Source organism: Ambystoma mexicanum, unplaced genomic scaffold, assembly GCF_040938575.1.
Source record: "Ambystoma mexicanum isolate Mex_15411 unplaced genomic scaffold, UKY_AmexF1_1 Mex_scaf66, whole genome shotgun sequence".
NCBI lineage: Eukaryota > Metazoa > Chordata > Amphibia > Caudata > Ambystomatidae > Ambystoma > Ambystoma mexicanum.
The window spans coordinates 300287-427482 of record NW_027182484.1 but is presented as its reverse complement, the minus strand read 5'-3'; the positions used below and the strand labels follow the sequence as shown (position 1 = coordinate 427482).

Genomic DNA, 127196 nt, shown 5'->3' with positions numbered 1-127196 from the left:
ATTCACGTTGGGCCTGAGTCAAAGGACCCCTCACCGCCCCTATCTGCATGGGTTCTGGAGTCGGAGCAGGAGGAGTAACTACATCTGCTGGAATGGGGGTAAGGATTGATGTTTTACGTTCTCCTCTTCTTTCAGACCTTCGGGCATCTATTTGCAACACCAAGTCTAATAATTCACCGAAGGAGGTCGGAACGACCGGTACTGTGGCTAGGATGTCTTTTAATTTTTCGGACAACCCCTGGTAGAATACGGCTGATTTCTTCTCTTCAGGCCAGTCTGTCTCAGCAGCTAGCTGATTGAATCTGGTTAGATAATAAAAAAGAGAAGAAGAGCCTTGTCGTAGACTCAACAACTCCAGGTCAAATGCTTGAGATTTGTAACGGTTATCAAAAACCTTATTCATGGCCAATATGAGTTCGTCACAGTCATAGAGGACGTAGCTGTTGGACTCAAGTAAAGGGTTGGCCCACGCAGCCGCTGTACCCGCGAGATGGGAAAGAATAAAGGCTGCCTTGGTGGTGGAGTTTGGAAAGGCGGTGGGCCGACACAAAAAATGCAATTTGCATTGATTCATGAAGGTCCGATATTGCTTTGGATCTCCCGTAAAGCGTTCCGGAGGGGCCAACGGGAATTGAGTGGCAATCAAAACCAGGGTCGCAGAAAACCCAGAGGCGGAAGCTGAAGGTAGACCAGAACCTGAAGCGGCCGCACCCGCCATGTCTACCCCGAGTGTCGGGGGGGTTTGAATACTCCGTAAGCTGTCGATCCTTTGATGCATGGCGTCATGAGCTACTGTCATGTCAGATCGTAACTCAGACACCAAACGAAACAAAGCAGCCAAAGGATCAGCTTCATCCATGGCTTCTGTTTTTGTTACTCACCGGTGAGATGAGTGCGTGGAACCGGGGAGTATCTAAAACCCAGGAAGTTGCTTGAAGAGCTTTGGGTAGGGCCTCTACCCAAGCCTCCTCTCTGTGAGGGAATAAGACCTTCAAAATGATATGACCACTTGCTGTATTTAACCAGACAAGGGGACTGATCACCCAGAAGGGCGGGGAGAAAGCGCACCGCCACGAACCAGGCTGTAAAGGAAGAACAACAAGTGAGCAATACGAAGGTAACAGTTGTCCCCTGTAAGCCTTACTAACTGATGGAATACCTGGGCTTTTTCCCCCCGTAGGATAGAAGAACAGCACAATCCGGGAATCACCTAGGAATATAACAAGACTTAGTATTTAACTGGCTTAAACTATGACACAATTCAAGAGGTGGACAGGATCTTACCAGTGGAGAATGAATGGAGGATTTGAGTAGCTTAGAACACAACGACAGGGATAAAATAAGAAAAAGGAAATGTTAGTAGTAGGATGCTAATACCCGGGCGGCACGAGAGTCGCACTGGATTCGGGATGGTGCACAGCTGCAGAGCGTCCTTGAGTGCACAGATTAAACAGGTGCATTCCAAATGTTCCGTTTGTGAAGCAGAAAGTCTTACCACTGATGAACGAAGAATGATGACAACAACCAGTCGGGATGGTAGTTCCAGGGAAGGTAAGTGGAAGGCAGGTAAGGTCTGGTGCGATGCAGAACAACCAGTCGGGATGGCTATTCCTGAGATAGGTAAGTCGAAGGCAGGCAAGGTCTGGTACACTAGCGGACAGGGACTATGGCAAAAGCGCGTAGAAAAGAAGTCCAGCAGAAAATCGGTTTTCGGTACACAGGCAGGCAATAACAAAGACAAACTTTTTCTAGCGGGGTCCGTGAAGCAAAAACAGGTTCGGTACACGGGAAGGCAGTTCAATAAGGGTATTCCAAAAATAGAGGGTCCAGTAAACAGTCCGAGTCGAATCCGTAAGAACAAGGAGGTTTAGCAATTGAAGATGGAACTTCTAAATGCCGGGAGTAGCTGTAAACAGAAGCGGTGCCCTGGCTGTCTCCATGGACTACATCAGTGAGAGAGGCGGGGCAAGCCAATGCGAGGCTCTACCGGCAAACTACCGTACGGAGCCAGGTTTTCTGGGGAATGTAGTTTCCGATTTGCTAACTTCCACGGCAGCTGCCATCGTGCATGAAATGGGGCAGCATAATGCCGAATTCTTTTGGGGAGCGCAACAAATCTCCCCTTCATTCTGGTAGTTGCACTAGGAAGTCGAAGTGCTAGAGGTGCAGGTGGCTGGGTTTTGCACACAGAGGGGGGTGAACGATGACCCATAACAGACTGCGCCTAAGGTATGCTACCAACATAAAGGAAAGGTGGACGTAGGATACAACACCAACTGTGCAAGCGTGATGGAGTTACCTGAGGGGGGAGCAGGAACAGCAGTGATAATGGACCATTACTGGGCTTGTGGAGAAAAGGCATACCACACACTGCCCCCTCTGTGGAATGGTGTGTGCACGATGGTGCACGTCAATGTACCATCACTAGTGGTACCCAAGAAGCATGTGAATGTGGCGAACTTTCCCAAAATGGATGAAGGGGACAAGAGAAAGAAGAGATCTGCACCACCTCAGGTGGAGCAAGGGAACAGGACCAACGGCAATAATACCTTCCTAAATAGAAGGAAAAGACAAGGAGAACCTCTGACTGGAAATTACCTATGGGGAAGGTCGGAAACCGCACTCACTTCAATTCCGCCAGAACACAGACTATTCGGCAGAGCAGCAATGTTCTTCTCCTCAATAATACATCCGGGACTGCAGGCTTACGCAAACGCAAAATGGCTCCAGATAACTAGATGGGAACTAATGATGACCATCAATTCTACAGTAAATGGATTCAACGCAATAAAAGAGGAGCTGCGAGCTGTAAGGATGGTAGCACTCCTGAACAGATATGTATTATACCTCCTCACAGCCATGGAAGGAGGAGTCAGCGCAAAGATAGGACAATCATGCTGCACGTTCATTCCTGCCAACGATGCTGACAATGGTACACTGACAGAAGCAGTTTAACAATTGGCCCAGATGCACTCCAAAATGATGGATGAAAGTAATGGTGTAAAAAAGGATGAGAGCTGGTTTTCGCTATTATGGTCATGGATGCCATCTTGGCTGTCAGATGGACTGAAAATCATAGTTGGTTGTACTATTTTGGCTGGAGCTACACTGATCATAATAAGATTTTGGAAGGCCCGGAAGGCACGCACCACCGACGAGTTGCTTGAAATGGTCGGTATGCACCCCTTGATGCCAGCAGATGACGGCCAACACACAGGCATAATAATACAAGAGAGAGAGAAATTGCTCAACCAGATCATCACCAACCACCTGGACCCACCATCGGTGAAGATCGAGAACCCAAGAAACCCCAGGAGTTACATCGGGAAATGGGTATACTGTACTCCTGGAGGAACATGTGAATATATGTACTGGTCATTTGAAGATCATGTTAACCACTATGGACATTTAGGAGGAATAACTAAAATATGGAGAGTAAGAGGAGATAACGAAAAGGATATGTTTGTGGTCGACAAGTCGACCAGAGGGGGGACTGAAGTGGGAGAATGGAAAAACAGGCTCCCGTCTTTCCCCTCTCACGCCTGGCCTAAAGGATCACGGCCCAGGCACCCGCCACGAGAAGAGTTTGCCCATCTACCAGACGACCAAATACCCTGGTACAGGAACATACGGATGTGTCCATCTGCCTGCCCAGCAGCACGCCCTGCCCATGCCGACACCTGCGGCACGGATCAACTAGATTAAAACCTACACGTCGTTAGAGATGCCATGACGACCTAGCCAACGGTCAGCACACCTGTGCAAATATACACACTGGACACTCCCGCACCAATCTACACGAAGAATACACTCAGTGCTATCACGTAGGCGACAGACATACTCATGGACGTGCATCTTTATTATTTTTCACATAGGCTGTCAAAATGCAGAAACGCAAGACGCATCATGAACTCATCTAAAAAGCTTGCTTACGCTTCTCCTAAACCCAGGTGCCATAATGAGAAATATAACGAAGACACGATACTGGTTATAAGACAATATGATACTATAACCTAAAGCGCCTGTGCACCAAACAGTTCCACCTATACACCAGGCCTAAGTAGGCCGCAAGCAAGAGCTTCCATGGACGTTAAAAGAACAAGAGTCATGTTGCTGATCCTGCAGAATGAGCCCGGTGAAAGCAGACAGCCAAGGTCGCAATGTTGCAAACCCACATTCCGAAAGCAGACCATCAAGGGCACAATGTTGCAACCTCGCACGCCGCGCACCAACGTTAAAGTCACACCTGCAAATTAAACCAGGCACACAGTGGAAAAACAATATTAATTGTGCAGAAGTCTGCCTCAAACACGGTCCCACCTCACGTGACCAAGCTGAACTTGACAGGATGCCAAGCCCAGGAGAAAGAAGGCGTCTGGATCCTTCCGTACAAGACACAGGCAGACACACTTAAAAGGCTCAATGGACATCTGCGACAGTGGGAGTAGTCGGCCTTCTCGCTCATGAATAAGTCCTCACATTGTCTGCACGTACTCATAGTGAAACATTGTTGCAAATGACAGGTACACCGAGAGCTGGGAACAGCGATGGTCCCAGGCTGGGAAGCTTGCGGGCGCCCCAATCAGAACATGGGGCTCTTATCACTGATGCCATTAACATTGACGAATCATCAGGAGTCTTCATGTAATAATTCTCATGTATCTAATTGTAGGGACAACCCAGTATATCACCTGACTAACCCTTGTCCACTAATATTGTTCTCTATACGTATGCTATACTAACCCTACCACTCGAGCAACCAATTAAGAGTGGCGATAGGTTTTTTGCTAACTTTCTAAGGTGACGCAAGTAGCGCGTCATACTAAGGTAAAAAGGGCCTGCGAGCCCCACGATTGTGTGTGTGTCAGGACGGACGCGTACGATCCTTGACCCATCCCTGCCGTTTTTGTTTAATAAACAGCAGAGTCACCTTGCTTCTTGTGTGTGTCTCATACTCTATCTCATCTGGGATATACGGGAGGAGTTGGGGCCTCCCGGCCCGGACGTCTGCGGACGGCCCGGCCGACTCCGGCAGAATTTCCCCCCGACAGATACAATCAGGAGGCAGTGACAGAGAAGTTAAAAAGTTGATTGTTATAATGGCACACAAACACTGTAATATATGTAAAAGTATATAATATAAAATAAGTAAATAAATAAATAAATAAATAAATAAGTAAATAAATAAATAAATAGATAAATAAATATAATCAAAGCTCATGGTTGGTGTGCAGAGAGAAAATGTATTAAATATTGAATGCTGTTTTATATATGCTTGTTTTCTTTTTAACTTGTGTTTAATTTCAGAAAAAAAAAAAAAAAAAAAACGAAATGTTTTTACCAAGCATGTTTTATTTTTGGAAAAAGGGTGAAGTTAGTATTGTGCAATATACTTAATCTGTTTCTTTTCTATTTTGGTTTAGAACATTAACTATTTATACCGGAGGTCACGGGAGACAATGGAGTCCTGGAGCCCACATGGACGGATTCCGGGAAAGCCCCAAAGAGGGGTGAAGACCAAGGCTGTAAAGCGATCAGCATTGAATATGATACCGATGATATGGTTAATGATGATGATATTTGGAGGGATCTTCAAGAATTCAGAAGCACAGGTTGTCATTGAACCTGGACCAGCATCTGGTATCGCGGTGGAAGAGGCACCAGGATTCATCATGAGTGATAGAAGGATGATTTTCCAAAATATCTACATACCATTGAATCCTGAGATTTTGATTGAAAAACATTTGAACAATACCGGAATTAAGATTGAACAGACTAAAGAGTGGCTGGAAATAAGAAAAGAGGACACAAAGCCGTCAATAAGAGATATATTAATGCAGTTGGAGAAAACATTTGTGAATTCAGCAGACATTAAGAAGAGGAGAGGAAAGAGAGGTGCAGTGATGCGCGCGATATCATTGGTAATGTCTATAGTTGGAGCCATAATAGGTACCACAATATCAACAGCCAATTCTATTTCGGTAGGAACACTGAGTACTAAAGCGCAACAACTGAGTATTGACCTATAAATAATACAAAAAACATTAGATGGGATTAGAGGGGGACTGGATGAACAAGTAAGATTCATAAATGAAACTGCAATCATTCTAAATGAACAAGCAGATGTGATGCAACGGGGGACTAAAATAATACTTAAGCATGACAGAACTTTAAATGAAATATTGAACATAATGAGTCCTGTTGATAGACTATTAACGAATTATATGAGAGAAGTTCAAACTGCAGTTTCACAATTGATTCAAGGACATATCCCCTTGTATTTTGTTTCGCGGGATATTATTCGTCAAATGATAGAAAGATTGACCAGGAGGGAAATTGATATAATACAGGTAAAAATTGCATTTGAAATGGGTAATGCAATGCCGTTATACGTGGATTTGGAAAGACTAGAGATCGGATTTTTGCTATGCATCCCATATGTAGCTCCTGAACTTATTTATCAAACGAAGTGGGTACACAACGTGGGATTTTGGCAAGAGGACAAATGTATTAAGATTAAGACTCCAGAAGTGGTGGCATTTCAGTCATGGGAACCTGAAGTTTATTTAATACCAAACCTGGAAACATGTGTCAAATTTAAAGAACAAAATTATATGTGTCCAGGTGAACCGTTTGTTCCTGATGCCACAGATGCTGTTTGTGGTTTGAAATCTGACCAAAGTATATCATAAGGATGTGAAGTGATTATTGGTAATATGGGGAGTGAAGAACTGGCACAGGCTAAGATGGTCAGAGGTAAATGGTTGGTCAGCACCTGTTTAAAGAACATGACGGTAGTACATTTAAACCATGGAACATCAGTGGTTAAACAGGTGAAATATAATGTTTTTTATTTACAGGTTCCAAAGGATACAATTGTGTCAATTGGGGGGTTAACATTGTTTCATGTAACAAATGATGTTTGGGAAAGCCAAGTGGAAAATATCGATTTTTTCAAAGGGATACTTTTCCAATAGATCCGGATGTGGAATATTTATTGAATCACAACAAAAGACATGTTATAAAAATTAATTTGAGAAAAAACAATATTACAATTAGTAATCTGGGGATAATAGAAGTGGAAAGATTTAATTGGGGAACCTGGGGGGAACGCTCAATAGTGGGTTTGGCTGTCCTGGTGCTAATCATGGGTGGATGGTTGATTGTGCTATCAGTAAAAATGAAAATGTTACTGATTTTAGTAGCTACATCAGGAAGAGAAAGATATCCCAATACACATGCATTTTAAAAGAAAAAACAACAAGTTGTTTTTAGGAATTGGCTTGGATCGTAGCCAAGTTCTAAAAACAAAAGGAGGGTATGTAAGGATATTTGGCGTGTTACAGCACAGAGTACAGCACTACTGCACAGGTAGTATTTTTTTTTGATGCAGCACCACCACATGGGTGTGGTGCATTGCTATATGTGTTGCCAGAGTAACATGGACATATAAGTAAAGACAGGCTATTCAGTCAAAAACGATTTTTACATATAAGATGCAAATCTATTTTTACAGTTAAAAGCACACATGTTCACATTCAAAATGCACACTATTTATCACCTGAAATGCCTATGTGGCGAAAGAGACACATTTGAAAATTAATAACTAACCTTATTAATAACTAACTGACTAATAAAACTTCATTTAACATAACCCACTAATAAAAATGTGTCTCCACTGCAGAATTAGGCCTACTCTGAAAGTGAACTTTTAAACGCACATTCATTTTTTTTTCTCGGCTGCTCTGTCCACATAACTACAGGAAGCAAAGAGCTCGAAGGAACAGGAAATCAGTTTGTTACAATTGCCACTGTAGAAGTGAGCCATTGTGTAGTGAGGGAGGAGATGATATGATTGATTCTGATTGGAGCAGCGTCATAGCAAGTATCATGCTAGAGGCTGTGATTAGAACTTTGCTGGAGAAGCTTGAGGAGAGGGGGAGAACAATCGAGATCTGGCAGAGCTGGGAGAAGGGTCTTTTACTGGCTGGGGCATTCCTGCTGCAAAAACTGAGAGTTCCAGGCAATAACCCCGGTTTGAGAACGGCAGACGCTTGTTCTCACTGGGGTTGATTTTCAAGGGAGCCAAATTCAGAAAGAGAATAGCCGGAGAAAACTCATGCTGTACAGATAAGGTAATTATAGAAGCGAGTGGGAGCTGTGCGAAAGTGTGCGAAACTGTTCAGTCAGTGTATTAAAGGGAGTCTCAGTCCAATTGAATATATTCTCGCAGCTCTCTGTTCATTTATCACAAATAATGTTGTACCATTTCATTTATTTCTATAAAAAAAATTAAACTGTGTTTAAAAGAAATTTCTATAATACAAAAATATTTGAAAACAGATAGCTAGTGTGTATTATTTCTCTCTTTCATTTTGCATGGGAAAAGGTTTAAACGTGGGTAGATTTTCAAACAGTGCAATTGTCATTTTAAAACAGATGTGTGCATGATTCTATTCAGTATGGACAGTTGTGAGTGACTGTTTGTAGCATAGCCTGTTGGAGGTACATGAGTCAACGGGAAGAGAGACTCTCTGGACATAGTTCCCTACCATATATAAGGTAGTGGAAATTACCACAAAAATACCACAATAGCCCATGGTGCCACACAACACTAACACTGAAAATGTGGTATCCCTAAAATGTAGGCCTGAGGTCTCTCTAGTGATCAAGAACAATCTAGATAAAAAACAAGGGATGTTGGATATTGGGGCCACAAATAAACCAACCACTTTACCAACCAACCACGCAAACTACCGCGCACATCATCTAAATGGATCTGAATTCTGAAATAATGCAATGTATTATTGTCATGTGTGACCCAATATGAATACAGAGAGTGATTATTGCTAAAGGTATTTTGGCGGTAAGAAAATACAGCAAAGCCCCAAATATCCACAAAATACCCAACAGGGCATATTATTGGTTTCCACCACAGTTTTATAACATTCATATGAGCTTCCAGCGGACTATTTCAAACTGATAATATCACCAGTAGAACTTGGGTAAATGTAAAACACAGCTTGTATCATACGAAGAAGTCACTCACAACTGTCCATACTGAATAGAATCATGCAGCATAATGGTGATTACCCTATGTTTCAGGTGATGATCAGGAGTATTTCAAATGTAGAAATGTTTTGCTCATTACATAAAATGATAAGATTACAAATGTTTTCTTCAATTTAAGGTTGAACAAGGGGGCAGCCAGATTTGAACTAAGGACCTCGTGATCTACAGTCAAGTGCTCTACCACTAGCTATACCCCCAATTCTGAAATGTTCACCTATTTTAATTCAGTAATATGTACAAAGTGGAAGCAACATGCAATCACCATCAAAGCAATACATTTTCAGCCACCAAACATTCCTTATAACTATAAGGGGTACACAAGATGTCCTTTATCTGCCTTGGTAAAATACAGTGAGGTTTCCATTGCAAGAATTCATACATTTCGTAACACATGTAGATCTTGGAACATGGAAAAAAAATCTTTTGTCAAATGCACAAATTCTGCAAAATGTAACTGCTTCTCTACAGCAGTTTGTTGATTTTGTGCTAAGAGCATAGTTAAACCCAATTGTTCATTGTTTTGTATATGAAATGATGATATATCCTATTGTTTCTAACAGTGCATTGGGTTGAAAAACATTTTAACAGGATCTATTGACGAGGGTATATAGTTATGAAACAGGGACTTCTTGAACTGCACTCCTACGCTCTACCACTGAGTTAAACCCTTGAATGCTGAAAACTGCCCTTTTTTAAAAAGGTGATAGAGTGGGTGACTGTATGGAACTTGTAGAACTAATGACATCAGTGCACTTCTGGTCAGCTGTACAAATTAATACATTTCATTTAGGGCATATTATTGGTTTCCACCACAGTTTTATAACATTCATATGAGCTTCCAATGGACTATTTCAAACTGATAATATCACCAGTAGAACTTGGGTGAATGTAAAACACACCTTGTATCATATGAAGAAATCCTAAACAGTTTCATGGTGTTTACCCTATGTTTCAGGAGATGATCAGGAATATTTCAAATGTAGAAATGTGTTGCTCATTACATAAAATGCTAAGATTGTAAATGTTTTCTTCAATTTATTTAATTAAAAACATTTTTCTACAGGTAAAACAGTTGAACAAGGGGGCACCCAGATTTGAACTAGGGGACCGCTTGATCTGCAGTCAAATGCTCTACCACTGAGCTATACCCCCAGTTCTGAAATGTTCACCTTTATTAATTCAGTAATATATACAAAGTGCAAGCAACAGGCAATCACCATCAAAGCAATGCATTTTCAGCACCCAAACCCTCATATAAGTATATGGGGTGCGAAGGATGTCCTTTATCTGCCTTGGTAAAATACAGTGAGGTTTCCATTGCAAAAATTCATGCATTTCGTAACACATGTAGATCTTGGAACATGGAAAAAAAATGTTTTGTCAAATGCACAAATTCTGCAAAATGTAACTGCTTCTCTACTGCAGTTTGTTGATTTTGTGCTAAGAGCATAGTTAAACCCAATTGTTCATTGTTTTGTATATGAAATGATGATATATCCTATTTTTTCTTACAGTGCATTGGGTTGAAAAACATTTTAACAGGATCTATTGACGAGGGTATATGGTTATGAAACAGGGACTTCTTGAACTGCACTCCTACGCTCTACCACTGAAGTAAACCATTGAATGCTGAAAACTGCCCTATTTTAAAAAGGTGATAGAGTGGGTGACTGTATGGAACTTGTAGAACTAATGACATCAGTGCACTTCTGGTCAGCTGTACAAATTAATACATTTCATTAAGAGCAAATTATTGGTTTCCACCACTGTTTTATAACATTCATCTGAGCTTCCAATGGACTATTTCAAACTGATAATATCACCAGTAGAACTTGGGTGAATGTAAAACGCAGCTTGTATCATACGAAGAAATCCTAAACAGTTTCATGGTGTTTACCCTATGTTTCAGGAGATGATCAGGAGTATTTCAAATGTAGAAATGTGTTGCTCATTACATAAAATGCTAAGATTGTAAATGCTTTCTTCAATTTATTTAATTAAAAAAATATTTCTACAGGTAAAACAGTTGGACAAGGGGGCACCCAAATTCGAACTAGGGACCTCTTGAACTGCAATCAAATGCTCTACCACTGAGCTATACCCCTAGTTCTGAAATGTGTACCTTTATTAATTCAGTAATATGTACAAAGTGCAAGCAACATGCAATCACCATCAAAGCAATGCATTTTCAGCCACCAAACCCTCCTTATAAGTATATGGGGTGTGAAGGATGTCCTTTATCTGCCTTGGTAAAATACAGTGAGGTTTCCATTGCAAGAATTCATACATTTCGTATCACATGTAGATCTTGGAACATGGAAAACAAATCTTTTGTCAAATGCACAAATTCTGCAAAATGTAACTGCTTCTCTACTGCAGTTTGTTGATTTTGTGCTAAGAGCATAGTTAAACCCAATTTTTCATTGTTTTGTATATGAAATGATGATATATCCTATTGTTTCTTACAGTGCATTGGGTTGAAAAACATTTTAACAGTATCTATTGACGAGGGTATATGGTTATGAAAAAGCGACTTCTTGAACTGCACTCCTACGCTCTACCACTGAGTTAAACCCTTGAATGCTGAAAACTGCCCTTTTTTAAAAAGGTGATAGAGTGGGTGACTGTATGGAACTTGTAGAACTAATGACATCAGTGCACTTCTGGTCAGCTGTACAAATTAATACATTTCATTTAGGGCATATTATTGGTTTCCACCACAGTTTTATAACATTCACATGAGCTTCCAATGGACTATTTCAAACTGATAATATCACCAGTAGAACTTGGGTAAATGTAAAACACAGCTTGTATCATATGAAGAAATCCTAAACAGTTTCATGGTGTTTACCCTATGTTTCAGGAGATGATCAGGAATATTTCAAATGTAGAAATGTGTTACTCTTTACATAAAATGCTAAGATTGTAAATGTTTTCTTCAATTTATTTAATTAAACACATTTTTCTACAGGTAAAACAGTTGAACAAGCGGGCACCCAGATTTGAACTAGGGTACCACTTGATCTGCAGTCAAATGCTCTACCACTGAGCTATACGCCCAGTTCTGAAATATTCACCTTTATTAATTCAGTAATATATACAAAGTGCAAGCAACAGGCAATCACCATCAAAGCAATGCATTTTCAGCACCCAAACCCTCATATATGTATATGGGGTGCGAAGGATGTCCTTTATCTGCCTTGGTAAAATACAGTGAGGTTTCCATTGCAAGAATTCATACATTTCGTATCACATGTAGATCTTGGAACATGGAAAACAAATCTTTTGTCAAATGCACAAATTCTGCAAAATGTAACTGCTTCTCTACTGCAGTTTGTTGATTTTGTGCTAAGAGCATAGTTAAACCCAATTGTTCATTGTTTTGTATATGAAATGATGATATATCCTATTGTTTCTTACAGTGCATATGGTTGAAAAACATTTTAACAGGATCTATTGACGAGGGTATATGGTTATGAAACAGGGACTTCTTGAACTGCACTCCTACGCTCTACCACTGAGTTAAACCCTTGAATGCTGAAAACTGCTCTCTTTTAAAAAGGTGATAGAGTGGGTGACTGTATGGAACTTGTAGAACTAATGACATCAGTGCACTTCTGGTCAGCTGTACAAATTAATACATTTCATTTAGGGCATATTATTGGTTTCCACCACAGTTTTATAACATTCTTATGAGCTTCCAATGGACTATTTTAATCTGATAATATCACCAGTAGAACTTGGGTGAATGTAAAACACAGCTTGTATCATATGAAGAAATCATAAACAGTTTCATGGTGTTTACCCTATGTTTCAGGAGATGATCAGGAATATTTCAAATGTAGAAATGTGTTGCTCATTACATAAACTGCTAAAATTGTAAATGTTTTCTTCAATTTAAAAAATATTTCTACAGGTAAAACAGTTGAACAAGTGGTCACCCAGATTTGAACTAGGAGACCTCCATGATCTGCAGTCAAATGCTCCACCACTGAGCTATACCCCCAGTTCTGAAATGTTCACTTATATTAATTCAGTAATATGTACAAAGTTGAAGCAACATGCAATCACCATCAAAGCAATGCATTTTCAGCCACCAAACCCTCCTTATAACTATAAGGGGTACACAAGATGTCCTTTATCTGCCTTGGTAAAATACAGTGAGGTTTCCATTGCAAGAATTCATACATTTCGTATCACATGTAGATCTTGGAACATGGAAAAAAAATATTTTGTCAAATGCACAAATTCTGCAAAATGTAACTGCTTTTCTACTGCAGTTTGTTGATTTTGTGCTAAGATCATAGTTAAACCCAATTGTTCATTGTTTTGTATATGAAATGATGATATATCCTATTGTTTCTTACAGTGCATTGGGATGAAAAACATTTTAACAAGATCTATTGAAGAGGGTATATGGTTATGAAACAGGGACTTCTTGAGCTACACTCCTACGCTCTACCACTGACATACACCCTTGAATGTTGAAAACTGCCCTTTTTTAAAAAGGTGAGAGAGTGGGTGACTGTAGGGAACTTGTAGTACAATGACATCAGTGCACTTCTGGTCAGCTGTACAAATTAATACATTTCATTAAGGGCAAATTATTGGTTTCCACCACTGTTTTATAACATTCATATGAGCTTCCAATGGACTATTTCAAACTGATAATATCACCAATAGAACTTGGGTGAATGTAAAACATAGCTTGTATCATATGAAGAAATCCTAAACAGTTTCACGGTGTTTACCCTATGTTTTAGGAGATGATCAGGAGTATTTCAAATGTAGAAATGTGTTGCTCATTACATAAAATGCTAAGATTGTAAATGTTTTCTTCAATTTATTTAATTAAAAAAATATTTCTACAGGTAAAACAGTTGGACAAGGGGGCACCCAGATTTGAACTAGGGACCTCTTGATCTGCAGTCAAATGCTCTACCACTGAGCTATACCACTAGTTCTGAAATGTTTACCTTTATTAATTCAGTAATATGTATAAAGTGCAAGCAACATGCAATCACCATCAAAGCAATGCATTTTCAGCCACCAAACTCTCCTTATAAGTATATGGGGTGCGAAGGATGTCCTTTATCTGCCTTGGTAAAATACAGTGAGGTTTCCATTGCAAGAATTCATACATTTCGTATCACATGTAGATCTTGGAACACTGAAAACAAATCTTTTGTCAAATGCACAAATTCTGCAAAATGTAACTGCTTCTCTACTGCAGTTTGTTGATTTTGTGCTAAGAGCATATTTAAACCCAATTGATCATTGTTTTGTATATGAAATGATGATATATCCTATTGTTTCTTACAGTGCATTGGGTTGAAAAACATTTTAACAGGATCTATTGACGAGGGTATATGGTTATGAAACAGGGACTTCTTGAACTGCACTCCTATGCTCTACCACTGAGTTAAACCCTTGAATGCTGAAAACTGCTCTTTTTTAAAAAGGTGATAGAGTGGGTGACTGTATGGAACTTGTAGAACTAATGACATCAGTGCACTTCTGGTCAGCTGTACAAATTAATACATTTCATTTAGGGCATATTATTGGTTTCCACCACAGTTTTATTACATTCATATGAGCTTCCAATGCACTATTTCAAACTGATAATATCACCAGTAAAACTTGGGTGAATGTAAAACACAGCTTGTATCACATAAAGAAATCATAAACAGTTTCATGGTGTTTACCCTATGTTTCAGGAGATGATCAGGAATATTTCAAATGTAGAAATGTGTTGCTCATTACATAAAATGCTAAGATTGTAAATGTTTTCTTCAATTTAAAAAATATTTCTACAGGTAAAACAGTTGAACAAGGGGGCACCCAGATTTGAACTAGGGGACCTCCTGATCTGCAGTCAAATGCTCCACCACTGAGCTATACCGCCAGTTCTGAAATGTTTACCTTTATTAATTCAGTAATATGTATAAAGTGCAAGCAACATGCAATCACCATCAAAGCAATGCATTTTCAGCCACCAAACCCTCCTTATAAGTATATGGGGTGCGAAGGATGTTCTTTATCTGCCTTGGTAAAATACAGTGAGGTTTCCATTGCAAGAATTCATACATTTCGTATCACATGTAGATCTTTGAACATGGAAAACAAATCTTTTGTCAAATGCACAAATTCTGCAAAATGTAACTGCTTCTCTACTGCAGTTTGTTGATTTGTGCTAAGAGCATAGTTAAACCCAATTGTTCATTGTTTTGTATATGAAATGATGATGTATCCTATTGTTTCTTACAGTGCATTGGGTTGAAAAACATTTTAACAGGATCTATTGACGAAGGTATATGGTTATGAAACAGGGACTTCTTGAACTCCACTCCTACGCTCTACCACTGAGTTAAACCCTTGAATGCTGAAAACTGCCCTTTTTTAAAAAGGTGATAGAGTGGGTGACTGTATGGAACTTGTAGAACTAATGACATCAGTGCACTTCTGGTCAGCTGTACAAATTAATACATTTCATTAAGGGCATATTATTGGTTTCCACCACAGTTTTATAACATTCATATGAGCTTCCAATGGACTCTTTCAAACTGAAATCACCAGTAGAACTTGGGTGAATGTAAAACACAGCTTGTAACATATGAAGAAATCCTGAACAGTTTCATGGTGTTTACCCTATGTTTCAGGAGATGATCAGGAGTATTTCAAATGTAGAAATGTGTTGCTCATTACATAAAATGCTAAGATTGTAAATGTTTTCTTCAATTTATCTAATTTAAAAAATATTTCTACACGTAAAACAGTTGAACAAGGGGGCACCCAGATTTGAACTAGTGGACCTCTTGATCAGCAGTCAAATGCTCTACCACTGAGCTATACCCCCATTTCTGACATGTTCACCTTTATTAATTCAGTAATATGTACAAAGTGCAAGCAACATGCAATCACCATCAAAGCAATGCATTTTCAGCCACCAAACCCTCCTTATAAGTATATGGGGTGCGAAGGATGTCCTTTATCTGCCTTGGTAAAATACAGTGAGTTTTCCATTGCAAGAATTCATACATTTCGTATCACATGTAGATCTTGGAACATGGAAAAAAACTTTTGTCAAATGCACAAATTCTGCAAAACGTAACTGCTTCTCTACTGCAGTTTGTTGATTTTGTGCCAAGATCATAGTTAAACCCAATTGTTCATTGTTTTGTATATGAAATGATGATATATCCTATTGTTTCTTACAGTGCATTGGGTTGAAAAACATTTTAACAGGATCTATTGAAGAGGGTATATGGTTATGAAACAGGGACTTCTTGAGCTACACTCCTACGCTCTACCACTGACATACACCCTTGAATGTTGAAAACTGCCCTTTTTTAAAAAGGTGAGAGAGTGGGTGACTGTAGGGAACTTGTAGTACAATGACATCAGTGCACTTCTGGTCAGCTGTACAAATTAATACATTTCATTAAGGGCAAATTATTGGTTTCCACGACTGTTTTATAACATTCATATGAGCTTCCAATGGACTATTTCAAACTGATAATATCACCAATAGAACTTGGGTGAATGTAAAACACAGCTTGTATCATACGAAGAAATCCTAAACGTTTCATGGTGTTTACCCTATGTTTTAGGAGATGATCAGGAGTATTTCAAATGTAGAAATGTGTTGCTCCTTACATAAAATGCTAAGATTGTAAATGTTTTCTTCAATTAAAAAATATTTCTACAGGTAGAACAGATGGACAAGGGGGCACCCAGATTTGAACTAGGGACCTCTTGATCTGCAGTCAAATGCTCTACCACTGAGCTATACCACTAGTTCTGAAATGTTTACCTTTATTAATTCAGTAATATGTATAAAGTGCAAGCAACATGCAATCACCATCAAAGCAATGCATTTTCAGCCACCAAATCCTCCTTATAAGTATATGGGGTGTGAAGGATGTCCTTTATCTGCCTTGGTAAAATACAGTGAGGTTTCCATTGCAAGAATTCATACATTTCGTATCACATGTAGATCTTGGAACATGGAAAACAAATCTTTTGTCAAATGCACAAATTCTGCAAAATGTAACTGCTTCTCTACTGCATTTTTTGATTTTGTGCTAAGAGCATATTTAAACCCAATTGATCATTGTTTTGTATATAAAATGATGATATATCCTATTGTTTCTTACAGTGCATTGGGTTGAAAAACATTTTAACAGGATCTATTGACGAGGGTGTATGGTTATGAAACAGGGACTTCTTGAACTGCACTCCTATGCTCTACCACTGAGTTAAACCCTTGAATGCTGAAAACTGCTCTTTTTTAAAAAGGTGATAGAGTGGGTGACTGTATGGAACTTGTAGAACTAATGACATCAGTGCACTTCTGGTCAGCTGTACAAATTAATACATTTCATTTAGGGCATATTATTGGTTTCCACCACAGTTTTATTACATTCATATGAGCTTCCAATGGACTATTTCAAACTGATAATATCACCAGTAAAACTTGGGTGAATGTAAAACACAGCTTGTATCATATGAAGAAATCATAAACAGTTTCATGGTGTTTACCCTATGTTTCAGGAGATGATCAGGAATATTTCAAATGTAGAAATGTGTTGCTCATTACATAAAATGCTAAGATTGTAAATGTTTTCTTCAATTTAAAAAATATTTCTACAGGTAAAACAGTTGAACAAGGGGGCACCCAGATTTGAACTAGGGGACCTCCTGATCTGCAGTCAAATCCTCCACCACTGAGCTATACCCCCAGTTCTGAAATGTTTACCTTTATTAATTCAGTAATATGTACAAAGTGCAAGCAACATGCAATCACCATCAAAGCAATGCATTTTCAGCCACCAAACCCTCCTTATAAGTATATGGGGTGCAAAGGATGTCCTTTATCTGCCTTGGTAAAATACAGTGAGGTTTCCATTGCAAGAATTCATACATTTCGTATCACATGTAGATCTTGGAACATGGAAAACAAATCTTTTGTCAAATGCACAAATTCTGCAAAATGTAACTGCTTCTCTACTGCATTTTTTGATTTTGTGCTAAGAGCATATTTAAACCCAATTGATCATTGTTTTGTATATAAATGATGATATATCCTATTGTTTCTTACAGTGCATTGGGTTGAAAAACATTTTAACAGGATCTATTGACGAGGGTGTATGGTTATGAAACAGGGACTTCTTGAACTGCACTCCTATGCTCTACCACTGAGTTAAACCCTTGAATGCTGAAAACTGCTCTTTTTTAAAAAGGTGATAGAGTGGGTGACTGTATGGAACTTGTAGAACTAATGACATCAGTGCACTTCTGGTCAGCTGTACAAATTAATACATTTCATTTAGGGCATATTATTGGTTTCCACCACAGTTTTATTACATTCATATGAGCTTCCAATGGACTATTTCAAACTGATAATATCACCAGTAAAACTTGGGTGAATGTAAAACACAGCTAGTATCATATGAAGAAATCATAAACAGTTTCATGGTGTTTACCCTATGTTTCAGGAGATGATCAGGAATATTTCAAATGTATAAATGTGTTGCTCATTACATAAAATGCTAAGATTGTAAATGTTTTCTTCAATTTAAAAAATATTTCTACAGGTAAAACAGTTGAACAAGGGGGCACCCAGATTTGAACTAGAGGACCTCCTGATCTGCAGTCAAATGCTCCACCACTGAGCTATACCCCCAGTTCTGAAATGTTTACCTTTATTAATTCAGTAATATGTACAAAGTGCAAGCAACATGCAATCACCATCAAAGCAATGCATTTTCAGCCACCAAACCCTCCTTATAAGTATATGGGGTGCGAAGGATGTCCTTTATCTGCCTTGGTAAAATACAGTGACGTTTCCATTGCAAGAATTCATACATTTCGAATCACAAGTAGATCTTTGAACATGGAAAACAAATCTTTTGTCAAATGCACAAATTCTGCAAAATGTAACTGCTTCTCTACTGCAGTTTGTTGATTTGTGCTAAGAACATAGTTAAACCCAATTGTTCATTGTTTTGTATATGAAATGATGATATATCCTATTGTTTCTTACAGTGCATTGGGTTGAAAAACATTTTAACAGGATCTATTGACAAAGGTATATGGTTATGAAACAGGGACTTCTTGAACTCCACTCCTACGCTCTACCACTGAGTTAAAACCTTGAATGCTGAAAACTGCAATTTTTTAAAAAGGTGATAGAGTGGGTGACTGTATGGAACTTGTAGAACTAATGACATCAGTGCACTTCTGGTCAGCTGTACAAATTAATACATTTCATTAAGGGAATATTATTGGTTTCCACCAGAGTTTTATAACATTCATATGAGCTTCCAATGGACTATTTCAAACTGATAATATCACCAGTAGAACTTGGGTGAATGTAAAACACAGCTTGTATCATATGAAGAAATCCTGAACAGTTTCATGGTGTTTACCCTATGTTTCAGGAGATGATCAGGAGTATTTCAAATGTAGAAATGTGTTGCTCATTACATAAAATGCTAAGATTGTAAATGTTTTCTTCAATTTATCTAATTTAAAAAATATTTCTACACGTAAAACAGTTGAACAAGGGGGCACCCAGATTTGAAATAGTGGACCTCTTGATCAGCGTCAAATGCTCTACCACTGAGCTATACCCCCAGTTCTGACATGTTTACCTTTATTAATTCAGTAATATGTACAAAGTGCAAGCAACATGCAATCACCATCAAAGCAATGCATTTTCAGCCACCAAACCCTCCTTATAAGTATATGGGGTGCGAAGGATGTCCTTTATCTGCCTTGGTAAAATACAGTGAGTTTTCCATTGCAAGAATTCATACATTTCGTATCACATGTAGATCTTGGAACATGGAAAAAAACTTTTGTCAAATGCACAAATTCTGCAAAACGTAACTGCTTCTCTACTGCAGTTTGTTGATTTTGTGCTAAGATCATAGTTAAACCCAATTGTTCATTGTTTTGTATATGAAATGATGATATATCCTATTGTTTCTTACAGTGCATTGGGTTGAAAAACATTTTAACAGGATCTATTGAAGAGGGTATATGGTTATGAAACAGGGACTTCTTGAGCTACACTCCTACGCTCTACCACTGACATACACCCTTGAATGTTGAAAACTGCCCTTTTTTAAAAAGGTGAGAGAGTGGGTGACTGTAGGGAACTTGTAGTACAATGACATCAGTGCACTTCTGGTCAGCTGTACAAATTAATACATTTCATTAAGGGCAAATTATTGGTTTCCACCACAGTTTTATAACATTCATATGAGCTTCCAATGGACTATTTCAAACTGATAATATCACCAATAGAACTTGGGTGAATGTAAAACACAGCTTGTATCATACGAAGAAATCCTAAACAGTTTCATGGTGTTTACCCTATGTTTTAGGAGATGATCAGGAGTATTTCAAATGTAGAAATGTGTTGCTCATTACATAAAATGCTAAGATTGTAAATGTTTTCTTCAATTTATTTAATTAAAAAATATTTCTACAGGTAGAACAGATGGACAAGGGGGCACCCAGATTTGAACTAGGGTCCTCTTGACCTGCAGTCAAATGCTCTACCACTGAGCTATACCAATAGTTCTGAAATGTTTACCTTTATTAATTCAGTAATATGTATAAAGTGCAAGCAACATTCAATCACCATCAAAGCAATGCATTTTCAGCCACCAAACCCTCCTTATAAGTATATGGGGAGCGAAGGATGTCCTTTATCTGCCTTGGTAAAATACAGTGAGGTTTCCATTGCAAGAATTCATACATTTCGTATCACATGTAGATCTTGGAACATGGAAAAAAACTTTTGTCAAATGCACAAATTCTGCAAAACGTAACTGCTTCTCTACTGCAGTTTGTTGATTTTGTGCTAAGATCATAGTTAAACCCAATTGTTCATTGTTTTGTATATGAAATGATGATATATCCTATTGTTTCTTACAGTGCATTGGGTTGAAAAACATTTTAACAGGATCTATTGAAGAGGGTATATGGTTATGAAACAGGGACTTCTTGAGCTACACTCCTACGCTCTACCACTGAGTTAAACCCTTGAATGCTGAAAACTGCCCTTTTTTAAAAAGGTGATAGAGTGGGTGACTGTATGGAACTTGTAGAACTAATGACATCAGTTCACTTCTGGTCAGCTGTACAAATTAATACATTTCATTAAGGGAATATTATTGGTTTCCACCAGAGTTTTATAACATTCATATGAGCTTCCAATGGACTATTTCAAACTGATAATATCACCAGTAGAACCTGGGTGAATGTAAAACACAGCTTGTATCATATGAAGAAATCCTAAACAGTTTCATGGTGTTTACCCTATGTTTCAGGAGATGATCAGGAATATTTCAAATGTAGAAATGTGTTGCTCATTACATAAAATGATAAGATTGTAAATGTTTTCTTCGATTTATTTAATTAAAAAAAATGTTCTACAGGTAAAACAGTTGAAAAAGTGGGCACCCAGATTTGATCTAGGAAACTTCTTGATCTGCAGTCAAATGCTCTACCACTGAGCTATACCCCCAGTTCTGAAAGGTTCACCTTTATTTATTCAGTAATATGTACAAAGTGGAAGCAACATGCAATCACCATCAAAGCAATGCATTTTCAGCCACCAAACCCTCCTTATAAGTATAAGGGGTACAACAATGTCAATTATCTGCCTTGGTAAAATACAGTGAGGTTTCCATTGCAAGAATTCATACATTTCGTATCACGTGTAGATCTTGGAATATGGAAAAAAAAACGTTTGTCAAATGCACAAATTCTTCAAAACGTAACTGCTTCTCTACTGCAGTTTGTTGATTTTGTGCTAAGAGTATAGTTAAACCCAATTGTTCATTGTTTTTTATATGAAATGATGATATATCCTATTGTTTCTTACAGTGCATTGGGTTGAAAAACATTTTAACAGGATCTATTGACGAGGGTATATGCTTATGAAACAGGGACTTCTTGAACTGCACTCCTATGCTCTAACACTGAGTTAAACCCTTGAATGCTGAAAACTGCCCTTTTTTAAAAAGGTGATAGAGTGGGTGACTGTATGGAACTTGTAGAACTAATGACATCAGTGCACTTCTGGTCAGCTTTACAAATTAATACATTTCATTAAGGGCATATTATTGGTTTCCACCACAGTTTTATAACATTCATATGAGCTTCCAATGGACTATTTCAAACTGATCATATCACCAGTAGAACTTGGGTGAATGTAAAACACAGCTTGTATCATATGAAGAAATCCTAAACAGTTTCATGTTGTTTACCCTATGTTTCACGAGATGATCAGGAGTATTTCAAATGTAGAAATGTGTTGCTCATTACATAAAATGCTAACATTGTAAATGTTTTCTTCAATTTATTTAATAAAAAAAATATTTCTACAGGTAAAACAGTTGAACAAGGGGCACCCAGAGTGTAACTAGGGACCTCTTCATCTGCAGTCAAATGCTCTACTACTGAGCTATACCCACAGTTCTGAAATGTTCACCTTTATTAATTCAGTAATATGTACAAAGTGCAAGCAACATGCAATCACCATCAAAGCAATGCATTTTCAGCCACCAAACCCTCCTTATAAGTATAAGGGGTACAAAAATGTCCTTTATCTGCCTTGGTAAAATACAGTGAGGTTTCCATTGCAAGAATTCATACATTTCGTATCACATGTAGATCTTGGAACATGGAAAAACAATCTTTTGTCAAATGCACAAATTCTGCAAAATGTAACTGCTTCTCTACTGCAGTTTGTTGATTTTGTGCTAAGAGCATAGTTAAACCCAATTGTTCATTGTTTTGTATATGAAATGATGATATATCTTATTGTTTCTTACTGTGCATTGGGTTGAAAAACATTTTAACAGGATCTATTGAAGAGGGTATATGGTTATGAAACAGGGACTTCTTGAACTACACTCCTACGCTCTACCACTGACATAAACCCTTGAATGTTGAATACTGCCCTTTTTTAAAAAGGTGATAGAGTGGGTGACTGTATGGAACTTGTAGAACTAATGACATCAGTGCACTTCTGGTCAGCTGTACAAATCAATACATTTCATTAAGGGCATATTATTGGTTTCCACCACAGTTTTATAACATTCATATGAGCTTCCAATGGACTATTTCAAACTGATCATATCACCAGTAGAAATTGGGTGAATGTAAAACACAGCTTGTATCATATGAAGAAATCCTAAACAGCTTAATGGTGTTTACCCTATGTTTCAGGTGATGATCAGGAGTATTTCAAATGTAGAAATGTGTTGCTCATTACATAAAATGCTAAGATTGTAAATGTTTACTTCAATTTATTTAATTAAAAAAATATTTCTACAGGTAAAACAGTTGGACAAGGGGGCAACCACATTTGAACTAGGGACATTTTGATCTGCAGTGAAATGCTCTACCCCTGAGCTATACCCCCATTTCTGAAATGTTCACCTTTATTTATTCAGTAATATGTACAAAGTGAAAGCAACATGCAATCACCATCAAAGCAATGCATTTTCAGCCACCAAACCCTCCTTATAAGTATAAGGGGTACAAAAGATGTCCTTTATCTGCCTTGGTAAAATACAGTGAGGTTTCCATTGCAAGAATTCATACATTTCGTATCACATGTACATCTTGGAACATGGAAAAACAATCTTTTGTCAAATGCACAAATTCTGCAAAATGTAACTGCTTCTCTACTGCAGTTTGTTGATTTTTTGCTAACAGTATAGTTAAACCCAATTGTTCATTGTTTTTTATATGAAATGATGATATATCCTATTGTTTCTTACAGTGCATTGGGTTGAAAAACATTTTAACAGGATCTATTGACGAGGGTATATGCTTATGAAACAGGGACTTCTTGAACTGCACTCCTATGCACTACCACTGAGTTAAACCCTTGAATGCTGAAAACTGCCCGTGACTGAATGGAACTTGTAGAACTAATGACATCAGTGCACTTCTGGTCAGCTGTACAAATTAATACATTTCATTAAGGGCATATTATTGGTTTCCACCACAGTTTTATAACATTCATATGAGCTTCCAATGGACTATTTCAAACTGATCATATCACCAGTAGAACTTGGGTGAATGTAAAACACAGCTTGTATCATACGAAGAAATCCTAAACGGCTTAATGGTGTTTACCCTATGTTTCAGGTGATGATCAGGAATATTTCAAATGTAGAAATGTGTTGCTCATTACATAAAATGCTAAGATTGTAAATGTTTACTTCAATTTATTTAATTAAAAAAATATTTCTACAGGTAAAACAGTTGAACAAGGGAGCACCCAGATTTGAACTAGGGACCTCTTGATCTGCAGTCAAATGCTCTACCATGAGCTATACCCCCAGTTCTGAAAAGTTCAGCTTTATTAATTCAGTAATATGTACAAAGTGAAAGCAACATGCAATCACCATCAAAGCAAAGCATTTTCAGCCACCAAACCCTCCTTATAAGTATATGGGGTGCGAAGGATGTCCTTTATCTGCCTTGGTAAAATGCAGTGAGGTTTCCATTGCAAGAATTCATACATTTCGTATCACATGTAGATCTTGGAACATGGAAAAAAAATCTTTTGTCAAATTCATAAATTCTGCAAAATGTAACTGCTTCTCTACTGCAGTTTGTTGATTTTGTGCTAAGAGCATAATTAAACCCAATTGTTCATTGTTTTGTATATGAAATGATGATATATCTTATTGTTTCTTACAGTGTATTGGGTTGAAAAACATTTTAACAGGATCTATTGAAGAGGGTATATGGTTATGAAACAGGGACTTTTTTAACTGCATTCCTACGCTCTACCACTGAGTTCAACCCTTGAATGCTGAAAACTGCCCTTTTCTAAAAAGGTGATAGAGTGGGTGACTGTATGGAACTTGTAGAACTAATGACATCAGTGCACTTCTGGACAGCTGTACAAATTAATACCATTCATTAAGGGCATATTATTGGTTTCCACCACAGTTTTATAACATTCATATGAGCTTCCAATGGACTATTTCAAACTGATAATATCACCAGTAGAACTTGGGTGAATGTAAAACACAGCTTGTATCATATGAAGAAATCCTAAACAGTTTCATGGTGTTTATCCTATGTTTCAGGAGATGATCAGGAGTATTTCAAATGTAGAAAAGTGTTGCTCATTACATAAAATGCTAAGATTGTAAATGTTTTCTTCAATTTATTTAATAAAAAAAATATTTCTACAGGTAAAACAGTTGAACAAGGGGGCACCCAGATTTGAACTAGGAACCTCTTGATCTGCAGTGAAATGCTCTACCCCTGAGCTATACCCCCATTTTTGAAATATTCACCTTTATTTATTCAGTAATATGTACAAAGTGGAAGCAACATGCAATCACCATCAAAGCAATGCATGTTCAGCCACCAAACCCTCCTTATAAGTATAAGGGGTGCGAAGAAAGTCCTTTATCTGCCTTGGTAAAATACAGTGAGGTTTCCATTGCAAGAATTCATACATTTCGTATCACATGTAGATCTTGGAACATGGAAAAAAATCTTTTGTCAAATGCACAAATTCTGCAAAATGTAAATGCTTGTCTACTGCAGTTTGTTGATTTTGTGCTAAGAGCATAGTTAAACCCAATTGTTCATTGTTTTGTATATGAAATTATGATATATCCTATTGTTTCTTACAGTGCATTGGGTTGAAAAATATTTTAACAGGATATATTGACGAGGGTATATGCTTATGAAACAGGGACTTCTTGAACTGCACTCCTATGCTCTACCACTGAGTTAAACCCTTGAATGCTGAAAACTGCCCTTTTTTAAAAAGGTGATAGAGTGGGTGACTGTATGGAACTTGTAGAACTAATGACATCAATGCACTTCTGGTCAGCTGTACAAATTAATTCATTTCATTAAGGGCATATTATTGGTTTCCACCACAGTTTTATAACATTCATATGAGCTTCCAATGGACTATTTCAAACAGATAATATCACCAGTAGAACTTGGGTGAATGTAAAACACAGCTTGTATCATATGAAGAAATCCTAAACAGTTTCATGGTGTTTACCCTATGTTTCATGAGATGATCAGGAGTATTTCAAATGTAGAAATGTGTTGCTCATTACATAAAATGCTAAGATTGTAAATGTTTTTTTCAATTTATTTAATAAAAAAATATTTCTACAGGTAAAACAGTTGAACAAGGGGGCACCCAGATATGAACTAGGGACTGCTTGATCTGCAGTCAAATGCTTTACCACTGAGCTATACCCCCAGTTCTGAAAAGTTCACCTTTATTAATTCAGTTATATGTACAAAGTGCAAGCAACATGCAATCACCATAAAAGCAATGCATTTTCAGCCACCAAACCCTCCTTATAAGTATATGGGGTGTGAAGGATGTCCTTTATCTGCCTTGGTAAAATACAGTGAGGTTTCCATTGCAAGAATTCATACATTTCGTATCACATGTAGATCTTGGAACATGGAAAAAAAATCTTTTGTCAAATGCACAAATTCTGCAAAATGTAACTGCTTCTCTACTGCAGTTTGTTGATTTTGTGCTAAGCGCATAGTTAAACCCAATTGTTCATTGCTTTGTATATGAAATGATGATATATCCTATTGTTTCTTACAGTGCATTGGGTTGAAAAATATTTTAACAGGATCTATTGAAGAGGGTATATGGTTATGAAACAGGGACTTCTTGAACTACACTCCTACGCTCTACCACTGACATAAACCCTTCAATGTTGAAAACTGCCCTTTTTTAAAAAGGTGATAGAGTGGGTGACTGTATGGAACTTGTAGAAGTAATGACATCAGTGCACTTCTGGTCAGCTGTACAAATTAATACAGTTCATTAAGGGCATATTATTGGTTTCCACCACAGTTTTATAACATTCATATGAGCTTCCAATGGACTATTTCAAACAGATAATATCACCAGTAGAACTTGGGTGAATGTAAAACACAGCTTGTATCATATGAAGAAATCCTAAACAGTTTCATGGTGTTTACCCTATGTTTCAGGAGATGATCAGAAGTATTTCAAATGTAGAAATGTGTTGCTCCTTACATAAAATGCTAAGATTGTAAATGTTTTCTTCAATTAAAAAATATTTCTACAGGTAGAACAGATGGACAAGGGGGCACCCAGATTTGAACTAGGGACCTCTTGATCTGCAGTCAAATGCTCTACCACTGAGCTATACCACTAGTTCTGAAATGTTTACCTTTATTAATTCAGTAATATGTATAAAGTGCAAGCAACATGCAATCACCATCAAAGCAATGCATTTTCAGCCACCAAATCCTCCTTATAAGTATATGGGGTGTGAAGGATGTCCTTTATCTGCCTTGGTAAAATACTGTGAGGTTTCCATTGCAAGAATTCATAAATTTCGTATCACATGTAGATCTTGGAACATGGAAAAAAAACGTTTGTCAAATGCACAAATTCTGCAAAACGTAACTGCTTCTCTATTGCAGTTTGTTGATTTTGTGCTAAGAGTATAGTTAAACCCAATTGTTCATTGTTTTTTATATGAAATGATGATATATCCTATTGTTTCTTACAGTGCATTGGGTTGAAAAACATTTTAACAGGATCTATTGACGAGGGTATATGCTTATGAAACAGGGACTTCTTGATCTGCACTCCTATGCTCTACCACTGAGTTAAACCCTTGAATGCTGAAAACTGGCCTTTTTTTAAAAAGGTGATAGAGTGGGTGACTGTATGGAACTTGTAGAACTAATGACATCAGTGCACTTCTGGTCAGCTCTACAAATTAATACATTTCATTAAGGGCATATTATTGGTTTCCACCACAGTTTTATAACATTCATATGAGCTTCCAATGGACTATTTCAAACTGATCATATCACCAGTAGAACTTGGGTGAATGTAAAACACAGCTTGTATCATATGAAGAAATCCTAAACAGCTTAATGGTGTTTACCCTATGTTTCAGGTGATGATCAGGAGTATTTCAAATGTAGAAATGTGTTGCTCATTACATAAAATGGTAACATTGTAAATGTTGTCTTCAATTTATTTAATAAAATAAATATTTCTACAGGTAAAACAGTTGAACAAGGGGACACCCAGATTTGAACTAGGGACCTCTTGATCTGCAGTCAAATGCTCTACCACTGAGCTATACCCCCAGTTCTGAAAAGTTCACCTTTATTAATTCAGTAATATGTACAAAGTGCAAGCAACATGCAATCACCATCAAAGCAAAGCATTTTCAGCCACCAAACCCTCCTTATAAGTATAAGGGGTACAAAAGATGTCCTTTATCTGCCTTGGTAAAATACAGTGAGGTTTCCATTGCAAGAATTCATACATTTCGTATCACATGTAGATCTTGGAACATGGAAAAAAATCTTTTGTCAAATGCACAAATTCTGCAAAATGTTACTGCTTCTCTACTGCAGTTTGTTGATTTTGTGCTAAGAGCATAGTTAAACCCAATTGTCCATTGTTTTGTATATGAAATGATGATATATCCTATTGTTTCTTACAGTGCATTGGGTTGAAAAACATTTTAACAGGATCTATTGAAGAGGGTATATGGTTATGAAACAGGGACTTCTTGAACTACACTCCTATGCTCTACCACTGAGTTAAACCCTTGAATGCTGAAAACTGCCCTTTTTTAAAAAGGTGATAGAGTGGGTGATTGTATGGAACTTGTAGAACTAATGACATCAGTGCACTTCTGGTCAGCTGGACGAATTAATACAGTTCATTAAGGGCATATTATTGGTTTCCACCACAGTTTTATAACATTCATATGAGCTTCCAATGGACTATTTCAAACTGATAATATCACCAGTAGAACTTGGGTGAATGTAAAACACAGCTTGCATCATATGAAGAAATCCTAAACAGTTTCATGGTGTTTACCCTATGTTTCAGGAGATGATCAGGAGTATTTCAAATGTAGAAATGTGTTGCTCATTACATTAAATGCAAAGATTGTAAATGTTTTCTTCAATTTAAAAAATATTTCTACAGGTAAAACAGTTGAACAAGGGGGCACCCAGATTTGAACTAGGGACCTCTTGATTTGTAGTCAAATGCTCTACCACTGAGCTATACCCCCAGTTCTGAAAAATTCACCTTTATTAATTCAGTAATATGTACAAAGTGCAAGCAACATGCAATCACCATCAAAGCAATGCATTTTCAGCCACCAAACCCTCCTTATAAGTATATGGGGTGCGAAGGATGTCCTTTATCTGCCTTGGTAAAATACAGTGAGGTTTCCATTGCAAGAATTCATACATTTCGTATCACATGTAGATCTTGGAACATGGAAAAAAAATCTTTTGTCAAATGCACAAATTCTGCAAAATGTAACTGCTTCTCTACTGCAGTTTGTTGATTTTGTGCTAAGAGCATAGTTAAACCCAATTGTTCATTTTTTTGTATATGAAATGATGATATATCCTATTGTTTCTTACAGTGCGTTGGGTTGAAAAACATTTTAACAGGATCTATTGAAGAGGGTATATGGTTATGAAACAGGGACTTCTTGAACTACACTCCTACGCTCTACCACTGACATAAACCCTTCAATATTGAAAACTGCCCTTTTTTAAAAAGGTGATAGAGTGGGTGACTGTATGGAACTTGTAGAACTAATGACATCAGTGCACTTCTGGTCAGCTGTACAAATTAATACAGTTCATTAAGGGCATATTATTGGTTTCCACCACAGTTTTATAACATTCATATGAGCTTCCAATGGACTATTTCAAACTGATAATATCACCAGTAGAACTTGGGTGAATGTAAAACACAGCTTGCATCATATGAAGAAATCCTAAACAGTTTCATGGTGTTTACCCTATGTTTCAGGAGATGATCAGGAGTGTTTCAAATGTAGAAATGTGTTGCTCATTACATTAAATGCTAAGATTGTAAATGTTTTCATCAATTTAAAAAATATTTCTACAGGTAAAACAGTTGAACAAGGGGGCACCCAGATTTGAACTAGAGACCTCTTGATTTGTAGTCAAATGCTCTACCACTGAGCTATACCCCCAGTTCTGAAAAATTCACCTATATTAATTCAGTAATATGTACAAAGTGCAAGCAACATGCAATCGCCATCAAAGCAATGCATTTTCAGCCACCAAACCCTCCTTATAAGTATAAGGGGTACAAAAGATGTCCTTTATCTGCCTTGGTAAAATACAGTGAGGTTTCCATTGCAAGAATTCATACATTTCGTATCACATGTAGATCTTGGAACATGAAAAAAAAAACGTTTGACAAATGCACAAATTATGCAAAACGTAACTGCTTCTCTACTGCAGTTTGTTGATTTTGTGCTAAGAGTATAATTAAACCCAATGTTCCATTGTTTTTTGTATGAAATGATGATATATCCTATTGTTTCTTACAGTGCATTGGGTTGAAAAACATTTTAACAGGATCTATTGACGAGGGTATATGCTTATGAAACAGGGACTTCTTGAACTGCACTCCTATGCTCTACCACTGAGTTAAACCCTTGAATGCTGAAAACTTCCCTTTTTTAAAAAGGTGATAGAGTGGGTGACTGTATGGAACTTGTAGAACTAATGACATCAGTGCACTTCTGGTCAGCTTTACAAATTAATACATTTCATTAAGGGCATATTATTGGTTTCCACCACAGTTTTATAACATTCATATGAGCTTCCAATGGACTATTTCAAACTGATCATATCACCAGTAGAACTTGGGTGAATGTAAAACACAGCTTGTATCATATGAAGAAATCCTAAACAGTTTCATGTTGTTTACCCTATGTTTCACGAGATGATCAGGAGTATTTCAAATGTAGAAATGTGTTGCTCATTACATAAAATGCTAACATTGTAAATGTTTTCTTCAATTTATTTAATAAAAAAAATATTTCTACAGGTAAAACAGTTCAACAAGGAGCACCCAGAGTTGAACTAGGGACTTCTTGATCTGCAGTCAAATGCTCTACTACTGAGCTATACACACAGTTCTGAAAAGTTCTCCTTTATTAATTCAGTAATATGTACAAAGTGCAAGCAACATGCAATCACCATCAAAGCAATGCATTTTCAGCCACCAAACCCTCCTTATAAGTATAAGGGGTACAAAAATGTCCTTTATCTGCCTTGGTAAAATACAGTGAGGTTTCCATTGCAAGAATTCATACATTTCGTATCACATGTAGATCTTGGAACATGGAAAAAAAATATTTTGTCAAATGCACAAATTCTGCAAAATGTAACTGCTTCTCTACTGCAGTTTGTTGATTTTGTGCTAAGAGTATAGTTAAACCCAATTGTTCATTGTTTTGTATATGAAATGATGATATATTTTATTGTTTCTTACAGTGCATTGGGTTGAAAAACATTTTAACAGGATCTATTGAAGAGGGTATATGGTTATGAAACAGTGACTTCTTGAACTGCATCCCTACGCTCTACCACTGAGTTAAACCCTTGAATGCTGAAAACTGCCCTTTTTTAAAAAGGTGATAGAGTGGGTGACTGTATGGAACTTGTACAGCTAATGACATCAGTGCACTTCTGGTCAGCTGTACAAATTAATACAGTTCATTAAGGGCATATTATTGGTTTCCACCACAGTTTTATCACATTCATATGAGCTTCCAATGGACTATTTCAAACTGATAATATCACCAATAGAACTTGGGTGAATGTAAAACACAGCTTGTATCATATGAAGAAATCCTAAACAGTTTCATGGTGTTTACCCTATGTTTCATGAGATGATCAGGAGTATTTCAAATGTAGAAATGTGTTGCTCATTACATAAAATGCTAAGATTGTAAATGTTTTCTTCAATTTATTTAATTAAAAAAATATTTGTACAGGTAAAACAGTTGAACAAGGGGGCACCCAGATTTGAACTAGGGACCTCTTGATCTGCAGTCAAATGCTCTACCACTGAGCTATACCCCCAGTTCTGAAAAATTCACCTTTATTAATTCAGTAATATGTACAAAGTGCAAGCAACATGCAATCACCATCAAAGCAATGCATTTTCAGCCACCAAACCCTCCTTATAAGTATATGGGGTGCGAAGGATGTCCTTTATCTGCCTTGGTAAAATACAGTGAGGTTTCCATTGCAAGAATTCATACATTTCGTATCACATGTAGATCTTGGAACATGGAAAAAAAATCTTTTGTCAAATGCACAAATTCTGCAAAATGTAACTGCTTCTCTACTGCAGTTTGTTGATTTTGTGCTAAGAGTATAGTTAAACCCAATTGTTCATTGTTTTGTATATGAAATGATGATATATTTTATTGTTTCTTACAGTGCATTGGGTTGAAAAACATTTTAACAGGATCTATTAAAGAGGGTATATGGTTATGAAACAGTGATTTCTTGAACTGCATCCCTACGCTCTACCACCGAGTTAAACCCTTAAATGCTGAAAGCTGCCCTTTTTTCAAAAAGGTGATAGAGTGGGTGACTGTATGGAACTTGTACAACTAATGACATCAGTGCACTTCTGGTCAGCTGTACAAATTAATACAGTTCATTAAGGGCATATTATTGGTTTCCACCACAGTTTTATAACATTCATATGAGCTTCCAATGGACTATTTCAAACTGATAATATCACCAGTAGAACTTGGGTGAATGTAAAACACAGCTTGTATCATATGAAGAAATCCTAAACAGTTTCATGGTGTTTACCCTATGTTTCATGAGATGATCAGGAGTATTTCAAATGTAGAAATGTGTTGCTCATTACATAAAATGCTAAGATTGTAAATGTTTTCTTCAATTTATTTAATTAAAAAAATATTTGTACAGGTAAAACAGTTGAACAAGGGGGCACCCAGATTTGAACTAGGGACCTCTTGATCTGCAGTCAAATGCTCTACCACTGAGCTATACCCCCAGTTCTGAAAAACTCACCTTCATTAATTCAGTAATATGTACAAAGTGCAAGCAACATGCAATCACCATCAAAGCAATGCATTTTCATCCACCAAACCCTCCTTATAAGTATATGGGGTGTGAAGGATGTCCTTTATCTGCCTTGGTAAAATACAGTGAGGTTTCCATTGCAAGAATTCATACATTTCGTATCACATGTAGATCTTGGAACATGGAAAAAAAATCTTTTGTCAAATGCACACATTCTGCAAAATGTAACTGCTTCTCTACTGCAGTTTGTTGATTTTGTGCTAAGCGCATAGTTAAACCCAATTGTTCATTGTTTTGTATATGAAATGATGATATATCCTATTGTTTCTTACAGTGCATTGGGTTGAAAAATATTTTAACAGGATCTATTGAAGAGGGTATATGGTTATGAAACAGGGACTTCTTGAACTACACTCCTACGCTCTACCACTGACATAAACCCTTCAATGTTGAAAACTGCCCTTTTTTAAAAACGTGATAGAGTGGGTGACTGTATGGAACTTGTAGAAGTAATGACATCAGTGCACTTCTGGTCAGCTGTACAAATTAATACAGTTCATTAAGGGCATATTATTGGTTTCCACCACAGTTTTATAACATTCATATGAGCTTCCAATGGACTATTTCAAACAGATAATATCACCAGTAGAACTTGGGTGAATGTAAAACACAGCTTGTATCATATGAAGAAATCCTAAACAGTTTCATGGTGTTTACCCTATGTTTCAGGAGATGATCAGAAGTATTTCAAATGTAGAAATGTGTTGCTCATTACATAAAATGGTAACATTGTAAATGTTTTCTTCAATTTATTTAATAAAATAAATATTTCTACAGGTAAAACAGTTGAACAAGGGGCACCCAGAGTTGAACTAGGGACCTCTTGATCTACATTCAAATGCTCTACTACTGAGCTATACCCCCAGTTCTGAAAAGCTCGCCTTTATTAATTCAGTAATATGTACAAAATGCAAGCAACATGCAATCACCATCAAAGCAATGCATTTTCGGCCACCAAACCCTCCTTATAAGTATAAGGGGTACAAAAATGTCCTTTATCTGCCTTGGTAAAATACTGTGAGGTTTCCATTGCAAGAATTCATACATTTCGTATCACATGTAGATCTTGGAACATGGAAAAAAAACGTTTGTCAAATGCACAAATTCTGCAAAACGTAACTGCTTCTCTATTGCAGTTTGCTGATTTTGTGCTAAGAGTATAGTTAAACCCAATTGTTCATTGTTTTTTATATGAAATGATGATATATCCTATTGTTTCTTACAGTGCATTGGGTTGAAAAACATTTTAACAGGATCTATTGACGAGGGTATATGCTTATGAAACAGGGACTTCTTGAACTGCACTCCTATGCTCTACCACTGAGTTAAACCCTTGAATGCTGAAAACTGCCCTTTTTTAAAAAGGTGATAGAGTGGGTGACTGTATGGAACTTGTAGAACTAATGACATCAGTGCACTTCTGGTCAGCTTTACAAATTAATACATTTCATTAAGGGCATATTATTGGTTTCCACCACAGTTTTATAACATTCATATGAGCTTCCAATGGACTATTTCAAACTGATCATATCACCAGTAGAACTTGGGTGAATGTAAAACACAGCTTGTATCATATGAAGAAATCCTAAACAGCTTAATGGTGTTTACCCTATGTTTCAGGTGATGATCAGGAGTATTTCAAATGTAGAAATTTGTTGCTCATTACATAAAATGGTAACATTGTAAATGTTTTCTTCAATTTATTTAATAAATTAAATATTTCTACAGGTAAAACAGTTGAACAAGGGGACACCCAGATTTGAACTAGGGACCTCTTGATCTGCAGTCAAATGCTCTACCACTGAGCTATACCCCCAGTTCTGAAAAATTCACCTTTATTAATTCAGTAATATGTACAAAGTGCAAGCAACATGCAATCACCATCAAAGCAATGCATTTTCAGCCACCAAACCCTCCTTATAAGTATATGGGGTGCGAAGGATGTCCTTTATCTGCCTTGGTAAAATACAGTGAGGTTTCCATTGCAAGAATTCATACATTTCGTATCACATGTAGATCTTGGAACATGGAAAAAAAATCTTTTGTCAAATGCACAAATTCTGCAAAATGTAACTGCTTCTCTACTGCAGTTTGTTGATTTTGTGCTAAGAGCATAGTTAAACCCAATTGTTCATTTTTTTGTATATGAAATGATGATATATCCTATTGTTTCTTACAGTGCGTTGGGTTGAAAAACATTTTAACAGGATCTATTGAAGAGGGTATATGGTTATGAAACAGGGACTTCTTGAACTACACTCCTACGCTCTACCACTGACATAAACCCTTCAATATTGAAAACTGCCCTTTTTTAAAAAGGTGATAGAGTGGGTGACTGTATGGAACTTGTAGAACTAATGACATCAGTGCACTTCTGGTCAGCTGTACAAATTAATACAGTTCATTAAGGGCATATTATTGGTTTCCACCACAGTTTTATAACATTCATATGAGCTTCCAATGGACTATTTCAAACTGATAATATCACCAGTAGAACTTGGGTGAATGTAAAACACAGCTTGCATCATATGAAGAAATCCTAAACAGTTTCATGGTGTTTACCCTATGTTTCAGGAGATGATCAGGAGTGTTTCAAATGTAGAAATGTGTTGCTCATTACATTAAATGCTAAGATTGTAAATGTTTTCTTCAATTTAAAAAATATTTCTACAGGTAAAACAGTTGAACAAGGGGGCACCCAGATTTGAACTAGAGACCTCTTGATTTGTAGTCAAATGCTCTACCACTGAGCTATACCCCCAGTTCTGAAAAATTCACCTATATTAATTCAGTAATATGTACAAAGTGCAAGCAACATGCAATCACCATCAAAGCAATGCATTTTCAGCCACCAAACCCTCCTTATAAGTATAAGGGGTACAAAAGATGTCCTTTATCTGCCTTGGTAAAATACAGTGAGGTTTCCATTGCAAGAATTCATACATTTCGTATCACATGTAGATCTTGGAACATGAAAAAAAAAACGTTTGACAAATGCACAAATTCTGCAAAACGTAACTGCTTCTCTACTGCAGTTTGTTGATTTTGTGCTAAGAGTATAATTAAACCCAATGTTCCATTGTTTTTTGTATGAAATGATGATATATCCTATTGTTTCTTACAGTGCATTGGGTTGAAAAACATTTTAACAGGATCTATTGACGAGGGTATATGCTTATGAAACAGGGACTTCTTGAACTGCACTCCTATGCTCTACCACTGAGTTAAACCCTTGAATGCTGAAAACTTCCCTTTTTTAAAAAGGTGATAGAGTGGGTGACTGTATGGAACTTGTAGAACTAATGACATCAGTGCACTTCTGGTCAGCTTTACAAATTAATACATTTCATTAAGGGCATATTATTGGTTTCCACCACAGTTTTATAACATTCATATGAGCTTCCAATGGACTATTTCAAACTGATCATATCACCAGTAGAACTTGGGTGAATGTAAAACACAGCTTGTATCATATGAAGAAATCCTAAACAGTTTCATGTTGTTTACCCTATGTTTCACGAGATGATCAGGAGTATTTCAAATGTAGAAATGTGTTGCTCATTACATAAAATGCTAACATTGTAAATGTTTTCTTCAATTTATTTAATAAAAAAAATATTTCTACAGGTAAAACAGTTCAACAAGGAGCACCCAGAGTTGAACTAGGGACTTCTTGATCTGCAGTCAAATGCTCTACTACTGAGCTATACCCACAGTTCTGAAAAGTTCTCCTTTATTAATTCAGTAATATGTACAAAGTGCAAGCAACATGCAATCACCATCAAAGCAATGCATTTTCAGCCACCAAACCCTCCTTATAAGTATAAGGGGTACAAAAATGTCCTTTATCTGCCTTGGTAAAATACAGTGAGGTTTCCATTGCAAGAATTCATACATTTCGTATCACATGTAGATCTTGGAACATGGAAAAAAAATATTTTGTCAAATGCACAAATTCTGCAAAATGTAACTGCTTCTCTACTGCAGTTTGTTGATTTTGTGCTAAGAGTATAGTTAAACCCAATTGTTCATTGTTTTGTATATGAAATGATGATATATTTTATTGTTTCTTACAGTGCATTGGGTTGAAAAACATTTTAACAGGATCTATTGAAGAGGGTATATGGTTATGAAACAGTGACTTCTTGAACTGCATCCCTACGCTCTACCACTGAGTTAAACCCTTGAATGCTGAAAACTGCCCTTTTTTAAAAAGGTGATAGAGTGGGTGACTGTATGGAACTTGTACAGCTAATGACATCAGTGCACTTCTGGTCAGCTGTACAAATTAATACAGTTCATTAAGGGCATATTATTGGTTTCCACCACAGTTTTATCACATTCATATGAGCTTCCAATGGACTATTTCAAACTGATAATATCACCAATAGAACTTGGGTGAATGTAAAACACAGCTTGTATCATATGAAGAAATCCTAAACAGTTTCATGGTGTTTACCCTATGTTTCATGAGATGATCAGGAGTATTTCAAATGTAGAAATGTGTTGCTCATTACATAAAATGCTAAGATTGTAAATGTTTTCTTCAATTTATTTAATTAAAAAAATATTTGTACAGGTAAAACAGTTGAACAAGGGGGCACCCAGATTTGAACTAGGGACCTCTTGATCTGCAGTCAAATGCTCTACCACTGAGCTATACCCCCAGTTCTGAAAAATTCACCTTTATTAATTCAGTAATATGTACAAAGTGCAAGCAACATGCAATCACCATCAAAGCAATGCATTTTCAGCCACCAAACCCTCCTTATAAGTATATGGGGTGCGAAGGATGTCCTTTATCTGCCTTGGTAAAATACAGTGAGGTTTCCATTGCAAGAATTCATACATTTCGTATCACATGTAGATCTTGGAACATGGAAAAAAAATCTTTTGTCAAATGCACAAATTCTGCAAAATGTAACTGCTTCTCTACTGCAGTTTGTTGATTTTGTGCTAAGAGTATAGTTAAACCCAATTGTTCATTGTTTTGTATATGAAATGATGATATATTTTATTGTTTCTTACAGTGCATTGGGTTGAAAAACATTTTAACAGGATCTATTAAAGAGGGTATATGGTTATGAAACAGTGATTTCTTGAACTGCATCCCTACGCTCTACCACCGAGTTAAACCCTTAAATGCTGAAAGCTGCCCTTTTTTTAAAAAGGTGATAGAGTGGGTGACTGTATGGAACTTGTACAACTAATGACATCAGTGCACTTCTGGTCAGCTGTACAAATTAATACAGTTCATTAAGGGCATATTATTGGTTTCCACCACAGTTTTATAACATTCATATGAGCTTCCAATGGACTATTTCAAACTGATAATATCACCAGTAGAACTTGGGTGAATGTAAAACACAGCTTGTATCATATGAAGAAATCCTAAACAGTTTCATGGTGTTTACCCTATGTTTCATGAGATGTTCAGGAGTATTTCAAATGTAGAAATGTGTTGCTCATTACATAAAATGCTAAGATTGTAAATGTTTTCTTCAATTTATTTAATTAAAAAAATATTTGTACAGGTAAAACAGTTGAACAAGGGGGCACCCAGATTTGAACTAGGGACCTCTTGATCTGCAGTCAAATGCTCTACCACTGAGCTATACCCCCAGTTCTGAAAAACCACCTTTATTAATTCAGTAATATGTACAAAGTGCAAGCAACATGCAATCACCATCAAAGCAATGCATTTTCATCCACCAAACCCTCCTTATAAGTATAGGGGGTACAAAAATGTCCTTTATCTGCCTTGGTAAAATACTGTGAGGTTTCCATTGCAAGAATTCATAAATTTCGTATCACATGTAGATCTTGGAACATGGAAAAAAAACGTTTGTCAAATGCACAAATTCTGCAAAACGTAACTGCTTCTCTATTGCAGTTTGCTGATTTTGTGCTAAGAGTATAGTTAAACCCAATTGTTCATTGTTTTTTATATGAAATGATGATATATCCTATTGTTTCTTACAGTGCATTGGGTTGAAAAACATTTTAACAGGATCTATTGACGAGGGTATATGCTTATGAAACAGGGACTTCTTGAACTGCACTCCTATGCTCTACCACTGAGTTAAACCCTTGAATGCTGAAAACTGCCCTTTTTTAAAAAGGTGATAGAGTGGGTGACTGTATGGAACTTGTAGAACTAATGACATCAGTGCACTTCTGGTCAGCTTTACAAATTAATACATTTCATTAAGGGCATATTATTGGTTTCCACCACAGTTTTATAACATTCATATGAGCTTCCAATGGACTATTTCAAACTGATCATATCACCAGTAGAACTTGGGTGAATGTAAAACACAGCTTGTATCATATGAAGAAATCCTAAACAGCTTAATGGTGTTTACCCTATGTTTCAGGTGATGATCAGGAGTATTTCAAATGTAGAAATGTGTTGCTCATTACATAAAATGGTAACATTGTAAATGTTTTCTTCAATTTATTTAATAAATTAAATATTTCTACAGGTAAAACAGTTGAACAAGGGGACACCCAGATTTGAACTAGGACCTCTTGATCTGCAGTCAAATGCTCTACCACTGAGCTATACCCCCAGTTCTGAAAAGTTCACCTTTATTAATTCAGTAATATGTACAAAGTGCAAGCAACATGCAATCACCATCAAAGCAATGCATTTTCAGCCACCAAACCCTCCTTATAAGTATATGGGGTGTGAAGGATGTCCTTTATCTGCCTTGGTAAAATACAGTAAGGTTTCCATTGCAAGAATTCATACATTTCGTATCACATGTAGATCTTGGAACATGGAAAAAAAATCTTTTGTCAAATGCACAAATTCTGAAAAATGTAACTGCTTCTCTACTGCAGTTTGTTGATTTTGTGCTAAGAGCATAGTTAAACCCAATTGTTCATTGTTTTGTATATGAAATGATTATATATCTTATTGTTTCTTACAGTGCATTGGGTTGCAAAACATTTAACAGGATCTATTGAAGAGGGTATATGGTTATGAAACAGGGACTTCTTGAACTACACTCCTACGCTCTACCACTGACATAAACCCTTGAATGTTGAAAACTGCCCTTTTTTAAAAAGGTGATAGAGTGGGTGACTCTATGGCACTTTTAGAACTAATGGCATCAGTGCACTTCTGGTCAGCTGTACAAATTAATAAATTTCACTAAGGGCATATTATTGGTTTCCAACACAGTTTTATAACATTCATATGAGCTTCCAATGGACTATTTCAAACTGGTAATATCACCAGTAGAACTTGGGTGAATGTTAAACACAGCTTGTATCATATGAAGAAATCCTAAACAGTTTCATGGTGTTTACCCTATGTTTCAGGAGATGATCAGGAGTATTTCTAATGTAGAAATGTGTTGCTCATTACATAAAATGCTAAGATTGTAAATGTTTTCTTCAATTAAAAACATATTTCTACAGGTAAAACAGTTTAACAAGGGGGCACCCAGTTTTGAACTAGGGACCTCTTGATCTGCAGTAAAATGCTCTCCACTGAGCTATACCCCCATTTCTGAAAAGTTCACCTTTATTAATTCAGTAATATGTACAAAGTGCAAGCAACATGCAATCACCATCAAAACAATGCATTTTCAGCCACCAAACCCTCCTTATAAGTATAAGTGGTACAAAAGATGTCCTTTATCTGCCTTGGTAAAATACAGTGAGGTTTCCATTGCAAGAATTCATACATTTCGTATCACATGTAGATCTTGGAACATGGAAAAAAAATCTTTTGTCAAATGCACAAATTCTCCAAAATGTAACTGCTTCTCTACTGCAGTTTGTTGATTTTGTGCTAAGAGCATAGTTAATCCCAATTGTTCATTGTTTTGTACATGAAATGATGATATATCAGATTGTTTCTTACAGTGCATTGGGTTGAAAAACATTTTAACATTATCTATTGAAGAGGGTATATGGTTATGAAACAGGGACTTCTTGAACTACACTCCTACGCTTTACCACTGACATAAATCCTTGAATGTTGAAAACTGCCCTTTTTTAAAAAGGTGATAGAGTGGGTGACTCTATGGAACTTGTAGAACTAATGACATCAGTGCAATTCTGGTCAGCTGTACAAATTAATACATTTCATTAAGGGCATATTATTGGTTTCCACCACAGTTTTATAACATTCATAAGAGCTTCCAATGGACTAGTTCAAACTGATCATATCACCAGTAGAACTTGGGTGAATGTAAAACACAGCTTGTATCATATGAAGAAATCCTAAACAGCTTAATGGTGTTTACCCTATGTTTCAGGTGATGATCAGGAGTATTTCAAATTTAGAAATGTGATGCTCATTACATAAAATGCTAAGATTGTAAATGTTTACTTCAATTTATTTAATTAAAAACATATTTCTACAGGTAAAACAGTTGTACAAGGGGGCACCCAGATTTGAACTAGGGACCTCTTGATCTGCAGTCAAATGCTCTACCACTGAGCTATACCCCCAATTCTGAAACGTTCACCTATTTATTCAGTAATATGTGCAAAGTGGAAGCAACATGCATTCACCGTCAAAGCAATGCATTTGCAGCCACCAAACCCTCCTTATAAGTATAAGGGGTACAAAAGATGTCCTTTATCTGCCTTCGTAAAATACAGTGAGGTTTCCAGTGCAAGAATTCATACATTTCTTGTCACATGTAGATCTTGGATCATGGAAAAAAAACTTTTTGTCAAATGCACAAAATCTGCAAAACATAACTGCTTCTGTACTGAAGTTTGTTGATTTTGTGCTAAGAGCATAGTTAAACCCAATTGTTCATTGTTTTGTATAAGAAATGATGATATATCTTATTGTTTCTTACAGTGCATTGGGTTGAAAAACATTTTAACAGGATCTATTGAAGAGGGTATATGGTTATGAAACAGGGACTTCTTGAACTGCACTCCTACCCTCTACCACTGACATAAACCCTTGAATGCTGAAAACTGCCCTTTTTTAAAAAAGTGATAGAGTGGGTGACTCTATGGAACTTGTAGAACTAATGGCATCAGTGCACTTCTGGTCAGCTGTACAAATTAATACAATTCATTAAGGGCATATTATTGGTTTCCACCACAGTTTTATAACATTCATATGAGCTTCCAATGGACTATTTCAAACTGGTAATATCACCAGTAGAACTTGGGTGTATGTCAAACACAGCTTGTATCATATGAAGAAATCCTAAACAGCTTAATGGTGTTTACCCTATGTTTCAGGAGATGATCAGGAGTATTTCTAATGTAGAAATGTGTTGCTCATTACATAAAATGCTAAGATTGTAAATGTTTTCTTCAATTAAAAACATATTTCTACAGGTAAAACAGTTGAACAAGGGGGCACCCAGTTTTGAACTAGGGACCTCTTGATCTGCAGTCAAATGCTCTACCACTGAGCTATACCCCCATTTCTGAAAAGTTCACCTTTATTAATTCAGTAATATGTACAAAGTGCAAGCAACATGCAATCACCATCAAAACAATGCATTTTCAGCCACCAAACCCTCCTTATAAGTATAAGTGGTACAAAAGATGTCCTTTATCTGCCTTGGTAAAATACAGTGAGGTTTCCATTGCAGGAATTCATACATTTCGTATCACATGTAGATCTTGGAACATGGAAAAAAAATCTTTTGTCAAATGCACAAATTCTGCAAAATGTAACTGCTTCTCTACTGCAGTTTGTTGATTTTGTGCTAAGAGCATAGTTAATCCCAATTGTTCATTGTTTTGTATATGAAATGATGATATATCAGATTGTTTCTTACAGTGCATTGGGTTGAAAAACATTTTAACAGGATCTATTGAAGAGGGTATATGGTTATGAAACAGGGACTTCTTGAACTACACTCCTACGCTCTACCACTGACATAAATCCTTGAATGTTGAAAACTGCCCTTTTTTAAAAAGGTGATAGAGTGGGTGACTCTATGGAACTTGTAGAACTAATGACATCAGTGCAATTCTGGTCAGCTGTACAAATTAATACATTTCATTAAGGGCATATTATTGGTTTCCACCACTGTTTTATAACATTCATAAGAGCTTCCAATGGACTATTTCAAACTGATCATATCACCAGTAGAACTTGGGTGAATGTAAAACATAGCTTGTATCATATGAAGAAATCCTAAACAGCTTAATGGTATTTACCCTATGTTTCAGGTGATGATCAGGAGTATTTCAAATGTAGAAATGTGATGCTCATTACATAAAATGCTAAGATTGTAAATGTTTACTTCAATTTATTTAATTAAAAACATATTTCTACAGGTAAAACAGTTGGACAAGGGGGCACCCAGATTTGAACTAGGAACCTTTTGATCTGCAGTCAAATGCTCTACCACTGAGCGATACCCCCAGTTCTGAAAAGTTCACCTTTATTAATTCAGTAATATGTACAAAGTGCAAGCAACATGCAATCACCATCAAAGCAATGCATTTTCAGCCACCAAACCCTCCTTATAAGTATATGGGGTGCGAAGGATGTCCTTTATCTGCCTTGGTAAAATACAGTAAGGTTTCCATTGCAAGAATTCATACATTTCGTATCACATGTAGATCTTGGAACATGGAAAAAAATCTTTTGTCAAATGCACAAATTCTGAAAAATGTAACTGCTTCTCTACTGCAGTTTGTTGATTTTGTGCTAAGAGCATAGTTAAACCCAATTGTTCATTGTTTTGTATATGAAATGGTTATATATCTTATTGTTTCTTACAGTGCATTGGGTTGAAAAACATTTAACAGGATCTATTGAAGAGGGTATATGGTTATGAAACAGGGACTTCTTGAACTACACTCCTACGCTCTACCACTGACATAAACCCTTCAATGTTGAAAACTGCCCTTTTTTAAAAAGGTGATAGAGTGGGTGACTCTATGGAACTTGTAGAACTAATGGCATCAGTGCACTTCTGGTCAGCTGTACAAATTAATACATTTCATTAAGGGCATATTATTGGTTTCCACCACAGTTTTATAACATTCATATGAGCTTCCAATGGACTATTTCAAACTGGTAATATCACCAGTAGAACTTGGGTGAATGTCAAACACAGCTTGTATCATATGAAGAAATCCTAAACAGTTTCATGGTCTTTACCCTATGTTTCAGGAGATGATCAGGAGTATTTCTAATGTAGAAATGTGTTGCTCATTACATAAAATGCTAAGATTGTAAATGTTTTCTTCAATTAAAAACATATTTCTACAGGTAAAACAGTTGGACAAGGGGGCACCCAGTTTTGAACTAGGGACCTCTTGATCTGCAGTCAAATGCTCTACCACTGAGCTATTCCCCCATTTCTGAAAAGTTCACCTTTATTAATTCAGTAATATGTACAAAGTGCAAGCAACATGCAATCACCATCAAAACAATGCATTTTCAGCCACCAAACCCTCCTTATAAGTATAAGTGGTACAAAAGATGTCCTTTATCTGCCTTGGTAAAATACAGTGAGGTTTCCATTGCAAGATTTCATACATTTCGTATCACATGTAGATCTTGGAACATGGAAAAAAATCTTTTGTCAAATGCACAAATTCTGAAAAATGTAACTGCTTCTCTACTGCAGTTTGTTGATTTTGTGCTAAGAGCATAGTTAAACCCAATTGTTCATTGTTTTGTATATGAAATGGTTATATATCTTATTGTTTCTTACAGTGCATTGGGTTGAAAAACATTTAACAGGATCTATTGAAGAGGGTATATGGTTATGAAACAGGGACTTCTTGAACTACACTCCTACGCTCTACCACTGACATAAACCCTTCAATGTTGAAAACTGCCCTTTTTCAAAAAGGTGATAGAGTGGGTGACTCTATGGAACTTGTAGAACTAATGGCATCAGTGCACTTCTGGTCAGCTGTACAAATTAATACATTTCATTAAGGGCATATTATTGGTTTCCACCACAGTTTTATAACATTCATATGAGCTTCCAATGGACTATTTCAAACTGGTAATATCACCAGTAGAACTTGGGTGAATGTCAAACACAGCTTGTATCATATGAAGAAATCCTAAACAGTTTCATGGTGTTTACCCTATGTTTCAGGAGATGATCAGGAGTATTTCTAATGTAGAAATGTGTTGCTCATTACATAAAATGCTAAGATTGTAAATGTTTTCTTCAATTAAAAACATATTTCTATAGGTAAAACAGTTGAACAAGGGGGCACCCAGTTTTGAACTAGGGACCTCTTGATCTGCAGTCAAATGCTCTACCACTGAGCTATTCCCCCATTTCTGAAAAGTTCACCTTTATTAATTCAGTAATATGTACAAAGTGCAAGCAACATGCAATCACCATCAAAACAATGCATTTTCAGCCACCAAACCCTCCTTATAAGTATAAGTGGTACAAAAGATGTCCTTTATCTGCCTTGGTAAAATGCAGTGAGGTTTCCATTGCAGGAATTCATACATTTCGTATCACATGTAGATCTTGGAACATGGAAAAAAAATCTTTTGTCAAATGCACAAATTCTGCAAAATGTAACTGCTTCTCTACTGCAGTTTGTTGATTTTGTGCTAAGAGCATAGTTAATCCCAATTGTTCATTGTTTTGTATATGAAATGATGATATATCAGATTTTTTCTTACAGTGCATTGGGTTGAAAAACATTTTAACAGGATCTATTGAAGAGGGTAAATGGTTATGAAACAGGGACTTCTTGAACTACACTCCTACGCTCTACCACTGACATAAATCCTTGAATGTTGAAAACTGCCCTTTTTTAAAAAGGTGATAGAGTGGGTGACTCTATGGAACTTGTAGAACTAATGACATCAGTGCAATTCTGGTCAGCTGTACAAATTAATACATTTCATTAAGGGCATATTATTGGTTTCCACCACAGTTTTATAACATTCATAAGAGCTTCCAATGGACTATTTCAAACTGATCATATCACCAGTAGAACTTGGGTGAATGTAAAACACAGCTTGTATCATATGAAGAAATCCTAAACAGCTTAATGGTGTTTACCCTATGTTTCAGGTGATGATCAGGAGTATTTCAAATGTAGAAATGTGATGCTCATTACATAAAATGCTAAGATTGTAAATGTTTACTTCAATTTATTTAATTAAAAACATATTTCTACAGGTAAAACAGTTGGACAAGGGGGCACCCAGATTTGAACTAGGAACTTTTTGATCTGTAGTCAAATGCTCTACCACTGAGCGATACCCCCAGTTCTGAAAAGTTCACCTTTATTAATTCAGTAATATGTACAAAGTGCAAGCAACATGCAATCACCATCAAAGCAATGCATTTTCAGCCACCAAACCCTCCTTATAAGTATATGGGGTGCGAAGGATGTCCTTTATCTGCCTTGGTAAAATACAGTAAGGTTTCCATTGCAAGAATTCATACATTTCGTATCACATGTAGATCTTGGAACATGGAAAAAAAATCTTTTGTCAAATGCACAAATTCTGAAAAATGTAACTGCTTCTCTACTGCAGTTTGTTGATTTTGTGCTAAGAGCATAGTTAAACCCAATTGTTCATTGTTTTGTATATGAAATGATTATATATCTTATTGTTTCTTACAGTGCATTGGGTTGAAAAACATTTAACAGGATCTATTGAAGAGGGTATATGGTTATGAAACAGGGACTTCTTGAACTACACTCCTACGCTCTACCACTGACATAAACCCTTGAATGTTGAAAACTGCCCTTTTTTAAAAAGGTGATAGAGTGGGTGACTCTATGGAACTTGTAGAACTAATGGCATCAGTGCACTTCTGGTCAGCTGTACAAATTAATACATTTCATTAAGGGCATATTATTGGTTTCCACCACAGTTTTATAACATTCATATGAGCTTCTAATGGACTATTTCAAACTGGTAATATCACCAGTAGAACTTGGGTGAATGTCAAACACAGCTTGTATCATATGAAGAAATCCTAAACAGTTTCATGGTGTTTACCCTATGTTTCAGGAGATGATCAGGAGTATTTCTAATGTAGAAATGTGTTGCTCATTACATAAAATGCTAAGATTGTAAATGTTTTCTTCAATTAAAAACATATTTCTACAGGTAAAACAGTTGGACAAGGGGGCACCCAGATTTGAACTAGGGACCTTTTGATCTGCAGTGAAATGCTTTACCCCTGAGCTATACCCCCATTTCTGAAATGTTCTCTTTTATTTATTCAGTAATATGTACAAAGTGGAAGCAACATGCAATCACCATCAAAGCAATGCATTTTCAGCCACCAAACCCTCCTTATAAGTATAAGGGGTACAAAAGATGTCCTTTATCTGCCTTGGTAAAATGCAGTGAGGTTTCCATTGCAAGAATTTATACATTTTGTATCACATGTAGATCTTGGAACATGGAAAAAAAAACGTTTGTCAAATGCACAAATTCTGCAAAACGTAACTGCTTCTCTACTGCATTTTGTTGATTTTGTGCTAAGAGCATAGTTAAACCCAATTGTTCATTGTTTTTTATATGAAATGATGATATATCCTATTGTTTCTTACAGTGCATTGGGTTGAAAAACATTTTAACAGGATCTATTGAAGAGGGTATATGGTTATGAACCAGGGACTTCTTGAAAAGCGCTCCTACGCTCTACCACTGACATAAACCCTTGAATGCTGAAAACTGCCCTTTTTTAAAAAGGTGATAGAGTGGGTGACTGTATGGAACTTGTAGAACTAATGACATCAGTGCACTTCTGGTCAGCTGTACAAATTAATACATTTCATTAAGGGCATATTATTGGTTTCCACCACAGTTTTATAACATTCATATGAGCTTCCAATGGACTATTTCAAACTGATCATATCACCAGTAGAACTTGGGTGAATGTAAAACACAGCTTGTATCATATGAAGAAATCCTAAACAGTTTCATGGTGTTTACCCTATGTTTCAGGAGATAATCAGGAGTATTTCTAATGTAGAAATGTGTTGCTCATTACATAAAATGCTAAGATTGTAAATGTTTTCTTCAATTTATTTAATTAGAAAAATATTTCTACAGGTAAAACAGTTGAACAAGGGGGCACCCAGTTTTGAACTAGGGAAATCTTGATCTGCAGTCAAATGCTCTACCACTGAGCTATACCCCAGTTCTGAAAAGTTTGCCTTTATTAATTCAGTAATATGTACAAAGTACAAGCAACATGCAATCACCATCAAAGCAATGCATTTTCAGCCACAAAACCCTCCTTATAAGTGTATGGGGTGCGAAGGATGTCCTTTATCTGCCTTGGTAAAATACAGTGAGGTTTCCATAGCAAGACTTCATACATTTCTTATCACATGTAGATCTTGGAACATGGAAAAAAAACTTTTGTCAAATGCACAAATTCTGAAAAACGTAACTGCTTCTCTACTGCAGTTTGTTGATTTTGTGCTAAGAGCATAGTTAAACCCAATTGTTCATTGTTTTTTATATGAAATGATTATATATCCTATTGTTTCTTACAGTGCATTGGGTTGAAAAACATTTTAACAGGATCTATTGAAGTGGGTATATGGTTATGAAACAGGGACTTCTTGAACTGCACTCCTACCCTCTACCACTGACATAAACCCTTGAATGCTGAAAACTGCTCTTTTTTAAAAAGGTGATAGAGTGGGTGACTGTATGGAACTTGTAGAACTAATGACATCAGTGCACTTCTGGTCAGCTGTACAAATTAATACATTTCATTAAGGGCATATTATTGGTTTCCACCACAGTTTTATAACATTCATATGTGCTTCCAATGGACTATTTCAAACTGATAATATCACCAGTAGAACTTGGGTGAATGTAATACACAGCTTGTATCATACGAAGAAATCTGAAACAGCTTAATGGTGTTTACCCTAAGTTTCCAGAGATGATCAGGAGTATTTCAAATGTAGAAATGTGTTGCTCATTACATAAAATGCTAAGATTGTAAATGTTTTCTTCAATTTATTTAATTAAAAAAATATTTCTACAGGTAAAACAGTTGGACAAGGGGGCACCCAGATTTGAACTAGGGACCTCTTGATCTGCAGTCAAATGCTCTACCACTGAGCTATACCCCCAGTTCTAAAATGTTCACCTTTATTCATTCAGTAATATGTACAAAGTGCAAGCAACATGCAATCACCATCAAAGCAATGCATTTTCAGCCACCAAACCCTCCTTATAAGTATATGGGGTGCGAAGGATGTCCTTTATCTGCCTTGGTAAAATACAGTGAGGTTTCCATTGCAAGAATTCATACATTTCGTATCACATGTAGATCTTGGAACATGGAAAAAAAACTTTTGTCAAATGCACAAATTCTGCAAAACGTAACTGCTTCTCTACTGCAGTTTGTTGATTTTGTGCTAAGAGCATAGTTAAACCCAATTATTCATTGTTTTTTATATGAAATGATGATATATCCTATTGTTTCTTACAGTGCATTGGGTTGAAAAACATTTTAACAGGATCTATTGAAGAGGGTATATGGTTATGAAACAGGGACTTCTTGAAGTGCACTCCTACCCTCTACCACTGACATAAACCCTTGAATGCTGAAAACTGCTCTTTTTTAAAAAGGTGATAGAGTGGGTGACCGTATGGAACTTGTAGAACTAATGACATCAGTGCACTTCTGGTCAGCTCTACAAACTAATACATTTCATTAAGGGCATATTATTGGTTTCCACCACAGTTTTATAACATTCAAATGATCTTCCAATGGACTTTTTCAAACTGATAATATCACAAGTAGAACTTGGGTGAATGTAAAACACAGCTTGTATCATATGAAGAAATCCTAAACAGTTTCATGGTGTTTACCCTATGTTTCAGGAGATGATCAGGAGTATTTCAAATGTAGAAATGTGTTGCTCATTACATAAAATGCTAAGATTGTAAATGTTTTCTTCAATTTATTTAATTAAGAAAATATTTCTACAGGTAAAACAGTTGGACAAGGGGGTACCCAGATTTGAACTAGGGACCTCTTGATCTGCAGTCAAATGCTCTACCCCTGAGCTATAACCCCAATTCCGAAATGTGCACCTTTATTTATTCAGTAATATGTACAAAGTGGAAGCAACATGCAATCACCATCAAAGCAATGCATTTGCAGCCACCAAACCCTCCTTATAGGTATATGGGGTGCGAAGGATGTTCTTTATCTGCCTTGGTAAAATACAGTGAGGTTTCCATTGCAAGAATTCATACATTTCGTATCACATGGAGATCTTGGAACATGGAAAAAAAACTTTTGTCAAATGCACAAATTCTGCAAAACGTAACTGTTTCTCTACTGCATTTTGTTGATTTTGTGCTAAGAGCATAGTTAAACCCAATTGTTCATTGTTTTGTATATGAAATGATGATATATCCTATTGTTTCTTCCAGTGCATTGGGTTGAAAAACATTTTAACAGGATCTATTGAAGAGGGTATATGGTTATGAAACAGGGACTTCTTGAACTACACTCCTACGCTCTACCACTGACATAAACCCTTGAATGTTGAAAACTGACCTTTTTTAAAAAGGTGATAGAGTGGGTGACTGTATGGAACTTGTAGAACTAATGACATCAGTGCACTTCTGGTCAGCTGTACAAATTAATACATTTCATTAAGGGCATATTATTGGTTTCCACCACCATTTTATAACATTCATAAGATTTTCCAATGGACTATTTCAAACTGATCATATCACCAGTAGAACTTGGGTGAATGTAAAACACAGCTTGTATCATATGAAGAAATCCTAAACAGCTTAATGGTGTTTACCCTATGTTTCAGGAGATGATCAGGAGTATTTCAAATGTAGAAATGTGTTGCTCATTACATAAAATGCTAAAATTGTAAATGTTTTCTTCAATTTATTTAATGAAACATTTCTACAGGTACAACAGTTGAACAAGGGGGCCCCCGGATTAAAACTAAGGACCTCTTGATCTGCAGTCAAATGCTCTACCACTGAGCTATACCCCCATTTCTGAAATGTTTACCTTTATTTATTCAGTAATATGTACAAAGTGGAAGCAACATGCAATCACCATCAAATCAATGCATTTTCAGCCACCAAACCCTCCTTATAAGTATAAGGGGTACAAAAGATGTCCTTTATCTGCCTTGGTAAAATACAGTGAGGTTTTCATTGCAAGAATTCATACATTTCGTATCACATGTAGATCTTGGAACATGGAAAAAAAACTTTGTCAAATGCACAAATTCTGCAAAAAGTAACTGTTTCTCTACTGCATTTTTTTGATTTTGTGCTAAGAGCATAGTTAAACCCAATTGTTCATTGTTTTGTATATGAAATGATAATATATCTTATTGTTTCTTACAGTGCATTGGGTTGAAAAATATTTAACAGGATCTATTGAAGAGGGTATATGGTTATGGAACAGGGACGTCTTGAACTACACTCCTACGCTCTACCACTGACATAAACCCTTGAATGTTGAATACTGCCTTTTTTTAAAAAGGTGATAGAGTGGGTGACTCTATGGAACTTGTAGAACTAATGACATCAGTGCACTTCTGGTCAGCTGTACAAATTAATAGATTTCATTAAGGGCATATTATTGGTTTCCACCACAGTTTTATAACATTCATAAGAGCTTCCAATGGACTATTTCAAACTGATCATATCACCAGTAGAACTTGGGTGAATGTAAAACACAGCTTGTATCATATGAAGAAATCCTAAACAGCTTAATGGTGTTTACCCTATGTTTCAGGTGATGATCAGGAGTATTTCAAATGTAGAAATGTGCTGCTCATTACATAAAATGCTAAGATTGTAAATGTTTACTTCAATTTATTTAATTAAAAACACATTTCTACAGGTAAAACAGTTGGACAAGGGGGCACCCAGATTTGAACTAGGGACATTTTGATCTGCAGTGAAATGCTCTACCTCTGAGCTATACCCCCATTTCTGAAATGTTCACCTTTATTTATTCAGTAATATGTACAAAGTGGAAGCAACATGCAATCACCATCAAAGCAAAGCATTTTCAGCCACCAAACCCTCCTTATAAGTATATGGGGTGCGAAGGATGTCCTTTATCTGCCTTGGTAAAATACAGTGAGGTTTCCATTGCAAGAATTCATACATTTCGTATCACATGTAGATCTTGGAACATGGAAAAAAATCTTTTGTCAAATGCACAAATTCTGCAAAATGTAACTGCTTCTCTACTGCAGTTTGTTGATTTTGTGCTAAGAGCATAGTTAAACCCAATTGTTCATTCTTTTGTATATGAAATGATGATATATCTTATTGTTTCTTACAGTGCATTGGGTTGAAAAACATTTTAACAGGATCTATTGAAGAGGGTATATGGTTATGAAACAGGGACTTCTTGAACTGCATTCCTACGCTCTACCACTGAGTTAAACCCTTGAATGCTGAAAACTGCCCTTTTTTAAAAAGGTGATAGAGTGGGTGACTGTATGGAACTTGTAGAACTAATGACATCAGAGCACTTCTGGTCAGCTGTATAAATTAATACATTTCATTAAGGGCATATTATTGGTTTCCACCACAGTTTTATAACATTCATAAGAGCTTCCAATGGACTATTTCAAACTGATCATATCACCAGTAGAACTTGGGTGAATGTAAAACACAGCTTGTATCATATGAAGAAATCCTAAACAGCTTAATGGTGTTTACCTTATGTTTCAGGTGATGATCAGGAGTATTTCAAATGTTGAAATGTGTTGCTCATTACATAAAATGCTAAGATTGTAAATGTTTACTTCAATTTATTTAATTAAAAACATATTTCTACAGGTAAAATAGTTAGACAATGGGGCACCCACATTTGAACTAGGGACCTTTTGATCGGCAATGAAATGCTCTACCCCTGAGCTATACCCCCATTTCTGAAATGTTCACCTTTATTTATTCAGTAATATGTACAAAGTGGAAGCAACATGCAATCACCATCAAAGCAATGCATTTTCAGCCACCAAACCCTCCTTATAAGTATATGGGGTGCAAAGGATATCCTTTATCTGCCTTGGTAAAATACAGTGAGGTTTCCATTGCAAGAATTCATACATTTCGTAGAACATGTAGATCTTGGAACATGGAAAAAAAATCTTTTGTCAAATGCACATATTCTGCAAAATGTAACTGCTTCTCTACTGCAGTTTGTTGATTTTGTGCTAAGAGCATAGTTAAACCCAATTGTTCATTCTTTTGTATATGAAATGATGATATATCTTATTGTTTCTTACAGTGCATTGGGTTGAAAAACATTTGAACAGGATCTATTGAAGAGGGTATATGGTTATGAAACAGGGACTTCTTGAACTACACTCCTACGCTCTACCACTGACATAAACCCTTGAATGTTGAAAACTGCCCTTTTTAAAAAAGGTGATAGAGTGGATGACTCTATGGAACTTGTAGGACGAATGACATCAGTGCACTTCTGGTCAGCTGTAAAAATTAATAAATTTCATTAAAGGCATGTTATTGGTTTCCACCACAGTTTTATAACATTCATATGAGCTTCCAATGGACTATTTCAAACTGATCATATCACCAGTAGAACTTGGGTGAATGTAAAACACAGCTTGTATCATATGAAGAAATCCTAAACAGCTTAATGGTGTTTACCCTATGTTTCACGTGATGATCAGGAGTATTTCAAATATAGAAATGTGTTGCTTATTACATAAAATGCTAAGATTGTAAATGTTTACTTCAATTTATTTAATTAAAAACATATTTCTACAGGTAAAACAGTTGGACAAGGGGGCACCCAGATTTGAACTAGGGACCTCTTGATCTGCAGTCAAATGCTCTACCCCTGAGCTATAACCCCAATTCTGAAATGTTCACCTGTATTTATTCAGTAATATGTACAAAGTGGAAGCAACATGCAATCACCGTCAAAGCAATGCATTTGCAGCCACCAAACCCTCCTTATAAGTATAAGGGGTACAAAAGATGTCCTTTATCTGCCTTGGTAAAATACAGTGAGGTTTCCAGTGCAAGAATTCATACATTTCTTGTCACATGTAGATCTTGGAACATGGAAAAAAAACTTTTTGTCAAATGCACAAAATCTGCAAAACGTAACTGGTTCTGTACTGAAGTTTGTTGATTTTGTGCTAAGAGCATAGTTAAACCCAATTGTTCATTGTTTTGTATAAGAAATGATGATATATTTTATTGTTTCTTACAGTGCATTGGGTTGAAAAACATTTTAACAGGATCTATTGAAGAGGGTATATGGTTATGAAACAGGGACTTCTTGAACTGCACTCCTACCCTCTACCACTGACATAAACCCTTGAATGCTGAAAACCGCCCTTTTTTAAAAAAGTGATAGAGTGGGTGACTGTATGGAACTTGTAGAACTAATGACATCAGTGCACTTCTGGTCAGCTGTACAAATTAATACATTTCATTAAGGGCATATTATTGGTTTCCTCCACAGTTTTATAGCATTCATATGCGCTTCCAATGGACTATTTCAAACTGATAATATCACCAGTAGAACTTGGGTGAATGAAATACACAGCTTGTATCATATGAAGAAATCCGAAACAGCTTAATGGTGTTTACCCTATGTTTCCGGAGATGATCAGGAGTATTTCAAATGGAGAAATGTGTTGCTCATTACATAAAATTCTAAGATTGTAAATGTTTTCTTCAATTTATTTAATTAAGCAAATATTTCTACAGATAAAACAGTTGGACAAGGGGGCACCCAGATTTGAATTAGGGACCTCTTCATCTGCAGTCAAATGCTCTACCACTGAGCTATACCTGCAGTTCTAAAATGTTCACCTTTATTAATTCAGTAATATGTACAAAGTGCAAGCAACATGCAATCACCATTAAAGCAATGCATTTTCAGCCACCAAACCCTCCATATAAGTATATGGGGTGCGAAGGATGTCCTTTATCTGCCTTGGTAAAATACAGTGAGGTTTCCATTGCAAGAATTCATACATTTCGTATCACATGTAGATCTTGGAACATGGAAAAAAAAACTTTTGTCAAATGCACAAATTCTGCAAAATGTAACTGCTTCTCTACTGCAGTTTGTTGATTTTGTGCTAAGATCATAGTTAAACCCAATTGTTCATTGTTTTATATATGAAATGATGATATATCCTATTGTTTCTTACAGTGCATTGGGTTAACAAACATTTTAACAGGATCTATTGAAGAGGGTATATGGTTATGAAACAGGGACTTCTTGAACTACACTCCTACGCTCTACCACTGACATACACCCTTTAATGTTGAAAACTGCCCTTTTTTAAAAAAAAGTGATAGAGTGCGTGACTGTATGGAACTTGTAGAACTAATGACATCAGTGCACTTCTGGTCAGCTGTACAAATTAATACATTTCATTAAGGGCATATTATTGGTTTCCACCACAGTTTTATAACATTCATATGAGCTTCCAGTGGACTATTTCAAACTGATAATATCACCAGTAGAACTTGGGTAAATGTAATACACAGCTTGTATCATATGAAGAAATCTGAAACAGCTTAATGGTGTTTACCCTATGTTTCAGGAGATGATCAGGAGTATTTCAAATGTAGAAATGTGTTGCTCATTACATAAAATGCTAAGATTGTAAATGTTTTCTTCAATTTATTTAAAACAATATTTCTACAGGTACAACAGTTGGACCAGGGGGCACCCAGATTTGAATTAGCGACCCCTTTATCTGCAGTCAAATGCTCTACCACTGAGCTATACCCCCAATTTGATAATGATCACCTTTATTTATTCAGTAATATGTACAAAGTGGAAGCAACATGCAATCACTATCAAAGCAATGCATTTTCAGCCACCAAACCCTCCTTATAAGTATAAGGGGTGCGAAGGATGTCCTTTATCTGCCTTGGTAAAATACAGTGAGGTCTCCATTTCAAGAATTCATACATTTCGTATCACATGTAGATCTTGGAACATGGAAAAAAAACGTTTGTCAAATGCACAAATTCTGCAAAACGTAACTGCTTCTCTACTGCAGTTTGTTGATTTTGTGCTAAGAGCATAGTTAAACCCAATTGTTCATTGTTTTTATATGAAATGATGATATATCCTATTGTTTCTTACAGTGCATTGGGTTGAAAAACATTTTAACAGGATCTATTGAAGAGGGTAGATGGTTATGAAACAGGGACTTCTTGAACTGCATTCCTACGCTCTACCACTGAGTTAAACCCTTGAATGCTGAAAACTGCCCTTTTTTAAAAAGGTGATAGAGTGGTTGACTGTATGGAACTTGTAGAACTAATGACATCAGTGCAATTCTGGTCAGCTGTACAAATTAATACATTTCATTAAGGGCATATTATTGGTAACCACCACAGTTTTATAACATTCATATGAGCTTCCAATGGACTATTTCAAACTGATCGTATCACCAGTAGAACTTGGGTGAATGTAAAACACAGCTTGTATCATATGAAGAAATCCTAAACAGCTTAATGGTGTTTACCCTATGTTTCAGGTGATGATCAGGTGTATTTCAAATGTAGAAATGTGTTGCTCATTACATAAAATGCTAAGATTGTAAATGTTTACTTCAATGTATTTAATTAAAAACATATTTCTACCGGTAAAACAGTTGGACAAGGGGGCACCAAGATTTGAACTAGGGACCTTTTGATCTGCAGTGAAATGCTCTACCCCGGAGCTATACCCCATTTCTGAAATGTTCACCTTTATTTATTCAGTAATACGTACAAAGTGGAAGCAACATGCAATCACCATCAAAGCAAAGCATCTTCAGCCACCAAACCCTCCTTAGAAGTATATGGGGTGCGAAGGATGTCCTTTATGTGCCTTGGTAAAATACAGTGAGGTTTCCATTGCAAGAATTCATACAGTTCGTATCACATGTAGATCTTGGAACATGGAAAAAAAATCTTTTGTCAAATGCACAAATTCTGCAAAATGCAACTGCTTCTCTACTGCAGTTTGTTGATTTTGTGCTAAGAGCATAGTTAAACCCAATTGTTCATTCTTTTGTATATGAAATGATGATATATCTTATTGTTTATTACAGTGCATTGGGTTGAAAAACATTTTAACAGGATCTATTGAAGAGGGTATATGGTTATTAAACGGGGACTTCTTGAACTGCATTCCTACGCTCTACCACTGAGTTAAACCCTTGAATGCTGAAAACTGCCCTTTTTTAAAAAGGTGATAGAGTGGGTGACTGTATGGAACTTGTAGAACTAATGACATCAGTGCACTTCTGGTCAACTGTACAAATTAATACATTTCATTAAGGGCATATTATTGGTTTCCACCACAGTTTTATAACATTCATATGAGCTTCCAATGGACTATTTCAAACTGATAATATCACCAGTAGAACTTGGGTGAATGTAAAACACAGCTTGTATCATACGAAGATATCCTAAACAGTTTCATGGTGTTTACCCCATGTTTCAGGAGATGATCAGGAGTATTTCAAATGTAGAAATGTGTTGCTCATTACATAAAATGCTAAGATTGTAAATGTTTACTTCAATTTATTTAATTAAAAACATATTTCTACAGGTAAAACAGTTGGACAAGGGGGCACCCAGATTTGAACTAGAGACCTTTTAATCTGCAGTGAAATGCTCTACCCCTGAGCTATACCCCCATTTCTGAAATGTTCACCTTTATTTATTCAGTAATATGTACAAAGTGGAAGCAACATGCAATCACCATCAAAGCAATGCATTTTCAGCCACCAAACCCTCCTTATAAGTATAAGGGGTACAAAAGATGTCCTTTATCTGCCTTCGTAAAATACAGTGAGGTTTCCAGTGCAAGAATTCATACATTTCGTGTCACATGTAGATCTTGGAACATGGAAAAAAAAAGCTTTTGTCAAATGCACAAATTCGGCAAAACGTAGCTGCTTCTGTACTGAAGTTTGTTGATTTTGTGCTAAGAGCATAGTTAAACCCAATTGTTCATTGTTTTGTATAAGAAATGATGATATATCTTATAGTTTCTTACAGTGCACTGGGTTGAAAAACATTTTAACAGGATCTATTGAAGAGGGTATATGGTTATGAAACAGGGACTTCTTGAACTGCACCCCTACCCTCTACCACTGACATAAACCCTTGAATGCTGAAAACTGCCCTTTTTTAAAAAAAAGTGATAGGGTGGGTGACTGTATGGAACTTGTAGAACTAATGACATCAGAGCACTTCTGGTCAGCTGTATAAATTAATACATTTCATTAAGGGCATATTATTGGTTTCCACCACAGTTTTATAACATTCATATGAGCTTCCAATGGACTATTTCAAACTGATAATATCACCAGTAGAACTTGGGTGAATGTAAAACACAGCTTATATCATATGAAGAAATCCTAAACAGTTTCATGGTGTTTACCCTATGTTTCCAGAGATGATCAGGAGTATTTCAAATGTAGAAATGTGTTGCTCATTACATACAATGCTGAGATTGTAAATGTTTTCTTCAATTTATTTAAAAACATATTTCTACAGGTAAAACAGTTGAACAAGGGGTCACCCAGATTTGAACTAGGGACCTCTAGATCTGGAGTAAAATGCTCTACCACTAAGCTATACCTCCAGTTCTGAAAAGTTCCCCTTTATTAATTCAGTAATATGTACAAAGTGCAAGCAACATGCAATCACCATCAAAGCAATGCATTTGCAGCCACCAAACCCTCCTTATAAGTATATGAGGTGCAAAAGATGTCCTTTATCTGCCTTGGTAAAATACAGTGAGGTTTCCATTGCAAGAATTCATACATTTCGTATCACTTGTAGATCTTGGAACATGGAAAAAAACTTTTGTCAAATGCACAAATTCTGCAAAACGTAACTGCTTCTCTACTGCAGTTTGTTGATTTTGGGCTAAGAGCATAGTTAAACCCAATGTTCATTGTTTTGTATATGAAATGATGATATATCCTATTGTTTCTTACAGTGCATTGGGTTGAAAAACATTTTAACAGGATCTATTGAAGAGGGTATATGGTATCAAACTGGGACTTCTTGAACTACACTCCTACGCTCTACCACTGACATAAACCTGTGAATGTTGAAAACTGCCCTTTTTAAAAAAGATGATAGAGTGGGTGACTCTATGGAACTTGTACAACTAATGACATCAGTGCACTTCTGGTCAGCTGTACAAATTAATACATTTCATTAAGGGCATATTATTGGTTTCCACCACAGTTTTATAACATTCATAAGAGCTTCCAATGGACTATTTCAAACTGATCACATCACCAGTAGAACTTGGGTGAATGTAAAACACAGCTTGTATCATATGAAGAAATCCTAAACAGCGTAATGGTGTTTACCCTATGTTCCAGGTGATGATCAGGAGTATTTAAAATGTAGAAATGTGTTGATCATTACATAAAATGCTAAGATTGTAAATGTTTACTTCAATTTATTTAATTAAAAACATATTTCTAGAGGTAAAACAGTTGGACAAGGGGGCACCCAGACATGAACTAGGAACCTTTTGATCTGCAGTGAAATGCTCTACCCATGAGCTGTACCCCCATTTCTGAAATGTTCACTTTTATTTATTCAGTAATATGTACAAAGTGGAAGCAACATGCAATCACCATCAAAGCAAAGCATTTTCAGCCACCAAACCCTCCTTATAGGTATATGGGGTGCGAAGGATGTTCTTTATCTGCCTTGGTAAAATACAGTGAGGTTTCCATTGCAAGAATTCATACATTTCGTATCACATGTAGATCTTGGAACATGGAAAAAAAATCTTTTGTCAAATGCACAAATTCTGCAAAATGTAACTGCTTCTCTACTGCAGTTTGTTGATTTTGTGCTAAGAGCATAGTTAAACCCAATTGTTCATTCTTTTGTATATGAAATGATGATATATCTTATTGTTTCTTACCATGCATTGGGTTGACAAACATTTTAACAGGATCTATTGAAGAGGGTATATGGTTATGAAACAGGGACTTCTTGAACTGCATTCCTACGCTCTACCACTGAGTTAAACCCTTAAATGCTGAAAACTGCCCTTGTTTAAAAAGGTGATAGAGTGGGTGACTGTATGGAACTTGTAGAACTAATGACATCAGTGCACTTCTGGTCAGCTGTACAAATTAATACAGTTCATTAAGGGCATGTTATTGGTTTCCACCACAGTTTTATAACATTCATATGAGCTTCCAATGGACTATTTCAAACTGATAATATCACCAGTAGAACTTGGGTGAATGTAAAACACAGCTTGTATCATATGAAGAAATCCTAAAAAGTTTCATGGTGTTTACCCTATGTTTCAGGAGGTGATCAGGAGTATTTGAAATGTAGAAATGTGTTGCTCATTACATAAAATGCTAAGATTGTAAATGTTTTCTTCAATTTATTTAATTAAAAATATTTCTACAGGTAAAACAGTTGGACAAGGGGGCACCCAGATTTGAACTAGGGACCTCTTGATCTGCAGTCAAATGCTCTACCACTGAGCTATACCCCCAGTTCTTAAATGTTCATCTTTATTAATTCAGTAATATGTACAAAGTGCAAGCAACATGCAATCACCATCAAAGCAATGCATTTTCAGCCACCAAACCCTCCTTATAAGTATATGGGGTGCGAAGGATGTCCTTTATCTGCCTTGGTAAAATACAGTAAGGTTTCCATTGCAAGAATTCATACATTTCGTATCACATGTAGATCTTGGAACATGGAAAAAAAATCTTTTGTCAAATGCACAAATTCTGAAAAATGTAACTGCTTCTCTACTGCAGTTTGTTGATTTTGTGCTAAGAGCATAGTTAAACCCAATTGTTCATTGTTTTGTATATGAAATGATTATATATCTTATTGTTTCTTACAGTGCATTGGGTTGAAAAACATTTAACAGGATCTATTGAAGAGGGTATATGGTTATGAAACAGGGACTTCTTGAACTACACTCCTACGCTCTACCACTGACATAAACCCTTGAATGTTGAAAACTGCCCTTTTTTAAAAAGGTGATAGAGTGGGTGACTCTATGGAACTTGTAGAACTAATGGCATCAGTGCACTTCTGGTCAGCTGTACAAATTAATACATTTCATTAAGGGCATATTATTGGTTTCCACCACAGTTTTATAACATTCATATGAGCTTCTAATGGACTATTTCAAACTGGTAATATCACCAGTAGAACTTGGGTGAATGTCAAACACAGCTTGTATCATATGAAGAAATCCTAAACAGTTTCATGGTGTTTACCCTATGTTTCAGGAGATGATCAGGAGTATTTCTAATGTAGAAATGTGTTGCTCATTACATAAAATGCTAAGATTGTAAATGTTTTCTTCAATTAAAAACATTTTTCTACAGGTAAAACAGTTGGACAAGGGGGCACCCAGATTTGAACTAGGGACCTTTAGATCTGCAGTGAAATGCTTTACCCCTGAGCTATACCCCCATTTCTGAAATGTTCTCTTTTATTTATTCAGTAATATGTACAAAGTGGAAGCAACATGCAATCACCATCAAAGCAATGCATTTTCAGCCACCAAACCCTCCTTATAAGTATAAGGGGTACAAAAGATGTCCTTTATCTGCCTTGGTAAAATGCAGTGAGGTTTCCATTGCAAGAATTTATACATTTTGTATCACATGTAGATCTTGGAACATGGAAAAAAAAACGTTTGTCAAATGCACAAATTCTGCAAAACGTAACTGCTTCTCTACTGCATTTTGTTGATTTTGTGCTAAGAGCATAGTTAAACCCAATTGTTCATTGTTTTTTATATGAAATGATGATATATCCTATTGTTTCTTACAGTGCATTGGGTTGAAAAACATTTTAACAGGATCTATTGAAGAGGGTATATGGTTATGAACCAGGGACTTCTTGAAAAGCGCTCCTACGCTCTACCACTGACATAAACCCTTGAATGCTGAAAACTGCCCTTTTTTAAAAAGGTGATAGAGTGGGTGACTGTATGGAACTTGTAGAACTAATGACATCAGTGCACTTCTGGTCAGCTGTACAAATTAATACATTTCATTAAGGGCATATTATTGGTTTCCACCACAGTTTTATAACATTCATATGAGCTTCCAATGGACTATTTCAAACTGATCATATCACCAGTAGAACTTGGGTGAATGTAAAACACAGCTTGTATCATATGAAGAAATCCTAAACAGTTTCATGGTGTTTACCCTATGTTTCAGGAGATAATCAGGAGTATTTCTAATGTAGAAATGTGTTGCTCATTACATAAAATGCTAAGATTGTAAATGTTTTCTTCAATTTATTTAATTAGAAAAATATTTCTACAGGTAAAACAGTTGAACAAGGGGGCACCCAGTTTTGAACTAGGGAAATCTTGATCTGCAGTCAAATGCTCTACCACTGAGCTATACCCCAGTTCTGAAAAGTTTGCCTTTATTAATTCAGTAATATGTACAAAGTACAAGCAACATGCAATCACCATCAAAGCAATGCATTTTCAGCCACAAAACCCTCCTTATAAGTGTATGGGGTGCGAAGGATGTCCTTTATCTGCCTTGGTAAAATACAGTGAGGTTTCCATAGCAAGACTTCATACATTTCTTATCACATGTAGATCTTGGAACATGGAAAAAAAACTTTTGTCAAATGCACAAATTCTGAAAAACGTAACTGCTTCTCTACTGCAGTTTGTTGATTTTGTGCTAAGAGCATAGTTAAACCCAATTGTTCATTGTTTTTTATATGAAATGATTATATATCCTATTGTTTCTTACAGTGCATTGGGTTGAAAAACATTTTAACAGGATCTATTGAAGTGGGTATATGGTTATGAAACAGGGACTTCTTGAACTGCACTCCTACCCTCTACCACTGACATAAACCCTTGAATGCTGAAAACTGCTCTTTTTTAAAAAGGTGATAGAGTGGGTGACTGTATGGAACTTGTAGAACTAATGACATCAGTGCACTTCTGGTCAGCTGTACAAATTAATACATTTCATTAAGGGCATATTATTGGTTTCCACCACAGTTTTATAACATTCATATGTGCTTCCAATGGACTATTTCAAACTGATAATATCACCAGTAGAACTTGGGTGAATGTAATACACAGCTTGTATCATACGAAGAAATCTGAAACAGCTTAATGGTGTTTACCCTAAGTTTCCAGAGATGATCAGGAGTATTTCAAATGTAGAAATGTGTTGCTCATTACATAAAATGCTAAGATTGTAAATGTTTTCTTCAATTTATTTAATTAAAAAAATATTTCTACAGGTAAAACAGTTGGACAACGGGGCACCCAGATTTGAACTAGGGACCTCTTGATCTGCAGTCAAATGCTCTACCACTGAGCTATACCCCCAGTTCTAAAATGTTCACCTTTATTCATTCAGTAATATGTACAAAGTGCAAGCAACATGCAATCACCATCAAAGCAATGCATTTTCAGCCACCAAACCCTCCTTATAAGTATATGGGGTGCGAAGGATGTCCTTTATCTGCCTTGGTAAAATACAGTGAGGTTTCCATTGCAAGAATTCATACATTTCGTATCACATGTAGATCTTGGAACATGGAAAAAAAACTTTTGTCAAATGCACAAATTCTGCAAAACGTAACTGCTTCTCTACTGCAGTTTGTTGATTTTGTGCTAAGAGCATAGTTAAACCCAATTATTCATTGTTTTTTATATGAAATGATGATATATCCTATTGTTTCTTACAGTGCATTGGGTTGAAAAACATTTTAACAGGATCTATTGAAGAGGGTATATGGTTATGAAACAGGGACTTCTTGAAGTGCACTCCTACCCTCTACCACTGACATAAACCCTTGAATGCTGAAAACTGCTCTTTTTTAAAAAGGTGATAGAGTGGGTGACCGTATGGAACTTGTAGAACTAATGACATCAGTGCACTTCTGGTCAGCTCTACAAACTAATACATTTCATTAAGGGCATATTATTGGTTTCCACCACAGTTTTATAACATTCAAATGATCTTCCAATGGACTTTTTCAAACTGATAATATCACAAGTAGAACTTGGGTGAATGTAAAACACAGCTTGTATCATATGAAGAAATCCTAAACAGTTTCATGGTGTTTACCCTATGTTTCAGGAGATGATCAGGAGTATTTCAAATGTAGAAATGTGTTGCTCATTACATAAAATGCTAAGATTGTAAATGTTTTCTTCAATTTATTTAATTAAGAAAATATTTCTACAGGTAAAACAGTTGGACAAGGGGGTACCCAGATTTGAACTAGGGACCTCTTGATCTGCAGTCAAATGCTCTACCCCTGAGCTATAACCCCAATTCCGAAATGTGCACCTTTATTTATTCAGTAATATGTACAAAGTGGAAGCAACATGCAATCACCATCAAAGCAATGCATTTGCAGCCACCAAACCCTCCTTATAAGTATAAGGGGTACAAAATATGTACTTTATCTGCCTTGGTAAAATACAGTGAGGTTTCCAGTGCAAGAATTCATACATTTCGTATCACATGTAGATATTGGAACATGGGAAAAAAACGTTTGTCAAATGCACAAATTCTGCAAAACGTAACTGCTTCTCTATTGTAGTTTGTTGATTTTGTGCTAAGAGCATAGTTAAACCCAATTTTTCATTGTTTTTTATATGAAATGATATTATATCCTATTGTTTCTTACAGTGCATTGGGTTGAAAAACATTTTAACAGGATCTATTGAAGAGGGTATATGGTTATTAAACAGGGACTTCTTGAAGTGCACTCCTACCCTCTACCACTGACATAAACCCTTGAATGCTGAAAACTGCTCTTTTTTAAAAAGGTGATAGAGTGGGTGACTATATGGAACTTGTAGAACTAATGACATCAGTTCACTTCTGGTCAGCTGTACAAATTAATACATTTCATTAAAGGCATATTATTGGTTTCCACCACAGTTTTATAACATTCATATGTGCTTCCAATGGACTATTTCAAACTGATAATATCACCAGTAGAACTTGGGTGAATGTAATACACAGCGTGTATCATACGAAGAAATCTGAAACAGCTTAATGGTGTTTACCCTATGTTTCCAGAGATGATCAGGAGTATTTCAAATGTAGAAATGTGTTGCTCATTACATACAATGCTAAGATTGTAAATGTTTTCTTCAATTTACTTAATTAAAAAAATATTTCTACAGGTAAAACAGTTGGACAAGGGGGCACCCAGATTTGAACTAGGGACCTCTTGATCTGCAGTCAAATGCTCTACCACTGAGCTATACCCCCAGTTCTAAAATGCTCACCTTTATTCATTCAGTAATATGTACAAAGTGCAAGCAACATGCAATCACCATCAAAGCAATGCATTTTCAGCCACCAAACCCTCCTTATAAGTATATGGGGTGCGAAGGATGTCCTTTATCTGCCTTGGTAAAATACAGTGAGGTTTCCATTGCAAGAATTCATACATTTCGTATCACATGTAGATCTTGGAACATGGAAAAAAAATCTTTTGTCAAATGCACAAATTCTGCAAAACATAACTGCTTCTCTACTGCAGTTTGTTGATTTTGTGCTAAGAGCATAGTTAAACCCAATTATTCATTGTGTTTTATATGAAATGATGATATATCCTATTGTTTCTTACAGTGCATTGGGTTGAAAAACATTTTAACAGGATCTATTGAAGAGGGTATATGGTTATGAAACAGGGACTTTTTGAAGTGCACTCCTAACCTCTACCACTGACATAAACCCTTGAATGCTGAAAACTGCTCTTTTTTAAAAAGGTGATAGAGTGGGTGACCGTATGGAACTTGTAGAACTAATGACATCAGTGCACTTCTGGTCAGCTGTACAAATTAATACATTTCAATAAAGGGCATATTATTGGTTTCCTCCACAGTTTTATAGCATTCATATGCGCTTCCAATGGACTATTTCAAACTGATAATATCACCAGTAGAACTTGGGTGAATGAAATACACAGCTTGTATCATATGAAGAAATCCGAAACAGCTTAATGGTGTTTACCCTATGTTTCCGGAGATGATCAGGAGTATTTCAAATGTAGAAATGTGTTGCTCATTACATAAAATGCTAAGATTGTAAATGTTTTCTTCAATTTATTTAATTAAAAAAATATTTCTACAGGTAAAACAGTTGGACAAGGGGGTACCCAGATTTGAACTAGGGACCTCTTGATATGCAGTCAAATGCTCTACCACTGAGCTATACCCCCAGTTCCGAAACGTTCACCTTTATTTATTCAGTAATATGTACAAAGTGGAAGCAACATGCAATCACCATCAAAACAATGCATTTTCAGCCACCAAACCCTCCTTATAAGCATAAGGGGTACAAAAGATGTCCTTTATCTGCCTTTGTAAAATACAGTGAGCTTTCCAGTGCAAGAATTCATACATTTCGTATCACATGTAGATCTTGGAACATGGAAAAAAAAACTTTTGTCAAATGCACAAATTCTGCAAAACGTAACTGCTTCTCTACTGCAATTTGTTGATTTTGTGCTAAGAGCATAGTTAAACCCAATTGTTCATTGTTTTGTATATGAAATGATGAGATATCTTATTGTTTCTTACAGTGCATTGGGTTGAAAAACATTTTAACAGGATCTATTGAAGAGGGTATATGGTTATGAAACAGGGACTTCTTGAACTGCACTCCTACCCTCTACCACTGACATAAACCCTTGAATGCTGAAAACTGCCCTTTTTTAAAAAGGTGATAGAGTGGGTGACTGTATGGAACTTGTAGAACTAATGACATCAGTGCACTTCTGGTCAGCTGTACAAATTAATACATTTCATTAAGGGCATATTATTGGTTTCCACCACAGTTTTATAACATTCATAAGAGCTTCCAATGGACTATTTCAAACTGATCATATCACCAGTAGAACTTGGGTGAATGTAAAACACAGCTTGTATCATATGAAGAAATCCTAAACAGCGTAATGGTGTTTACCCTATGTTCCAGGTGATGATCAGGAGTATTTCAAATGTAGAAATGTGTTGCTCATTACATAAAATGCTAAGATTGTAAATGTTTACTTCAATTTATTTAATTAAAAACATATTTCTAGAGGTAAAACAGTTGGACAAGGGGGCACCCAGATATGAACTAGGAACCTTTTGATCTGCAGTGAAATGCTCTACCCATGAGCTGTACCCCCATTTCTGAAATGTTCACTTTTATTTATTCAGTAATATGTACAAAGTGGAAGCAACATGCAATCACCATCAAAGGAAAGCATTTTCAGCCACCAAACCCTCCTTATAGGTATATGGGGTGCGAAGGATGTTCTTTATCTGCCTTGGTAAAATACAGTGAGGTTTCCATTGCAAGAATTCATACATTTCGTATCACATGGAGATCTTGGAACATGGAAAAAAAATCTTTTGTCAAATGCACAAATTCTGCAAAATGTAACTGCTTCTCTACTGCAGTTTGTTGATTTTGTGCTAAGAGCATAGTTAAACCCAATTGTTCATTCTTTTGTATATGAAATGATGATATATCTTATTGTTTCTTACCATGCATTGGGTTGACAAACATTTTAACAGGATCTATTGAAGAGGGTATATGGTTATGAAACAGGGACTTCTTGAACTGCATTCCTACGCTCTACCACTGAGTTAAACCCTTAAATGCTGAAAACTGCCCTTGTTTAAAAAGGTGATAGAGTGGGTGACTGTATGGAACTTGTAGAACTAATGACATCAGTGCACGTCTGGTCAGCTGTACAAATTAATACAGTTCATTAAGGGCATGTTATTGGTTTCCACCACAGTTTTATAACATTCATATGAGCTTCCAATGGACTATTTCAAACTGATAATATCACCAGTAGAACTTGGGTGAATGTAAAACACAGCTTGTATCATATGAAGAAATCCTAAAAAGTTTCATGGTGTTTACCCTATGTTTCAGGAGGTGATCAGGAGTATTTGAAATGTAGAAATGTGTTGCTCATTACATAAAATGCTAAGATTGTAAATGTTTTCTTCAATTTATTTAATTAAAAATATTTCTACAGGTAAAACAGTTGGACAAGGGGGCACCCAGATTTGAACTAGGGACCTCTTGATCTGCAGTCAAATGCTCTACCACTGAGCTATACCCCCAGTTCTTAAATGTTCATCTTTATTAATTCAGTAATATGTACAAAGTGCAAGCAACATGCAATCACCATCAAAGCAATGCATTTTCAGCCACCAAACCCTCCTTATAAGTATATGGGGTGCGAAGGATGTCCTTTATCTGCCTTGGTAAAATACAGTGAGGTTTCCATTGCAAGAATTCATACATTTCGTATCACATGTAGATCTTGGAACATGGAAAAAAAACTTTTGTCAAATGCACAAATTCTGCAAAACGTAACTGTTTCTCTACTGCATTTTGTTGATTTTGTGCTAAGAGCATAGTTAAACCCAATTGTTCATTGTTTTGTATATGAAATGATGATATATCCTATTGTTTCTTCCAGTGCATTGGGTTGAAAAACATTTTAACAGGATCTATTGAAGAGGGTATATGGTTATGAAACAGGGACTTCTTGAACTACACTCCTACGCTCTACCACTGACATAAACCCTTGAATGTTGAAAACTGACCTTTTTTAAAAAGGTGATAGAGTGGGTGACTGTATGGAACTTGTAGAACTAATGACATCAGTGCACTTCTGGTCAGCTGTACAAATTAATACATTTCATTAAGGGCATATTATTGGTTTCCACCACCATTTTATAACATTCATAAGATTTTCCAATGGACTATTTCAAACTGATCATATCACCAGTAGAACTTGGGTGAATGTAAAACACAGCTTGTATCATATGAAGAAATCCTAAACAGCTTAATGGTGTTTACCCTATGTTTCAGGAGATGATCAGGTGTATTTCAAATGTAGAAATGTGTTGCTCATTACATAAAATGCTAAAATTGTAAATGTTTTCTTCAATTTATTTAATGAAACATTTCTACAGGTACAACAGTTGAACAAGGGGGCCCCCGGATTAGAACTAAGGACCTCTTGATCTGCAGTCAAATGCTCTACCACTGAGCTATACCCCCATTTCTGAAATGTTTACCTTTATTTATTCAGTAATATGTACAAAGTGGAAGCAACATGCAATCACCATCAAATCAATGCATTTTCAGCCACCAAACCCTCCTTATAAGTATAAGGGGTACAAAAGATGTCCTTTATCTGCCTTGGTAAAATACAGTGAGGTTTTCATTGCAAGAATTCATACATTTCGTATCACATGTAGATCTTGGAACATGGAAAAAAAACTTTGTCAAATGCACAAATTCTGCAAAAAGTAACTGTTTCTCTACTGCATTTTTTTGATTTTGTGCTAAGAGCATAGTTAAACCCAATTGTTCATTGTTTTGTATATGAAATGATAATATATCTTATTGTTTCTTACAGTGCATTGGGTTGAAAAATATTTAACAGGATCTATTGAAGAGGGTATATGGTTATGGAACAGGGACGTCTTGAACTACACTCCTACGCTCTACCACTGACATAAACCCTTGAATGTTGAATACTGCCTTTTTTTAAAAAGGTGATAGAGTGGGTGACTCTATGGAACTTGTAGAACTAATGACATCAGTGCACTTCTGGTCAGCTGTACAAATTAATAGATTTCATTAAGGGCATATTATTGGTTTCCACCACAGTTTTATAACATTCATAAGAGCTTCCAATGGACTATTTCAAACTGTTCATATCACCAGTAGAACTTGGGTGAATGTAAAACACAGCTTGTATCATATGAAGAAATCCTAAACAGCTTAATGGTGTTTACCCTATGTTTCAGGTGATGATCAGGAGTATTTCAAATGTAGAAATGTGCTGCTCATTACATAAAATGCTAAGATTGTAAATGTTTACTTCAATTTATTTAATTAAAAACACATTTCTACAGGTAAAACAGTTGGACAAGGGGGCACCCAGATTTGAACTAGGGACATTTTGATCTGCAGTGAAATGCTCTACCTCTGAGCTATACCCCCATTTCTGAAATGTTCACCTTTATTTATTCAGTAATATGTACAAAGTGGAAGCAACATGCAATCACCATCAAAGCAAAGCATTTTCAGCCACCAAACCCTCCTTATAAGTATATGGGGTGCGAAGGATGTCCTTTATCTGCCTTGGTAAAATACAGTGAGGTTTCCATTGCAAGAATTCATACATTTCGTATCACATGTAGATCTTGGAACATGGAAAAAAATCTTTTGTCAAATGCACAAATTCTGCAAAATGTAACTGCTTCTCTACTGCAGTTTGTTGATTTTGTGCTAAGAGCATAGTTAAACCCAATTGTTCATTCTTTTGTATATGAAATGATGATATATCTTATTGTTTCTTACAGTGCATTGGGTTGAAAAACATTTTAACAGGATCTATTGAAGAGGGTATATGGTTATGAAACAGGGACTTCTTGAACTGCATTCCTACGCTCTACCACTGAGTTAAACCCTTGAATGCTGAAAACTGCCCTTTTTTAAAAAGGTGATAGAGTGGGTGACTGTATGGAACTTGTAGAACTAATGACATCAGAGCACTTCTGGTCAGCTGTATAAATTAATACATTTCATTAAGGGCATATTATTGGTTTCCACCACAGTTTTATAACATTCATAAGAGCTTCCAATGGACTATTTCAAACTGATCATATCACCAGTAGAACTTGGGTGAATGTAAAACACAGCTTGTATCATATGAAGAAATCCTAAACAGCTTAATGGTGTTTACCTTATGTTTCAGGTGATGATCAGGAGTATTTCAAATGTTGAAATGTGTTGCTCATTACATAAAATGCTAAGATTGTAAATGTTTACTTCAATTTATTTAATTAAAAACATATTTCTACAGGTAAAATAGTTAGACAATGGGGCACCCACATTTGAACTAGGGACCTTTTGATCGGCAATGAAATGCTCTACCCCTGAGCTATACCCCCATTTCTGAAATGTTCACCTTTATTTATTCAGTAATATGTACAAAGTGGAAGCAACATGCAATCACCATCAAAGCAATGCATTTTCAGCCACCAAACCCTCCTTATAAGTATATGGGGTGCAAAGGATATCCTTTATCTGCCTTGGTAAAATACAGTGAGGTTTCCATTGCAAGAATTCATACATTTCGTAGAACATGTAGATCTTGGAACATGGAAAAAAAATCTTTTGTCAAATGCACATATTCTGCAAAATGTAACTGCTTCTCTACTGCAGTTTGTTGATTTTGTGCTAAGAGCATAGTTAAACCCAATTGTTCATTCTTTTGTATATGAAATGATGATATATCTTATTGTTTCTTACAGTGCATTGGGTTGAAAAACATTTGAACAGGATCTATTGAAGAGGGTATATGGTTATGAAACAGGGACTTCTTGAACTGCATTCCTAGATCTACCACTGAGTTAAACCCTTGAATGCTGAAAACTGCCCTTTTTTAAAAAGGTGATAGAGTGGGTGACTGTATGGAACTTGTAGAACTAATGACATCAGAGCACTTCTGGTCAGCTGTATAAATTAATACATTTCATTAAGGGCATATTATTGGTTTCCACCACAGTTTTATAACATTCATAAGAGCTTCCAATGGACTATTTCAAACTGATCATATCACCAGTAGAACTTGGGTGAATGTAAAACACAGCTTGTATCATATGAAGAAATCCTAAACAGCTTAATGGTGTTTACCTTATGTTTCAGGTGATGATCAGGAGTATTTCAAATGTTGAAATGTGTTGCTCATTACATAAAATGCTAAGATTGTAAATGTTTACTTCAATTTATTTAATTAAAAACATATTTCTACAGGTAAAATAGTTAGACAATGGGGCACCCACATTTGAACTAGGGACCTTTTGATCGGCAATGAAATGCTCTACCCCTGAGCTATACCCCCATTTCTGAAATGTTCACCTTTATTTATTCAGTAATATGTACAAAGTGGAAGCAACATGCAATCACCATCAAAGCAATGCATTTTCAGCCACCAAACCCTCCTTATAAGTATATGGGGTGCAAAGGATATCCTTTATCTGCCTTGGTAAAATACAGTGAGGTTTCCATTGCAAGAATTCATACATTTCGTAGAACATGTAGATCTTGGAACATGGAAAAAAAATCTTTTGTCAAATGCACATATTCTGCAAAATGTAACTGCTTCTCTACTGCAGTTTGTTGATTTTGTGCTAAGAGCATAGTTAAACCCAATTGTTCATTCTTTTGTATATGAAATGATGATATATCTTATTGTTTCTTACAGTGCATTGGGTTGAAAAACATTTGAACAGGATCTATTGAAGAGGGTATATGGTTATGAAACAGGGACTTCTTGAACTGCATTCCTAGATCTACCACTGAGTTAAACCCTTGAATGCTGAAAACTGCCCTTTTTTAAAAAGGTGATAGAGTGGGTGACTGTATGGAACTTGTAGAACTAATGACATCAGAGCACTTCTGGTCAGCTGTATAAATTAATACATTTCATTAAGGGCATATTATTGGTTTCCACCACAGTTTTATAACATTCATAAGAGCTTTCAATGGACTATTTCAAACTGATCATATCACCAGTAGAACTTGGGTGAATGTAAAACACAGCTTGTATCATATGAAGAAATCCTAAACAGCTTAATGGTGTTTACCCTATGTTTCAGGTGATGATCAGGAGTATTTCAAATGTAGAAATGTGTTGCTCATTACATAAAATGCTAAGATTGTAAATGTTTTCTTCAATTAAAAAAATATTTCTACAGGTGAAACAGTTGAACAAGGGGGCACCCAGATTTGAACTAGGGACCTCTTGATCTGCAGTCAAATGCTCTACCAATGATCTACACCCCCAGTTCTGAAAAGTTCACCTTTAATAATTCAGTAATATGTACAAAGTGCAAGCAACATGCAATCACCATCAAAGCAATGCATTTTCAGCCACCAAACCCTCCTTATAAGTGTATGGGGTGCGAAGGATGTCCTTTATCTGCCTTGGTAAAATACAGTAAGGTTTCCATTGCAAGAATTCATACATTTCGTATCACATGTAGATCTTGGATCATGGAAAGAAAATCTTTTGTCAAATGCACAAATTCTGAAAAATGTAACTGCTTCTCTACTGCAGTTTGTTGATTTCGTGCTAAGAGCATAGTTAAACCCAATTGTTCATTGTTTTGTATATGAAATGATGATATATCTTATTGTTTCTTACAGTGCATTGGGTTGAAAAACATTTAACAGGATCTATTGAAGAGGGTATATGGTTATGAAACAGGGACTTCTTGAACTACACTCCTACGCTCTACCACTGACATAAACCCTTGAATGTTGAAAACTGCCCTTTTTAAAAAAGGTGATAGAGTGGATGACTCTATGGAACTTGTAGAACGAATGACATCAGTGCACTTCTGGTCAGCTGTACAAATTAATACATTTCATTGAGGGCATATTATTGGTTTCCACCACAGTTTTATAACATTCATATGAGCTTCCAATGGACTATTTCAAACTGATCATATCACCAGTAGAACTTGGGTGAATGTAAAACACAGCTTGTATCATATGAAGAAATCCTAAACAGCTTAATGGTGTTTACCCTATGTTTCACGTGATGATCAGGAGTATTTCAAATATAGAAATGTGTTGCTTATTACATAAAATGCTAAGATTGTAAATGTTTACTTCAATTTATTTAATTAAAAACATATTTCTACAGGTAAAACAGTTGGACAAGGGGGCACCCAGATTTGAACTAGGGACCTCTTGATCTGCAGTCAAATGCTCTACCCCTGAGCTATAACCCCAATTCTGAAATGTTCACCTGTATTTATTCAGTAATATGTACAAAGTGGAAGCAACATGCAATCACCGTCAAAGCAATGCATTTGCAGCCACCAAACCCTCCTTATAAGTATAAGGGGTACAAAAGATGTCCTTTATCTGCCTTGGTAAAATACAGTGAGGTTTCCAGTGCAAGAATTCATACATTTCTTGTCACATGTAGATCTTGGAACATGGAAAAAAAACTTTTTGTCAAATGCACAAAATCTGCAAAACGTAACTGGTTCTGTACTGAAGTTTGTTGATTTTGTGCTAAGAGCATAGTTAAACCCAATTGTTCATTGTTTTGTATAAGAAATGATGATATATTTTATTGTTTCTTACAGTGCATTGGGTTGAAAAACATTTTAACAGGATCTATTGAAGAGGGCATATGGTTATGAAACAGGGACTTCTTGAACTGCACTCCTACCCTCTACCACTGACATAAACCCTTGAATGCTGAAAACCGCCCTTTTTTAAAAAAGTGATAGAGTGGGTGACTGTATGGAACTTGTAGAACTAATGACATCAGTGCACTTCTGGTCAGCTGTACAAATTAATACATTTCATTAAGGGCATATTATTGGTTTCCTCCACAGTTTTATAGCATTCATATGCGCTTCCAATGGACTATTTCAAACTGATAATATCACCAGTAGAACTTGGGTGAATGAAATACACAGCTTGTATCATATGAAGAAATCCGAAACAGCTTAATGGTGTTTACCCTATGTTTCCGGAGATGATCAGGAGTATTTCAAATGGAGAAATGTGTTGCTCATTACATAAAATTCTAAGATTGTAAATGTTTTCTTCAATTTATTTAATTAAGCAAATATTTCTACAGATAAAACAGTTGGACAAGGGGGCACCCAGATTTGAATTAGGGACCTCTTCATCTGCAGTCAAATGCTCTACCACTGAGCTATACCTGCAGTTCTAAAATGTTCACCTTTATTAATTCAGTAATATGTACAAAGTGCAAGCAACATGCAATCACCATTAAAGCAATGCATTTTCAGCCACCAAACCCTCCATATAAGTATATGGGGTGCGAAGGATGTCCTTTATCTGCCTTGGTAAAATACAGTGAGGTTTCCATTGCAAGAATTCATACATTTCGTATCACATGTAGATCTTGGAACATGGAAAAAAAAACTTTTGTCAAATGCACAAATTCTGCAAAATGTAACTGCTTCTCTACTGCAGTTTGTTGATTTTGTGCTAAGATCATAGTTAAACCCAATTGTTCATTGTTTTATATATGAAATGATGATATATCCTATTGTTTCTTACAGTGCATTGGGTTAACAAACATTTTAACAGGATCTATTGAAGAGGGTATATGGTTATGAAACAGGGACTTCTTGAACTACACTCCTACGCTCTACCACTGACATACACCCTTTAATGTTGAAAACTGCCCTTTTTTAAAAAAAGTGATAGAGTGCGTGACTGTATGGAACTTGTAGAACTAATGACATCAGTGCACTTCTGGTCAGCTGTACAAATTAATACATTTCATTAAGGGCATATTATTGGTTTCCACCACAGTTTTATAACATTCATATGAGCTTCCAGTGGACTATTTCAAACTGATAATATCACCAGTAGAACTTGGGTGAATGTAATACACAGCTTGTATCATATGAAGAAATCTGAAACAGCTTAATGGTGTTTACCCTATGTTTCAGGAGATGATCAGGAGTATTTCAAATGTAGAAATGTGTTGCTCATTACATAAAATGCTAAGATTGTAAATGTTTTCTTCAATTTATTTAAAACAATATTTCTACAGGTACAACAGTTGGACCAGGGGGCACCCAGATTTGAATTAGCGACCCCTTTATCTGCAGTCAAATGCTCTACCACTGAGCTATACCCCCAATTTGATAATGATCACCTTTATTTATTCAGTAATATGTACAAAGTGGAAGCAACATGCAATCACTATCAAAGCAATGCATTTTCAGCCACCAAACCCTCCTTATAAGTATAAGGGGTGCGAAGGATGTCCTTTATCTGCCTTGGTAAAATACAGTGAGGTCTCCATTTCAAGAATTCATACATTTCGTATCACATGTAGATCTTGGAACATGGAAAAAAAACGTTTGTCAAATGCACAAATTCTGCAAAACGTAACTGCTTCTCTACTGCAGTTTGTTGATTTTGTGCTAAGAGCATAGTTAAACCCAATTGTTCATTGTTTTTATATGAAATGATGATATATCCTATTGTTTCTTACAGTGCATTGGGTTGAAAAACATTTTAACAGGATCTATTGAAGAGGGTAGATGGTTATGAAACAGGGACTTCTTGAACTGCATTCCTACGCTCTACCACTGAGTTAAACCCTTGAATGCTGAAAACTGCCCTTTTTTAAAAAGGTGATAGAGTGGTTGACTGTATGGAACTTGTAGAACTAATGACATCAGTGCAATTCTGGTCAGCTGTACAAATTAATACATTTCATTAAGGGCATATTATTGGTAACCACCACAGTTTTATAACATTCATATGAGCTTCCAATGGACTATTTCAAACTGATCGTATCACCAGTAGAACTTGGGTGAATGTAAAACACAGCTTGTATCATATGAAGAAATCCTAAACAGCTTAATGGTGTTTACCCTATGTTTCAGGTGATGATCAGGTGTATTTCAAATGTAGAAATGTGTTGCTCATTACATAAAATGCTAAGATTGTAAATGTTTACTTCAATGTATTTAATTAAAAACATATTTCTACCGGTAAAACAGTTGGACAAGGGGGCACCAAGATTTGAACTAGGGACCTTTTGATCTGCAGTGAAATGCTCTACCCCGGAGCTATACCCCATTTCTGAAATGTTCACCTTTATTTATTCAGTAATACGTACAAAGTGGAAGCAACATGCAATCACCATCAAAGCAAAGCATCTTCAGCCACCAAACCCTCCTTAGAAGTATATGGGGTGCGAAGGATGTCCTTTATGTGCCTTGGTAAAATACAGTGAGGTTTCCATTGCAAGAATTCATACAGTTCGTATCACATGTAGATCTTGGAACATGGAAAAAAAATCTTTTGTCAAATGCACAAATTCTGCAAAATGCAACTGCTTCTCTACTGCAGTTTGTTGATTTTGTGCTAAGAGCATAGTTAAACCCAATTGTTCATTCTTTTGTATATGAAATGATGATATATCTTATTGTTTCTTACAGTGCATTGGGTTGAAAAACATTTTAACAGGATCTATTGAAGAGGGTATATGGTTATTAAACGGGGACTTCTTGAACTGCATTCCTACGCTCTACCACTGAGTTAAACCCTTGAATGCTGAAAACTGCCCTTTTTTAAAAAGGTGATAGAGTGGGTGACTGTATGGAACTTGTAGAACTAATGACATCAGTGCACTTCTGGTCAACTGTACAAATTAATACATTTCATTAAGGGCATATTATTGGTTTCCACCACAGTTTTATAACATTCATATGAGCTTCCAATGGACTATTTCAAACTGATAATATCACCAGTAGAACTTGGGTGAATGTAAAACACAGCTTGTATCATACGAAGATATCCTAAACAGTTTCATGGTGTTTACCCCATGTTTCAGGAGATGATCAGGAGTATTTCAAATGTAGAAATGTGTTGCTCATTACATAAAATGCTAAGATTGTAAATGTTTACTTCAATTTATTTAATTAAAAACATATTTCTACAGGTAAAACAGTTGGACAAGGGGGCACCCAGATTTGAACTAGAGACCTTTTAATCTGCAGTGAAATGCTCTACCCCTGAGCTATACCCCCATTTCTGAAATGTTCACCTTTATTTATTCAGTAATATGTACAAAGTGGAAGCAACATGCAATCACCATCAAAGCAATGCATTTTCAGCCACCAAACCCTCCTTATAAGTATAAGGGGTACAAAAGATGTCCTTTATCTGCCTTCGTAAAATACAGTGAGGTTTCCAGTGCAAGAATTCATACATTTCGTGTCACATGTAGATCTTGGAACATGGAAAAAAAAAGCTTTTGTCAAATGCACAAATTCGGCAAAACGTAGCTGCTTCTGTACTGAAGTTTGTTGATTTTGTGCTAAGAGCATAGTTAAACCCAATTGTTCATTGTTTTGTATAAGAAATGATGATATATCTTATAGTTTCTTACAGTGCACTGGGTTGAAAAACATTTTAACAGGATCTATTGAAGAGGGTATATGGTTATGAAACAGGGACTTCTTGAACTGCACCCCTACCCTCTACCACTGACATAAACCCTTGAATGCTGAAAACTGCCCTTTTTTAAAAAAAGTGATAGGGTGGGTGACTGTATGGAACTTGTAGAACTAATGACATCAGAGCACTTCTGGTCAGCTGTATAAATTAATACATTTCATTAAGGGCATTTTATTGGTTTCCACCACAGTTTTATAACATTCATATGAGCTTCCAATGGACTATTTCAAACTGATAATATCACCAGTAGAACTTGGGTGAATGTAAAACACAGCTTATATCATATGAAGAAATCCTAAACAGTTTCATGGTGTTTACCCTATGTTTCCAGAGATGATCAGGAGTATTTCAAATGTAGAAATGTGTTGCTCATTACATACAATGCTGAGATTGTAAATGTTTTCTTCAATTTATTTAATTAAAAACATATTTCTACAGGTAAAACAGTTGAACAAGGGGTCACCCAGATTTGAACTAGGGACCTCTAGATCTGGAGTAAAATGCTCTACCACTAAGCTATACCTCCAGTTCTGAAAAGTTCCCCTTTATTAATTCAGTAATATGTACAAAGTGCAAGCAACATGCAATCACCATCAAAGCAATGCATTTGCAGCCACCAAACCCTCCTTATAAGTATATGAGGTGCAAAAGATGTCCTTTATCTGCCTTGGTAAAATACAGTGAGGTTTCCATTGCAAGAATTCATACATTTCGTATCACTTGTAGATCTTGGAACATGGAAAAAAACTTTTGTCAAATGCACAAATTCTGCAAAACGTAACTGCTTCTCTACTGCAGTTTGTTGATTTTGGGCTAAGAGCATAGTTAAACCCAATGTTCATTGTTTTGTATATGAAATGATGATATATCCTATTGTTTCTTACAGTGCATTGGGTTGAAAAACATTTTAACAGGATCTATTGAAGAGGGTATATGGTATCAAACTGGGACTTCTTGAACTACACTCCTACGCTCTACCACTGACATAAACCTGTGAATGTTGAAAACTGCCCTTTTTAAAAAAGATGATAGAGTGGGTGACTCTATGGAACTTGTACAACTAATGACATCAGTGCACTTCTGGTCAGCTGTACAAATTAATACATTTCATTAAGGGCATATTATTGGTTTCCACCACAGTTTTATAACATTCATAAGAGCTTCCAATGGACTATTTCAAACTGATCACATCACCAGTAGAACTTGGGTGAATGTAAAACACAGCTTGTATCATATGAAGAAATCCTAAACAGCGTAATGGTGTTTACCCTATGTTCCAGGTGATGATCAGGAGTATTTCAAATGTAGAAATGTGTTGCTCATTACATAAAATGCTAAGATTGTAAATGTTTACTTCAATTTATTTAATTAAAAACATATTTCTAGAGGTAAAACAGTTGGACAAGGGGGCACCCAGATATGAACTAGGAACCTTTTGATCTGCAGTGAAATGCTCTACCCATGAGCTGTACCCCCATTTCTGAAATGTTCACTTTTATTTATTCAGTAATATGTACAAAGTGGAAGCAACATGCAATCACCATCAAAGCAAAGCATTTTCAGCCACCAAACCCTCCTTATAGGTATATGGGGTGCGAAGGATGTTCTTTATCTGCCTTGGTAAAATACAGTGAGGTTTCCATTGCAAGAATTCATACATTTCGTATCACATGTAGATCTTGGAACATGGAAAAAAAATCTTTTGTCAAATGCACAAATTCTGCAAAATGTAACTGCTTCTCTACTGCAGTTTGTTGATTTTGTGCTAAGAGCATAGTTAAACCCAATTGTTCATTCTTTTGTATATGAAATGATGATATATCTTATTGTTTCTTACCATGCATTGGGTTGACAAACATTTTAACAGGATCTATTGAAGAGGGTATATGGTTATGAAACAGGGACTTCTTGAACTGCATTCCTACGCTCTACCACTGAGTTAAACCCTTAAATGCTGAAAACTGCCCTTGTTTAAAAAGGTGATAGAGTGGGTGACTGTATGGAACTTGTAGAACTAATGACATCAGTGCACTTCTGGTCAGCTGTACAAATTAATACAGTTCATTAAGGGCATGTTATTGGTTTCCACCACAGTTTTATAACATTCATATGAGCTTCCAATGGACTATTTCAAACTGATAATATCACCAGTAGAACTTGGGTGAATGTAAAACACAGCTTGTATCATATGAAGAAATCCTAAAAAGTTTCATGGTGTTTACCCTATGTTTCAGGAGGTGATCAGGAGTATTTGAAATGTAGAAATGTGTTGCTCATTACATAAAATGCTAAGATTGTAAATGTTTTCTTCAATTTATTTAATTAAAAATATTTCTACAGGTAAAACAGTTGGACAAGGGGGCACCCAGATTTGAACTAGGGACCTCTTGATCTGCAGTCAAATGCTCTACCACTGAGCTATACCCCCAGTTCTTAAATGTTCATCTTTATTAATTCAGTAATATGTACAAAGTGCAAGCAACATGCAATCACCATCAAAGCAATGCATTTTCAGCCACCAAACCCTCCTTATAAGTATATGGGGTGCGAAGGATGTCCTTTATCTGCCTTGGTAAAATACAGTGAGGTTTCCATTGCAAGAATTCATACATTTCGTATCACATGTAGATCTTGGAACATGGAAAAAAAACTTTTGTCAAATGCACAAATTCTGCAAAACGTAACTGTTTCTCTACTGCATTTTGTTGATTTTGTGCTAAGAGCATAGTTAAACCCAATTGTTCATTGTTTTGTATATGAAATGATGATATATCCTATTGTTTCTTCCAGTGCATTGGGTTGAAAAACATTTTAACAGGATCTATTGAAGAGGGTATATGGTTATGAAACAGGGACTTCTTGAACTACACTCCTACGCTCTACCACTGACATAAACCCTTGAATGTTGAAAACTGACCTTTTTTAAAAAGGTGATAGAGTGGGTGACTGTATGGAACTTGTAGAACTAATGACATCAGTGCACTTCTGGTCAGCTGTACAAATTAATACATTTCATTAAGGGCATATTATTGGTTTCCACCACCATTTTATAACATTCATAAGATTTTCCAATGGACTATTTCAAACTGATCATATCACCAGTAGAACTTGGGTGAATGTAAAACACAGCTTGTATCATATGAAGAAATCCTAAACAGCTTAATGGTGTTTACCCTATGTTTCAGGAGATGATCAGGAGTATTTCAAATGTAGAAATGTGTTGCTCATTACATAAAATGCTAAAATTGTAAATGTTTTCTTCAATTTATTTAATTAAAGAAACATTTCTACAGGTACAACAGTTGAACAAGGGGGCCCCCGGATTAGAACTAAGGACCTCTTGATCTGCAGTCAAATGCTCTACCACTGAGCTATACCCCCATTTCTGAAATGTTTACCTTTATTTATTCAGTAATATGTACAAAGTGGAAGCAACATGCAATCACCATCAAATCAATGCATTTTCAGCCACCAAACCCTCCTTATAAGTATAAGGGGTACAAAAGATGTCCTTTATCTGCCTTGGTAAAATACAGTGAGGTTTTCATTGCAAGAATTCATACATTTCGTATCACATGTAGATCTTGGAACATGGAAAAAAAACTTTGTCAAATGCACAAATTCTGCAAAAAGTAACTGTTTCTCTACTGCATTTTTTTGATTTTGTGCTAAGAGCATAGTTAAACCCAATTGTTCATTGTTTTGTATATGAAATGATAATATATCTTATTGTTTCTTACAGTGCATTGGGTTGAAAAATATTTAACAGGATCTATTGAAGAGGGTATATGGTTATGGAACAGGGACGTCTTGAACTACACTCCTACGCTCTACCACTGACATAAACCCTTGAATGTTGAATACTGCCTTTTTTTAAAAAGGTGATAGAGTGGGTGACTCTATGGAACTTGTAGAACTAATGACATCAGTGCACTTCTGGTCAGCTGTACAAATTAATAGATTTCATTAAGGGCATATTATTGGTTTCCACCACAGTTTTATAACATTCATAAGAGCTTCCAATGGACTATTTCAAACTGATCATATCACCAGTAGAACTTGGGTGAATGTAAAACACAGCTTGTATCATATGAAGAAATCCTAAACAGCTTAATGGTGTTTACCCTATGTTTCAGGTGATGATCAGGAGTATTTCAAATGTAGAAATGTGTTGCTCATTACATAAAATGCTAAGATTGTAAATGTTTACTTCAATTTATTTAATTAAAAACACATTTCTACAGGTAAAACAGTTGGACAAGGGGGCACCCAGATTTGAACTAGGGACCTTTTGATCTGCAGTGAAATGCTCTACCTCTGAGCTATACCCCCATTTCTGAAATGTTCACCTTTATTTATTCAGTAATATGTACAAAGTGGAAGCAACATGCAATCACCATCAAAGCAAAGCATTTTCAGCCACCAAACCCTCCTTATAAGTATATGGGGTGCGAAGGATGTCCTTTATCTGCCTTGGTAAAATACAGTGAGGTTTCCATTGCAAGAATTCATACATTTCGTATCACATGTAGATCTTGGAACATGGAAAAAAATCTTTTGTCAAATGCACAAATTCTGCAAAATGTAACTGCTTCTCTACTGCAGTTTGTTGATTTTGTGCTAAGAGCATAGTTAAACCCAATTGTTCATTCTTTTGTATATGAAATGATGATATATCTTATTGTTTCTTACAGTGCATTGGGTTGAAAAACATTTTAACAGGATCTATTGAAGAGGGTATATGGTTATGAAACAGGGACTTCTTGAACTGCATTCCTACGCTCTACCACTGAGTTAAACCCTTGAATGCTGAAAACTGCCCTTTTTTAAAAAGGTGATAGAGTGGGTGACTGTATGGAACTTGTAGAACTAATGACATCAGAGCACTTCTGGTCAGCTGTATAAATTAATACATTTCATTAAGGGCATATTATTGGTTTCCACCACAGTTTTATAACATTCATAAGAGCTTCCAATGGACTATTTCAAACTGATCATATCACCAGTAGAACTTGGGTGAATGTAAAACACAGCTTGTATCATATGAAGAAATCCTAAACAGCTTAATGGTGTTTACCTTATGTTTCAGGTGATGATCAGGAGTATTTCAAATGTTGAAATGTGTTGCTCATTACATAAAATGCTAAGATTGTAAATGTTTACTTCAATTTATTTAATTAAAAACATATTTCTACAGGTAAAATAGTTAGACAATGGGGCACCCACATTTGAACTAGGGACCTTTTGATCGGCAATGAAATGCTCTACCCCTGAGCTATACCCCCATTTCTGAAATGTTCACCTTTATTTATTCAGTAATATGTACAAAGTGGAAGCAACATGCAATCACCATCAAAGCAATGCATTTTCAGCCACCAAACCCTCCTTATAAGTATATGGGGTGCAAAGGATATCCTTTATCTGCCTTGGTAAAATACAGTGAGGTTTCCATTGCAAGAATTCATACATTTCGTATCACATGTAGATCTTGGAACATGGAAAAAAAATCTTTTTTCAAATGCACATATTCTGCAAAATGTAACTGCTTCTCTACTGCAGTTTGTTGATTTTGTGCTAAGAGCATAGTTAAACCCAATTGTTCATTCTTTTGTATATGAAATGATGATATATCTTATTGTTTCTTACAGTGCATTGGGTTGAAAAACATTTGAACAGGATCTATTGAAGAGGGTATATGGTTATGAAACAGGGACTTCTTGAACTGCATTCCTAGATCTACCACTGAGTTAAACCCTTGAATGCTGAAAACTGCCCTTTTTTAAAAAGGTGATAGAGTGGGTGACTGTATGGAACTTGTAGAACTAATGACATCAGAGCACTTCTGGTCAGCTGTATAAATTAATACATTTCATTAAGGGCATATTATTGGTTTCCACCACAGTTTTATAACATTCATAAGAGCTTCCAATGGACTATTTCAAACTGATCATATCACCAGTAGAACTTGGGTGAATGTAAAACACAGCTTGTATCATATGAAGAAATCCTAAACAGCTTAATGGTGTTTACCCTATGTTTCAGGTGATGATCAGGAGTATTTCAAATGTAGAAATGTGTTGCTCATTACATAAAATGCTAAGATTGTAAATGTTTTCTTCAATTAAAAAAATATTTCTACAGGTGAAACAGTTGAACAAGGGGGCACCCAGATTTGAACTAGGGACCTCTTGATCTGCAGTCAAATGCTCTACCAATGATCTACACCCCCAGTTCTAAAAAGTTCACCTTTATTAATTCAGTAATATGTACAAAGTGCAAGCAACATGCAATCACCATCAAAGCATTGCATTTTCAGCCACCAAACCCTCCTTATAAGTGTATGGGGTGCGAAGGATGTCCTTTATCTGCCTTGGTAAAATACAGTAAGGTTTCCATTGCAAGAATTCATACATTTCGTATCACATGTAGATCTTGGATCATGGAAAGAAAATCTTTTGTCAAATGCACAAATTCTGAAAAATGTAACTGCTTCTCTACTGCAGTTTGTTGATTTCGTGCTAAGAGCATAGTTAAACCCAATTGTTCATTGTTTTGTATATGAAATGATGATATATCTTATTGTTTCTTACAGTGCATTGGGTTGAAAAACATTTAACAGGATCTATTGAAGAGGGTATATGGTTATGAAACAGGGACTTCTTGAACTACACTCCTACGCTCTACCACTGACATAAACCCTTGAATGTTGAAAACTGCCCTTTTTAAAAAAGGTGATAGAGTGGATGACTCTATGGAACTTGTAGAACGAATGACATCAGTGCACTTCTGGTCAGCTGTAAAAATTAATAAATTTCATTAAAGGCATGTTATTGGTTTCCACCACAGTTTTATAACATTCATATGAGCTTCCAATGGACTATTTCAAACTGATCATATCACCAGTAGAACTTGGGTGAATGTAAAACACAGCTTGTATCATATGAAGAAATCCTAAACAGCTTAATGGTGTTTACCCTATGTTTCACGTGATGATCAGGAGTATTTCAAATATAGAAATGTGTTGCTTATTACATAAAATGCTAAGATTGTAAATGTTTACTTCAATTTATTTAATTAAAAACATATTTCTACAGGTAAAACAGTTGGACAAGGGGGGACCCAGATTTGAACTGGGGACCTTTTGATCTGCAGTGAAATGCTCTACTCCTGAGCTATACCCCCATTTGTGAAATGTTCTCCTTTATTTATTCAGTAATATGTACAAAGTGGAAGCAACATGCAATCACCATCAAATCAATGCATTTTCAGCCACCAAACCCTCCTTATAAGTATAAGGGGTACAAAAGATGTCCTTTATCTGCCTTGGTAAAATACAGTGAGGTTTTCATTGCAAGAATTCATACATTTCGTATCACCTGTAGATCTTGGAACATGGAAAAAAAACTTTGTCAAATGCACAAATTCTGCAAAACGTAACTGTTTCTCTACTGCATTTTTTTTATTTTGTGCTAAGAGCATAGTTAAACCCAATTGTTCATTGTTTTGTATATGAAATGATGATATATCTTATTGTTTCTTACAGTGCATTGGGTTGAAAAACATTTAACAGGATCTATTGAAGAGGGTATATGGTTATGGAACAGGGACGTCTTGAACTACACTCCTACGCTCTACCACTGACATAAACCCTTGAATGTTGAATACTGCCCTTTTTTAAAAAGGTGATAGAGTGGGTGACTCTATGGAACTTGTAGAACTAATGACATCAGTGCACTTCTGGTCAGCTGTACAAATTAATAGATTTCATTAAGGGCATATTATTGGTTTCCACCACAGTTTTATAACATTCATAAGAGCTTCCAATGGACTATTTCAAACTGATCATATCACCAGTAGAACTTGGGTGAATGTAAAACACAGCTTGTATCATATGAAGAAATCCTAAACAGCTTAATGGTGTTTACCCTATGTTTCAGGTGATGATCAGGAGTATTTCAAATGTAGAAATGTGTTGCTCATTACATAAAATGCTAAGATTGTAAATGTTTTCTTCAATTAAAAAAATATTTCTACAGGTGAAACAGTTGAACAAGGGGGCACCCAGATTTGAACTAGGGACCTCTTGATCTGCAGTCAAATGCTCTACCAATGATCTACACCCCCAGTTCTGAAAAGTTCACCTTTATTAATTCAGTAATATGTACAAAGTGCAAGCAACATGCAATCACCATCAAAGCAATGCATTTTCAGCCACCAAACCCTCCTTATAAGTGTATGGGGTGCGAAGGATGTCCTTTATCTGCCTTGGTAAAATACAGTAAGGTTTCCATTGCAAGAATTCATACATTTCGTATCACATGTAGATCTTGGATCATGGAAAGAAAATCTTTTGTCAAATGCACAAATTCTGAAAAATGTAACTGCTTCTCTACTGCAGTTTGTTGATTTTGTGCTAAGAGCATAGTTAAACCCAATTATTCATTGTGTTTTATACGAAATGATGATATATCTTATTAATTCTATTATTTCTTACAGTGCATTGGGTTGAAAAACATTTTAACAGGATCTATTGAAGAGGGTATATGGTTATGAAACGGGGACTTCTTGAACTGGATTCCTACGCTCTACCACTGAGTTAAACCCTTGAATGCTGAAAACTGTCCTTTTTTAAAAAGGTGATAGAGAGGGTGACTGTATGGAACTTGTAGAACTAATGACATCAGTGCACTTCTGGTCAGCTGTACAAATTAATACATTTCATTAGGGGCATATTATTGGTTTCTACCACAGTTTTATAACATTCATATGAGCTTCCAATGGACTATTTCAAACTGATAATATCACCAGTAGAACTTGGGTGAATGTAAAACACAGCTTGTATCATACGAAGAAATCCTAAACAGTTTCATGATGTTTACCCTATGTTTCAGGAGATGATCAGGAGTATTTCTAATGTAGAAATGTGTTGCTCATTACATAAAATGCTAAGATTGTAAATGTTTTCTTCAATTTATTTAATTAAAAAAATATTTCTACAGGTAAAACAGTTGAAAAAGGGGGCACCCAGATTTGAACTAGGGACCTCTTGATCTGCAGTCAAATGCTCTACCACTGAGCTATACCCCCTGTTCTGAAAAGTTCCCCTTTATTAATTCAGTAATATGTACAAAGTGCAAGCAACATGCAATCACCATCAAAGCAATGCATTTTCAGCCACCAAACCCTCCTTATAAGTATATGGGGTGCGAAGGATGTCCTTTATCTGCCTTGGTAAAATACTGTAAGGTTTCCATTGCAAGAATTCATACATTTCGTATCACATGTAGATCTTGGAACATGGAAAAAAAATCTTTTGTCAAACGCACAAATTCTGAAAAATGTAACTGCTTCTCTACTGCAGTTTGTTGATTTTGTGCTAAGAGCATAGTTAAACCCAATTGTTCATTGTTTTGTATATGAAATGATTATATATCTTATTGTTTCTTACAGTGCATCGGGTTGAAAAACATTTAACAGGATCTATTGAAGAGTGTATATGGTTATGAAACAGGGACTTCTTGAACTACACTCCTACGCTCTACCACTGACATAAACCCTTGAATGTTGAAAACTGCCCTTTTTTAAAAAGGTGATAGAGTGGGTGACTCTATGGAACTTGTAGAACTAATGGCATCAGTGCACTTCTGGTCAGCTGTACAAATTAATACATTTCATTAAGGGCATATTATTGGTTTCCATCACAGTTTTATAACATTCATAAGAGCTTCCAATGAACTATTTCAAACTGATCATATCACCAGTAGAACTTGGGTGAATGTAAAACACAGCTTGTATCATATGAAGAAATCCTAAACAGCTTAATGGTGTTTACCCTATGTTTCAGGTGATGATCAGGAGTGTTTCAAATGTAGAAATGTGTTGCTCATTACATAAAATGCTAAGATTGTAAATGTTTACTTCAATTTATTTAATTAAAACATATTTCTACAGGTAAAACAGTTGGACAAGGGGGCACCCAGATTTGAACTAGTGACCTTTTGATCTGCAGTGAAATGCTCTACTCCGGAGCTATACCCCCATTTCTGAAATGTTCACCTTTATTGATTCAGTAATATGTACAAAGTGGAAGCAACATGCAATCGCCTTCAAAGCAAAGCATTTTCAGCCACCAAACCCTCCTTATAAGTATATGGGGTGCGAAGGATGTCCTTTATGTGCCTTGGTAAAATACAGTGAGGTTTCCAGTGCAAGAATTCATACATTTCGTATCACATGTAGATCTTGGAACATGAAAAAAAAATCTTTTGTCAAATGCACAAATTCTGCAAAATGCAACTGCTTCTCTACTGCAGTTTGTTGATTTTGTGCTAAGAGCATAGTTAAACCCAATTGTTCATTCTTTTGTATATGAAATGATGATATATCTTATTGCTTCTATTGTTTCTTACAGTGCATTGGGTTGAAAAACATTTTAATAGGATCTATTGAAGAGGGTATATGGTTATGAAACGGGGACTTCTTGAACTGGATTCCTACGCTCTACCAATGAGTTAAACCCCTGAATGCGGAAAACTGCCCTTTTTTAAAAAGGTGATAGAGTGGGTGACTGTATGGAACTTGTAGAACTAATGACATCAGTGCACTTCTGGTCAGCTGTACAAATTAATACATTTCATTAAGGGCATATTATCGGTTTCCACCACAGTTTTATAACATTCATATGAGCTTCCAATGGACTATTTCAAACTGATAATATCACCAGTAGAACTTGGGTGAATGTAAAACACAGCTTGTATCATACGAAGAAATCCTAAACAGTTTCATGGTGTTTACCTAATGTTTCAGGAGATGATCAGGAGTATTTCAAATGTAGAAATGTGTTGCTCATTACATAAAATGCTAAGATTGTAAATGTTTACTTCAATTTATTTAATTAAAAACATATTTCTACAGGTAAAACAGTTGGACAAGGGGGCACCCAGATTTGAATTAGGGACCTTTTGATCTGCAGTGAAATGCTCTACCCCTGAGCTATACCCCCATTTATGAAATGTTCACCTTTATTTATTCAGTAATATGTACAAAGTGGACGCAACATGCAATCAGCATCAAAGCAATGCATTTTCAGCCACCAAACCCTCCTTATAAGTATAAGGGGTACAAAAGATGTCCTTTATCTGCCTTGGTAAAATACAATGGGGTTTCCATTGCAAGAATTCATACATTTCGTATCACATGTAGATCTTGGAACATGGAACAAAAATCTTTTGTCAAATGCACAAATTCTGCAAAATGTAACTGCTTCTCTACTGCAGTTTGTTGATTTTGTGCTAAGAGCATAGTTAAACCCAATTGTTCATTGTTTTGTATATGAAATTATGATATATCTTATTGTTTCTTACAGTGCATTGGGTTGAAAAACATTTTAACAGGATCTATTGAAGAGGGTATATGGTTATGAAACAGGGACTTCTTGAACTACACTCCTACGCTCTACCACTGACATAAACCCTTGAATGTTGAAAACTGCCCTTTTTAAAAAAGATGATAGAGTGGGTGACTTTATGGAACTTGTAGAACTAATGACATCAGTGCACTTCTGGTCAGCTGTACAAATTAATACATTTCATCAAGGGCATATTATTGGTTTCCACCACAGTTTTATAACATTCATAAGAGCTTCCAATGGACTATTTCAAACTGATCATATCACCAGTAGAACTTGGGTGAATGTAAAACACAGCTTGTATCATATGAAGAAATCCTAAACAGCGTAATGGTGTTTACCCTATGTTCAAGGTGATGATCAGGAGTATTTCAAATGTAGAAATGTGTTGATCATTACATAAAATGCTAAGATTGTAAATGTTTACTTCAATTTATTTAATTAAAAACATATTTCTACAGGTAAAACAGTTGAACAAGGGTGCACCCAGATTTGAATTAGGGACCTTTTGATCTGCAGTGAAATGCTCTACCCCTGAGCTATACCACCATTTCTGAAATGTTCACCTTTATTTATTCAGTAATATGTACAAAGTGGAAGCAACATGCAATCACCATCAAAGCAATGCATTTACAGCCACCAAACCCTCCTTATAAGTATAAGGGGTACAAAAGATGTCCTTTATCTGCCTTGGTAAAATACTGTGAGGTTTCCATTGCAAGAATTCATACATTTCGTATCACATGTAGATCTTGGAACATGGAAAAAAAATCTTTTGTCAAATGCACAAATTCTGCAAAATGTAACTGCTTCTCTACTGCAGTTTGTTGATTTTGTGCTAAGAGCATAGTTAAACCCAATTGTTCATTCTTTTGTATATGAAATGATGATATATCTTATTGTTTCTTACAGTGCATTCGGTTAAAAAGTACATTTTAACAGGATCTATTGAAGAGGGTATATGGTTATGAAACAGGAACTTCTTGAAAAGCCCTCCTACACTCTACCACTGACATAAACCCTTGAATGCTGAAAACTGCCCTTTTTTAAAAAAGGTGATAGAGTGGGTGACTGTATGGAACTTGTAGAACTAATGAATCAGTGCACTTCTGGTCAGCTGTACAAATTAATACATTTCATTAAGGGCATATTATTGGTTTCCACCACAGTTTTATCACAATCATATGAGCTTCCAATGGACTATTTCAAACTAATCATATCACCAGTAGAACTTGGGTGAATGTAAAACACAGCTTGTATCATACGAAGAAATCCTAAACAGTTTCATGGTGTTTACCTAATGTTTCAGGAGATGATCAGGAGTATTTCAAATGTAGAAATGTGTTGCTCATTACATAAAATGCTAAGATTGTAAATGTTTACTTCAATTTATTTAATTAAAAACATATTTCTACAGGTAAAACAGTTGGACAAGGGGGCACCCAGATTTGAATTAGGGACCTTTTGATCTGCAGTGAAATGCTCTACCCCTGAGCTATACCCCCATTTATGAAATGTTCACCTTTATTTATTCAGTAATATGTACAAAGTGGAAGCAACATGCAATCACCATCAAAGCAATGCATTTTCAGCCACCAAACCCTCCTTATAAGTATAAGGGGTACAAAAGATGTCCTTTATCTGCCTTGGTAAAATACAATGGGGTTTCCATTGCAAGAATTCATACATTTCGTATCACATGTAGATCTTGGAACATGGAACAAAAATATTTTGTCAAATGCACAAATTCTGCAAAATGTAACTGCTTCTCTACTGCAGTTTGTTGATTTTGTGCTAAGAGCATAGTTAAACCCAATTGTTCATTGTTTTGTATATGAAATTATGATATATCTTATTGTTTCTTACAGTGCATTGGGTTGAAAAACATTTTAACAGGATCTATTGAAGAGGGTATATGGTTATGAAACAGGGACTTCTTGAACTACACTCCTACGCTCTACCACTGACATAAACCCTTGAATGTTGAAAACTGCCCTTTTTAAAAAAGATGATAGAGTGGGTGACTTTATGGAACTTGTAGAACTAATGACATCAGTGCACTTCTGGTCAGCTGTACAAATTAATACATTTCATCAAGGGCATATTATTGGTTTCCACCACAGTTTTATAACATTCATAAGAGCTTCCAATGGACTATTTCAAACTGATCATATCACCAGTAGAACTTGGGTGAATGTAAAACACAGCTTGTATCATATGAAGAAATCCTAAACAGCGTAATGGTGTTTACCCTATGTTCAAGGTGATGATCAGGAGTATTTCAAATGTAGAAATGTGTTGATCATTACATAAAATGCTAAGATTGTAAATGTTTACTTCAATTTATTTAATTAAAAACATATTTCTACAGGTAAAACAGTTGGACAAGGGTGCACCCAGATTTGAATTAGGGACCTTTTGATCTGCAGTGAAATGCTCTACCCCTGAGCTATACCACCATTTCTGAAATGTTCACCTTTATTTATTCAGTAATATGTACAAAGTGGAAGCAACATGCAATCACCATCAAAGCAATGCATTTACAGCCACCAAACCCTCCTTATAAGTATAAGGGGTACAAAAGATGTCCTTTATCTGCCTTGGTAAAATACTGTGAGGTTTCCATTGCAAGAATTCATACATTTCGTATCACATGTAGATCTTGGAACATGGAAAAAAAATCTTTTGTCAAATGCACAAATTCTGCAAAATGTAACTGCTTCTCTACTGCAGTTTGTTGATTTTGTGCTAAGAGCATAGTTAAACCCAATTGTTCATTCTTTTGTATATGAAATGATGATATATCTTATTGTTTCTTACAGTGCATTCGGTTAAAAAATACATTTTAACAGGATCTATTGAAGAGGGTATATGGTTATGAAACAGGAACTTCTTGAAAAGCCCTCCTACACTCTACCACTGACATAAACCCTTGAATGCTGAAAACTGCCCTTTTTTAAAAAGGTGATAGAGTGGGTGACTGTATGGAACTTGTAGAACTAATGACATCAGTGCACTTCTGGTCAGCTGTACAAATTAATACATTTCATTAAGGGCATATTATTGGTTTCCACCACAGTTTTATCACAATCATATGAGCTTCCAATGGACTATTTCAAACTAATCATATCACCAGTAGAACATGGGTGAATGTAAAACACAGCTTGTATCATATGAAGAAATCCTAAACAGCGTAATGGTGTTTACCCTATGTTCAAGGTGATGATCAGGAGTATTTCAAATGTAGAAATGTGTTGATCATTACATAAAATGCTAAGATTGTAAATGTTTACTTCAATTTATTTAATTAAAAACATATTTCTACAGGTAAAACAGTTGGACAAGGGTGCACCCAGATTTGAATTAGGGACCTTTTGATCTGCAGTGAAATGCTCTACCCCTGAGCTATACCACCATTTCTGAAATGTTCACCTTTATTTATTCAGTAATATGTACAAAGTGGAAGCAACATGCAATCACCATCAAAGCAATGCATTTACAGCCACCAAACCCTCCTTATAAGTATAAGGGGTACAAAAGATGTCCTTTATCTGCCTTGGTAAAATACTGTGAGGTTTCCATTGCAAGAATTCATACATTTCGTATCACATGTAGATCTTGGAACATGGAAAAAAAATCTTTTGTCAAATGCACAAATTCTGCAAAATGTAACTGCTTCTCTACTGCAGTTTGTTGATTTTGTGCTAAGAGCATAGTTAAACCCAATTGTTCATTCTTTTGTATATGAAATGATGATATATCTTATTGTTTCTTACAGTGCATTCGGTTAAAAAATACATTTTAACAGGATCTATTGAAGAGGGTATATGGTTATGAAACAGGAACTTCTTGAAAAGCCCTCCTACACTCTACCACTGACATAAACCCTTGAATGCTGAAAACTGCCCTTTTTTAAAAAGGTGATAGAGTGGGTGACTGTATGGAACTTGTAGAACTAATGACATCAGTGCACTTCTGGTCAGCTGTACAAATTAATACATTTCATTAAGGGCATATTATTGGTTTCCACCACAGTTTTATCACAATCATATGAGCTTCCAATGGACTATTTCAAACTAATCATATCACCAGTAGAACATGGGTGAATGTAAAACACAGCTTGTATCATATGAAGAAATCCTAAACAGTTTAATGGTGTTTACCCTATGTTTCAGGTGATGATCAGGAGTATTTCAAATGTAGAAATGTGTTGCTCATTACATAAAATGCTAAGATTGTAAATGTTTTCTTCAATTTATTTAATTAAAAAAATATTTCTACAGGTAAAACAGTTGAACAAGGGGGCACCCAGATTTGAACTAGGGACCTCTTGATCTGCAGTCAAATGCTCTACCACTGAGCTATACCCCCTGTTCTGAAAAGTTCCCCTTTATTAATTCAGTAATATGTACAAAGTGCAAGCAACATGCAATCACCATCAAAGCAATGCATTTTCAGCCACCAAACCCTCCTTATAAGTATATGGGGTGCGAAGGATGTCCTTTATCTGCCTTGGTAAAATACTGTAAGGTTTCCATTGCAAGAATTCATACATTTCGTATCACATGTAGATCTTGGAACATGGAAAAAAAATCTTTTGTCAAACGCACAAATTCTGAAAAATGTAACTGCTTCTCTACTGCAGTTTGTTGATTTTGTGCTAAGAGCATAGTTAAACCCAATTGTTCATTGTTTTGTATATGAAATGATTATATATCTTATTGTTTCTTACAGTGCATCGGGTTGAAAAACATTTAACAGGATCTATTGAAGAGTGTATATGGTTATGAAACAGGGACTTCTTGAACTACACTCCTACGCTCTACCACTGACATAAACCCTTGAATGTTGAAAACTGCCCTTTTTTAAAAAGGTGATAGAGTGGGTGACTCTATGGAACTTGTAGAACTAATGGCATCAGTGCACTTCTGGTCAGCTGTACAAATTAATACATTTCATTAAGGGCATATTATTGGTTTCCACCACAGTTTTATAACATTCATAAGAGCTTCCAATTAACTATTTCAAACTGATCATATCACCAGTAGAACTTGGGTGAATGTAAAACACAGCTTGTATCATATGAAGAAATCCTAAACAGCTTAATGGTGTTTACCCTATGTTTCAGGTGATGATCAGGAGTATTTCAAATGTAGAAATGTGTTGCTCATTACATAAAATGCTAAGATTGTAAATGTTTACTTCAATTTATTTAATTAAAACATATTTCTACAGGTAAAACAGTTGGACAAGGGGGCACCCAGATTTGAACTAGTGACCTTTTGATCTGCAGTGAAATGCTCTACTCCGGAGCTATACCCCCATTTCTGAAATGTTCACCTTTATTGATTCAGTAATATGTACAAAGTGGAAGCAACATGCAATCGCCTTCAAAGCAAAGCATTTTCAGCCACCAAACCCTCCTTATAAGTATATGGGGTGCGAAGGATGTCCTTTATGTGCCTTGGTAAAATACAGTGAGGTTTCCAGTGCAAGAATTCATACATTTCGTATCACATGTAGATCTTGGAACATGAAAAAAAAATCTTTTGTCAAATGCACAAATTCTGCAAAATGCAACTGCTTCTCTACTGCAGTTTGTTGATTTTGTGCTAAGAGCATAGTTAAACCCAATTGTTCATTCTTTTGTATATGAAATGATGATATATCTTATTGCTTCTATTGTTTCTTACAGTGCATTGGGTTGAAAAACATTTTAATAGGATCTATTGAAGAGGGTATATGGTTATGAAACGGGGACTTCTTGAACTGGATTCCTACGCTCTACCACTGAGTTAAACCCCTGAATGCGGAAAACTGCCCTTTTTTAAAAAGGTGATAGAGTGGGTGACTGTATGGAACTTGTAGAACTAATGACATCAGTGCACTTCTGGTCAGCTGTACAAATTAATACATTTCATTAAGGGCATATTATTGGTTTCCACCACAGTTTTATAACATTCATATGAGCTTCCAATGGACTATTTCAAACTGATAATATCACCAGTAGAACTTGGGTGAATGTAAAACACAGCTTGTATCATACGAAGAAATCCTAAACAGTTTCATGGTGTTTACCTAATGTTTCAGGAGATGATCAGGAGTATTTCAAATGTAGAAATGTGTTGCTCATTACATAAAATGCTAAGATTGTAAATGTTTACTTCAATTTATTTAATTAAAAACATATTTCTACAGGTAAAACAGTTGGACAAGGGGGCACCCAGATTTGAATTAGGGACCTTTTGATCTGCAGTGAAATGCTCTACCCCTGAGCTATACCCCCATTTATGAAATGTTCACCTTTATTTATTCAGTAATATGTACAAAGTGGACGCAACATGCAATCAGCATCAAAGCAATGCATTTTCAGCCACCAAACCCTCCTTATAAGTATAAGGGGTACAAAAGATGTCCTTTATCTGCCTTGGTAAAATACAATGGGGTTTCCATTGCAAGAATTCATACATTTCGTATCACATGTAGATCTTGGAACATGGAACAAAAATCTTTTGTCAAATGCACAAATTCTGCAAAATGTAACTGCTTCTCTACTGCAGTTTGTTGATTTTGTGCTAAGAGCATAGTTAAACCCAATTGTTCATTGTTTTGTATATGAAATTATGATATATCTTATTGTTTCTTACAGTGCATTGGGTTGAAAAACATTTTAACAGGATCTATTGAAGAGGGTATATGGTTATGAAACAGGGACTTCTTGAACTACACTCCTACGCTCTACCACTGACATAAACCCTTGAATGTTGAAAACTGCCCTTTTTAAAAAAGATGATAGAGTGGGTGACTTTATGGAACTTGTAGAACTAATGACATCAGTGCACTTCTGGTCAGCTGTACAAATTAATACATTTCATCAAGGGCATATTATTGGTTTCCACCACAGTTTTATAACATTCATAAGAGCTTCCAATGGACTATTTCAAACTGATGATATCACCAGTAGAACTTGGGTGAATGTAAAACACAGCTTGTATCATATGAAGAAATCCTAAACAGCGTAATGGTGTTTACCCTATGTTCAAGGTGATGATCAGGAGTATTTCAAATGTAGAAATGTGTTGATCATTACATAAAATGCTAAGATTGTAAATGTTTACTTCAATTTATTTAATTAAAAACATATTTCTACAGGTAAAACAGTTGAACAAGGGTGCACCCAGATTTGAATTAGGGACCTTTTGATCTGCAGTGAAATGCTCTACCCCTGAGCTATACCACCATTTCTGAAATGTTCACCTTTATTTATTCAGTAATATGTACAAAGTGGAAGCAACATGCAATCACCATCAAAGCAATGCATTTACAGCCACCAAACCCTCCTTATAAGTATAAGGGGTACAAAAGATGTCCTTTATCTGCCTTGGTAAAATACTGTGAGGTTTCCATTGCAAGAATTCATACATTTCGTATCACATGTAGATCTTGGAACATGGAAAAAAAATCTTTTGTCAAATGCACAAATTCTGCAAAATGTAACTGCTTCTCTACTGCAGTTTGTTGATTTTGTGCTAAGAGCATAGTTAAACCCAATTGTTCATTCTTTTGTATATGAAATGATGATATATCTTATTGTTTCTTACAGTGCATTCGGTTAAAAAATACATTTTAACAAGATCTATTGAAGAGGGTATATGGTTATGAAACAGGAACTTCTTGAAAAGCCCTCGTACACTCTACCACTGACATAAACCCTTGAATGCTGAAAACTGCCCTTTTTTAAAAAGGTGATAGAGTGGGTGACTGTATGGAACTTGTAGAACTAATGACATCAGTGCACTTCTGGTCAGCTGTACAAATTAATACATTTCATTAAGGGCATATTATTGGTTTCCACCACAGTTTTATCACAATCATATGAGCTTCCAATGGACTATTTCAAACTAATCATATCACCAGTAGAACTTGGGTGAATGTAAAACACAGCTTGTATCATACGAAGAAATCCTAAACAGTTTCATGGTGTTTACCTAATGTTTCAGGAGATGATCAGGAGTATTTCAAATGTAGAAATGTGTTGCTCATTACATAAAATGCTAAGATTGTAAATGTTTACTTCAATTTATTTAATTAAAAACATATTTCTACAGGTAAAACAGTTGGACAAGGGGGCACCCAGATTTGAATTAGGGACCTTTTGATCTGCAGTGAAATGCTCTACCCCTGAGCTATACCCCCATTTATGAAATGTTCACCTTTATTTATTCAGTAATATGTACAAAGTGGAAGCAACATGCAATCACCATCAAAGTAAAGCATTTTCAGCCACTAAACCCTCCTTATAAGTATATGGGGTGCGAAGGATGTCCTTTATGTGCCTTGGTAAAATACAGTGAGGTTTCCATTGCAAGAATTCATACATTTCGTATCACATGTAGATCTTGGAACATGGAAAAAAAATCTTTTGTCAAATGCACAACTTCTGCAAAATGCAACTGCTTCTCTACTGCAGTTTGTTGATTTTGTGCTAAGAGCATAGTTAAACCCAATTGTTCATTCATTTGTATATGAAATGATGATATATCTTATTGTTTCTATTGTTTCTTACAGTGCATTGGGTTGAAAAACATTTTAACAGGACCTATTGAAGAGGGTATATGGTTATGAAACGGGGACTTCTTGAACTGGATTCCTACGCTCTACCACTGAGTTAAACCCTTGAATGCTGAAAACTGCCCTTTTTTAAAAAGGTGATAGAGTGGGTGACTGTATGGAACTTGTAGAACTAATGACATCAGTGCACTTCTGGTCAGCTGTACAAATTAATACATTTCATTAAGGGCATATTATTGGTTTCCACCACAGTTTTATAACATTCATATGAGCTTCCAATGGACTATTTCAAACTGATAATATCACCAGTAGAACTTGGGTGAATGTAAAACACAGCTTGTATCATACGAAGAAATCCTAAACAGTTTCATGGTGTTTACCCTATGTTTCAGGAGATGATCAGGAGTATTTCTAATGTACAAATATGTTGCTCATTACATAAAATGCTAAGATTGTAAATGTTTTCTTCAATTTATTTAATTTAAAAAAATATTTCTACAGGTAAAACAGTTGAACAAGGGGGCACCCAGATTTGAACTAGGGACCTCTTGATCTGCAGTCAAATGCTCTACCACTGAGCTATACCCCCAGTTCTGAAAATGTCACCTTTATTAATTCAGTAATATGTACAAAGTGCAAGCAACATGCAATCACCATCAAAGCAATGCATTTTCAGCCACCAAACCCTCCTTATAAGTATATGGGGTGCGAAGGATGTCCTTTATCTGCCTTGGTAAAATACAGTAGGGTTTCCATTGCAAGAATTCATACATTTCGTATCCCATGTAGATCTTGGAACATGGAAAAAAAATCTTTTGTCAAATGCACAAATTCTGAAAAATGTAACTGCTTCTCTACTGCAGTTTGTTGATTTTGTGCTAAGAGCATAGTTAAACCCAATTGTTCATTGTTTTGTATATGAAATGATGATATATCCTTTTGTTTCTTACAGTGCATTGGGTTGAAAAACATTTTAACAGGATCTATTGAAGAGGGTATATGGTTATGAAACAGCGACTTCTTGAACTACACTCCTACGCTCTACCACTGACATAAACCCTTGAATGTTGAAAACTGCCCTTTTTTTAAATAGGTGATAGAGTGGGTGACTGTATGGAACATGTAGAACTAATGAAATCAGTGCACTTCTGGTAAGCTGTACAAATTAATACATTTCATTAAGGGCATATTATTGGTTTCCACCACAGTTTTATAACATTCATATGAGCTTCCAATGGACTATTTCAAACTGATAATATCACCAGTAGAACTTGGGTGAATGTAAAACACAGCTTGTATCATATGAAGAAATCCTAAACAGTTTCATGGTGTTTACCCTATGTTTCAGGAGATGATCAGGAGTATTTCTAATTTAGAAATGTGTTGGTCATTACATAAAATGCTAAGATTGTAAATGTTTTCTTCAATTAAAAACATATTTCTACAGGTAAAACAGTTGAACAAGGGGGCACCCAGATTTGAACTAGGGACCTCTTGATCTGCAGTCAAATGCACTACCACTGAGCTATACCCACATTTGTGAAAAGTTCACCTTTATTAATTCAGTAATATGTACAAAGTGCAAGCAACATGCAATCACCATCAAAACAATGCATTTTCAGCCACCAAACCCTCCTTATAAGTTTAAGTGGTACAAAAGATGTCCTTTATCTGCCTTGGTAAAATACAGTGAGGTTTCCATTGCAAGAATTCATACATTTCGTATCACATGTAGATCTTGGAACATGGAAAAAAAATCTTTTGTCAAATGCACAAATTCTGCAAAATGTAACTGCTTCTCTACTGCAGTTTGTTGATTTTGTGCTAAGAGCATAGTTAAACCCAATTGTTCATTGTTTTATATGTGAAATGTTGATATATCCTTTTGTTTCCTACAGTGCATTGGGTTGAAAAACATTTTAATAGGATCTATTGAAGAGGGTGTATAGTTATGAAACAGGGACTTCTTGAACTGCACTCCTATGTTCTACCACTGAGTTAAACCCTTGAATGCTGAAAACTGCCCTTTTTTAAAAAGGTGATAGAGTGGGTGACTGTATGGAACTTGTAGAACTAATGACATCAGTGCACTTCTGGTCAGCTGTACAAATTAATACAGTTCATTAAGGGCATATTATTGGTTTCCACCACAGTTTTATAACATTCATATGAGCTTCTAATTGACTATTTCAAACTGATAATATCACCAGTAGAACTTGGGTGAATGTAAAACACAGCTTGTATCATATGAAGAAATCCTAAAAGGTTTCATGGTGTTTACCCTATGTTTCAGGAGATAATCAGGAGTATTTCTAATGTAGAAATGTGTTGCTCATTACATAAAATGCTAAGATTGTAAATGTTTTCTTCAATTTATTTAATTAGAAAAATACTTCTACAGGTAAAACAGTTGAACAAGGGGGCACCCAGTTTTGAACTAGGGAACTCTTGATCTGCAGTGAAATGCTCTACCACTGAGCTATACTCCAGTTCTGAAAAGTTCGCCTTTATTAATTCGGTAATATGTACAAAGTACAAGCAACATGCAATCACCATCAAAGCAATGCATTTTCAGCCACAAAACCCTCCTTATAAGTGTATGGGGTGCGAAGGATGTCCTTTATCTGCCTTCGTAAAATACAGTGAGGTTTCCATTGCAAGGCTTCATACATTTCTTATCACATGTAGATCTTGGAACATGGAAAAAAATTCTTTTGTCAAATGCACAAATTCTGCAAAATGTAACTGCTTCTCTACTGCAGTTTGTTGATTTTGTGCTAAGAGTATAGTTAAACCCAATAGTTCATTGTTTTTTTATATGAAATGATGATATATCCTATTGTTTCTTACAGTGCATTGGGTTGAAAAACATTTTAACAGGATCTATTGAAGAGGGTATATGGTTATGAAACAGGGGCTTCTTGAAAAGCACTCCTACGCTCTACCACTGACATAAACCCTTGAATGCTGAAAACTGCCCTTTTTGAAAAAGGTGATAGAGTGGGTGACTGTATGGAACTTGTAGAACTAATGACTTCAGTGCACTTCTGGTCAGCTGTACAAATTAATACATTTCATTAAGGGCATATTATTGGTTGCCACCACAGTTTTATAACATTCATATGAGCTTCCAATGGACTATTTCAAACTGATAATATCACCAGTAGAACGTGGGTTTATGTAAAACACAGCTTGTATCATATGAAGAAATCCTAAACAGTTTCATGGTGTTTACCTTATGTTTCAGGAGATGATCAGGAGTATTTCAAATGTAGAAATGTGTTGCTCATTACATAAAATGCTAAGATTGTAAATGTTTTCTTCAATTTATTTAAAAAAATATTTCTACAGGTAAAACAGTTATACAAGGGGGCACCCAGATTTGAACTAGGGAGCTCTTGATCTGCAGTCAAATTCTCTACCACTGAGCTATACCCCCAGTTCTGAAAAGTTCACCTTTATTAATTCAGTAATATGTACAAAGTGCAAGCAACATGCAATCACCATCAAAGCAATGCATGTTCAGCCACCAAACCCTCCTTATAAGTATATGGGGTGCGAAGGATGTCCTTTATCTGTCTTGGTAAAATACAGTGAGGTTTCCATTGCAAGAATTCATACATTTTGTATAACATGTAGATCTTGGAACATGGAAAAAAAATCTTTTGTCAAATGCACAAATTCTGCAAAATGTAACTGCTTCTCTACTGCAGTTTGTTGATTTTGTGCTAAGAGCATAGTTAAACCCAATTGTTCATTGTTTTGTATATGAAATGATGATATATCCTATTGTTTCTTACAGTGCATTGGGTTGAAAAACATTTTAACAGGATCTGTTGAAGAGGGTATATGGTTATGAAACAGGAACTTCTTGAACTACACTCCTACGCTCTACCACTGACATAAACCCTTCAATGTTGAAAACTGCCCTTTTTTAAAAAGGTGATAGAGTGGGTGACTCTATGGAACTTGTAAAACTAATGACATCAGTGCACTTCTGGTCATCTGTACAAATTATTACATTTCATTAAGGGCATATTATTGGTTTCCACCACAGTTTTATAACATTCATATGAGCTTCCAATGGACTATTTCAAACTGATAATATCACCAGTAGAACTTGGGTGAATGTAAAACACAGCTTGTATCATATGAAGAAATCCTAAACAGTTTCTTGGTGTTTACCCTCTGTTTCAAGAGATGATCAGGAGTATTTCAAATGTAGAAATGTGTTGCTCATTACATAAAATGCTAAGATTGTAAATGTTTTCTTTAATTTATTTAATTAAAAACATATTTCTACAGGTAAAACAGTTGTACAAGGTGGCACCCAGATTTGAACTGGGGACCTTTTGATCTGCAGTGAAATGCTCTACCCCTGAGTTATACCCCCATTTCTGAAATGTTCACCTTTATTTATTCAGTAATATGTACACAGTGGAAGCAACATGCAATCACCATCAAAGCAATGCATTTTCAGCCACCAAACCCTCCTTATAAGTATAAGGGGTACAAAAGAGGTCCTTTATCTGCCTAATTGTTCATTGTGTTGTATATGAAATGATGATATATCCGATTGTTTCTTACAGTGCATTGGGTTGAAAAACATTTTAACAGGATCTATTGAAGAGGGTATATGGTTATGAACCAGGGACTTCTTGAAAAGCACTCCTACGCTCTACCACTGACATAAACCCTTGAATGCTGAAAACTGCCCTTTTTTAAAAAGGTGATAGAGTGGGTGACTGTATGGAACTTGTAGAACTAATGACCGATTGTTTCCGATACAGTGAGGTTTCCACTGCAAGAATTCATACATTTCGTATCACATGTAGATCTTGGATCATTGAAAAAAAATGTTTGTCAAATGCACAAATTCTGCAAAACGTAACTGCTTCTCTACTGCATTTTGTTGATTTTGTGCTAAGAGCATAGTTAAACCCAATTGTTCATTGTTTTTTATATGAAATGATGATATATCCTATTGTTTCTTACAGTGCATTCGGTTGATAAACATTTTAACATGAACTATTGAAGAGGTTATATGGTTATGAACAGGGACTTCTTGAACTGCACTCCTACTCTCTACCATTGACATAAACCCTTGAATGTTGAAAACTGCCCTTTTTTAAAAAGGTGATAGAGTGGGTGACTGTATAGAACTTTTAGAACTAATGACATCGGTGCACTTCTGGTCAGCTGTACAAAGTAATACATTTCATTAAGGGAATATTATTGGTTTCCACCACAGTTTTATAACATTCATATGAGCTTCCAATGGACTATTTCAAACTGATAATATCACCATTAGAACTTGGGTGAATGTAAAACACAGCTTGTATCATATGAAGAAATCCTAAACAGTTTCATGGTGTTTACCCTATGTTTCAGGAGATAATCAGGAGTATTTCTAATGTAGAAATGTGTTGCTCATTACATAAAATGCTAAGATTGTAAATGTTTTCTTCAATTTATTTAATTAGAAAAATATATCTACAGGTAAAACAGTTGAACAAGGGGGGCACCTAGTTTTGAACTAGAGAACTCTTGATCTGCAGTGAAATGCTCTACCACTGAGCTATACCCCAGTTCTGAAAAGTTCGCCTTTATTAATTCAGTAATATGTACAAAGTACAAGCAACATGCAATCACCATCAAAGCAATGCATTTTCAGCCACAAAACCCTCCTTATAAGTGTATGGGGTGCGAAGGATGTCCTTTATCTGCCTTGGTAAAATACAGTGAGGTTTCCTTTGCAAGACTTCATACATTTCTTATCACATGTAGATCTTGGAACATGGAAAAAAAATCTTTTGTCAAATGCACAAATTCTGCAAAATGTAACTGCTTCTCTACTGCAGTTTGTTGATTTTGTGCTAAGAGCTTAGTTAAACCCAATTGTTCATTGTTTTTTATATGAAATGATGATATATCCTATTGTTTCTTACAGTGCATTGGGTTGAAAAACATTTTAACAGGATCTATGGAAGAGGGTATATGGTTATGAAACAGGGACTTCTTGAAAAGCACTCCTACGCTCTACCACTGACATAAACCCTTGAATGCTGAAAACTGCCCTTTTTGAAAAAGGTGATAGAGTGGGTGACTGTATGGAACTTGTAGAACTAATGACATCAGTGCACTTCTGGTCAGCTGTACAAATTAATACATTTCATTAAGGGCATAATATTGGTTTGCACCACAGTTTTATAACATTCATATGAGCTTCCAATGGACTATTTCAAACTGATCATATCACCAGTAGAACTTGGGTGAATGTAAAACACAGCTTGTATCATATGAAGAAATCCTAAACAGTTTCATGGTGTTTACTCTATGTTTCAGGAGATGATCAGGAGTATTTCTAATGTAGAAATGTGTTGCTCATTACATAAAATGCTAAGATTGTAAATGTTTTCTTCAATTTATTTAATTAAGAAAATATTTCTACAGGTAAAACAGTTGAACAAGGGGGCACCCAGATTTGAACTAGGGACCTCTTGATCTGCAGTCAAATGCTCTATCACTGAGCTATACCCCCATTTCTGAAAAGTTCACCTTTATTAATTCAGTAATATGTACAAAGTGCAAGCAACATGCAATCACCATCAAAGCAATGCATTTTCAGCCACCAAACCCTCCTTATAAGTATATGGGGTGCGAAGGATGTCCTTTATCTGCCTTGGTAAAATACAGTGAGGTTTCCATTGCAAGAATTCATACATTTTGTATCACATGTAGATCTTGGCACATGGAAAAAAACCTTTTGTCAAATGCACAAATTCTGCAAAACGTAACTGCATCTCTACTGCAGTTTGTTGATTTTGTGCTAAGAGCATAGCTAAACCCAATTGTTCATTGTTTTCTATAAAAAATGATGATATATCGTATTGTTTCTTACAGTGCATTGGGTTGAAAAACATTTTAACAGGATCTATTGAAGAGGGTATATGGTTATGAAACAGAGACTTCTTGAACTGCACTCCTACGCTCTACCACTGACATAAACCCTTGAATGCTGAAAACTGCCCTTTTTTAAAAAGTGATAGAGTGGGTGACTTTATGGAACTTGTAGAACTAATGACATCAGTGCACTTCTGGTCAGCTGTACAAATTAATACATTTCATTAAGGGCATATTATTGGTTTCCACCACAGTTTTATAACATTCATAAGAGCTTCCAATGGACTATTTCAAACTGATCATATCACCAGTAGAACTTGGGTGAATGTAAAACACATCTTGTATCATATGAAGAAATCCTAAACAGCTTAATGGTGTTTACCCTATGTTTCAGGTGATGATCAGGAGTATTTCAAATGTAGAAATGTGTTGCTCATTACCTAAAATGCTAAGATTGTAAATGTTTTCTTTAATTTATTTAATTAAAACGTATTTCTACAGGTAAAACAGTTGGACAAGGGGGCACCCAGATTTGAACTAGCGACCTTTTGATCTGCAGTGAAATGCTCTACCCCTGAGCTATAACCCCATTTCTGAAATGTTCACCTTTATTTATTCAGTAATATGTACAAAGTGGAAGCAACATGCAATCACCATCAAAGCAATGCATTTTCAGCCACCAAACCCTCCTTATAAGTATATGAGGTGCGAAGGATGTCCTTTATCTGCCTTGGTAAAATACAGTGAGGTTTCCATTGCAAGAATTCATACATTTTGTATCACATGTAGATCTTGGAACATGGAAAAAAAATCTTTTGTCAAATGCACAAATTCTGCAAAATGTAACTGCTTCTCTACTGCAGTTTGTTGATTTTGTGCTAAGAGCATAGTTAAACCCAATTGTTCATTGTGTTGTATATGAAATGATGATATATCCGATTGTTTCTTACAGTGCATTGGGTTGAAAAACATTTTAACAGGATCTATTGAAGAGGGTATATGGTTATGAACCAGGGACTTCTTGAAAAGCACTCCTACGCTCTACCACTGACATAAACCCTTGAATGCTGAAAACTGCCCTTTTTTAAAAAGGTGATAGAGTGGGTGACTGTATGGAACTTGTAGAACTAATGACATCGGTGCACTTCTGGTCAGCTGTACAAATTAATACATTTCATTAAGGGCATATTATTGGTTTCCACCACAGTTTTATAACATTCATATGAGCTTCCAATGGACTATTTCAAACTGATAATATCACCAGTAGAAATTGGGTGAATGTAAAACACAGCTTGTATCATATGAAGAAATCCTAAACAGTTTCATGGTGTTTACCATATGTTTCAGGAGATAATCCGGAGTATTTCTAATGTAGAAATGTGTTGCTCATTACATAAAATGCTAAGATTGTAAATGTTTTCTTCAATTTATTTAATTAGAAAAATATTTCTACAGGTAAAACAGTTGAACAAGGGGGCACCCAGTTTTGAACTAGGGAACTCTTGATCTGCAGTGAAATGCTCTACCACTGAGCTATACCCCAGTTCTGAAAAGTTCGCCTTTATTAATTCAGTAATATGTACAAAGTACAAGCAACATGCAATCACCATCAAAGCAATGCATTTTCAGCCACAAAACCCTCCTTATAAGTGTATGGGGTGCGAAGGATGTCCTTTATCTGCCTTGGTAAAATACAGTGAGGTTTCCATTGCAAGACTTCATACATTTCTTATCACATGTAGATCTTGGAACATGGAAAAAAAAATCTTTTGTCAAATGCACAAATTCTGCAAAATGTAACTGCTTCTATACTGCAGTTTGTTGATTTTGTGCTAAGAGCATAGTTAAACCCAATTGTTCATTGTTTTTTATATGAAATGATATATCCTATTGTTTCTTACAGTGCATTGGGTTGAAAAACATTTTAACAGGATCTATTGAAGAGGGTATATGGTTATGAAACAGGGACTTCTTGAAAAGCACTCCTACGCTCTAACACTGACATAAACCCTTGAATGCTGAAAACTGCCCTTTTTGAAAAAGGTGATAGAGTGGGTGACTGTATGGAACTTGTAGAACTAATGACATCAGTGCACTTCTGGTCAGCTGTACAAATTAATACATTTCATTAAGGGCATGTTATTGGTTTGCACCACAGTTTTATAACATTCATATGAGCTTCCAATGGACTATTTCAAACTGATAATATCACCAGTAGAACTTGGGTGAATGTAAAACACAGCTTGTATCATATGAAGAAATCCTAAACAGTTTCATGGTGTTTACCATATGTTTCAGGAGATAATCAGGAGTATTTCTAATGTAGAAATGTGTTGCTCATTACATAAAATGCTAAGATTGTAAATGTTTTCTTCAATTTATTTAATTAGAAAAATATTTCTACAGGTAAAACAGTTGAACAAGGGGGCACCCAGTTTTGAACTAGGGAACTCTTGATCTGCAGTGAAATGCTCTACCACTGAGCTATACCCCAGTTCTGAAAAGTTTGCCTTTATTAATTCAGTAATATGTACAAAGTACAAGCAACATGCAATCACCATCAAAGCAATGCATTTTCAGCCACAAAACCCTCCTTATAAGTGTATGGGGTGCGAAGGATGTCCTTTATCTGCCTTGGTAAAATACAGTGAGGTTTCCATTGCAAGACTTCATACATTTCTTATCACATGTAGATCTTGGAACATGGAAAAAAAATCTTTTGTCAAATGCACAAATTCTGCAAAATGTAACTGCTTCTCTACTGCAGTTTGTTGATTTTGTGCTAAGAGCATAGTTAAACCCAATTGTTCATTGTTTTTATATGAAATGATATATCCTATTGTTGCTTACAGTGCATTGGGTTGAAAAACATTTTAACAGGATCTATTGAAGAGGGTATATGGTTATGAAACAGGTACTTCTTGAAAAGCACTCCTACGCTCTACCACTGACATAAACCCTTGAATGCTGAAAACTGCCCTTTTTGAAAAAGGTGATAGAACGGGTGACTGTATGGAACTTGTAGAACTAATGACATCAGTGCACTTCTGGTCAGCTGTACAAATTAATACATTTCATTAAGGGCATGTTATTGGTTTGCACCACAGTTTTATAACATTCATATGAGCTTCCAATGGACTATTTCAAACTGATAATATCACCAGTAGAACTTGGGTTTATGTAAAACACAGCTTGTATCATATGAAGAAATCCTAAACAGTTTCATGGTGTTTACCTTATGTTTCAGGAGATGATCAGGAGTATTTCAAATGTAGAAATGTGTTGCTCATTACATAAAATGCTAAGATTGTAAATGTTTTCTTCAATTTATTTAAAAAAATATTTCTACAGGTAAAACAGTTGTACAAGGGGGCACCCAGATTTGAACTAGGGACCTCTTGATCTGCAGTCAAATGGTCTACCACTGAGCCATACCCCCAGTCCTGAAAAGTTCACCTTTATTAATTCAGTAATATGTACAAAGTTCAAGCAACATGCAATCACCATCAAAGCAATGCATTTTCAGCCACCAAACCCTCCTTATAAGTATATGGGGTGCGAAGGATGTCCTTTATCTGCCTTGGTAAAATACAGTGATGTTTCCAGTGCAAGAATTCATACATTTCGTATCACATGTAGATCTTGGAACATGGAAAAAAAATCTTTTGTCAAATGCACAAATTCTGCAAAATGTAACTGCTTCTTTACTGCAGTTTGTTGATTTTGTGCTAAGAGCATAGTTAAACCCAATTGTTCATTGTTTTGTATATGAAATGATGATATATCCTATTGTTTCTTACAGTGCATTGAGTTGAAAAACATTTTAACAGGATCTATTGACGAGGGTATATGGTTATGAAACAGGGACTTCTTGAACTGCACTCCTACGCTCTACCACTGAGTTAAACCCTTGAATGCTGAAAACTGCCCTTTTTTTAAAAAAAGTGATAGAGTGGGTGACTGTATGGAACTTGTAGAACTAATGACATCAGTGCACTTCTGGTCAGCTGTACAAATTAATACATTTCATTAAGGGCATATTATTGGTTTCCACCACAGTTTTATAACATTCATATGAGCTTCCAATGGACTATTTCAAACTGATAATATCACCAGTAGAACTTGGGTGAATGTAAACCACAGCTTGTATCATATGAAGAAATCCTAAACAGTTTCATGGTGTTTACCCTATGTTTCAGGAGATAATCAGGAGTATTTCTAATGTAGAAATGTGTTGCTCATTACATAAAATGCTAAGATTGTAAATGTTTTCTTCAATTTATTTAATTAGAAAAATACTTCTACAGGTAAAACAGTTGAACAAGGGGGCACCCAGTTTTGAACTAGGGAACTCTTGATCTGCAGTGAAATGCTCTACCACTGAGCTATACTCCAGTTCTGAAAAGTTCGCCTTTATTAATTCGGTAATATGTACAAAGTACAAGCAACATGCAATCACCATCAAAGCAATGCATTTTCAGCCACAAAACCCTCCTTATAAGTGTATGGGGTGCGAAGGATGTCCTTTATCTGCCTTCGTAAAATACAGTGAGGTTTCCATTGCAAGGCTTCATACATTTCTTATCACATGTAGATCTTGGAACATGGAAAAAAATTCTTTTGTCAAATGCACAAATTCTGCAAAATGTAACTGCTTCTCTACTGCAGTTTGTTGATTTTGTGCTAAGAGTATAGTTAAACCCAATAGTTCATTGTTTTTTTATATGAAATGATGATATATCCTATTGTTTCTTACAGTGCATTGGGTTGAAAAACATTTTAACAGGATCTATTGAAGAGGGTATATGGTTATGAAACAGGGGCTTCTTGAAAAGCACTCCTACGCTCTACCACTGACATAAACCCTTGAATGCTGAAAACTGCCCTTTTTGAAAAAGGTGATAGAGTGGGTGACTGTATGGAACTTGTAGAACTAATGACTTCAGTGCACTTCTGGTCAGCTGTACAAATTAATACATTTCATTAAGGGCATATTATTGGTTGCCACCACAGTTTTATAACATTCATATGAGCTTCCAATGGACTATTTCAAACTGATAATATCACCAGTAGAACGTGGGTTTATGTAAAACACAGCTTGTATCATATGAAGAAATCCTAAACAGTTTCATGGTGTTTACCTTATGTTTCAGGAGATGATCAGGAGTATTTCAAATGTAGAAATGTGTTGCTCATTACATAAAATGCTAAGATTGTAAATGTTTTCTTCAATTTATTTGATTAAAAAAATATTTCTACAGGTGAAAGAGCTGGACAAGGGGGCACATAGATTCGAGCTAGGGACCTCTTGATCTGCAGTTAAATGCTCTACCACTGAGCTATACCCCCAGTTCTGAAATGTTCACCTTTATTTATTCAGTAATATGTACACAGTGGAAGCAACATGCAATCACCATCAAAGCAATGCATTTTCAGCCACCAAACCCTCCTTATAAGTAGCAGGGTACAAAAGATGTCCTTTATCTGCCTTGGTAAAATACAGTGAGGTTTCCATTGCAAGAATTCATACATTTCGTATCACATGTAGATCTTGGAACATGGAAAAAAAAAATCTTTTGTCAAATGCACAAATTCTGCAAAATGTAACTGCTTCTCTACTGCAGTTTGTTGATTTTGTGCTAAGAGCATAGTTAAACCCAATTGTTCATTGTTTTGTATATGAAATGATGATATATCCTATTGTTTCTTACAGTGCATTGGGTTGAAAAACATTTTAACAGGATCTATTGAAGAGGGTGTATGGTTATGAAACAGGGACTTCTTGAACTACACTCCTACGCTCTACCACTGACATAAACCCTTCAATGTTGAAAACTGCCCTTTTTTAAAAAAGTGATAGAGTGGGTGACTCTATGGAACTTGTAGAACTAATGACATCAGTGCACTTCTGGTCATCTGTACAAATTATTACATTTCATTAAGGGCATATTATTGGTTTCCACCACAGTTTTATAGCATTCATATGAGCTTCCAATGGACTATTTCAAACTGATAATATCACCAGTAGAACTTGGGTGAATGTAAAACACAGCTTGTATCATACGAAGAAATCCTAAACAGTTTCATGGTGTTTACCCTATGTTTCAGGAGATGATCAGGAGTATTTCAAATGTAGAAATGTGTTGCTCATTACATAAAATGCTAAGATTTTAAATGTTTTCTTCAATTTATTTAATTAAAAAAATAGTGTTACAGGTAAAACAGTTGGACAAGGGGGCACCCAGATTTGAACTAGGGACCTCTTAACCTGCAGTGAAATGCTCTACCACTGAGCTATACCCCCATTTCTGAAAGGTTCACCTTTATTTATTCAGTAATATGTACAAAGTGGAAGCAACATACAATCACCATCAAAGCAATGCATTTTCAGCCACCAAACCCTCCTTATAAGTATAAGGGGTACAAAAGATGTCCTTTATATGCCTTGGTAAAATACAGTGAGGTTTCCATTGCAAGAATTCATACATTTCGTATCACATGTAGATCTTGGAACATGGAAAAAAAACTTTTCTCAAATGCACAAATTCTGCAAAACGTAACTGCTTCTCTACTGCAGTTTGTTGATTTTGTGCTAGGAGCATAGTTAAACCCAATTGTTCATTGTTTTGTATATGAAATGATGATATATCCTATTGTTTCTTACAGTGCATTGGGTTGAAAAACATTTTAACAGGATCTATTGAAGAGGGTGTATGGTTATGAAACAGGGACTTCTTGAACTGCACTCCTACGCTCTGCCACTGACATAAACCCTTGAATGTTGAAAACTGCCCTTTTTTAAAAAGGTGATAGAGTGGGTGACTGTATGGAACTTGTAGAACTAATGACATCAGTGCACTTTCCGGTCAGCTGTACAAATTAATACATTTCATTAAGGGCATATTATTGGTTTCCACCACAGTTTTATAACATTCATATGAGCTTCCAATGGACTATTTCAAACAGATAATATCACCAGTAGAACTTGGGTGAATGCAAAACACAGCTTGTATCATGAGAAGAAATCCTAGACAGCTTAATGGTGTTTACCCTATGTTTCAGGAGATGATCAGGAGTATTTCAAATGTAGAAATGTGTTGCTCATTACATAAAATGTTAAGATTGCAATATTTTCTTCAATTTATCTAATTAAAAAAATAGTTCTACAGGTAAAACAAGTGGGCATCCAGATTTGAACTAGGGCCCTCTTGATCTGCAGTGAAATGCTCTACCCCTGAGCTATAGCCCCATTTCTGAAATGTTCACCTTTATTTATTCAGTAATATGTACAAAGTGGAAGCAATATGCAATCACCATCAAAGCAATGCATTTTCAGCCACCAAACCCTCCTTATAAGTATAAGGGGTACAAAAGATGTCCTTTATCTGCCTTGGTAAAATACAGTGAGGTTTCCATTGCAAGAATTCTCACATTTCGTATCACATGTAGATCTTGGAACATGGAAAAAAAACGTTTGTCAAATGCACAAATTCTGCAAAACGTAACTGCTTCTCTACTGCAGTTTGTTGATTTTGTGCTAAGAGCATAGTTAAACCCAATTGTTCATTGTTTTGTATATGAAATGATGATATATCTTATTGTTTCTTACAGTGCATTGGGTTGAAAAACATTTTAACAGGATCTATTGAAGAGGGTATATGGTTATGAAACAGGGACTTCTTGAACTTCACTCCTACCCTCTACCACTGACATAAACCCTTCAATGCTGAAAACTGCGCAAATTAATACATTTCATTAAGGGAATATTATTGGTTTACACCACAGTTTTATAACATTCATATGAGCGTCCAATGGACTATTTCAAACTGATAATATCACCAGTAGAACTTGGGTGAATGTAATTGTCGCAGAGTTTCTCCCGGGGTCGGCTGGGCCTTCCGCGGACCTCCGGGCTGGGGGCCCCAACTCCTCCCATGTATCCCAAAAATGAGTATGAGACACACACAAGAAGCAAGGTGTTACTGCTGTTTATTGAATAACGGCAGGGATGGGTCTAGGATCGTACGCGTCCGTCCAGACTCTCGAAATTCGTGGGGCTCGCAGGCCCCTTTTTGCCTCAGTATGACGCGCTACTTGCGTCACCTGGGAAAGTTAGCAAAAAACCTATCGCCACTCTGGATTGGTCGCTAGAGTGGTAGGGTTAGTATAGCATACGTATAGAGAACGCTGTTAGTGGTTAAGGGTCAGTCAGGTGGTATACTTAGGTTGTCCCTTCTATTAGATACTTGAAAATTGTTACACAAAGACCCCTAATGATTGGCTAATGTTAGTGGCGTCAGTGATGAGTGCCCCATGTTCTGATTGGTCGACTCGCGAGCCCCCCAGCCTGGGACCATCGTTGTTCCCTGCTCGCGGTGTACCTGTCATTTGCAACAATATGTAACTATGTGTTTGTGCAGACAATGCGTGGATTTGCTCATATGCCTGAGATCAGACCATTCCCATCGCTGTAGGTGTCCATTAGGTCATTTCATTGTTGCAGCCTGTGTCTCAAACGTGGGACCCAGGCGACTTCTCCCTCCTGGGTCTGGCACCCTGTCAGGTTTGGCTTGGTCACGTGAGGAGAGACCGTGGTTGAGGCAGAATTCTGCACATTTAAGTTGTACTTTCAACTGTGTGTCTGGCTTAGCTTGCAGGTGCGACCTTGGCGTCGGCTGGTGGCATGCGAGTTGCAACATCGCTCCCTTGGCTGTCAGTTCTCGCTGGGCGCGTTCTGCAGGGTCAGCAATTGTACTCTTGCTCCTTCAATGTTCATGGAGGCTCTTGCTTGCGGCCTACTTGGGCCTGGTGCATAGGTGGGGATGTTTAATGCACAGCACTTTAAGTTGCGGTATCACATTGCTTCATAGGCGGGACCATGTCTACGTTGTATTTTCATCACAATGCAAGGGTTAGGAGAAGCGTCTGCAAGCATTTAGATGAGTGCTTTGTGCGTCTTGCGTTTCTGCATTTCGAAAGACCTATGTAAAAAATGATAAAGATGCGCGTCAGTGGGTGAGTCTGTCACCTACGTCATAGCACTGAGTATGTTCTTCATGTAGATAGGTGTGGGGGTGTCCAGTGTGCATGGTTGCACAAGTGTTCTGACAGTTGGCTAGGTCGTCATGGCATCTCTAACGATGTGTTTATTTACTGTTGAAGGGTTTAGTCGAGTTCATCCATGCCGCAGATGTCGGCTTGAGCAGGGCAGGCTGGTGGGCAGGCTGATGGGCACATCCGTATGTTCCTGTACCAGGGTATTTGGTCGTCTGGTAGATAGGCAAATTCATCTCATGGCGGGTGTCTGGGTCGCGATCCTCTAGGCCAGGGGCGCGAGGAGATTGGGGGAGTCTTTTCTCCCATTCTCCCACTTCATAATACACAGCTTGTATCATACGAAGAAATCCGAAACAGCTTAATGGTGTTTACCCTATGTTTCAGGAGATGATCAGGAGTATTTCGAATGTAGAAATGTGTTGCTCATTACATAAAATGCTAAGATTGTAAATGTTTTCTTCAATTTATCTAATTAAATAAATATTTCTACAGGTAAAACAAGTGGGCATTCAGATTTGAACTAGGGCCCTCTTGATTTGCCATTAAATGCTCTACCCCTGAGCTATAGCCCTATTTCTAAAATATTCACCTTTTTCAGTAATATGTACAAAGTGGAAGCAACATGCAATCACCATCAAAGCAATGCATTTTCAGCCACCAAACCCTCCTTATAAGTATAAGGGGTACAAATGATGTCCTTTATTTGCCTTGGTAAAATACAGTGAGGTTTCCATTGCAAGAATTCATACATTTCGTATCACATGTAGATCTTGGAACATGGAAATAAAACTTTTGTCAAATGCACAAATTCTGCAAAACGTAACTGCTTCTCTACTGCAGTTTGTTGATTTTGTGCTAAGAGCATAGTTAAACCCAATTGTTCATTGTTTTGTATATGAACTGATGATATAGCTTATTGTTTCTTACAGTGCATTGGGTTGAAAAACATTTTAACTGGATCTATTGAAGAGGGTATATGGTTATGAAACAGGGACTTCTTGAACTGCTTCCTACGCTCTACCACTGACATATACCATTGAATGCTGAAAACTGACCTTTTTTAAAAAAGTGATAGAGTGGGTGACTGTATGGAACTTGTGGAACTAATGACATCAGTGCACTTCTGGTTTGCTGTACAAATTGATACATTTCATTAAGGGCATATTATTGGTTTCCACCACAGTTTTATAACATTCATATGAGCTTCCAATGGACTATTTCAAACTGATAATATCACCAGTAGAACTTGGGTGAATGTAAAACACAGCTTGTATTATATGAAGAAATCCTAAACAGCTTAATGGTGCTTACCCTATGTTTCAGGTGATGATCAGGAGTATTTCAAATGTAGAAATGTGTTGCTCATTACATAAAATGCTAAGATTGTAAATGTTTACTTCAATTTATTTAATTAAAAACATATTTCTACAGGTAAAACAGTTGGACAAGGGGGCACCCATGTTTGGACTAGGGACCTCTTTACCTGCAGTCAAATGCTTTACCACTGAGCTATACCCCCATTTCTGAAATGTTCACCTTTATTAATTCAGTAATATGTACAAAGTGCAAGCAACATGCAATCACCATCAAAGCAATGCATTTTCAGCCATCAAACCCTCCTTATAAGTATATGGGGTGCGAAGGATGTCCTTTATCTGCGTTGGTAAAATACAGTGAGGTTTCCATTGCAAGAATTCATACATTTCGTATCACATGTAGATCTTGGAACATGGAAAAACCACTTTTGTCAAATGCACATATTCTGCAAAATGTAACTGCTTCTCTACTGCAGTTTGTTGATTTTGTGCTAAGAGCATAGTTAAACCCAATTGTTCATTGTTTTGTATATGAAATGATGATATATCCTATTGTTTCTTACAGTGCATTGGGTTGAAAAACATTTTAACAGGATCTATTGAAGAGGGTATATGGTTATGAAACAGGGACTTCTTGAACTACACTCCTACGCTCTACCACTGACATAAACCCTTCAATGTTGAAAAGTGCCCTTTTTTAAAAAGGTGATAGAGTGGGTGACTCTATGGAACTTGTAGAACTAATGACATCAATGCACTTCTGGTCAGCTGTACAAATTAATACATTTCATTAAGGGCATATTATTGGTTTCCACCACAGTTTTATAACATTCATATGAGCTTCCAATGGACTATTTCAAACTGATCATATCACCAGTAGAACTTGGGTGAATGTAAAACACAGCTTGTATCATATGAAGAAATCCTAAACAGCTTAATGGTGCTTACCCTATGTTTCAGGTGATGATCAGGAGTATTTCAAATGTAGAAATGTGTTGCTCATTACATAAGATGCTAAGATTGTAAATGTTTACTTCAATTTATTTAATTAAAAACATATTTCTACAGGTAAAACAGTTGGACAAGAGGGCACCCAGATTTGAACTAGGGACCTTTTGATCTGCAGTGAAATGCTCTACCCCTGAGTTATACCCCCATTTCTGAATTGTTCACCTTTATTAATTCAGTAATATGTTCAAAGTGCAAGCAACATGCAATCACCACCAAAGCAATGCATTTTCAGCCACCAAACCCACCTTATAAGTATATGGGGTGCGAAGGATGCCCTTTATCTGCCTTGGTAAAATACAGTGAGGTTTCCATTGCAAGAATTCATACATTTCGTATCACATGTAGATAATAAATAATAATAATAATTTGGCATTTATATAGCGCTACAAACCCTCAGGTATCTGAGCACTACTTATTATTACCCACGGTGTGTGGTGCTCATTTATCGACCTCGGAAGGATGAAAGGCTGAGTTTGGCCCCGCCGGGATTCGAACCTGCGTTAGCAGGCTCTGCACGGATGTCAAAGCGAGCGCTCTACTCGCTGTGCCACTTGACCGGCTTGGATCTTGGAACATGGAAAAAAATCTTTTGTCAAATGCACAAATTCTGCAAAATGTAACTGCTTCTCTACTGCAGTTTGTTGATTTTGTGCTAAGAGCATAGTTAAACCCAATTGTTCATTGTTTTTTTATATGAAAGGATGATATATCCTATTGTTTCTTACAGTGCATTGGGTTGAAAAACATTTTAACTGGATCTATTGACGAGGGTATATGGTTATGAAACAGGGACTTCTTGAACTGCACTCCTACGCCCTAACACTGAGTTAAACCCTTGAAGGCTGAAAACTGCCCTTTTTTAAAAAGGTGATATAGTGGGTGACTCTATGGAACTTGTAGAACTAATGACATCAGCGCACTTCTGGTCAGCTGTACAAAATAATACATTTCATTAAGGGCATATTATTGGTTTCCACCACAGTTTTATAACATTCATATGAGCTTCCAATGGACTATTCCAAACTGATCATATCACCAGTAGAACTTGGGTGAATGTAAAACACAGCTTGTATCATATGAAGAAATCCTAAACAGTTTCATGGTGTTTACCCTATGTTTCAGGAGATGATCAGGAGTATTTCAGATGTAGAAATGTGTTGCTCATTACATAAAATGCTAAGAGTGTAAATGTTTTCTTCAATTTATTTAATTAAAAAAATATTTGTACAGGTAAAACAGTTGAACAAGGGGGCACCCAGGTTTGGACTAGGGACCTCTTTACCTGTAGTCAAATGCTTTACCACTGAGCTATACCCCCATTTCTGAAATGTTCACCTTTATTAATTCAGTAATTTGTACAAAGTGCAAGCAACATGCAATCACCATCAAAGCAATGCATTTTCAGCCATCAAACCCTCCTTATAAGTATATGGGGTGCGAAGGATGTCCTTTATCTGCCTTGGTAAAATACAGTGAGGTTTCCATTGCAAGAATTCATACATTTCGTATCACATGTAGATCTTGGAACATGGAAAAACCACTTTTGTCAAATGCACATATTCTGCAAAATGTAACTGCTTCTCTACTGCAGTTTGTTGATTTTGTGCTAAGAGCATAGTTAAACCCAATTGTTCATTGTTTTGTATATGAAATGATGATATATCCTATTGTTTCTTACAGTGCATTGGGTTGAAAAACATTTTAACAGGATCTATTGAAGAGGGTATATGGTTATGATACAGGGACTTCTTGAACTACACTCCTACGCTTTACCACTGACATAAACCCTTCAATGTTGAAAACTGCCCTTTTTTAAAAAGGGCATAGAGTGGGTGACTGTATGGAACTTGTAGAACTATTGACATCAGTGCACTTCTGGTCAGCTGTACAAATTAATACATTTCATTAAGGGCATATTATTGGTTTCCACCACAGTTTTATAATATTCATATGAGCTTCCAATGGACTATTTCAAACTGATCATATCACCAGTAGAACTTGGGTGAATGTGAAACACAGCTTGTATCATATGAAGAAATCCTAAACAGCTTAATGGTGTTTACCCTATGTTTCAGGTGATGATCAGGAGTATTTCAAATGTAGAAATGTGTTGCTCATTACATAAAATGCTAAGATTGTAAATGTTTACTTCAATTTATTTAATAAAAAAAATATTTCTACAGGTAAAACAGTTGGACAAGGGGGCACCCAGATTTGAACTAGGGACCTTTCGATCTGCAGTGAAATGCTCTACCCCTGAGCTATACCCCCATTTCTGAAATGTTCACCTTTATTTATTCAGTAATATGTACAAAGTGGAAGCAACATGCAATCACCATCAAAGCAATGCATGTTCAGCCACCAAAACCTCCTTATAAGTATAAGGGGTGTGAAGGATTTCCTTTATCTGCCTTGGTAAAATACAGTGAGGTTTCCATTGCAAGAATTCATACATTTCGTATCACATGTAAATCTTGGAACATGGAAAAAAAATCTTTTGTCAAATGCACAAATTCTGCAAAATGTAACTGCTTCTCTACTGCAGTTTGTTCACTATGTGCTAAGAGCATAGTTAAACCCAATTGTTCATTGTTTTGTATATGAAATGATGATATATCCTATTGTTTCTTCCAGTGCATTGGGTTGAAAAGCATTTTAACAGGATCTATTGAAGAGGGTATATGGTTATGAAACAGGGACTTCTTGAACTACACTCCTACGCTCTACCACTGACATAAACCCTTGAATGTTGAAAACTGTCCTTTTTTAAAAAGGTGATAGAGTGGGTGAATGTATGGAACTTGTAGAGCTAATGACATCAGTGCACCTCTGGTCAGCTGTACAAATTAATACATTTCATTAAGGGCATATTATTGATTTCCACCACAGTTTTATAACATTCATATGAGCTTCCAATGGACTATTTCAAACTGATCATATCACCAGTAGAACTTGGGTGAATGTAAAACACAGCTTGTATCATATGAAGAAATCCTAAACAGCTTAATGGTGCTTACCCTATGTTTCAGGTGATGATCAGGAGTATTTCAAATGTAGAAATGTGTTGCTCATTACATAAAATGCTAAGATTGTAAATGTTTACTTCAATTTATTTAATTAAAAACATATTTCTACAGGTAAAACAGTTGGACAAGGGGGCACCCAGATTTGAACTAGGGACCTCTTTACCTGCAGTCAAATGCTTTACCACTGAGCTATACCCCCATTTCTGAAATGTTCACCTTTATTAATTCAGTAATATGTACAAAGTGCAAGCAACATGCAATCACCATCAAAGCAATGCATTTTCAGCCATCAAACCCTCCTTATAAGTATATGGGGTGCGAAGGATGTCCTTTATCTGCCTTGGTAAAATACAGTGAGGTTTCCATTGCAAGAATTCATACAATTCATATCACATGTAGATCTTGGAACATGGAAAAAAAACTTGTGTTAAATGCACAAATTCTACAAAATGTAACTGCTTCTCTACTGCAGTTTGTTGATTTTGTGCTAAGAGCATAGTTAAACCCAATTGTTCATTGTTTTGTATATGAAATGATGATATATCCTATTGTTTCTTACAGTGCATTGGGTTGAAAAACATTTTAACAGGATCTATTGAAGAGGGTATATGGTTATGATACAGGGACTTCTTGAACTACACTCCTACGCTTTACCACTGACATAAACCCTTCAATGTTGAAAACTGCCCTTTTTTAAAAAGGGCATAGAGTGGGTGACTGTATGGAACTTGTAGAACTATTGACATCAGTGCACTTCTGGTCAGCTGTACAAATTAATACATTTCATTAAGGGCATATTATTGGTTTCCACCACAGTTTTATAGCATTCATATGAGCTTCCAATGGACTATTTGAAACTGATCATATCACCAGTAGAACTTGGGTGAATGTGAAACACAGCTTGTATCCTATGAAGAAATCCTAAACAGCTTAATGGTGTTTACCCTATGTTTCAGGTGATGATCAGGAGTATTTCAAATGTAGAAATGTGTTGCTCATTACATAAAATGCTAAGATTGTAAATGTTTACTTCAATTTATTTAATAAAAAAAATATTTCTACAGGTAAAACAGTTGGACAAGGGGGCACCCAGATTTGAACTAGGGACCTTTCGATCTGCAGTGAAATGCTCTACCCCTGAGCTATACCCCCATTTCTGAAATGTTCACCTTTATTTATTCAGTAATATGTACAAAGTGGAAGCAACATGCAATCACCATCAAAGCAATGCATGTTCAGCCACCAAAACCTCCTTATAAGTATAAGGGGTGTGAAGGATTTCCTTTATCTGCCTTGGTAAAATACAGTGAGGTTTCCATTGCAAGAATTCATACATTTCGTATCACATGTAAATCTTGGAACATGGAAAAAAAATCTTTTGTCAAATGCACAAATTCTGCAAAATGTAACTGCTTCTCTACTGCAGTTTGTTCACTATGTGCTAAGAGCATAGTTAAACCCAATTGTTCATTGTTTTGTATATGAAATGATGATATATCCTATTGTTTCTTCCAGTGCATTGGGTTGAAAAGCATTTTAACAGGATCTATTGAAGAGGGTATATGGTTATGAAACAGGGACTTCTTGAACTACACTCCTACGCTCTACCACTGACATAAACCCTTGAATGTTGAAAACTGTCCTTTTTTAAAAAGGTGATAGAGTGGGTGACTGTATGGAACTTGTAGAGCTAATGACATCAGTGCACCTCTGGTCAGCTGTACAAATTAATACATTTCATTAAGGGCATATTATTGATTTCCACCACAGTTTTATAACATTCATATGAGCTTCCAATGGACTATTTCAAACTGATCATATCACCAGTAGAACTTGGGTGAATGTAAAACACAGCTTGTATCATATGAAGAAATCCTAAACAGCTTAATGGTGCTTACCCTATGTTTCAGGTGATGATCAGGAGTATTTCAAATGTAGAAATGTGTTGCTCATTACATGAAATGCTAAGATTGTAAATGTTTGCTTCAATTTATTTAATTAAAAACATATTTCTACAGGTAAAACAGTTGGACAAGGGGGCACCCAGATTTGAACTAGGGACCTTTTGATCTGCAGTGAAATGCTCTACCCCTGAGTTATTCCCCCATTTCTGAATTGTTCACCTTTATTAATTCAGTAACATGTTCAAAGTGCAAGCAACATGCAATCACCACCAAAGCAATGCATTTTCAGCCACCAAACCCACCTTATAAGTATATGGGGTGCGAAGGATGCCCTTTATCTGCCTTGGTAAAATACAGTGAGGTTTCCATTGCAAGAATTCATACATTTCGTATCACATGTAGTTCTTGGAACATGGAAAAAAATCTTTTGTCAAATGCACAAATTCTGCAAAATGTAACTGCTTCTCTACTGCAGTTTGTTGATTTTGTGCTAAGAGCATAGTTAAACCCAATTGTTCATTGTTTTTTATATGAAAGGATGATATATCCTATTGTTTCTTACAGTGCATTGGGTTGAAAAACATTTTAACTGGATCTATTGACGAGGGTATATGGTTATAAAACAGGGACTTCTTGAACTGCACTCCTACGCCCTAACACTGAGTTAAACCCTTGAAGGCTGAAAACTGCCCTTTTTTAAAAAGGTGATATAGTGGGTGACTCTATGGAACTTGTAGAACTAATGACATCAGCGCACTTCTGGTCAGCTGTACAAAATAATACATTTCATTAAGGGCATATTATTGGTTTCCACCACAGTTTTATAACATTCATATGAGCTTCCAATGGACTATTCCAAACTGATCATATCACCAGTAGAACTTGGATGAATGTAAAACACAGCTTGTATCATATGAAGAAATCCTAAACAGTTTCATGGTGTTTACCCTATGTTTCAGGAGATGATCAGGAGTATTTCAGATGTAGAAATGTGTTGCTCATTACATAAAATGCTAAGAGTGTAAATGTTTTCTTCAATTTATTGAATTAAAAAAATATTTGTACAGGTAAAACAGTTGAACAAGGGGGCACTCAGGTTTGGACTAGGGACCTCTTTACTTGCAGTCAAATGCTTTACCACTGAGCTATACCCCCATTTCTGAAATGTTCACCTTTATTAATTCAGTAATATGTACAAAGTGGAAGCAACATGCAATCACCATGAAAGCAATGCATGTTCAGCCACCAAAACCTCCTTATAAGTATAAGGGGTGTGAAGGATTTCCTTTATCTGCCTTGGTAAAATACAGTGAGGTTTCCATTGCAAGAATTCATACATTTCGTATCACATGTAAATCTTGGAACATGGAAAAAAAATCTTTTGTCAAATGCACAAATTCTGCAAAATGTAACTGCTTCTCTACTGCAGTTTGTTCACTATGTGCTAAGAGCATAGTTAAACCCAATTGTTCATTGTTTTGTATATGAAATGATGATATATCCTATTGTTTCTTCCAGTGCATTGGGTTGAAAAGCATTTTAACAGGATCTATTGAAGAGGGTATATGGTTATGAAACAGGGACTTCTTGAACTACACTCCTACGCTCTACCACTGACATAAACCCTTGAATGTTGAAAACTGTCCTTTTTTAAAAAGGTGATAGAGTGGGTGACTGTATGGAACTTGTAGAGCTAATGACATCAGTGCACCTCTGGTCAGCTGTACAAATTAATACATTTCATTAAGGGCATATTATTGATTTCCACCACAGTTTTATAACATTCATATGAGCTTCCAATGGACTATTTCAAACTGATCATATCACCAGTAGAACTTGGGTGAATGTAAAACACAGCTTGTATCATATGAAGAAATCCTAAACAGCTTAATGGTGCTTACCCTATGTTTCAGGTGATGATCAGGAGTATTTCAAATGTAGAAATGTGTTGCTCATTACATAAAATGCTAAGATTGTAAATGTTTACTTCAATTTATTTAATTAAAAACATATTTCTACAGGTAAAACAGTTGGACAAGGGGGCACCCAGATTTGAACTAGGGACCTTTTGATCTGCAGTGAAATGCTCTACCCCTGAGTTATTCCCCCATTTCTGAATTGTTCACCTTTATTAATTCAGTAACATGTTCAAAGTGCAAGCAACATGCAATCACCACCAAAGCAATGCATTTTCAGCCACCAAACCCACCTTATAAGTATATGGGGTGCGAAGGATGCCCTTTATCTGCCTTGGTAAAATACAGTGAGGTTTCCATTGCAAGAATTCATACATTTCGTATCACATGTAGTTCTTGGAACATGGAAAAAAATCTTTTGTCAAATGCACAAATTCTGCAAAATGTAACTGCTTCTCTACTGCAGTTTGTTGATTTTGTGCTAAGAGCATAGTTAAACCCAATTGTTCATTGTTTTTTATATGAAAGGATGATATATCCTATTGTTTCTTACAGTGCATTGGGTTGAAAAACATTTTAACTGGATCTATTGACGAGGGTATATGGTTATAAAACAGGGACTTCTTGAACTGCACTCCTACGCCCTAACACTGAGTTAAACCCTTGAAGGCTGAAAACTGCCCTTTTTTAAAAAGGTGATATAGTGGGTGACTCTATGGAACTTGTAGAACTAATGACATCAGCGCACTTCTGGTCAGCTGTACAAAATAATACATTTCATTAAGGGCATATTATTGGTTTCCACCACAGTTTTATAACATTCATATGAGCTTCCAATGGACTATTCCAAACTGATCATATCACCAGTAGAACTTGGGTGAATGTAAAACACAGCTTGTATCATATGAAGAAATCCTAAACAGTTTCATGGTGTTTACCCTATGTTTCAGGAGATGATCAGGAGTATTTCAGATGTAGAAATGTGATGCTCATTACATAAAATGCTAAGAGTGTAAATGTTTTCTTCAATTTATTGAATTAAAAAAATATTTGTACAGGTAAAACAGTTGAACAAGGGGGCACTCAGGTTTGGACTAGGGACCTCTTTACCTGCAGTCAAATGCTTTACCACTGAGCTATACCCCCATTTCTGAAATGTTCACCTTTATTAATTCAGTAATATGTACAAAGTGCAAGCAACATGCAATCACCATCAAAGCAATGCATTTTCAGCCATCAAACCCTCCTTATAAGTATATGGGGTGCGAAGGATGTCCTTTATCTGCCTTGGTAAAATACAGTGAGGTTTCCATTGCAAGAATTCATATATTTCGTATCACATGTAGATCTTGGAACATGGAAAAACCACTTTTGTCAAATGCACATATTCTGCAAAATGTAACTGCTTCTCTACTGCAGTTTGTTGATTTTGTGCTAAGAGCATAGTTAAACCCAATTGTTCATTGTTTTGTATATGAAATGATGATATATCCTATTGTTTCTTACAGTGCATTGGGTTGAAAAACATTTTAACAGGATCTATTGAAGAGGGTATATGGTTATGAAACAGGGACTTCTTGAACTACACTCCTACGCTCTACCACTGACATAAACCCTTCAATGTTGAAAAGTGCCCTTTTTTAAAAAGGTGATAGAGTGGGTGACTCTATGGAACTTGTAGAACTAATGACATCAGTGCACTTCTGGTCAGCTGTACAAATTAATACATTTCATTAAGGGCATATTATTGGTTTCCACCACAGTTTTATAACATTCATATGAGCTTCAAATGGACTATTTCAAACTGATCATATCACCAGTAGAACTTGGGTGAATGTAAAACACAGCTTGTATCATATGAAGAAATCCCAAACAGCTTAATGGTGCTTACCCTATGTTTCAGGTGATGATCAGGAGTATTTCAAATGTAGAAATGTGTTGCTCATTACATAAAATGCTAAGATTGTAAATGTTTACTTCAATTTATTTAATTAAAAAAATATTTCTACAGGTAAAACAGTTGGACAAGGGGGCACCCAGATTTGAAATAGGGACCTTTTGATCTGCAGTGAAATGCTCTACCCCTGAGTTATACCCCCATTTCTGAATTGTTCACCTTTATTAATTCAGTAATATGTTCAAAGTGCAAGCAACATGCAATCACCACCAAAGCAATGCATTTTCAGCCACCAAACCCACCTTATAAGTATATGGGGTGCGAAGGATGCCCTTTATCTGCCTTGGTAAAATACAGTGAGGTTTCCATTGCAAGAATTCATACATTTCGTATCACATGTAGATCTTGGAACATGGTGAAGAGGGAAAATGGAGACCAAATCCATGCCCCCGCACCCCAAGCGCCCCAGCGCACCCATGGGTGACAAATATGCTGAAACACACCCACTTCACCAACAGTGCAACTTCTATGCTACATTAGAATCAATGCTGCAATATCAGAATCTACAAACACAAAAATCCCTGTTTAAAGGCTTGCAAATGCCTATATGAATTAACATGGTCTAAATGCACAGTGTAAAGCTATGTTTCAGGAAAATTACAGCTAAGTTCATTTCACTCACTGAACACTGAACACTGGCTGCGGGAGCCTTATCAACATTCCTCGCAAAAGAAGTCCGACCTGCCAAGGCCGCAAATTCAAGATAAAATTGCTTTCTGCAGACAGACATTCTTTAATTATCCACAAATGCGAATAAACCACGGCAACCCAGTGTGCTTTTTTTTTCTTTCTGGGAAAGAAAGACATTTTCTCAAGGACACGCACAACATTGAAACATAACTTGTAACAAGCCAGAGCCCAGGTGCGAACTGCTTGTTCAGCTAAAAGTTATGGGAACAAAGTCACATTGCAACAAGATTAGAATTAGGTAATGGGGGCTGGCACAGCTAAATCAACCCACTGACGCAGGAGGTTAATATCCAATTATCAGGCTCTCTATAAGGGCTACATATGTAACCCACCACTCTGCAGCCAATAACAGGAGGAGATAGGTTTCTGGGAGCTGATCCAATTCTGTGAGGTCAGCCTGCAGTGTGATTATAAAACTTACTTGCAAGACAGCCCCGGGGGAGACGGCGCCTGAATTCGCGGTGTGAAAAATGCTTTGTGTGTTTTTTTTTCTTTTCTTCGCCTAGAAATAAATGCAGTTTGAAAACATGTTGCTGCCTGCTTGGCACTCTGTTGCATTTCTGGGGGCCATATGGGAGGTGTTGGGGCCTCCCATAGCTGGTGAGGGTATGGCTGCTGGCCCCCCACTGCCCTGGGGGTGGGGGGGGATCCAGCTTCTCCCCGACAATGGAAAAAAAATCTTTTGTCAAATGCACAAATTCTACAAAATGTAACTGCTTCTCTACTGCAGTTTGTTGATTTTGTGCTAAGAGCATAGTTAAACCCAATTGTTCATTGTTTTTTATATGAAAGGATGATATATCCTATTGTTTCTTACAGTGCATTGGGTTGAAAAACATTTTAACTGGATCTATTGACGAGGGTATATGGTTATGAAACAAGGACTTCTTGAACTGCACTCCTACGCCCTAACACTGAGTTAAACCCTTAAAGGCTGAAAACTGCCCTTTTTTAAAAAGGTGATATAGTGGGTGACTCTATGGAACTTGTAGAACTAATGACATCAGTGCACTTCTGGTCAGCTGTACAAAGTAATACATTTCATTAAGGGCATATTATTGGTTTCCACCACAGTTTTATAACATTCATATGAGCTTCCAATGGACTATTCCAAACTGATCATATCACCAGTAGAACTTGGGTGAATGTAAAACACAGCTTGTATCATATGAAGAAATCCTAAACAGTTTCATGGTGTTTAACCCTATGTTTCAGGAGATGATCAGGAGTATTTCAGATGTAGAAATGTGTTGCTCATTACATAAAATGCTAAGAGTGTAAATGGTTTCTTCAATTTATTTAATTA

The 127196-nt window shown here is 36.1% G+C and overlaps 30 non-coding genes across 30 annotated transcripts; all 30 read right to left on the bottom strand.

Moving 5' to 3' along the window:
- Positions 1-10151: 10151 nt before the first annotated feature.
- TRNAC-GCA (transfer RNA cysteine (anticodon GCA)) lies at positions 10152-10224 on the bottom strand. Its single transcript has one exon. It is a non-coding gene; the product is annotated as a tRNA-Cys (tRNA).
- Positions 10225-15855: 5631 nt separating this feature from the next.
- TRNAS-GCU (transfer RNA serine (anticodon GCU)) lies at positions 15856-15928 on the bottom strand. Its single transcript has one exon. It is a non-coding gene; the product is annotated as a tRNA-Ser (tRNA).
- Positions 15929-28179: 12251 nt separating this feature from the next.
- TRNAC-GCA (transfer RNA cysteine (anticodon GCA)) lies at positions 28180-28251 on the bottom strand. The gene has a single exon. It is a non-coding gene; the product is annotated as a tRNA-Cys (tRNA).
- An 872-nt stretch (positions 28252-29123) lies between these two features.
- Positions 29124-29195, bottom strand: TRNAC-ACA (transfer RNA cysteine (anticodon ACA)). Its single transcript has one exon. It is a non-coding gene; the product is annotated as a tRNA-Cys (tRNA).
- Positions 29196-30068: 873 nt separating this feature from the next.
- On the bottom strand, positions 30069-30140 carry TRNAC-ACA (transfer RNA cysteine (anticodon ACA)). Its single transcript has one exon. It is a non-coding gene; the product is annotated as a tRNA-Cys (tRNA).
- Positions 30141-31974: 1834 nt separating this feature from the next.
- On the bottom strand, positions 31975-32046 carry TRNAC-GCA (transfer RNA cysteine (anticodon GCA)). The gene has a single exon. It is a non-coding gene; the product is annotated as a tRNA-Cys (tRNA).
- Positions 32047-32929: 883 nt separating this feature from the next.
- On the bottom strand, positions 32930-33001 carry TRNAC-GCA (transfer RNA cysteine (anticodon GCA)). The gene has a single exon. It is a non-coding gene; the product is annotated as a tRNA-Cys (tRNA).
- Positions 33002-34834: 1833 nt separating this feature from the next.
- On the bottom strand, positions 34835-34906 carry TRNAC-GCA (transfer RNA cysteine (anticodon GCA)). Its single transcript has one exon. It is a non-coding gene; the product is annotated as a tRNA-Cys (tRNA).
- An 873-nt stretch (positions 34907-35779) lies between these two features.
- TRNAC-ACA (transfer RNA cysteine (anticodon ACA)) lies at positions 35780-35851 on the bottom strand. Its single transcript has one exon. It is a non-coding gene; the product is annotated as a tRNA-Cys (tRNA).
- A 1834-nt stretch (positions 35852-37685) lies between these two features.
- Positions 37686-37757, bottom strand: TRNAC-GCA (transfer RNA cysteine (anticodon GCA)). The gene has a single exon. It is a non-coding gene; the product is annotated as a tRNA-Cys (tRNA).
- An 883-nt stretch (positions 37758-38640) lies between these two features.
- Positions 38641-38712, bottom strand: TRNAC-GCA (transfer RNA cysteine (anticodon GCA)). Its single transcript has one exon. It is a non-coding gene; the product is annotated as a tRNA-Cys (tRNA).
- An 879-nt stretch (positions 38713-39591) lies between these two features.
- On the bottom strand, positions 39592-39662 carry TRNAC-GCA (transfer RNA cysteine (anticodon GCA)). Its single transcript has one exon. It is a non-coding gene; the product is annotated as a tRNA-Cys (tRNA).
- Positions 39663-41487: 1825 nt separating this feature from the next.
- TRNAC-GCA (transfer RNA cysteine (anticodon GCA)) lies at positions 41488-41559 on the bottom strand. Its single transcript has one exon. It is a non-coding gene; the product is annotated as a tRNA-Cys (tRNA).
- Positions 41560-42430: 871 nt separating this feature from the next.
- Positions 42431-42502, bottom strand: TRNAC-GCA (transfer RNA cysteine (anticodon GCA)). The gene has a single exon. It is a non-coding gene; the product is annotated as a tRNA-Cys (tRNA).
- An 882-nt stretch (positions 42503-43384) lies between these two features.
- TRNAC-GCA (transfer RNA cysteine (anticodon GCA)) lies at positions 43385-43456 on the bottom strand. Its single transcript has one exon. It is a non-coding gene; the product is annotated as a tRNA-Cys (tRNA).
- Positions 43457-44327: 871 nt separating this feature from the next.
- On the bottom strand, positions 44328-44399 carry TRNAC-GCA (transfer RNA cysteine (anticodon GCA)). Its single transcript has one exon. It is a non-coding gene; the product is annotated as a tRNA-Cys (tRNA).
- An 871-nt stretch (positions 44400-45270) lies between these two features.
- Positions 45271-45342, bottom strand: TRNAC-GCA (transfer RNA cysteine (anticodon GCA)). Its single transcript has one exon. It is a non-coding gene; the product is annotated as a tRNA-Cys (tRNA).
- An 882-nt stretch (positions 45343-46224) lies between these two features.
- Positions 46225-46296, bottom strand: TRNAC-ACA (transfer RNA cysteine (anticodon ACA)). Its single transcript has one exon. It is a non-coding gene; the product is annotated as a tRNA-Cys (tRNA).
- Positions 46297-49074: 2778 nt separating this feature from the next.
- TRNAC-GCA (transfer RNA cysteine (anticodon GCA)) lies at positions 49075-49146 on the bottom strand. The gene has a single exon. It is a non-coding gene; the product is annotated as a tRNA-Cys (tRNA).
- Positions 49147-60500: 11354 nt separating this feature from the next.
- TRNAC-GCA (transfer RNA cysteine (anticodon GCA)) lies at positions 60501-60572 on the bottom strand. The gene has a single exon. It is a non-coding gene; the product is annotated as a tRNA-Cys (tRNA).
- A 2772-nt stretch (positions 60573-63344) lies between these two features.
- TRNAC-GCA (transfer RNA cysteine (anticodon GCA)) lies at positions 63345-63422 on the bottom strand. Its single transcript has one exon. It is a non-coding gene; the product is annotated as a tRNA-Cys (tRNA).
- Positions 63423-65256: 1834 nt separating this feature from the next.
- On the bottom strand, positions 65257-65328 carry TRNAC-GCA (transfer RNA cysteine (anticodon GCA)). Its single transcript has one exon. It is a non-coding gene; the product is annotated as a tRNA-Cys (tRNA).
- Positions 65329-66211: 883 nt separating this feature from the next.
- On the bottom strand, positions 66212-66283 carry TRNAC-GCA (transfer RNA cysteine (anticodon GCA)). The gene has a single exon. It is a non-coding gene; the product is annotated as a tRNA-Cys (tRNA).
- Positions 66284-68117: 1834 nt separating this feature from the next.
- TRNAC-GCA (transfer RNA cysteine (anticodon GCA)) lies at positions 68118-68189 on the bottom strand. The gene has a single exon. It is a non-coding gene; the product is annotated as a tRNA-Cys (tRNA).
- Positions 68190-80488: 12299 nt separating this feature from the next.
- Positions 80489-80560, bottom strand: TRNAC-GCA (transfer RNA cysteine (anticodon GCA)). The gene has a single exon. It is a non-coding gene; the product is annotated as a tRNA-Cys (tRNA).
- A 6587-nt stretch (positions 80561-87147) lies between these two features.
- TRNAC-GCA (transfer RNA cysteine (anticodon GCA)) lies at positions 87148-87219 on the bottom strand. The gene has a single exon. It is a non-coding gene; the product is annotated as a tRNA-Cys (tRNA).
- A 6619-nt stretch (positions 87220-93838) lies between these two features.
- TRNAC-GCA (transfer RNA cysteine (anticodon GCA)) lies at positions 93839-93910 on the bottom strand. The gene has a single exon. It is a non-coding gene; the product is annotated as a tRNA-Cys (tRNA).
- Positions 93911-98627: 4717 nt separating this feature from the next.
- Positions 98628-98699, bottom strand: TRNAC-GCA (transfer RNA cysteine (anticodon GCA)). Its single transcript has one exon. It is a non-coding gene; the product is annotated as a tRNA-Cys (tRNA).
- Positions 98700-104579: 5880 nt separating this feature from the next.
- On the bottom strand, positions 104580-104651 carry TRNAC-GCA (transfer RNA cysteine (anticodon GCA)). The gene has a single exon. It is a non-coding gene; the product is annotated as a tRNA-Cys (tRNA).
- Positions 104652-108380: 3729 nt separating this feature from the next.
- TRNAC-GCA (transfer RNA cysteine (anticodon GCA)) lies at positions 108381-108452 on the bottom strand. The gene has a single exon. It is a non-coding gene; the product is annotated as a tRNA-Cys (tRNA).
- Between the last annotated feature and the right edge of the window lie 18744 nt (positions 108453-127196).